Genomic DNA, 142,961 nt, shown 5'->3' with positions numbered 1-142,961 from the left:
ACAGGGAGACCCTGTCTCTAAAACAAAATAGAGGACACTACTGAGGCAGTGAACCTGAGGAGCAATTACCATAGTCCCACACAGCCAGGCACTTGAGGTCTAAGACCTTTACCTTAGTCACCCTGGCTCCCATCCTTCCCCTAGTTCACCCTGAAAAGAGCTGTCTCGTTTACCTCTGAGGCAGTCTGGGTTTCTCTCCTTCAGTTCCTTCCATGTGGTCTGAACCAACTGTTTCTTGTTATAATGTAGCTGGACTTGGGCCTGCAATGATTCTCAGGACTGTGTCACAGGCAGCAATCAGACAGCAGCTGTTCTGGGTGGCATGGGACAAGGGGATGACAGGGTGAAGGGTGGTCCCTTCCCTCAGGTCTGAGCCACAGTCGTTCTTTCTCACTTTTAGGATCTTTTGGAAGGATTACCAAGGTGGGAAGGACATGTAAGAGCCATTTCTTAATGTAGTTGGGGGACGGCAACCAAGAGGATTCTTGGCCAGTCACAACACACTCAGTCCATCCTTCCTGTAAATACTGGACCATCTAGAATGGCAAACATTGCTTTATGACATCTGATAAATCACAAACCTTAGGATGTGGAGTTGCTTTATGACAGGCAAACAAGACAAGTGGTGATTCCTAGCACTGAAGACTGTGCCAGTGAGAGCACCACAGGCAGACACACTCCTTCAGGGAATGCGAAGGCCAGTGCCAAGCCCAAGAGTTTCCTGGGGAACTCTGCTCATGGTATTAAGTGTGGTGTGTCTGCAAGCCTTAACGACCAAGATTCAGCTGCCTATCCAGAAACAGGACAGAGGGTGAGATGCCAAGAGCAAAACTTTCTAGAAACTCGATCCAAGATAAACTGTAATAATGTCTAAGATGGAGAGCATGGGCCAAGAGAGGTAGCTACCTTTCAGATGAAAACAGACAAGCCTCTAAAAACAAGGGCAAGGGGGTGGGATGGGTTGAATCGCTCACCTTGGGAGGTTGTTTAAGGATCCATAGCAGAGGGGAAACCCAACAGGGTACTGGTCATTAAGTAGCCAAAGAAGATTCTAGAAAGTGGAAGAGGGTAAGGTAGTGTGAAGGGAATTGGTTCTCAGGATTCTCTTTCTGGAGCAGTCACTTCCTGGCCAATTCCCATTTGGGTCTTGGTGACGGGGAATGCACCGGAAGCAAAGACAGCTTTAGCTATAATGGATGCTGGAGAAGGGGAGAAGTGGGGGGAAGGTGGGTGGCAGTAAATGTGTCTGAAGTTTAGAAATGAGACCAGCTGGAGCTCCTGGGTGTACACCTCTCAGATCCTTGCTGGCTCCCTGCCCAGTGCCGTGTGTGGCAGCACCGTCTGACCTGAGCTGAGCTGAGCTGAGCTGAGGTGAAAACAAACTGGCCAACACCTCAGTCCCACCACAACCATCTACCTTCCTGTATCCTCCTGAATGTTAAAAAGGCAGAAAACTAAATTATCAGTAAGAAAATGTTTATTCTTTTGAACCCCACAGGGGAAAAAAAAAAAAGAATGCAGCCAAGACCAAGTATTTAACGAAAACAGTGTCCCAAAGGCAGCAAAATGGGGGAAACCTCAACACAAACTTGGTGACAATTTTCCATGTTTTTGCACAAAGATGGAAAAAAAACTGTGACAATTCTGAGTAACACTTTCATGGTGACAGTTACACAAGATGATTCAAAATGCAAATGGCAGCAACATGCACACCTGGCTAAAGCTAGAAGTTTGTTTTACTCCAAAATAAGATCTGTGATTGAAAGGGTGATTCTCTTTAATACTTCTAATTTTACTGACTGGTTGTCCTACCTAATTTGCTTTAAATAAGATACACATGCCAATCAACAGGAAATTTTAGAACTATGTCCTTCCAGAACACACAGCACGGAAGCAAAGCCAATTGATTTGGTTTCTTAATTTCCCCAAACTTCCAAATGCAACTCTGCTTTGCCCGTTCTCTCCCCTGCCCTCCCCCTCCCTGATCCTTAACACACTTTCAAAGGTCTGCACAGACACTTTCTACCAACGTATAATACACAGTTGAACCAGTATCTTTGTGCAGAGTTTAGGTCTTAAAAACAAACAACAACAAATCCTCCTTGGCACAAGAGCTCCGGAATAGTCAAGCACCCATAAACCATCACACATGAGATGATGAGAGTGAAGAGAGCAGCAAATGACACGTGGGAACCGCTCCTAGACCACAGCTTTCATTAGCTATCGTTTGGCCTCTTTCACACCCACCAGGCTGACTCCCTAAGGTTCTTGACTGGCAGCAAGCATGGAACCCTGTGCGGTTCCCATGGAAAAAAGCCTGTGGTGGCGCGGTGACCAGCAGCCCAGCCACCTACCAGCTGTACAACAGGATCCACAGTGAACTCGACAAATAGAAGACAGATGACAGAAAAGGAGCAGGTGGGGGTAGTGGAAAGTGATCGTGTTTCCTCTTGAAATATCTTTTCAAGGTGATGCAAAGAATGCTCTCAGACACATTCTATAACTACACATCAATGGGAATGTCAATACTCCAAACACGCCGTCACACGCTTGCAAGCTAGCCTCACCCCTTAAGTCTCTCTCATGAGGCTCCCTTGATCCGTCTGGTCCTTGGAGGGGCAATCAATCTTTTTTTTTCTGTAACAGCAATAATCATCTTTAATTCAGCTATGGAATCAGAGCTGTGTCAGGTTATTTAGCCCTCTCCTGATGGAAATAAGCTTTTGTTGTCATCCGTGTGAATACAATGTGCAATTTTCTTGCTTATTTAAGAACAAAAGAGAGTTGAAAAGCAAAAACTCTGCTTTTTTTTTTTTTTTTGTCTTCAAGAGGAAACTATGTAAAAATACATAGAAAGGCAAAATTGGCTACTTGAAATCCAAGAATGGTTTTAATGTGTTGGCCAAGAAAAATAAACTGCAAAGTCCTGTGAGGTCTTCTAAAAACTTACAAGAACAACTGATGGGCAGTTCTAGTCAGACTTGGATGTTATTTCCCCCCTTTAAAAATGACAACATATACAGTCCCACAAAACACAATTATCAACGTTTTTATCTTGACCACCAGAGACGCTGCTTTTCAAAGACTTCTGGTTCCAAATGGTTGGGCAAACACACAGCTGGCCTTCATTTCTTCAGGGGCTGATAGACAGAGGCATTAGGATCGAGTCCAGAGGGGCTGGTCTCCACAAACTTGGAAGAATAGTGGGGGGACACAGGGCTCAGAGGACTGGTGGCGGCACTGTATGTTATGCTGGGCATGACGGCCATGACTTCGGCTATCTTCTGTTTTAGGTCCTTGATTTCCTGATCTTTCTGAAGGATTTGTCCTGCAAGATCAAAGACCTAGCATGAGTGAGGAGAGAGGGCTCATACACACACACCCCAGGTCAGTCCCATACTCACTGTTTGGTAAAGGCAGGCACCTCCCTGTAAAGTGCCCAACAGTAGGGCATTTTAAGGCACCATGGTTCATATGCTATTCTCTGCCATTTTCCTTTTCTAACTACAGAAAACGCTGAGCAGCTCTTATGTTGTGGGAGTACAAGAAAGTAGGAGCCTGAGAGGTGCTCCATCTCCTAAGCTGGAGTTCCTTTCTGGAAGGCTGGGCTCTGAGTGTTAGACCAAGGAACATAGCACCAAGATCTTTGATCAGTCACGACAAGTTCTCTGACAATAAGCAGATAACATTCTGGGACAGGTGCCCAGCTTACTGGCAAGATGCCCCCTGCCCTCTGCCCAGCATTCAGCTGGCTGCGTCAGCACATCTGCTAGCTTAGGTCTTCATGCATCCTCTGTGTATGTGCTGGCTGCTGAGGGTCCCTGATCATCAATCTCCATCAATGTCCGAGTGCCAGATTCTCAACGCACCCTCAATTGTCCCTTATGTTGTGTAGTCTCTTAGTTATGACAGCAGCTAAGCCAGGCGGTGGTGGCACATGCCTTTTATCCCAGCACTCGGGAAGCAGAGGCAGGTGGATCTCTGTGAGTTTGAGACCAGCCTGGTCTACAAGAGCTACTTCCAGGACAGCCTCCAAAGCCATAGAGAAACCATGTCTCAAAACAAAACAAAACAAAACAAAACGACAGCAGCTAAAACCCAGAATGGCATAGGGGTCTAAGTGCTCACAGACACCTACCTGCTTCTTGCTTACAACCAGAAGAGAGGAGTATTAGTACCATACATTTTATAATGAAAGAACAGGAAACTGGAAGCATACCACTTGGTCAAGTACTGCCAGTGACAGAGCTGACTCCATTTGGTCAGGCTGTAGCACCTACATGTCCCCATGGCACTAGACCCATCATCTCTCTGCTGGATCATGGGCTCTGTGAGGCAAAGACTGTGCCTCTTAATTTCTCACTGCTAAATCCCTGCACCCAGTCCAGTGGAGAGCCAAGTCTTCACAAATTACACATCTTGTTCAGTCCATCTGTTCTTAAGACAGAGCAGGACTGAGGCCAGGACCACCCTGTTCCAAATCCATGCAGTCTCCATCATGCTAGGTGCCTCTCTGATCTCCTAGGGAAAGAAAGAGGCTGTGTGTGAGCAGCCCTCACTGTGTGAAGACAACAGTGTGTCTAAAATGTGAGAAGTCTGGGTAGCATATTCCAGGGGATGGAGTAAGATGAAGAGTCACTTTGTAACCAGGATGAATAACAGCATAGGAAGAAACAGGTTTGGATTTGAATTAAGAAGTTGGACAGGATCTGGAGGGAGGCAGTGGGAAAGCAGGAGCCAAGAGCAGGAGAAAAGATCTGCACCCTCACTTCCTTCAGGGCCCCAAAGTTTTAAGTAAGCATCAAAGAGCCACTTTCTCTTGAACACAATGAGCTTCAGATGAATAAAGTACTCAGTGGCACCTGATACATGAGCTACTGTCTTTCAAATGCAGACTTCAGTCTCGTTTCTTTAATTAGCAAGAGGAAAACACCCCAAGAGCTTCAGCATGGACCCTTTTTATGGGCTAAGAGTGGAGTACAGTCATGCCAAGAAGCCTGATGCCCTGGCCCCAAAGAGCAGGTGCTGCTTCCGTGCCAGGGGATCTTCTCCAAGTGCACAGATCCCAGCACTGACTAACAGTCAAGCAGACGTGTCCATTCCTCAATGCTAAGCCAGACAGGAAAGGGCTAGTGGCAGGTGAGATGATCCGCTGCAAGGCGGATCCCTGGAACTCTTTCAAGTACTTGTCCCTGAGCCCACAGACAAGGTAGCCTGATGTCTACCCTTTGTCCCTGCTTAATCACATGGGCCACCCCAGGCCTCTCAGGTGGGTTTACCAACTTCTTAGCTTCTCTATTTTCTTAACATTTCCAGGCAAGGCCGAAGTTCCCAGAGACTGATGAGTTGCTTCACCTGAGTGTCTAAAGAGCACCTACCAATCAGTGTCCCAAACCAAACACACTCCCTTTCTCGCTCCCTAGAACGTCTCTGCTCTTCTGCCTTGCTTCCAGCACCCTGATCCTCTCGATCGCTCAGCTCCTCTGCTCTTCTTCACGTTCAGTGTTCATGCTGCCATTGGAAGAGCCCACTTTCTCTGAAGACCTAGGGACTACATTCTTCGGGGCACTTTAGTCACCATCCACTTAAGCTCCACTCTTTTCTTTCATGGCTTCCAGGCTTGGGACCACCAGAATCCTGGCCTGGACAGCCCCAGAGCCTTCTTTCCCAGCTTACACTCCTGCTTCCTGGACTGTGCTCCTCCCCACCTGTCTCTGCTTTCAGGGTTCATCCCATGGGCCTACTCGCTCCTGCCGCACGGTGCCCACTCTGCTCTCCCATCTCCTCCATCCTGTCTACCTGGCTTGCCCTAACGCAGCAATTCTCAACATGCAGCTAGGACCCACAGGACAACAAAGCACCAGAGAGCATCCCTGTCTTCTGCAGTAAGCACAAGCTGGGTATTTGGTGAACTGCGCAGAGTGTAAAAATCACAAAATCAACAGAGAAGAGCATGCAAATATTTTCTATAATGTCACAAGTAAATATACATATAATAAATGTAAGACAATGGCGTTTCTTGTTATTTTTTGATGATAGTTATTTTCATAAAATATCATTAACAGTAATATGTTTACATCATTTTAAATGGATTACTAGATGCTTTAAGATTCAGTAGGGAGAAACAGCTAGATAATCTACATGAAATAAGTTTATCCAGGGTGCTCAGTAATCTTAAGCATCTGGCCCCTGCTACCCCAGTAGATTCTGGGCTTTCCGGGATGGTGGCTTCTAGAGCTTGGCTAATTGGTGAGTCCTACACTCAAGTAACCTTTCCATGTACCAGGTCAACTGGTGGAAAGGTTTTCTCAGTACTTTAGACACTTAGGTGATTAATCTGTTTTGTGAACAAAAATCCAATTTTCTTTTCATTGGGTCTTGCCATCCACCCTCTGTCAGAACCCTCCCGGACCCCTCCATGTCACTTAAAGTTCTAAGCTCTTTCCACTGGACACCCCCACAAAACCTGGCTGCGGCTACCCCTGCCCCACCTGGGCCAGCAGACTGGTGAGCCTCTTCCGTGCCCATGGGCTTTGCCTTCACTGCTCCTGGTCTCATTCTGCTTAAACACAACATGTGACCTCTGTGACCGCCATGTGACAAGAGGTCTCTTTCTTCCCCTTCTTCTCCTCTTTGTTCAACGCCCTGGTCCCTATCTTACAAATACTGTAATGGCTTGCTCACTGCTTGTCTTGGTGAGGTATCTATCAGTTATCAGACACTAGTAGCTCTCAGCAATTCTCTGCTGAGTGGAAGCCCTGTTCTTCAGACTCTAGACTCCTTTGCTGCACTGTCCAAGCCAATCCTAGCCTTCTGCAGCTTGGGAGGTCCTGGGAAACTGTGTCTTGTGCAAGGAGGTTTCCTGACCCTCACTCTCACTATGCTCCCAACCCCTTCATCATTCATGACCAGCTTAAACATCAGCTCCCATGATGTCACCTAGCTCTATAGTCTGCTTTAGGCCCTGCCTCTCTCTGCCCCTAAAGGTTGCCCACACACAGGGTGACAGAGCTCTAGACTCCAAAGCTGTGAACCCCTTGAGGAGACATTCACAGTCTTCTCTGTAAGTCCAGCACTTGATATGCTCTCATCTCAACTTGTACCAGCAGTGTGAATTAATAGGACTCCTAATCTTAACGCAGGGCACACGCACTGAGGTGCCCTCTCTGGTTCAGAGCTCTGAGGGGAGGTCCACTCTCTGCAGCCCTGTGACCTCCACATCCTGCCACCCCGATGGGGCCTGCCGCTTTCCTACCCTGGGCAATCTCCAGCTGCCGCTTTGCATCACCCAGTGCAGAGAACAGGTCCAACTTGATTCTTGTCTCTGCGCTGAGGCTGTTCTCCAGGTGTTGCGTCTTGTCTTGCATGGCGGAGAGTGCTGACATTAACACCTCGGTGTCCTTCTCATTTTCTTTGTACTTCCGAAGCTCCTAACAACAGCATTGAACCAGCAATGTTATTAAGTAGTTCTAGTAATAATAATGTATATAGATCACACTTGAACTCACAAATTAAATTCCAGTCCTATTGACCTGGCCATTAGAACAGAGAATACTGATACTTTGTGTTTACACTTCATTCTTAGAGCATGTGCCATGCTATGTCCACACAATATTCAGATTCTCAAAGGTGTGCAGCGGGCTGTATGGAGCACATGGCTGGAAAAAAAGTAGCTTCTCCTTCCAAATCAAGTACTCTCTTTCAAGACTAACTCAGAGCAGAGACACTACTCTTCTTAGCCTTATGCTGAAGTTACACTTCTAAAAATATGTGCTAAAAATTGCAGAAATGTTTGTTATTTTGATAAGGCAAACTATAGGAAAGCCCATTTATAATAGTTGGAAATACAGACAGTATTGAACTTGATTCTTTTTTTCATTTTGAAACATGGTTTCACAATGTAAACTAGGCTGGCAACTCATATAGCCTTGGCTGGCCTTGAGTTCTCAGAGATCTGCCTGCCTCTGACTTCGAAGTGCTAGGGTGAAGGGCAGGGCCACCAGGCATGGCCTGAACTTTTTTAAAGATAGAAATCCAAATTTACTTCAGAGAATTCAGAAATACAGAAAAGCTGACAGCTACCCATAGTTTTTTTTTTTTTTTTTTTTTTTTTTTTCCCCAGAGACAGGGTTTCCCTGTGGCTTTGGAGGCTGTCCTGGAACTAGCTCTTTAGACCAGGCTGGTCTCGAACTCACAGAGATCCACCTGCCTCTGCCTCCCAAGAGCTGGGATTAAAGGCATGCGCCACCACCGCCCGGCTCCCATAGTCTTTTAATATAATCATACCTTATGTACAGTGCTAGTTGAAGCCTTTTAAGAAGCTAAAATTGTGCCGGGTGTTGGTGGCGCATGCCTTTAATCCCAGCACTCGGGAGGCAGAAGCAGAACTCTCGAACTCTGTGAGTTCGAGGCCAGCCTGGTCTCCAGATCCAGTGCTAGGATAGGATCCAAAGCTACACAGAGAAGCCCTGTCTCGAAAAACCCAAGCTAAAACTTACAGCATTTTAACTATTCAGGCTCCTAAGTACTAGGTTATAGGCATGTGCCACCACACCTGGCTGGAAAAAAAAAAGCCTTTTGATGGCTCGGTGATGTTTCTTTATGTATACATACTATACCATAAGCAAATATCTGCCCCATTACTAAAACTGTTCCCTTCTTTTTTATTTGTGTAGCTCTATATCACTACACTGAACATGGTGTAGGTCACGGATAAGTTCTTGTCATTTAAAATCCTATGCTGGACATGGCATCCCACACCTATAATCTCAGCATGTGGTAGGCAGAAGCAGAAGGACTGCTATGAGTTTGAGGCCAACGTGGGTCACATAATAAGACCCTGTGTCAAAGCAAAACAAAAATTCTTTGCCAGTTTCACAGGAGAGAAATAATGTTCAGTTTTTATATTCATGTCATTACTTGCTAATAAGAATATATTTAAAACTGTTTATATTAATCTTAATTTTAAAAAATATTTAATTTTATTTAAATAAATGCGTATCTTAAGAGTATGTATATGCACCATGCACTTGCAAGAGTCTGTGGAGATCAGAGAGGGGTCGATCAGCTGGACTAGAGTTAGTTATGAGACACCATGTGGGTGATGAAAATGGAACCCGGGTTCCAAAAGAGCAGCAAGAGCTCTAAACACTGAGCCTCTCTCCAGGCCCTATTTTGATTGTGTGTGATGGTGAGCATTTGGGGGTCAGAGGACATGGAAGTTGGTTCTCTACTTACCATGTGGGTAACTGAGGTTATTAGGCTTGGCATGATGAGACAGGTTGTTGATCCTGAAGATCCACTTTTAGCACTTATGTTTCTTCTGTAAATTATCTGTCTGCACCCTTTATTTCTCTGTATATGCTTGTAACTTTCATCAGCTATTCATATTCTAAAAGTGCTACTTATTTTTCATCTTCATTGATATCTGTATTTTTTGTTTTGTTTAGTTTGAGACAGGGTCTCTCTGTGTAGCTCTGGCTGTCCTGGAACTCAGTTTGTGGACCTGGCTGTCCTGGAACTCACAGAGATCCTCCTGCTTCTGCCTCCTGAGTGCTGGTATTAAAGGAGTGTGCTACCACACTCAGTGAGCATTTCTCATTTTTAAAAATTTTTAAAATATCTTTATTGTATGAATGTTTTGCCTGCATGTATGTTTGCTTGCCACATGTGAGCCTGGTCCCTGTGGAGGTCAGAAGAGGACATCAGATCCTGTGGAACAGGAGGCAGCTGTGAGCCACTGTGTAGGTGACAGGAATTGAACTCAGGTCCTCTGCCAGAGTGGCCAGTGCTCTTGACCTCCCAGTGACCCATCTCTCCAGTCCCCTCCTCCAGTATCTCTATCTTATTCAACTCTTTTTTTTTTTTTTTTCCCTCTGAAACAGGGTTTCTCTGTGGCTTTGGAGGCTGTCCTGGAACTAGCTCTTGTAGACCAGGCTGGTCTCGAACTCACAGAGATCCGGCTGCCTCTGCCTCCCGAGGGCTGGGATTAAAGGCATGCGCCACCAACGCCCTGGGCCTTATTCAACTCTTTTGGGGTGTTGTTTGTGAGTTTGTCTACTGTTTTCATGCTTAGAAGGTCTTCTTGTGTCTCAAGATGAAATAAATGAAACTTTATTTCCTGTATTTTTCTACATTCAATTCTTTGTAATTTCCTTTTCTGTGTTAATAAAACTCTAATTTTATGTTCCCCACTGTCCAGCTATTTGAAACCCTTTTCCTGGCTCACGTTCCCCTTTCCTGCCGATTTCTGAAGCCATCTTTACTACATACTTTAAGTTCTGTCTCAAGCCATCCGTTGTGCTCCACTGACTTGCCAGTGTTTTCCTATCAGTCTCACACAATTTAAGTTACTATGCTCTTTACAAAATGACATTAATTTAATGTCACTTTGAAAAGCTGTTACCAAGTTCTTGGTTAAGGGACACAGCCCACCTATGTCCACAGCCCCGACATCTTTTCTCCACATGCTCAGCATTGCCACCTGCCTGGTCAGAGCCACCAGGTGGCAGTGGACAGGAGGTCAGGAGAGATGCAGGTCCCATAGGAATGAACCTCGTCTATAGCCTTAAAAAGTTAAAGGACTCCCTGCTAAGACAGATTCTGGGCTGATGTGCACAACAGACTGTCAAAACTGGCAGCTGGCATTAGGACCTGGCTGCATCAAACAGGACAAGGTTGGAGCTTTAAGTTCCCTCTGTGTGGCTGATGAGACAGAGAGAGGTCTGGTGTGAGGTGCTGTTCTACAGTGGAGTACACACACTAGCAGGCGGGAGGGGACCGGGTGATGGGATGCCCTTCTCCCACCCCCTCCTCACCTGAACCTTCAGCTCCAGCTCCCTGATCTGCTCCTCCTTCACCTTCATGTCCATTGTGAGCTTCTTGCCCTCGGCTTCTAGCTCTCTGATCCGACTCCGCAAGGTTTCGGTGCACTCTCCCCTTTTGAAAAAGACATAGGAAATAAGGTTTATAGTTAGTTTCCCCTATCATGGGAGATTGGTTTGCAGACCACCATGGATACAGAATCTACACGTGTCAAATCCCTCATATAAAATAGCAGTTTTTACATAGAGTTTTTATAAAGTCGTTTCTAAATTACTAATAACCAGTACAATGTAAAAGAACGATATGAAGTGTTATCATGCTACAGTTTAGGGACTGATGGCAAGAAACCATCTGTGCACGCCCAGCAGCTGCAAATTATATTTTCAAGTGTTTCCTTTTCTTTTAGCTTCTTATCACAGTCATACCTCACCACACCCAGCTTTCAAATACTTTCTGTGTTGACTCCATTTGTAGAGCTGATGGGGAGGCTGAGTGTACTTACTGCAGGACTTACACACTCTTAAGAATCTAGGGTCTGCTTAATTATTACTGTGATTTTTTTTCCCAAGATAGGGGTTTTCTGTGTAGCCCTGGCTATCCTGGAACTCACTATGTAGATCAGGTTGGCCTCTAAGAGATCCGCCTGCCTCTGCCTCCTGATGCTGGGATTAAAGGCATGTGCCACTCTGCCTGAATTTAACTTTTAGCTCAATACACTTCCCACTATTCTTTGAAAATTTCAACAACGATCTAAAATAATTATTTTTTATTATTTTGAGACAAGGTGTCTCTATGTAACCCTGGCTGACCTAAAACTCACTGTGTAGATCAGACTGCCCTCAAATTTACAGAGAAATCTGCCTGCCTCTGCCTCTAGAGTGCTGGGATTAAAGGCATGGTCACCATTTTAAAATTTGTATTGTGTCTACGTGTGCTATGGAGGCCAGAGGTCAACCTCAGGTGCTATCCCTCAAGAGCTGCCCACCTTGTTTTCTGAGACAGGGTCTCTGCAAAGCTGGTCAGTGAGGTTCAGAGATCTGCTAGTCCAGGAGCCCCCAGAGCTGGGATTACAATGTGCACTGACTCACCTGCCATTTTACAAGGGTGCTTGGCACCACAACATCCAGTTTTTTTACATGGTGACTGAACTCAAGTCCTCAATCTCACACTTCAAACACTGTGTCAACTGAGCTATCTCTTCTGACCTCTAATCAGGGGTTGGAAAGATGGCTCAGCAGTTAAGAAAACTTACTGTTCTTGTAGAGGACCCAAACTTGGTTCCTAGCACCCACACGACAGCTCACAACCCTCCATCACTCCAGTCCTAAGAAATCCAATGCCTTCTGACTTCAATGGGTACTGCACACATGGTGCACAGACAGACATGCAGACAAAACACTCATATACAGAAAATTAATTAATCTCAAAAGCACCCACATCTGTGTTGGAAACACTGACAGTCTTGTGAAGAATAGACTGCAGATGGCTCTCACAGCACTTAGTGACCACACAGACAACAGAGGAGGCTACAGTGATTCTGTCACCTGCTCTCTCTCAGCGAGTCCACTGAGAGATGAAATGTTGGCGGGCAGTATAAGCTGGCCCAGGCAGAGCTGAAACAAGCTGAAACAACTCACAAAGCAATCCATCCACACAAACCATTGACTGTCACCACCCAAGCCTCAAGTCCCCAGTCTTGACTAAACACCCCAGTATTGGACATACCTAGATGCGGCAGCAAAGGCAACAGCCCGTGCAGCAGTGGCTTCTTCTAACTTCTTCCTTTTTTTCTCCTCCATTAACTGTTTTTCTACAAAGCTTCGGGCTTCCTGCTCAGCTTTTAGCTTTTTCTCCAGCTGGCTGATATTCTGCTTGTCTTTTTGCTTCATTTGCACAGCATTATGTAACCTATGTGGAAATGATTGTCACATAGAATCTTCTTACTAGAGAGATTTGCCACAAGCCCTGACAACCACGGCCTCTATGCAGCCTCGGTTAGGCAGGTGTACACGGGAGGTTCACACAGCAAAGTGTTATACTTCCAGTGTGCCAGAGAAAACACAGGGTCACTACAACTTAATGGCTCCTAAACACTCATAAGCTACCTGTTTGATGTAACTGAGATTCAGCCCTGCCCTCCACTCTGTTAGGTGATCTACAGCAGGCAGGCAGAAGATATGGCTCAGAAAGCATCTATTGGAAGAGGAGTTGAGTGTAGAGCTAATTCTAGTACCCCGGAACACTGAAAAAAAGTCCTAAGACCTTCTAATTGGACCAGTCCTGTTGAATCTAAAATGGGTTGGAAGGGAAGGTCTATCTTTTTCTTTTCAGTTGTTTTCTTCGATGTCTTATTCTGTAACCTAGAAGCTGGGCTTGAACTTGTGGCAATACTCCTGGCTCAGCCTTGAGTTGTGGGATTACAAGTGTGCACTACCACACTGGCCCTTCTGAATTACAGCCATGTAGCAGCCCTTCCTTCCCAGGTGCAAGGCCTTTCTCATGCCACTAAGGTCCCCCCAGCCTCACAGAGCAAGGTGAAGGGAGCGAGTCAAAGGACTGTCTGGCAGAGGCCAATGCTAAGAACTGCAGAAGTTGCTCAGAATGAGAGGGGTTTCTTTAGTGTTACAGTTAATTCCTAGAATTATGAGTGTATTCTTCATGGCGAAGCCTGTGAGAGGCATCAATGCTACAGACACACACTGCTAGAGACTGGAGAGAGAACTTTGTACACAGAGTCAACAGCTAACTCCAAAATGGATTAAAGGAAAGTTTATAGGAATTCACACAAAAGAACTCGCTACTGCCTGTCTCCTCAAATAAAACCAAGGCTTAATATAATTTTTGAGTTCTGACATCCAAAGGTCTAATCCTCAGAAAAGTATCAAAATTTTAAAAAAGTAGCAGAACTTCTTCTCAAGGTTATTTACCACAAAAGCTTAGTAACCAATATTAAATAGTTAAACTATGTGATTAAAGGAAAGATGCTATTAATGACTCTTGTTGGACTGAAGTTAAGTGTAGATCTGATGAGAACACTCAGCATCTAACAGTCAGTGAGCAGGAGAGATTGGGCCATGCGTGTCTCCTGGCTGGCCTGAGTCTGTGTGTCCTCCCCCTGGTCACAGGAGGCACTGCCTAGGGCCCACATGGAGCACATACTTACTTATTCTGCAGCAGCTCGTTCTCCTGCCGGAGCTGGCCCATTTCTGAGCGGATCCCTCGTTCTGTGCTTGAGAGGGAGCTGATCTGACTGCGTAGCTCTTGTTCCACTTGCCGGCTGGCTTGCAGGTCAGCTTTTAGCTTTTTGATGTCTTGTTCCAGCCTGGGAAAGGGAGAAAGGTAGATTTTCATCTGGGAGAGGGCCCAAGGGCTCGTTGAGGGTCCGCACTGGATATCTTCCACATAGTCGTTCTATGGCATGACTCCTTTCACAGGAGGGCTAATTTTTTTATCCCCCGCCCCCAAAGGCTGTGACATTGAGAGTACCTGGGCTGTGTATAAAGGAAACGAGAAAAACAGAAGGGTTAAACACTAAAGTCCTCTCCCTATTGCCAGAGTTCTTTAGCAATAAAAGTTTGCCAAAACAATGAACTCAGGACCTAGGCACTGACTTTGCTTTTTGACACTCTCCTAGATCAGACTGTAGTGTCCCCCACCCCCAGCCCACCATTGAGAGTTACCACATAACAGGCTCTCTATCCATTTCCGGAAATGGCTAGCCTCCTTGCTAAGTAACATTCACACTTTTTGGTGATTAGAGAAGAGTTCATTAAGGCTCAACAAAAGAAGGGACTAGTAAGAAAATTATGAGTTAAAACCTACCTTACTACTCTGCCATTCCTTACTTCTTGTTCCATCTAGCCAATAATAATGCCATTTTAAGTCATGTAAGGACATAAGCAAGCAGTGAAAGGAACAAAACAGTAAAAGAACAAAAGGGCAACATCAAGTCCCTTCTGCATAGGAAGACTTTATAACTTCAATAGGGGCCAAAAAAAAATAATGATTAAAAGAACCAGACAGTAACACAAGAAGGCTATAGTTAAAAAGATACTATGAGCAAGAATAGCAATAGCCACTCCTCACTGCTCTCTATAGGTTATAGGAATGTGAATTAATTTAGTCAGCAGAACTAAGGGCCTCCTGTAATGATTATTCCTAAGTCTTCCAGATGATGAAATATAGGTAAGAAAAACCTTGTAGCCCAAGGACCCTAGGCAGTAACCCCAGGATCCATTCTCTTCCCCATCAGTTCACCCACAGCACAGCTATCTATGCTCTGCAGAGTCTGGGAAAGGCTGTGCAGAGAGGATGGGAATGGAACGAGCCCCTGATGGCCGACGGGATTTAGAGAAGCAGGGAAGACGTGTTCTAAATGGAGTGGGCACACTCAAAACAGCAGACGTGTGAACAGCCATGTGTATGTGGAGATGAGTAGTCAGTCCGGTGCCTGAGAAGGACTAGAAACTAGGCACAGCAGGAAAGAGTCAGGTGGACCATGGCAGCAGAGCTGAGGGTCAGGCCTAGGATGTACACTACATGGGAAGCTCTGAGACATTTTTCTACCATGATGCAAATGTCCAGATGGGCAAACATTAATTTGCTTTAGTTTCTGTGTGCAGAAATCCCAACCCCAAATTTTAAAGACAACCTGGGGCCTTGCTCACGCTACGCCACACTCAACCACTGAACTACCACTCCAACCCGATAAAACTCCTTTTGTGCCTCTAATCCAGCATACTAACAGAACCGAGACTTCTGGAGGGCAACGGTGATCTCTCTTTGGAACTTTCTGCTCCACAGACTACAAATGCATATATGTTTTATTAAGTACAAAGTCCTCAGGGCCTACTACTGAAATTGATACTCACTCAGTAATGTTCCCTGGCCTTTCAGAGAAAACCAAAGAACAGCTTTCTTCCCCTACCTCCATTAGACAACTTAAAAACAAGCCTCAAGTCCCCAGTCATGTTGTAGATGCTTTTACCAGTGTTCCATTCCAGGTGTGAGCTCACGGCCTAGAAACCTTGAGTTCCGGCAACACTGCCTCTCCTGCCAGGGCTCACTCCCTAGGGAAGGGTCACAGGTCCACATCACACCACACTGTCCCTATCACCAGGGTTATTCCAGTTCAGTGTACTCTCAGATCAGCATTTAGACTGCAGCCATGCTGTCCCTCCTTCACCTCAAGTAACCCAAGGGCTATGCTCCAAACAGGTTGGTGAGTCAGGTTCATCCCACTAAGAAGTCTGGCTGAAAGCATGTTAGGTAATTCTCTCTTGTGATGCCAGCCTCACAGAGGAAGAGCCGCACTTTTAGTGAAAAGGCAAGTTCCTCACTGAGGAGAGAGACAATATGGTTTGGTCATATTAAAACCCTGTCATCAGGGTTTTAAAGCAGCTCTACTGCCAAGGGATCTGGTTCCATAGCACAGCCGGCGCTGGAGACAAAGGGAAACTCCCTTCAGATGCTACTTTTCAATAGTTTTGTGGTCACTACTTTCTTTCATTAAAAAATCAGGTTTTTTTTGTTGTTGTTTTGTGTTTGTTTTTTCCTGAGACAGGATTTCTCTGTATAGCCCCCTGGCAGTCCTGGAACTTGCTCTGTAAACACCAGGCTGGCCTTGAACTCACAGATCAATCATAGCACTTGGCCTCTGCCACCCAAGTGCTGAGATTAAGGTGTGTGAGACCACTACCCAGCTCATCTTAAAAATCTTCAAAGTGTATTTTCCTATCACAAACTACGAATGACAATATTCTCTCTGAGTAAGTTTAGGGATTTCTTGAAAATTGCCATAATCCAAAGAGTTTGGGAACAAAAGGTACAAACATATTTGTAAAACACAAAACACTAGCTTCCACTTATTTACTTAATATGTGCATTTCTGTGTGTGCACATGTGTGGAGGTCAAGGGGTAAGTTCTGAGAGACTTTTCTCTTCTTCCACAGTGTTATATTCCACTACTCAAGTCATCAGGCTTGGCAGCAGTGCCTTTTCCCCCTGAGCCATCTTACTGGCCTCCCACAATGCTTTTTTAGAAGTGAAACTCTCTGAGAATGTTGTCAAAGCCAAACCAGCAGCACTACACAATAAAAACAAAATTATGAGAATAGGTTTCCTTTGTTTAAAACAAAACAAAATAAACAAAAAAACCCTGGAGAAGTACACACCTAAGGTATGTATACTCTTGTGCTCTACGTTGGACTGTAGTAGGAAGCCGCTTGCCTGTGCTGTCGGGTTGAACTCAAGGCTTCTTGCATACTGAACTCCCACTGAGTTACATTTCTAGCCCTGGAAATGGTTTATTTTTTTAACTTAATTATTTTTGAGACAGGGACTTACAAGGTAGTTCTGGATAGCCAAGTTGGCTTCAGAGATCCACCTGTCTCTGCTTCAGTGTACTGTGATTAGAAATGGCTTATTTTGAAAATACAAAACAACTCTCTGTCTCTGTCTCTCTCTCTCTGTCTCTCTCTCTGTCTCTCTTTCTGTCTCTCTCTCTGTCTCTCTCTCTGTCTCTCTCTCTGTCTCTCTCTCTGTCTCTCTCTCTGTCTCTCTCTCTGTCTCTCGTTTTTTGTTTTGTTTTTCGAGACAGGGTTTCTCTGTGTAGCTTTGGAGCCTGTCCTGGCACTCGCTCTGGAGACCAGGCTGGCCTCGAACTCACAGAGATCTGCCTGCCTCTGCCTCCCGAGTGCTGGGATTAAAGGCATGTGCCACCTACGCCCGGCTACAACTCTCTTATAAGAAACAGGACTAGCAGGGTAGTGATGGTACAGGCCTTTAACCCCAGCACTCAGGAGGTAGAGAGAGGCAGGAGTGAGTTCCAAGACAACCAGGACTATTCAGAGAAACTTTTGTCTTCAAACCAAACCAACCAAAAGAAAAAAACAGGACTAAAATGCTTCAGGCTTTTTGGAACTACAGTCATTAGCTTCATCAACCCTGAATTACTGCTTTCCAAACTGCTGCAGCAAACTGAGTTAAGATCAGTGTCTCTGTTGTCAGGCTTTGGTGGCACACACCTTTAATCCCAGCACTTGGGAGGCAGAAGCAGGTGGGTCTCTGTCAGTTTGAAGCCAGCCTGGTCTAAGAGCTAGTTCCAGGACAGGCTCCAAAGCTACACAGAGAAACCTTGTCTCAAAAAAAAAAAAAAAAAATCAGTGTCCCGTGTCCCTGTCAGAGAAATACCGGTCTTCAGGATCACAGCCTACTGACATAAGTTAGTATGCTAATAGCATTTCTCAGGAACCTCAAACACTCATAACCCAAACATTTCAAATGCTGACAAAACAAGCTTCTATTAGCTAAAGGCCAGGCTGAGTCATACTGCAAAACACAAGTCAAAACTTAACCATGAGTAATTATTCAGGGACCCTCTACTGAAAACTTTAACTTTGAAGGTCTGCTACATAGCTTAAATCTTTATTGAAAGAGGTGGTAAAATGATTTACTGTCCATCCCTTACTGGATTTAACTTTTTACTTTGAGAACGAGATCCACTCAACATAAAAAATCTAACAAAAAAAAAATTCAAAGTGTATATAACTCGCACTCTTCTTGTTTAGGCTAAGTCATACAGCTTACACTTGGTATGCTTCTTTCCTGTGAGTCTTTTTCCTACTTTTCATACATGTAATTACATTTATCATGAAGAAGGATTCACATATACAGATTGCATATCAAATCCACCTTTCACCTACTCACAGTCATTTTCTTTAAGCTATTGCACAGTGCTCCAACTGTATGGGGTAAGCAGTGGGCAAAGGTACTTTCCAAAACCCATGAAAGGAGAGAATCAACTTCCAGAAGTTGTCTCTGACCATGCCACATCATATGCACATTCCCTCCCATTATTCAGTGGAGAGAAAACTCCACTGAATAATGCACTGACACAGCCTCCCCTCCTTCTTTTTAGATAGGGTCTCACTATATAATCCTTGCTGGCCTGGAACTCTCTATGTAGACCAGGATGCCCTTGAAATCAAGAGATCTGCCTGCCTCTGACTCCTGAGATTAATGACAGCATCATGCCTGGCTACTCTATTTTCTAAGATATGCTCAATCGTTGTATCTGCTTAATAGGATGGATGCTGGGAATTTTAAAAGAACTGTGAGAATTAGTAAACGGAACTGAATCAAGCCATTCAAGTGCTAGGGATATTTATCACTATCTTCATAGTACACTTACCTCCCTTGGTGTTAAAGATCACACTTCCCTAGGTAAAATGCACATGTATCATGTGTTGTATGAAGTAAGAAGCTCTGGTTAAAGCCAGGTGGTGGTGGCGCACACCTTTAGTCCCAGCACTCGGGAGGCAGAGGCAGGTGGATCTTTGTGAGTTCAAGACCAGCCTGGTCTACAGAGCTAGTTCCAGGACAGCCTCCAAAGCCACAGAGAAACTCTGTCTCGAAAAACACAAACAAAAACAAAAACAAACAAACAAAAAAAGGAAGCAGCAGCAGCAGCAGCAGCAGCTCTGATTACATAGTATTAAGAGGTTGGTGCAAGGGGCTGGAGAGATGGCTCAGCAGTTAAGAGCACTGATTGTTCTTCCAGAGGTCCTGAGTTCAATTCCCAGCAACCACATGGTGGCTCACAACCACCTTGAATGAGATCTGGTGCCCTCTGCTGGCATGCGGGCAGAAGACTGTATACATGATAAACAAAATCTTAAAAAAAAAAAAAAAAAAAAGAGGTTGGTGCAATGTCTCCAAATGTATTCACAGGACTCTATTCAACTGCCAATAGCTACCTAAATTAGAAGCAAGCGACTAGAGAGAAGACAGGATACAGGGAACAGTTTACAACCCTCAAAAGGAATCCCAGTAAGCAAGGATGAAAGGATGGAGGACAGTAATCCCCTATCAGCTTCGACTCTCATCTCAGAACTAAGCCAGTTCTACACTACCACGGGTTGTTCTGAAGGGATGAAGGAACTCTTCCTGGAAGTGCTACAATCTCATCAAGCCTGGCTAGGAAGCAAATGTACTTCCTGCTTGTCGGGCCGGCCCTGTGGAACTGCCACTCTGGACAGGTCAGTCCTATGTATTTTTGTCTAGATTCTAACATGTTACTCACTAGGGCATGACGACCTGATAGCTACTACAGGCATATCTAGCAAGACTCAACAGCTATAGAAGCTCTGAAACACTCACTTGACTCATCATCAGAGCTGGGACTACAGAAGCACTCCACAGGGCCCCAGGTCAGGGTGCAGGGTGCCTAGGAAGCAATCTCATCTATTCCCTAATCCTAACCAAGAAGGCAAGCTCTTATGTACTTGATAATTAGTTAACTTCAAGAGGAAAAGATTTAGATTTTAATAAGGGGAATCTCCAAACTGATTAGAGGAATGAAGTGCAGACGACAGCCTTAGGCAGGCGAGATAGAAAAACACCCACACAGCTCTCAAGGGTCAGACTACTCTTGGAAAGGATATTTTAAATAGCTGAAAAGGTAGGGAGACCCAGAATCTAAATGTTTGCACTTCTCTGGTGACAGCCTTGAATCACAGACCACAGGAAAGACTGGGACTTCTCGGAAGTTTAAAGGTCTCTAATAGTGCTGCAATAACCTCAAGCTTTTACAAAGCCTGACTGTAAGCACAGGGAGGCTTAAGGCATTGGTAGTTCATTTCTTTTCTAAACAGAAATTCACCAAGGTGGGACTAGGTTCCCTGACCACTCTAGGAGTCAGGCATCACCATGTGTCTCTGTAGGCTGCTGGCTGGACCCTTGGCTTTGCTCCTCTCCTCTGTGCTTCTAGATCATACTCTGCTTCTAGAGACAAAGGAAAGGGTGTGTGTGAAAGCCATGTCTAAGTTGTAACTGAAGCAGGTTCATTACTGATCTGTTCCCAGACACCCACCTGCAACTGTACTGTGGGAAGGAACAGAGAATCCCACCCACTCTTCAAGGCCCAGTTATAAAATGAACAAAAGTCAAACAAACTCCAGCACTATGTGCCCACAGTGGAGCCTTCTGGTGGAGCCCTAATGTCTCATGGTCAAAGGCAGTGCTTGCTGCTTTGCACTGGGTTTCCGCCATTCTGGTGTTGAATCTGCTCGGGTGCACATGTCTATTTCTTTCTTTTGGTTGCATTCTTTGAAGCCTGGAACTGACCATGCTAAAACATCACACCACTAATCCTCACACTGTATCCCTACTTGGCACTCAGGGCCAGTGTTACACCTCTAGAAGTAACACATCTACAACTGGTAGCCAATGTGTGTGCTTGGGAAGAAGGCAAGTGCACATGAGAACCTCATCCAGGTAAGTGCTAATGTCATCAGTGGCCCCTTGTGTACTTTAATTGAAGAAGACAGGGCTTGTTGTAGGTAAATCAAAGCTCTAACCCCAGAAGAAATGCAGATAACCCTCCATACCAGCTTCCACTGCCCTTCAGGTCACTCACACTGACAGCACAAGCAGCATGGGTCAGTCAGGGTAAAGTCTATGCCATGTGCGTGGTGGACACACCCCTTATGTGAGGTCTACAGTGACTGGAAGCTGCTCTGATACAGTCTATCAACCACAGCTTAGCAAATACCAATGTGCCTTGTACCTTATTTACATTGGACAACAATTGCTTACCAGGCACAAATGTCCAAAAATAAACATCTTGATGACCCGATTACTAGCTGAAACTGTTACAAAGTATCTTATGTATCTGCTGCCAAACACAAACAGCAAACAAATTAATTTCCCTTATAGAACAGAGAGAGCCATCACACATTAAAATCTTGGTGTGTGGCGCTTTTATTTATAATAAAGTTAATGGGAAAAATATACAGCCAGGTGTGGTAGCATATGCCTTTAATTCCAACACTCTATGAGTTTGAGTCCAGCCTGATCTACAGAGCAAGTTCTAAGACGGACAGGGCTACACAAAGAAACCATGTCTCAAAAACCACAACACAACAAAAACACAAATCACAAAAAAGTCCCAAAACTACCATCTTAAAGGAATGTGATTAAACTTGATAGTTTATATGAAAAATCCTTTTAAACTGGACTAGCAAGACGACTCACTGAACAAAAGGGCTTGATGCCTTGAGTCTGACTCCCCCACCCCAGAACCAATGCTACAAGTACCCTGACTTCAATACATGCATTGGAAATATACAATAAGACATTTCAAAATACCATAGCTGTCGCTGCAGCACCTGGAGATGCACACAGATTTATATCAAGGTATGCTTGCTGTGATAGGAAAAAAAATCAGCATTTGGATATTCAGCAAAAGCCTGGCCAAATAAATTGTATCTGATTGCCGTTAAAAATAATACCACTAAGAAAAAAAATCACTGGAGGCTATTCAATGGCAGTGGATTAATGCTTATGAAACAGTCAGTAAAAATGGAATATATATGTATACACACACACACACACCCATAAGCATGTGAATATGTGAGATATTATAGAATGAGCTCCATTTTTATAAATAGTACATATACAAGAGAAAAATGCTGAGATGATGCATATATTAAATAGTGATTATCTCTTCTTCAAGATTGAACAAAAAAATTTTTTTTTTGCTATTTTGTTTGTTTATTTTTCGAGACAGGATTTCAGTGTGTAGCATTGGAGTCTATCCTGGCACTCACTCTGGAGACCAGGCTGGCCTGGAACTCAGAGATCCGCCTGCCTCTGCCTCCCGAGTGCTGGGATTAACAAGATTGAACAAAATGTTAAAAAGAAAAACCATTTTTAAACATTTCCATAGATGCTCCCTGCTACTCTGAGATCTGCCCAAGGTCCCAGGAAGTTTTAGGGTAAACTGAAGGCATTAAGGACTGACTCTTACTTCCCTCTCCAAACCCAGCAGCCCCCCTCCCTCCTCCATCATGGGCAACACTCCATTGCACACGTCAGAAGGGCACTGTAGGGTTCGGATCTCCAAGCAACATGAGTCTGTGCATAAACAGACCCACATCTTAAGTTATGCTGACTCTATGCTCTCAGAAGAAAGAATCCACAAGTTCTAGACATGGGTGGCCTAACCAACTCTTAGGACTGTAAGGCTTGAGGAGTGCCAGAAAGCCCCAAGCAACACTTTCTTCTCCTACATGGTAGAAAGCTCACTTGGGTGTGGGATTCAACAGAAAAGGGTGATTGTGATTCTGGAGGTGGCACTGTCACTGTGTTTCCATGAGTACAGAACCCTGGAGAGGAGAAGGTAACAGGGGCCCTTCAAGACATTGTAGATTGTTCACGGGATGTATTAGCTCCACCCTGATAGAAAAGCCAACCATCTAAGAGTACAACTGATCAGCAGGACCAGGAAAGGAGGGAATAAAATAAGCACAGTAAGAAATGGCCTCAGAGGGCTGGAGAGATGGCTCAGAGGTTAAGTGCACTGGCTGTTGTTCCAGAGGACCAGAGTTCAGTTCCCAGCAACCACATGGTGGCTCACAACCATCTGTAGTAAGATCTGGTGCCCTCTGCTGTCAGGCAGGGATACATGCAGGCAGAAGACTACACAAACAAACGAATGAATAAATATATAAAGTGGCAGTAGAGGCTATGACTACTAAGCCGATCTAAGGGGCTCCTAGGAGATTTTTTAAAAACTAATGTAAACCCATACTGATAGACAAAGTACCCAAAAAGCCAACTTCTAACTGATAGCTTGAGTAACATTTAAAGAATGCAATTCCTCTTCTTCAAGGTTACTGCCCTTCTGGCTGGAAAGCTCAGTTCTAGAGGCTCTGACTTAGTGGGATCGGAGTTCTCCCAAGCCTAAGCAACCCTTCTCAACTGCAGTGAGGATGTTTTCCATCCACCGAGAGACTGCAGCTCTAACAGGGTAAACTCTCAGAACCTATCACTCCTAGGCCCCTTATGTGAATACCTACCTACCAGGTACAGCCTACTCGATTACTTATCTATTCAAAACAACCACATTCCTGTTGGACCACTCAGATGTGGAAACATTTCACAAACTACACGTTTGGATTCATTTGTGCCTAGTCTCTAATATGGTACATGGTGCTCAAGTAGCCCTACTTAAGTATTAATCATATTCCCACTACAATGATTGTACTTTTGATACTATATTTTTAAAATTCCTTCAATGTTTAAAATAAGCACAACCTGTCTTGTGAATTAATATAAACAAGACTAACCAAGTAAAACTACAGGAGCCTAAAATATTATGGACATAGCAGAAAATGAAAATAAACCAGGTCTGCCAAAGTATACTTGCTCAGACATAGTGGCAGACAAATATAAATTAAGTACGTTTCCAAAGAGACAAAATAACAAACCACTAAACTTTTAAAAATAGACTTATAAATCTGTTTATTTTTTTTTCCACTTAGTACTTTCCAAATAATCTAGGAGTCACTTTCTCCAACACATTTAACCTAATCTGGACAGCACCTCTGAGTGTGTGGCTCTCACGGTCCTCATTCTAAAATTTCACATACTTTTACCTCTTAGCTAGGAACAATGCTGTCTGAAATAACCTGATGTATTCCACTAAAACAGAAAGCTTTCTGGGGGGGGGGCAGCAGGTCAGTCTGCAGCAGCACACGTGTGCTGCCTGCAAACGTCTTCCCCAAGATCAGATTTTCTTCCACCCACCCCACTATTCCTGACACTCTAGCAGTGCATTTGAAGGCAAAGCACATAAGCAAATAGAGGCTCCCCTTTCTGTGCTGAAGGTAATGTTCCCTATCTAAGGTGCTTTCTGGGAGAGAAGAAAGTACAGAAATGTGGGATTTGAGTTCCTTCCAGGAGTCAAAAAGGCAGAGAGCCTGGTCCTGGCTGACAGAGCCAGGCCCAGCAGGACAAAGAAGAACACAAAGCAGATTCCTCTCTGTTCTTGCTGACAGGTGGCCTGCGCCAAAATCTCTTGGCCCTGGACATAACCAACTGACAGCTGGAGTGAATGGCTGGCTGGACAGCAATCTCCCAAAGGGTTCTTCCCTGGTCCTCTCTCTGTAAATTCCAGGTTCCTTTCACCTCCTGCTAACCCTCTACAAAATGTAGGGACAGACGGGCCAAATGTAAAACTTCCTAGAATCCAACCAAAGGGTTATGACAGTGGGAGCTTTTATTTTTTTATTTTTTTCTGAGACAGGGTTTCTCTGTGGGCCCTGGAACACACTCTGTAGACCAGGTTGGCTTTGAACTCAGAGATCTGCCTGTTTCTGCCTCCCAAGCAGTAGCATTAAAGATGTGCGCCACCGCCGCCCGGAGGAGGCAGAGGCAGGCAGATCTCTTTGAGTTTGAGAGCAGCCTGGTCTACAAGAGCTAGTTCCAGGACACCCTCCAAAGCCACAGAGAAACCCTGTCTCGGGAAAAAAAAAAAAATATTGTGTGCCACCACCACCTAGCTCTTTTTTTATTAAATAAAATTGTTAATGGCTTCTGCAAAAGCAACAAGGTCTAGTCAGAGGTAATATCTGAGCTACAGATGTGGCTTAGTTGCCCAATGTTTGGGAAACCTTGGGTTCCTGGAAATACATAGAGCAGGTGTGATAGGACATGCCTGTAATCACAACTTGACTCTGCAGGTAGAGGCCTATGGGGGGTTCAATACCATGCCCACTTATAGCCTGAGCTACACCAAAACTGACTAAAACTTAAAAAAGCAAAGCCTGGAGTTAGGAGACTACAGCTCTCAAGTGCCTCCTCTCTGCCAAGACACCCACATTGAGATTAACAAAAGCAAAGGATACCACAAGGTAGTGATTCTCAACCTATGAGTTGAAATCCCTTTGGGGGTTGAATGACCTTTTCATGCGGGTCTTGTAAGACCATTGGAAAACATAGATATTTACAATTTTTTTTTCCAAGTCAAGGTTTCTCTGTCCTGGAACTAGTTCTGTAGACCAGGCCTCAAACTCACAAATATCTGCCTGCCTCTGCCCCCTGAGTGCTGGGATTAAAGGAGTGAGCTACCATTCTTAAAAGTAACAAAATTACAGTTATAAAGTAGCAAGGAAAATAATTTTATGGTTGGGGGTCACCACAATATGAGGGACTGTATTAAAGGGTCACAGCACTAGGAAGGTTGAGAACCACTGTAGTAAAGGGTAAACTATACAGAAAGTCACAATGCAAAATTGAAGTATCCCTACAACAACAACTGACCTCTGATAATGTCGCAGGGACTTCTTAGATTTTCTTTTCCACTACATTTCACAGAAACAGAACTATACGGAATCATCCATCCATCCATCCATCCATCCATCCATCCATCCATGCATCCATCCGCAGGATTTCTCTGTGTAGCCTTGGCCGTTTTGAAACTAGCTTTGTAGACCAGGCTGGCCTTGAACTCAGAGATCCACTTACCTCTGCCTCCCTGCTGTGACTAAAGGCGTGCTCCACCACTGCCTAGCCAAATCCACTATTAGTATTTAAAACAATGCATCTTTTCCTCCCAAAGAATATGTTTAATTTGGGGGTTTTTTCTTTTTTTTCTTTTTTTGGTTTTTCAAGACAGGGTTTCTCTGTGTAGCTTTGGAGCCTATCCTGGCACTTGATCTGGAGACCAGGCTGGCCTCGAACTCACAGAGATCCGCCTGTCTCTGCCTCCCGAGTGCTGGGATTAAAGGCGTGCGCCACCAACGCCTGGCTAATTTTTGGGTTTTTTTCAAGCTAGGGTTTCTCTGTGTAGCTCTGGCATTCTCTCTGTAGACCATGCTGGCCTCAAACTCTGCCTCCCAAGTGCTGGGACTAAAGAAGTGCACTACCACTGCCTAACCTATGTTTAAATTTTTTAGACTGATTATTTATTTGTATATGCCCAACAAATACAGGTAAGTATGCCACAACATTGCATGTAGAGGCTAGAGGAAAATTTGCCAGAGTTCCTCTCCTTCTGTCATGCAGGTCCAAAGGGGTTGAAAACGGGTCATTGGGCTTGATGGTAACTGCTGAGCTATTTTGTCAGTTCTACTGTTTATAAGTTTTTTGAAATTTATTTATTTATTATGTACACAGTGTTCTATCTGCCTGCATGTATGTATACAGGCCAGAATAGGGCACCAGATTTCATTATAGATGGTTATGAGCCACTAGTCAGTTGCTGGGAATTGAACTCTGGACCTCTGGAAGAGTAACCATGCTCTTAACCTGAGCCATCTCTCCAGCCCTGTTTATAAGTTTTTATTTACTATTACTGGTCCTATGTAGCAGTCAGACACAACTTTGTAGAGTTGGCCCTCTCCATCCATCTTTATTTGAGGTCTAGGGCTCAAACTCAGGCCACAAGGCTTGAAGGAAATACTTTACCAAGAGTTCTCTCACCAGTCCAGGATATGCTATTTTAAATTGCGTGTAGACATCTCACAATGTGAGGAAATGAAAAATACCAAGCATAATAAACTATCCCAAAGAACAAGACCACACATACTAAGGAACCTCCTAGAAGTCAGAGATCGAGATCACGTGGTACCTAGAAGTCTGTGGAGATCAGTCAAACCACACTGAGTGAGTGATCTTCTGCCACCAAGTTCTAGTTAGAAGGGAAAGCTAGCTTTTTTCCCCCTTGGCTTTTGATATTTTCACCCCCCTTTATATGTATTTTATGTGTATGTGTTTTTCTCTGTGTGTATGTATGTGTATCATGTCTGTGACTGGTGCTCATGGGGGTCAGAGGAATGTGTGGGATCCTCTAGAACTGGAGGTACAGGTGGTTATGAGCACTGAAAACCAAACTTGGGTCCTCCGTATAAAAAACAGGTACTCCTAACTCTGAGCCATCTCTCCAGCCCCAGCCCTCTTTAAGAGAAACCTCAAGTGTAGTAAATACAAGATTCCTGTAGACTACAAAGGAGGACAGTGACTCCAAGTTCATCTCAACTCCATGTTAGTGAAATTCTGTCACTAATGAGCTACAACAGTCAAGTCTCTTTCCCAACTGTGTCGCCCAATTTACTGCTCTGAAAATGTGTCCTGCAACCTGACCCCGTCATCAAAACTGGTTCTTGACTGAGTATAAGTTACACACTGCTTAGTGTACATGAATGAATGGAAGCATCTGGAAGTTTCTCTAGACTCCTTTCCCTCTGAGGCAGAGCATCTGTTGTATTAAGTTTTAAATAATTACATTTTGCTGTACCTTAAAGAGCCGCATCAGTTTAGAAAGGAATAAAGGAGGAAGTAGTCAGTGAGTTAGTGCTACCTGGATTTCTATTTTCCCTATTTCTCCTTCCAAATCTTCAAAATCACCAGGACCTACCTTCTCAGCGAGATTCACACTCAGGACTGCACCCTCCTAAGGAGAGAAAAGAGAAAGCAAGGATACTCCCTGCCCCCCATATCCAGCCAGCTAAGTCTCAGCTCTATCCTGTCTTCTTCCAAGTTAAAGCACTTAGGCTTGCTGCTGTCAGGCTGGGCCTACACAAGAACTAAGGGCAGATTCTGTGCAGATGGCACTCACTAGAGCTGACTTTCAAGACCACATAAGCTTAAGGGTACAAGCAATTAGCCCCCTTCTACTAATACTACTGTAAATAGCACCTTATGTTTTTGTAAAAAGTAAGAATTTTTAAGATAGCCAGGATAGGAAAGCATGCCTTTCCTTGAGACCTTTCATTGAGACCAAAATATTAATTCTGGTGCCAATCTCTGAGGGATTAGCAGTTGTATTTGAATTTTAAAAAAACAAAACGAAGCCGGGCATCGGTGGCACACGACTTTAATCCTAGCACTTGGGAGGCAGAAGCAGGCAGATCTCTGTGGGTTGGAGGCCAGCCTGGTCTACAGAGCGAGTGCCAGGATAGGCTCCAAAGCTACACAGAGAAACCCTGTCTCAAAAAACAAAAACAAAAACAACAAAAAAAAAACGAGATTAATAAGAAAAATAAAGCAGGTTGACCAACATTTTCCTAGGATCCTAGAAGTACAAAAACTTCAGGCTGACCCTGGCACCAGTCTTCATCTCTTAGGGCTCATTTACTGCACTGATAGGGACAGGGTCAGGGAGGCCAGTGTACATGCCTCTCAGATCTTTTCTTTCAAGATTTTTATTCATTTTTCATGTATACAGGGTTCTGCCTGCACACCAGAAGAGGGCACCAAATCCTATTATAGATAGTTGTGAGCCACCATGTGGTTGCTGGGAATTGAACTCAGGTCCTCTGGAAGAGCAGCCAGTGTTCTTAACCTCTAAGCCATCTCTCCAGCCCCCTTTCAGATCTTTTCTATAGGTAACAAAATAATCATTCCAGATTCCATATGACTGTGTTAAATGCTATTCTGTCAATCAGCATCTGGATACTTCTTTTTCTTTTTGTTTGTTTTTTGAGACAGGATTTCTGTGTATGTAGCTCTGGCTGTTCTGGAACTCATTTTGTAAACCAGGCTGGCTTTGAACTCACAGAGATCTGCCTGCCCCTACTTCCCAAGTGCTGTGATTAAAAGTATGCACCACTACTGCCCGGCTGGATACTTATTTAATGACTCTTTATATCATATATAATTCAACTACTTTAGCAGGTTTATGACATACTAAAAAATAATTTTTTAAATGAGTCTCCTAGCCAGTCGAGGTGGCACATGCCTTTAATCCCAGCACTCCTGAGGCAAGTGGATCTGAGTTTGAGGCCAGCCTGGTCTATCAGGTGGAGTTCCAGGACAGCCAGGGCTACACAGAGAAACTGTGTCTTGAGAAAACGAAGTCTCTCATTTCTGATGCATAAAAGGCAATGGGACAGAAATAAACTGAAAAGAGATTCCTGTTTCAGCCTTTCTACAGAATGTGGAGCAACTTACATTTTGCTTTGATGTCTCTGCTTTAACCAGGGAACCGAAATAAGTAACACTCACCAACAAGAACGCTCAGTCTCAGGCTGCACTTGAGAAGAAACTGGGCCAAATGCAAATGAAACTGCTGACCTGTCCAGGACAGCGGCAGTTCAGGTGTCACACCCTGACCTGCTGGATCTCAGAAAGGAACTTCTGACAACCAGACCTACAATGGACTTTTTATTCACCAGGAAAACGAGGGTGAGGATAAGTAGAGAAAGTGATTCTGATATATAATTTAAGTGAAAACAGCAGCATAAAAACTACATATTCAGGCAGAGGCAGGCGGATCTCTGAGAGTTCGAGGCCAGCTTGGTCTCCAGAGCGAGTGCCAGGATAGGCTCCAAAGCTACACAGAGAAACCCTGTCTCGAAAAAACAAACAAACAAACAAACAAACAAACACACCAAAAACAAAAAACCCAAAAAACTACATATTCTACAGAAATGAGAAAAGCAAGCACTTCAAAGCTAACCTACATTAAAAGTTAAAATTTCTGGGGTTAGGGATACAGCTCACCAATAAAGTCCTTGCCTAGCATAAGCATGGGCTTGCATCCAACCCCAGTACAGAGGTTAGATGGGAGATGTGCTCTGCAGAACAAAAAAAACAACCGTCAAGGAAAGCTGGAGAGATAGTTCAGCAGTGAGGAATGCTTACTGCTCTTTCAGAGGACCCAAGTTCAGTTCCAAAGTCAGGGAGCTCACAACCACCTATATATAACGCTAGTACCAGAGGCTCCAATACCCACACATGTGACACACGTACACATACATATAAAGGGGAAAAAACTGTCAAAAGTATAAAACAACAAACAAGGTGTGGTGGTGGTGCACACCTTTGATACCAGTATGGCAGAGGGGCAGAAGCAGACTGATCTCTGAGTTTGAAGCCAGCCTGATCTACAGAAGGACTTCCAGGCAAGCCAGGGCTACCCAGTGAGACCCTGTTTAAAAACAAACACACAAACAAAATTACTGGGGCTAGAGAGATGGTTCAACGGTTATAAGCACGTGTGCTTGCAGAAGATTTGGGTTCAATGCCCAGCACCTATATGGTGGCTTAAAACCGTCTCCAACTCTAGTTCCAGGTGACCCAATGCCCTCCTTTTCTGACCTTCTAGGGCACCAGTCATGCATGGACTTGGTGTGCAGACATATATAACAGGCAAAACATTCATGCACATAAAAATAAAATAAACAAATTTGAAAAATAGAAAAGGAAGAGTGTTGGAGCAGCGATGACTCATCAGTTAAAGGCTAGGCTAGCAGCAAACGAGGGATGGAGGGAGGGGAAGCTTCATACAGAGAAAATATTTCCAAAAGAGATTTAACAAAAATCTGGCCAGGTGGTGGTGGTCCCAGCACTCGGGAGGCAGAGGCAGGTGGATCTCTGTGAGTTCAAGGCCAACCTGGTCTAATGAGAGAGTTCCAGGGCAGCCTCTAAAGCTACAGAGAAACCTTGTCTTGAAAAAAACCAAAATAAATAAATAAATAAATAAATAAATAAATAAATAAAATCTGTTATCCAGCTAGATATGGCATCGTATCACTACAATTTTAGTGTTTTGAAGCTGAAGAGGATTTCATATCCAAAGGTGGGTCTGGGCTACACACAAAGTGAGATCCTGTCTCAAATGAAAAAAAAAAAAATCCAAATATACAAAAAAATTCTTAAAACTCCACAGTAAGAAAACAACCTGATTAAATACTGGAACTGATTTTTTTTTTATAATAGAAACACTTGTTTTGTTTTAGATTTATTTATTTATTATGTATACAGTGTTCTGTCTGCATGTATCCCTACAAGCCAGAAGACAGCACCACATCTCATTACAGATGGCTGTGAGCCACCATGTGGTTGCTGGGAATTGAACTCAGGACCTCTGGAAGAGCAGCCAGTGCTCTTAACCTCTGAGCCATCTCTCCAGCCCCGGAACTGATTTTTTTAAACACCTTATCAAAGAAGATGGTATAAAGTGCAAATGAGCTACGAAAAGACATACTCCATATCACATGGCCCCTAATTACTGTGACTTCAATCTTATTGCAAAACTTGGAAGCAATACTAGGCTGCAGTAGACAAAGGACTCCAGGAAACTGTGGTACATCTACCCACACATAAGTTACCAAGACAGAAGAAATCTTACATGTATTTCCACGTGAAACTTCATGACAAGGCCAGTAAGAATGCCAGAGCTTCATAGGGTTTAGTGGCAAATGAGGAGTAGAGTTTTTAACACAAACTCCTTTGTGATGCTCTAACAGTGGATACCTATTAGAAATGTGTCTAAGTCCACCAAACATAAATGCACATCAACCCTAAAGACTGACGTGACAGTGATGTGTCAATGCCAGTTGTAACAGAAGGTGGGCATGTGTTAGGAAATCTCTATACCTCATGCTCAATCCTTCTAAGAACTTAAAAACTGATCTAAAACAATAGTCTTTTTAAAAATCTCACAGATAACTGATCACAACTATAAATTAGAATTAGCTGATGAGAAGAAAACACAACAAAAATTTTCAGGGACTTGTGTTATGGTGGTGGGGTAATTTCCTCCTTTTTATTTTTTATTTCTTTGGGTGGTGGATTTTGAGATAGGTCTAGCTGTCCTTGAACTCACAGAGATCTACCAGTCTTCCAAGTACTGGGATTAAAGGCAGGTGCCACTATGCCCAACTTCCTTATTTCTCTTTCTCTTTTTTTGACAGGGTTTCTTTGTGTAGCTCTCTGGCTATCCTGGAACTTGCGGTTTAGACCAGACTGGCCTTGAACTCACAGAGATCCACCTGTTTCTGCCTCCCAAGTGCTGACTTCCATTTTATTTTTAAAAATGTTTTTTTTTTTTATTTCTTATTTATCGAGTGTGTGTCTGTTCTGTCTATCTACACACATGTACACATGATCATATGTATGTATGTATCTGCTGGATCCCGGGAGCTGTAGTTACAGTTTTAAGTTGTAACTTAAACCCTGACCCTCTGGAACAATAGAAAAAGCTCTAACTGGTGAGCCACCAGTCCAGCCCAGCTCCTTCTACTAAGCATTTCCACAGGACTCCTCTTGCAGCACTAAAAGACTAACATGCCTTTAACCTGGCCCCTGAGAGCTAACAGGCCGGCTGAATTATGGTCTTCCTCCCCTGCACAGACTAGGCTGAATAACTGGCCTCGATGCTTTCTGGTTTGGCTCAGATTTTTGCCACATTAGGAATAAAAACATTTTTGGCTACTAACATTTTAAGTCTCCCCCCCCTTTTTTTTTAATATCCAGAGCTAAGAATTCACAAAATTGCAGGGAGTGGCTTGGGGCTTTAATCCCAGTACAGAGGCAGATGAGAAGTGAGTTCAAGGCCAACCTGGTCTACAAAGCAAGTTCCAGGACAGCCAGGACTACACAGAGAAACTGTCTAAAACACGCGCGCACGCGCGCGCACGCGCACACACACACACACACACACACACACACACACACACACACACACACACACAGAGAGAGAGAGAGAGAGAGACAGAGAGAGACAGAGAGAGGAAGAGAGAGAGAGACAGAGAGAGAGAAATAAAAACAAAAAATTCACAAAATCAAATTGTAACAGGGTCCTTTAGCATTAAATATATTTCCCAAACCAAAAGAGAACTTTGGACTGGCCTTGGGAAGTTGTGAAAGTTTTCTGGAAAGAGCCTATAGGCAACATTTGTTATCATCAAATTCCCAGCCTCCTCCAAGTTCCCCTAGACTCCTTTACATAGCAATCTACCCAGCACCACATCCTGCATCTCCTACCTAGCAAAATAACTGAGAGGCCTTCTTCATTCACTCAGTTCCTTTACGCCCATGTTATTCTCTTAGCCAACATCCATTCATTCAACTAAGAACCTTTGTTTTTTTTTTAAAGATTTATTATGTATAGTATTCTACCCCCATGTATGCCTGCACACCAGAAGAGGGCACAAGATCTCATTATAATTGTGAGCAACCATGTGATTGCTGGTAATTAAACATAGGACCTCTGAAAGAGCAGCCACTGCTCTTAACCTCTGAGCCATCTCTCCAACCCCAAGAACCTTTTTTTTCATAAAGGACACAAAAATGAAATTCACGTCGGGCGTTGGTGGTGCACGCCTTTAATCCCAGCACTCGGGAGGCAGAGGCAGGCGGATCTCTGTGAGTTCGAGGCCAGCCTGGTCTCCAGGGTGAGTGCCAGGATAGGCTCCAAAGCTACACAGAGAAAACCTGTCTCAAAAAACAAAACAAAACAAAAAAAACAAACAAAAAAAAAATGAAATTCACAATTAAAAGGAAAGAGTGCCGGGCACTGGTGTCGCATGCCTTTAAACCCAGCATTCAGGAGGCAGAGGCGTGGATCTCTGTGAGTTCAAGGCTAGCCTGGTCTACAGATGGAGTTCCAGGATAGGCTCCAAAGCTACACAGAAAAACCCTGTCTTGAAAAAAAACAAAACAAAAAGTTTAAATAACATGTGACAAATGTTTCACCTGCTGCAGTTAGTGAATTCTGGGGAACTCCTTCTGAAATAAGTAGTACAACAACTGGCCTTTCTCCTATGGACATCTGAAAGCATGCTGACTGTTTACTCTGCAGGATAGGGGAAGAATGTGGATGTCTGCCCAGCATCAGCAATGGCATGCTTCCAAAGTGTCACAGAGGCCTGCTACAGGAGTGAGAGGAAGAGTGTGGATGGATCCCATGTCCATTTTCCTTATCTGGCTACTCACAAAATTAAAACTAACCAATATTCTGGTTCACATTATTTACAATGCTGAAAACTCTTCCTCGAAGAATAAACTGTCCTTGGCCTTTAAGTAAACCAAAGAACAGGCAGTGGTAACACACACCTTTAATCAGTGAGTCTGAGGTAAGGGGATCTGAGTTCAAGGCCAGCTGGGTCTACAAAGCAAGTTCCAGGACAGCCAGGGCTACACAGAGAAACACTGTCTCAAAACAACAACAACAAAAACCTTATTGGACTGTGTAGGTTACCTGCATCAAAAACAAAAAAACTAAAACCCCTTCAGTTCAGCTCTCAGCTTCAGGACTAAAGACCAGGAGTAAAAGCCACACCTGTTCACCAATTTAGTCAAATGAAGTCTGAGCCAGTCAGTGTCATTAAGTTTGAGAAAAAGAATGTTTCTAATTAAAATCTGTATCTAACACTGTGTTCCCATATGTAATTTTGAGCAGGAGATTTCCTTTTTGTCTTTTTTGTTTTTGTTTTTTGAGACAGGGTTTCTCTGTGTAGCTTTGGAGCCTATCCTGGCACTCACTCTGTAGACCAGCCTGGCCTCGAATTCACAGAGATCCACCTGTCTCTGTCTCCCAAGTGCTGGGATTAAAGGCATGCCTCACCACCACCTGGCTCCTTTTTCTTTTTAAAAGGTATTTTGTCCGTGCATGTGGAGGTCAGAGGACAACTTGTCAGCATCAGTTCTCTTTGTCCACCCTGTGGGTAGCAGAATCATCAGACTTGGTGGCAAGCACCTTTACCCAATGAGTCACTTTGTCAACCCAGACTATACTTTTCAACCTGAATATCCCAGGCTTATCTATGGATAAATTAAATCCTAATTGTAGAAAAAGAAACTAACAAATAAAACAAGGTCAGAGTAGTAACAACAACTTCTTCCTCCTTCCCATCTACGTCAGTTTGATCATAGAATATTTGCACCAACAGGACATAAATTTTCCTCTTTTCTTTTTTCCAAAGAGAACTTTAGATATGTAAACATAAAAGGACAGGACTAACAGCATCCAAGAGGCCACCAAGAGGGCTGCATATAAATCTGTCACATGTGGGAAGCCATCACTATCATCTCTTATTCAGAAAACAAAAAAGGTTAAGTCAGTGTTTTAATATTCTGACACAGGTGGCTAACAAACCTGTGCAGAGCCAACACCCAAACACCACCAGTCACAAACGTCTGATCACGAGCAGCTCCAGCAGGCCCATGACAGCATTACTTTTGAGTGTGGCAAGAAGTGGTGAAGAGGGCACACACTTACCTTACCAGCGCATCTGGTTTGCTTAGCTGGTTGTTAGGAATACAGTTCTCCATTAAGTCCTTATGTGCACTTGGGCTCTTGCTAGTGCACTTCTGTTTCTTCTCGTTTTTACTAGACGAGGAAGGAATGCTTCCATTTGTAGCACTGTGACTTCGAGGTGAGGAGTTCACAACTCCACTGGCATTTTTGTAATTTTTTGAAGAAGCAGTGCATGAGTCCTCTTTTAAGAGATTTTCTGTACTTCCCACAAGATCATTGTTTAATCTTTTACTATTGATATGGTTTTCCATATACTCAATTTCTTGTATTTTAGAGTCTACAGGTTGTAGAATATTGTTGTTATTTATTCCAAGGTTATGTTTTTTGGCATCCTTGTCCTTTTCTTTCCCTTTTTCTCGATATTCTATCTCTGGCAGCGTTGTGGAAAGTTTTTTGTTGGCTGGGATGCCTCCATTGTGATGTATAAGGATCGAGGAATCCATGTCCGGCAATCCTTTGGCTGCTACAGTATCAAAAACAAACCAACAAACAAACAAAAACCCATACTGGAATATTTAGCTTTTAAAAGCAAAGACTACATTGATTTAGTAACTGTATTAGCTAGGCCTAGAAATTTACTGCATTAATCACAGTAGAAACTTAGAAGCCAAGTACAATGTATTAGACTAACTCCCAAGTCCAGATACATTTGAGAAAACCACCATAATATGAACCTCAAATCATTGAAATTTTGGCTTTAAAATCAGACTAAAATTTTATAATTCATATATTATATATATACACATATATACACATATATATATACACATATACATATATGTGTCTGCATATATATATGTCTGCATATATCAAGTCAACCAAATTGGTCATACGGCTAAGAGAACAAAAGCAATTCATTTTTTAAAAAAGGACCTATTTTTAATGAATATTATGGAAAGGGATTTACTATATTGGTGTATCTGACAGAAAGAATAGTTCAACAATCGCTATCCTCCCCAAAAGCCCTATTTTAAAAAGAGAGGGGAACTGGACCTGAGAGATGGCTCAGAGAGTAAAGGTCTTTGCCACACAAGCCTAGCAACCCAAGTTCAAGTATAGGTACGAGACAAATGACTCCACAAAGTTGCCCCCTTACTTCTGTATGTGTGCTGTGGCATGTACACCAACTCATAAACAAACATTTACACACACACACAAAATCTTTTTTAAATGCCTGGATTAAACAAACACCTGATAATATTACTGAAAAAAATTCAAACGAAAGCAAAGATGTGACTTCTGATTATAGACATCTATTCTTTTTGTGATTATAGTATAGTCTGTATCATTTACCAGAATACTTATAAACAACTTTTTGTATCATCTCAGTACATTTCAGTGTGCTAATCTCCTTGAGAGCTATTTTTACTGCTTCAGAAAAGACGGATTTTGATATAAATTATTTAAAAAGCATGACCTCAAACTTCTAACTCCCAAGCACAGAAAACCCCCATTAGAAATGGTTCTATTTGCTGGGCATGGCAGTGCACGCCTTTAATCCCAGCAAACGGGAGGCAGAGGCAGGCAGATCTCTGAGTTTGAGGCCAGCCTGGTCTACAGAGTGAGTTCCAGGATTGACTCCATAGCTACTAAGAAACTCTGTCTCAAAAAACCAAAAAAATAAAACAGGACCACATCTCTTTGTTCTGCCAGAAGGCAACATTACATGTCCACACAACCATATTGCTTATACTTTGGTTCTTGATTTGCTTCAATTATATTGTCATAATCAAGATGTATTATATTATTAAGTATTACTTAAAATTTGTAACAAAATATTTAAATTTTTAAAAATTAAAAATAACAAAATAGGGGGTAGAGAGGGGGCTCAATAGTTAAGAGCACTTGTTGCTCTAAGACCTAGGTTCAGTCCAGTACCACATTCCAGGGCTCCAGACTACTATACATATAAACATGCAGAAAAAAAAATCCATACACACAAAATAAACATATACATACATACATACATACATACATATCACAAATACCGCATTTAGAAGCAGATGGCCCTCAGAGAGCAAAATCCTGCACTCACATTCTGTATTTCATGACTAAACAATGGCCCCAAGGAGGAATCAGAAAACTGGAAAATCTAAACTCTCAGCCATTTTTAACTGATGGAAAATTTGACTAGCCTAGTAGCTCCACAGCTTCAGAGTAAAGACCTACCTTCCTCGGCCTCCTTTTCTTGCTTCTGCAACATTTGCTGCTCTGGAGGGAGGGCCTGTTGAAGAAGCTGCATGTAAAACTCGTTCTCCTTTTGAACTTCCTTTTGCTTTCTTAACCGCATCTTGTAGCTCACGTAACTTTTGAAGCCAAAGCCCAAAGTCACCACAGGGTACCCAATACTAGAAAGAAGACAGCCCAGCCAATACTTTTACACTCAAAACAAACAACACATGCATCAAACACATAGTTACTGAGATTGAAAATTAGAAAACCATTTCCAGTTGATGATAATGAACCCATACCCACAGGGTTACAGGTCTGGTGGAATGACAAGGTATCTGGACATGATTGGGCCATTGCTCACAAGAACTCAGAGGCTATGGCTGCACAATATCAAGCCAAAGTTGTAGCACAGATCAGGGAAGGGCTCATGAAGTCCCACCCTTAGCTGAGGGGCTGTTCAAGTTACCCATGTTCCAGTGGATGACACCCCACACCCATGCACATACTGGCAGCACTGAGTGGACTCAGTGGGTTTAAAAAACAAATACATGAAGTTGGAAGGGATAGGTATGCGGGTGTGTGGAGGGTATAATAGGGAGTGTTTGGGAGAAGGAGTGCCGGGTAGACTTGACCAAAACACATTATTTTCATGCATGAAATTCTCAAACAAGAAAATTTTGAAACAGGACTAAATAAAGGGTACAGAATTATATGGGTAGCCAAAAATAGCCATGCTAAGTATTAAAAAAAAAAATCTAAAGGGCACAGGTGATAGTGGTGTATGCCTTTAATTCTAGCACTGGGAGTCAGAGGCAGGTGATCCTGAGTTCAAGGTCAGTCTGGGAGTTCTAGGACAGCCAGGGCTACACAAAGAAATACTGTCTTGAAAAACAAAAACAAACAAAATCAAAAGGACATTACTTAATTTTTAACATCGTAAGATAGAGTCAATTTTAGGCAATAACATAATTAATCTTGTGTCTGAGGACTAAAAGCAAAAGCTGCTTCTGTAGAACTAATTCATAAACACTGTCACATAGCAATTACAAAATCACTTATGTGTGTCTGGAATCATCAGGGTTGTGTCCAAGTTAAAGCAAGAGTATTTACAACTCTTAAGACAGAAAGTAAAAATATTTCCTCCAACCAATCAGATGGCCTAATGCTTTCCCAAAGCTACAAACACTGTCAAACCCATATTAAGGCTCCTAAGTGTTAAAAGCATTAATAGTTTTTAATTAGTTTAAATATGGTTTCACTAAAAATTTAAAGTTTAATTCACTTGTTTGTAAAAACTTAAAAAAATGGAAATAATAATTCCTATTTATTGGGGGTTTGTACTTTTCACAACTGATATAAACAGAAATTAAGCTTATTTTCTAATATTTTAGTTAAATGAAGTATGCCTCAGTATGAGAAGAAATGCTCCTTTTAAAAGTGGTAACAGTCTTGATACTTCTGTAAAAGACTGTGGAAGCTTTAAGACATGGCCACAGCTCATCAAAACTTTGGAATCATCATCAAAATCATTTGTCAGATACTTACAAGCTTGGCATTAAGTTAAGCACTCGATACACTGTCCCTCCTACCCATGACCTCAGGAAAAAAGTTAGAAAGCTGATGCTTAGACACAAAGACAGGCTCAGCAACACAGCTGTTGGACAGAGCTGGGACCCCACCTCTGAAGAGGCTCACACCTTACCAGCATGCTACACTGACACTGGGCTCAGTCCAACTTACCATCCTACACTGAAATGGAGACTGAGAATATAGGTAATACTCACCAGTGAGCAGCAAATGGACGACAAAGGTCTACATGAAAATTTTTCAGATCTTTGAATCTAATTGCTGCTTCAATATAAACAAAGAGTATCCAGAGGGACACTGTAGGCAAACACACTCCCCTTTCTGTGGGAAAGCAGCAGAGAGACAACCATCAATAGACAGTAGCTGACATAACAGATGGGTCTTCTGGGAGACTCAGTCAATGATAGCCACTTTCAACTAAACTGAAAAGCAATCTGATCTACACTGAAAGCTTTTCTATGACAAAAGGCCCACAAACTCATTGACAAAAATAAAAGGTAAACACCAGTCAGGAAATGTTCAGAATATATGTCCAACAAAAGATTTATATAATCTTGGCTGGAGAGATGACTTAGCGGTTAAGAGAACTGGCTGTTCTCCCAGAGGACCTGGGATCAATTCCCAGCACCCACAATGGCAGCTCACAGTCTGTAACTCCAGTTCCAGGGGATCTGATACCTTCATGCACATAAAATAAGAGCTAAATAAATGATTTTTAAAGTTTATTTTTAAAAAAAAGTTTCATGATTTAATATACAAAGAGCTCCTAAAAAAGCAATTAAAGGGAGCTGGAGAGATGGCTTGGTGGTTAAGAGCACTGACAAGCTCTTGCAGACAACCAGGGTTCAATTCCCAGCACCCACATGGCAGCTCACAACTGTCTGTAACTCCAGTTCTAGGGTACCTGACACCAAGGGCAAAACACCAATGTACAGAAAATAAAAATAAATAAAATTCCTTTACATTAAAAAAAAGCAATTAAAAAAAGGCAAGCAAAGTTGGATATGGAACTGTATGTCTACCTATAGTCCAGCACTTGGAAGACTGAGACAGGTGTGAGCATAGGACTGTGAGGCCAGCCTGGGCAAATAGTGAAGTCCTGACTCAACAAGCAAATAAAACCAATCAAAACCACAGTGGACGTGGCCCAGTGGCAGAGCACTTGCTTAGCATGTACAAAGCCATGGGTTCAACTCCAGTGATCCTACCCACAACAAAAGAAAAACTGCTGAGTGTGGTAGTGCATATACCTTTAACCAGCACTTGGAAGGTAGAGGCAAGCTGAACCTTTTTAGTTCAAGGCCAACCGAGACTACAGTAAGACCCTGTCTCAAAAAAAAGGACGGGTAGGGGTGAAATGAAGAAAATTCTTAAGTCATAAAGAGAAATACAGATGGCTAAAATATGCAATGTTTAACTTTCACAACACTTTAAGGGAAATACAACTAAAACAATCAAATCCCTAATTTAGCTCATTATTAAAAAAAAATTAAAGCCAGGGTATATGAGGATATGGTGACCCACACCTTTAACCCCAGCACTCGGGAGAACTAGGCAGGTCAATCTATGAGTTTAAGGCCAGTCTGGTCTACAGATAATAGTGTAAGGAAGGCATGGGAAAAGTTTTACTGTCAAACTAGACAACGATGTACATTATGGTGACTCCTCCCTACACCCACCAAACAAACAAAAAACCCACAAACCACCACCACAAGCCAAACAACATAGTAGCATGTTTTGAAGAAAAGCAACTTTAAAATGTTAATCTTAAATAGTCATCCAAAGAATCCACATTTTAAAAACTTGCATCTAAAATTTCTAACCAAGAAAGGGCTAGAGAGATGTCTCAGCAGTTAAGAACACTAGCTGCTCTTCCAGAGGTCCTGAGTTCAATTCCCAGCAACCACATGATGGCTCACAACCATCTGTAATGAGATCTGGTGCCCTCTTCTGGTGCGCAAGCATATATGCAGGCAGAATACTATATACATAATAAATAAATCCTAAAAAAAAAAGTCATTAAGACTTACCTGTGTGCCATACATACTGGACCCATACATATGTGCTAGCAGCGAAAAAAAGCCATTGTATGGGAATGAAGAGGAGACATATGATATTTGATGTAAATGCTACACAAACAAAAAATACTGAGAAGGCCTAAAGAGAGAAAAAAAGGGCAAATTAAAATCACATTTCAGAACTTGTCATTTTTAAGCACATTATTAAAAATCTTTGTTGAAAAATCACTAAATACAGAGCAAGTTAGCAAGAAATTTTAAACACTTAGAATAGACCATGTAGAAGCAGTGGTTATTAGCTTGCTTGAACAGCACATATACTAAAAAGCAGTGGCTTACTCAACTTTCAAGAGCGCTACTGTTCAAGGTTTTTAAGCCATGGGGAAGAACTGGACCAGAACTGAGGTTGGACCACAGTGAACACATTGAGATGCTATAGACAGGTTACCTGAATGAAGAAGAACTTTGACACTGAAAAGCCTGTTTCCTCATAAACCATTCCTAAAGAGCTTCATTCTTAAAGGAGAGGCTTGCTGGAATGCAGATGAACCAAAAACATTGGCAAGAAATATGCTGGTGGTAATATTAATAATACTGCCTTCCTCGGGACACCACTATTCATTACCACTAAGACAAAAGCTTGAAGCTGTCTATTGGAAGCATGGATTTGCTCTGACCAAAGTGTCAGGCCTGGATTGGAGAATTAATTGTAAGGTGTAGCTATGGAACACAACAGAGGTAACACGTAAGTCAAAAGAATAAGCTCAGGCTATGCCCCAAGCTCTAACTGGATAGTTTAAAACTTGTAGTCTGGAGACTCCTGGAGGAGCTTTGAGATCCTTCCAAACAGAGAGCTCTAAAAAAATAGAGCCACTCTTAGATTTTATTTTTTGGGTTAGTAGTTATTTTCAATGAGTTAATAAATATAATTTAATCTTCATTTTATTTTCTCTTTTGGTTTTTTGGCTGTTGCTTTTTGTCTGTTTAATTTTCATTGAGAACAGGGTCTCTGTAGCCTGTCTGTCCTGGAACTCAGTTTGTAGACCAGGCTAGCCTGGAATTCACAGAGATCTTCCTACTTCTGCCTCTGGAGTGCTTGGATCAAAGGTGTGAGCCACCACTCAGCTTGTTTTATTTTGTAATCTACATTAACAGAAGCTCTTTGGAGTTTTCAGTAATTTGGGGGAATATAAAAGGAATCTTGAGATCAATGAGAATCACTGCTTTAATTCAATTACAACCTAGTGACAGGAACTCCAGAGCACTCTAGAGTAAGACTAGGCAATACTGCGTCCTCCACTGCTACCTCCCTCTTGTAACCCTCCACTCAGTCTCCTCACTCCTCTCAAGTGGCAGAGAAGGAGGAAACAGAAGCACGAATCAGAGGGCTTAGAACAGTCAAGTTTTAACCCATAGAGCCAATTAGCTTATCCCAACACAGGCACTTCAATATTGCTACTAAAATCCATTTAAAACGGGTCAGTATAAGTCACTGAAGATATTCTCTTAATTAGAAAGATAACTAAATCCCTCACAGTTGGAGAATATGCAATAGAAACATACCAGTCCCTGGTATCTGAAGGAATCATAGACGCTTCTGATGAAAAGCCAGAATGGCCACAGATACTCAAATCGGAACTCCAGGACAAAGTCTGCCAGGAGGACAAGTGCCCACACTACCAGGAATTTCAGGTATAAAAATGTACTGCAAAACATAAAAAGAAGGGATTCAAGGTCATGCATGAAAAACCAGAAATAGGAATGCACTGTTTCTGTTTAAAAAGATATAAATAACTTTATTTACCACAAACACGGTGGAGATAAAGTTCAGAAAGCTGCTACTGTGATCTACCTAAACTGTAAAAGCCTCCTTCACCCTAAGCCTGGAACTGTTAAGATGAGATGATGACCAAACCTGCTCAGCTCCATTTAAGATGGAGGAAAAATGCTAAATCTCACCACTACTTTTTAAAAAATGTGCTAAGTGTCAGACTTTAAAATACTGCAATACTCTCAAAATGACATGGTTGAAAATGTCATGGATGAAAGGCTCCAAATGTGCTGCTTCCTCACCCTCCACACCTGCTTGAGAGTTGTAATTTCTTGCTGTGCACTTCTGTGTGCTTCAAGAATTCTGTGATTTTCTCTCTTCTTTTGTTCCTCTATACAGCATTCATCTGCATTGAGCAAAGACATAACTGACTTCCCAAAAACATGCCAAAGCTAATTCATGGGGCAGACACCAGTCACTACCAAAGACTGCGGGCACAAAATGTCTGTTAAAGGAAACATCTTCAAACACTCAACTTGAGGTGTAAATGTGTGTTCTGAGTTCCCTCCTGTTCATGTTAAAGATACACACACTCTGAGAAGTCAGCATACGTATATAACCACTGTACTGAGTTCAAAATAAGGTAAGAACAGTTAAAAAAAAAATTTAGAAAGTTTGGTGGTGGTGGATGTTTTTAATCCCAGCAGAGGCAGGCAGATCTTTGTAAGTTTGAGACCAGCCTGGTCTACAGAGGGAGTTCCAGGACAGCCAGGGTTACACAGAGAAACCTTGTCTCAAAAAAAAAAAGAAAGAAAGAAAGAAAGAAAGAAAGAAAGAAAGAAAGAAAGAAAGAAAGAAGGAAAGAAAGGAAGGAAACAAAAAACAGCCTGGTCTACAAAAGCCACAGAGAAACCCTGTCTCAAAAAACCAAAAACAAAACAAAAAAAGGTTTCTAAACCAGGAATGGTGGCATACACTTACAATACCAGCACAGGGAAAGCTGGGCCAGAAAAATCAAGAGTTTGAGGCCAGCCTGGACTAAAACAGCAAGTTCCAACCTACCCTGAGCTAGGAAGGTTCTATCCTAGAAAAATAAATTTTACAAACTGACCATATATGAGTGCTGGTGAAAATATAAGCAGCTGAGAATGAATTTCCACACTGTGGATGACACCCAAGATAAAAGCACACTTGTCTCCAGACTTATGGGGGATATTACCAACAACTGTTTTGATACTAGCAGCCAGTTACAGACCAAAGGTAAATTAACATAGAAAAATTGGGGTTTTACACCAAGTAATACTGCTCAGCACTGATAAGAAATAAGTGATTCATTTGAAAGCTCAAAACGATCCCCCAAAACGCTATGCAAAAATACAAGTAAAAGCTGGGCGATGGTGGTGCACGTCTTTAATCCCAGCACTCGAGAGACAGGGGCAGGTGATCTCTGTGAGTTCAAGACCAGCCTGGTCTACAAGAGCTACTTCCAGTCTCCAAAGCTACACAGAGAAACCCTGCGTCGAAAAGCCAAAAACCAAAAAATTGTTAACTGGTCTAGAGAGCAAGAAAGCTCTGGGGCAGAGAGGTAAGAACCAGGAATGGGAGTAAACACCTTTAATATCAGCAAAGGCCAATCTCTGTGAGTTCCAGACTGGTCTACTAGAGAAAAAAAAACTTAGCAGCAGCAGTAGCAGCAGCAACAGCAGCAACAGGCCAAAAGGTAGTGAATCCTGTTAGATAAAAAGCCTAAGAACTTTGGCTACGAACATGACATCTAACCAAAGACCTACCTGCTTGGTCAAAAGGCCTCATTACACCAGGCAAAAGGCTGTCTATCCCCTATAAGCCACTGAACGTGCCACCTGAGATTATTAACCAGTTCACCCAGGCTCTGGACCGGCAGACAGTCTCCCAGCTGTGTAAGTCACCCCAAAAGTACAGACCAGAGACCATGCAGGAGAAGCCAAGGCTGCTGGCCTGTGCTAAAAGGAAAGCTGCTGGCAAGAGGAACCAAATCCCCACTAAGAGACCACCTGTCCTTTGAGTGGGGTCAATACTGTCACTGTGTTGGTGGAGCAGGAATACTCAGCTGATAGTGATGGTACATTATAGACCCAATGGAACTGCTAGTCTTCCTGCCTTGTGTCCCCTTGCTGCACCAGGGGACAGGCCAGGCTGGGGCAGCTGGCCACAGGAAGACCCTACCACTGCCTTCACACAGATTAACTCAAAGACAAAGGCCCTGGCTAGGCTGGTGGAGGCTACCAGAACCAATGATAAAGACAGATAAATGATAAGATCTTTTGCAACAGGGATACAATGTCCCGGGTCCAAACTCTGTGGCTAACACTACCCAGTTAGAAAAAGTAAAGGCCAAAAAGCTTGCCAACAAAATTGATTAAATGTCCACTGCTGAGTTTCCTACACAGAAACATAATTTGCAAAGCGCCCTTCAGGAGATAGCTCAGCACTTAAGAGCACTTGTTAATTCCCAGAACCCACACCACAGCTCACAACTGTCCGTAATTCCAGTTCCAGGGGAGCCAACATCCTCTTCTGGCCTCCAAGGGCACCAGGCATGTACATGGTGCACAGACATACATGGAAGAAAAACAAAACACTTGCAGACACAAAATAAAATGTGTGTTTTAAAAAAATTAGTTGTTTTTTTTTTTTTTTTTTTTTTGGTTTTTTTTTGGTTTTTCAAGACAGGGTTTCACTGTGTAGCCCTGGCTGTCCTGGAACTCACTATGTAGACCAGGCTGGCCTTGAACTTGGAGATCCACCTGCTTTTGTTTCCCAAGTGCTGGGACTAAAGGCATGTGCCACCACAGTCTGACTAGGAGGAAGAGGAGGAGCAGGAGGAAGGAAGAAGAAAGAAGAAAGAAGAAAGAAGAAGGAGAAGAAAGCAAGGTTGGACCAGCAAATTGGCTCAGTAGTAAAACAAGAAAAAGCATAAAAAACAGCTTTCCCTGAAGACCCAAGTTCCACAGTGGAAGGAGAAAAAAGCCCAACATTATCCTCTGGCTATTGGCACGTGAACACCAACCATCCTTTTGCACAAACACACACAAAATAAAAAATTTTTTTGGTTTGGGTTTTTTTGTTTGTTTGTTTGTTTTCTCAAACGGGGTTTCTCTAAGTAACAGTCCTAGCTGTCTTGGAACTCACTCTGTAGACCTGGCTGGCCTAGAACTCACAGATATCATCAGCCTGCCTCTGCCTCCAGAGCGCTGAGGTTAAAAGTGTGCACCACCACCAACACACACACACACACACACACACATATATATATATATTTTTTAAAGAAGCTTTCTAGTCGGGGGCTGGAGAGATGGCTCAGAGGTTAAGAGCACTGACTGCTCTTCCAGAGGTCCTGAGTTCAATTCCCAGCAACCACATGGTGGCTCACAACCATCCATGATGAGACCTAGTGCCCTCTTCTGGTGTGCAGATATGCATGGAAGTAGAATGTTGTATACATAATAAATAAAATCTTTAAAAAAAAAAAAAAGAAGCTTTCTAGTCTTGTATACTTTGAAATGCAAGTATCCCTATGCTGATGTGATCAAATTAACTATCTGAATAAATACAAACAAACAAAAAATCCAAGATATTTTCCCTTCTCATTCTGGGGAGTGAATCCAGGGTCTTGTAAAGACTAAGTATATGCTCTACCACTTAGTGATACTCTCAGCACAAATCAAGATTTGCAATAATTAATTAAGGAACATTTCTGGCTAGACAGTGGTGATGCATGCCTTTAATCCCAGCACTAAGAAGCAGAGGCAGGCCGATGGATCTCTGTGAGTTCCAGGACAGCCTGATCTACAAAGCTACACAGAGAAACTGTCTGAAGGGTAGGGAGGGAGGGAGGGAGGGAGAAAGAAACATTTTTGTAGATACAGAATGGTTTATATGCTTGATGATAAGACAGACAAAAACAAAATTCAGTTGGAGGATTCTCTCTATGCCCTATGAAGCCACACAGGTAGAAGACAGCAAGAATAGGGAGATGATATCTAAACAATATAGAATTTACCTAGAGTTAATTTCTTTTACTTTTAATTTTTGTAATAATTATTTTGTGCATGAGCATTTTGCTCTCACGTATGTATGTACACCACAGGTGAGCCTGATGCCTAAGGAGGTCAGAAAAGGGCATCAGACCCCTGACACTAGAGTTCCTGGTGGTTGTGAGCAGACATGTGGGTGCTGGGAACTGAACTCAGATCCTTTGCAAGATCTGTGATTGCTCTTCATCACTGAGCCATCTCTCCACCCCCTACTGTTAATTTCTAGCATTAATTCTTAGAACTTCTGAGTTTGATAATAAGTTTCTAGAAAGTCTGACGTAGAAATCAAGGAGCCCAAAGTAAAGCAACAGTTCCATCTCATTTGAAGTCCCATCTTCAGCTCCACTTCACTCACTACAGCTGTGTTAGCCAGTAAAAGACAGAGCCGACAACGCCTTAAACCCTCAACTAACTATGAAAAGCAATGAACATTTCAGTAGAAAGAACTGAGTCCTGCAGATACTCAGAATTATAAATGACATCAGAACTAAAAAAAAATTTCTGTGGTTCAGAACTGTTTCTAGACACTAAAGAAGGAAAGCCGGTCTTTTGGCCATGTTTTAAAGGCATTTAAAAATGGGACACAGGGCAGGACAGCAATGGTGGCACAAGCCTTTTATCCTAGCACTCAGGAGGCAGAGGCAGGCAGAGCCAACCTCGTCTACAGATCGAGCTTCAGGACAACCAAGACCTGGAAACCCTGACTTGGGAGTGGAGGGGTGGGGGTGGGGGGTGGCATGGGGCTAGCTGGAGGGGTGAAAGTATATAGCTCAATGGTAAAGCACTTGTCTAGCATGTGGAAGGTCTTGGGGTCTATCCCCAGCATCACAGGCACAAAAATAGGCATGAAAGTGTATTACTTTTTTTAAAGATTTTATTTATTTATTATATATACAACATTCTGTTTCCATGTATATCTGAACACCAGAAGAGGGCACCAGATCTCATAGTGGATGGCTGTGAGCCACCATGTGGTTGCTGGGAATTGAACTCAGGACCTCTGGAAGAGCAGTCAGCACTCTTAACCTCTGAGCCATCTCTCCAGGCCCCGAAAGTGTATTTCTGTATTATGTAAACTGGTAAGCATACACTCAATAATTTCCAGTTCCTTAAACAAATACCAGCCCTGTGACCCAGACACTTCTCTGCTCGGTGTCACCATAGACTCTCATGGGAATGCTGGGTTGGTTTATTCTCACCTACATATCTTTTTTGCATGTTTACTCATCTGCCAAATCTACACCTGAATTCTTGATCCTACCTCTCCTCGTTTTTCAATGTAGGAGACCTTTTTTCTTTTCTTTTTTTAAAGATTTTTATTTAGTCGGGCCGTGGTGGTATACACTTTTAATCCCAGCAATGGAGAGGCAGAGGCAGGTGGATCTCTTGAGTTCAAGACCAGCCTGGTCTATACAGTGAGTTCCAAGGCACCAGCACTACAAAGAGAAACCCTGTCTCAAAAAACCAAACAAACAATAGGAGCTTTTATTTTTAATTATGTGCATATACCTATGTAAAAAACAATGTCTGGACCCAAGTCAAGGCTTCACTTATAGGAGGCAAGCACTATTAATAACTGAGCTACATCCCCAGCCTGATAATCTCTGTCCTTTCAAGGTGGCTGTATGAGTACAGTCATTATTCCCAGGTGGAAAATGATCAACACTACTAAATGCTCTGTTAAAAAGGCACCTAAATAATGGCAGAATCCCAGTTTAGCAAGCAACACTCTATTTCAATAACAGGATAGCAGCATGCGAAAAACAGCAGCCTGATTAAAAATTTTTTTGATATCCTGATCATCTAAATGTAAGGCAGTACACATGGTCTTTATTGGTGACTATTCTCTTTCAATTCTGCAACTTCCAGCTTGGAGGTGGGGTGAGGGTCTTTCAGACCTTTGATATTCTTTGACAATCATGTTTTGAATGGTAAACACAGGCCACATCCTAGCTTTTCCTCAGGCTCCCTTTTTAGGAAGGTATCCTTTGAAGTCTAGAGACAGCCTAATTAACAGAGCTGATTTTCCCTAGATTCAGTCTTGAATTCTACTGAGTTGCTTTAGTTACAGGTTCAGAGAATCTACAGGAGATGCCAGGATCAGGGCGCACAGTCTCAGAATCACTCTTACCCTTAGTCCCCGTCTTGTATTCTGAAGATCGATCCTGAGAGTTTTCTCAAATTAAAGGAGATGATGGCCAGGTGTTGATGGCGCACACCTTTAATCCCAACCCTCGGGAGGTAGAGGCAATCCGATCTCTGTGAGTTCGAGGCCAGCCTGGTCTCCAGAGCATTTCAAGATATGAAGAAAATATGATTGAATACATTTCTACATATACATCTCACTACATGACTTATGGCTAATTTGATGATATTCTAATAATTACAAAATATTGTGAATAAATCAGGTGTAGTGGCACACACCTATAATCCCAGCACTCAGGAGGCAGAGGCAGGAGGATCTGTGAGTTCTAGGCCATCCTGGTCTACAGATCGAGTTCCAGGACAGCCAGGGTTATACAGAGAACCCTGTCTCAATCCTCTCCCCCCAAAAAATTGCGAGTGAAATTTAGAGCATACCTGCAAATTACATTTTAATAACATTTTTGATAGCACTGTATACTTCATTAAAGTTGCCAATGAAATTAAGACAAAATATATGCTAACCATGGTAAATCTTTGAAAACAGATCCTAACTATAGGCTTTTTTTTTTTCTCACTCTAGTGCCAACAGTGTCATTTACAGCCATCTTTTACTTGAATCCATCTAGTAATACTCTCTATGGATTCATCACCCACAATTAATGGGGATGAGGAGTGAACACTCTTCTTCCTTCCAGGGACAGTGCTCCTCTTTCCACTGGCTCCAGCAGCTTGTCTGGAGCACACACAATCACCAGGGGTTAGTGTCCATCCTCAGTCCCTGACCTTTCTCTGTGCAGACTAACACTGTGCTGGTAGCCATCTGCCCCAATCCAGGCTTCCTTGTCCTCTCATAGTGGCAGCTATGAATTGTCTTTCACTGCTAGAATATTTGTCTAGCCCCTTTCTCACATTGGCCAGCTCTAACTGCAGTCTTGCTACTCAGAGTAGTCTACAGCACATTAGTATCAGGACCATGTGTATACTTTTTGGAAAAGCAGAATTTCAGGGCCCAGTCTAGACCTATTTAATCTAAACCTTAATTTTAACCAGCTCCCTAGGCCTGTGCATATACTAGCATTTGAGAAGCACGGGGAACATGGCATGGTTCATTTAGAGGTCTCTCTCTGAAATTCAGGTTGAAACTCCTTAAACTCATGTGCTGATGGTAGGTGGGGGTGGAACCTTAAAGAGGCAATTGGGATTAGATAAAGCCATAGGCTCATGGCTTCATAAGTGAAAGAGGGACTGCTCTAGTGGAGGACAAGAGTTCATTTCTAGGGCTGGAGAGATGGCTCAGAGGTTAAGAGCACTAACTAGCTGGTCTTCCAGAGGTCCTGAGTTCAATTTCCAGCAACCACATGGTGGCTCACAACCATATGTAATGAGATCTGGTGCCCTCTTCTGACCTGCAGGGATACATGCAGACAGAACACTGTAAACATAATAAATAAATAAATAAATAAATAAATAAGGAGTTAATTTCTAGAATTCACATCAGGTGTTCATAGCTACCTGGAACTCTAGCTCCAGGGGATCTGATGACCTCTTCTGGCTTCTTCGGGCACCTGCATTCCTTTGCAGACACATTATAAAAAAAAATAATAATAAAACAAATCTTTAACAAAAGAGGAGGTGAGGCAGCAGCAGCCAGGGACAGCAGTGTATGCTTATAATCCCAGGTACTTCACATGGCCCAGGCAGGAACTTGCATGTCCAAAGCCAACCTGGAAAACATGAGACCTCATCTCAAAGAAAGAGGAAGACACCTAAGCTGAAACAGCCTAGATCTGCTTTGCCTCATGAGGCAGCCAGAAGGTCCTTATTAGATGCCAAGCAGATGTCTCTTGATTCCATACTCCTGGACCTCTTAGCCCCAGAAACTTAAGAAATTACATATTTATTCATAGGCTGGGTGTGGTGGTGCATGCCTTTAGTCCCAGCAATTGGGAGGCAAAGACTGGTCTACAGAGCAAGTTCCAGGACAGTCAGGGCTCTACAGAAAAAAACATGTCTGGGGGTGGAGGAGGAATTATACATTTATTTATACATAATTCATATATAATTCATTTATACATTGAGATGGGATCTCTAGCCAGGGCTGATCTAAAACTCCCCATGTGTTTGAGGACGACCTTGACTTCAGATCCTCCTGCTTCTGTTGAGATCTGCAGGCATATACCACTGAGCTTAGTTTGTGCAGTGCTAAGGATCAAGCCCAGGACTTCCCAAATGCCAGGAGCACTCTAAAAACTGAACAACATTCCCAGCCAAGAAACACATTTTAAAATAAATTACAGACCCAAGTATTTAGTTACACACACACACACACACACACACACACACACACACACACACACACACGCCCATCACTTGGGAGACTGAGGGGGAAGAGTGACATGTTTCATCCCATCCTGATGGACTCATTAGAAAGGGACGTACTCAGGAGATTTAGCTAGACCCTGTCTCAAAAAGAAAACTCAACCAACTCACCCATCCCCTAAAAAAAGAAAACTGAGAGGAACTGAGAGGAAATGGTCATGATCTCTCAGAAGAGACTGTCCACATAAATAACCAGCTCTGCTCCAGGCTGCTGACCAGCTTCCTCTCATCAAGGGCACAGAAAGCTGTCCAGAGAGTTAGCCTGCACTCCTGCACATTCTTTCTAGCTAAGCACACTACCCATAGCACTTCTATTGCTGCTCATGTTCCAGCACAAAACATAATTACTATACTACTTCCTCAAAAGAACACACCACTACAGGAGGTAGGGCCCACATGCACTTAAAAGGCAGAGCCAGGTGGATGTTCGAGGCTCTGAGTTCAAGGCCAGCCTGGTCTACAGAGCAAGTTCTAGGACAACCAGAGTTACACAGAGAAACCCTGTCTTTAAAAAAAAAAGGGAGGGAGGGAGGGAGGGAGGAGGGAGGGAGGGAGGGGACGGAAGGAAGGAAGGAAGGAAGGAAGGAAGGAAGGAAGGAAGATAATTAAAATAAACTTAAAAAAAAAAAATGAGCCGGGCGTTGGTGGCTCACACCTTTAATCCCAGCACTTGGAAGGCAGAGGCAGGTGGATCTCTGTGAGTTCGAGGCCAGCCTGGTCTCCAGAGCAAGTGCCAGGATAGGTTCCAAAGCTACACAGAGAAACCCTGTCTCAAGAAACCAAAATAATAATAATAGATAAATAAAATAATAAATTTTTATAAATTGGGGGTATGACATTTTTATAAAGAGCTGGACAGACCACAAAGCTATCAAGAACAGATACTGTAACCATGCAAGTGGAGACTTTGAAATTCTATTAATTTCTGCTTCAAAAACACTTGCAGAGGGGTACATGTTGGCCAGAGGATGCTGGGCATGCTGCTCTTGCTCGATGCCTCACTGTCTTAAGACAGGCTCTCACTGAACCCACAGCAGCCAGTAAGCCCTGCTGATCCCCCTGCCTCAACAACCCTCAGCACTAGGGTTACATGACCACAGTGGTCACACCTAGATTTTTAAACCAAGGTCCTCAAGCTTGCACAAGTGTTCCTACCCAATAAGCAATACCCCCAACTCCCCAAACACTTTTAACAGTATGGAATTTTAATAGTATGGAATGCATGAAATTGGGGATTAAAAAAAAAGAAGCAAAATAGAAGACAATGCATAGCCTCGTAAAAAAAATCATTAAGACAACAGCACACACACAGAAAATTTTTTAAATATTTTAAAGCTGTGTTGACAGTGTATAAAAACGAGAAATCCACTTATAAGTAAAACCACTATTTGTACAGACACAATGATCTATCTACTTAGTCACACCATGCATTTACATCACACCTGCTAAGTTTTCTACAAGTGAACATATTAACTATCCCATGTTTCCTCTTGTGTGAAGTGGGGAAGACAATCATTTTTATTTTACAGGAAAGAACTCTGAGAACATGAAAGGAACTAACAGGTTAGGGCACCACTGAAAGAGCAGAGAAAGCAGAAAACTGATCATTCTGCATGGGTGTGGCTTAACTGAATAGCACAAATGTCTATTCAAAGAAGTGCGCATATGGGGCTGGAGAGAGAGCTCAGTGGTTAAGAGCACTGATGCCCATTCTATATGGAGAGATGCTTTGCCCAGCCTAGACACAGGGGTGGGGGTGGAGAGGTGCCTTGGTCCTGCCTCAACAAGATGATGGGACAGACTTAGACTTCCTAGGGGAGGCCTTACCCTCTCTGAGGAGCAGATGGAGGTGAGGAGTTGGGGGGAGCAGGGGGAGAGGAGAGAGGAGAACTGGGATTGGAATGTAAAAAATAAATGTAAAAGAAAAAAAGAGAGCACTTGCTGATCTTGCAGAGCACCTGGGGTCAGTTCCCAGCATCCATATCGCGGTTCCCAAGTATCCATAACTCCAGTTCTAGAAGATCTAATGCCCCTTTCTGACCCCAGCAGGCACCAAGCACACACGGTGCATATACGTATATGCAGGCAAAACACATGTAAAATGAATAAATCCAATTTTTTTGTTTTGTTTATGAGACAGGGTTTCTCGGTGTAGCATGGCTAGAACCAAGTTTTTTTGTTTGTTTGTTTTTTTAATGAGCAAATATGCTCTAAGCAAAGAATAAAAACTCAGATCTTCATATAAATTTCCAGTTGATAATTATAAACATACTACAAAACTACAGAAAACAAGTAAAATTAAAGGTTCTTTACAAAAATAACTGTCACAAAAGATGGGTAAGTTTCTATAATCTCTGTCCCTTTTCTTGAGCAAGGGTCTCACTATGTAGCCCTGGCCTCAAACTCAAATATTAACCTGCCTATGTCTCCTGACTCCTGGGATTCAACTCATACACTGAAGACTGAGCTAATGTGGTCACTGTGTCAGAGAAGCATGTCACCTAAAGACAAAAATTGAAAGCCAGGCAGTAGTGATGCAAGCCTTTAATCACATCACTCTGGAGGTAGAGGCATTTGGATCTCTGTCTACAAAGTTCCAGGACAGTCAAGGCTACACAGAGAAACCCTGGGGAAGAGGGGAAGGAAACAGACTTGCTGCTCTTTCACAAGAGCCAGGTTCACTTCCCACCTACCCACTGAACCAGATTCAGTTATAGCAGTTTACAAGCTTCCATAACTCCAGCTCCAAGGGAACCGACATCCTTCCTCTTCTAACCTCCTTAGACACCAGGCACACATTTGGTACCCATGCAGGTATGCAGGCAAAACAGTCAAACACACCATTCTATTTTAAAACATTATAAAAGACAGACCCTGGCTGGCCAGTGGTGACATACGTCTTTAATCCCAACACTCGGGAGGCAGAGGCAGGCGGATCTCTGTGAGTTTGAGACCAGCCTAGTCTACAAAAGATAGTTCCAGGACAACCTCCAAAGCCGCAGGGAAACCCTGTCTCAAAGGGAAAAAAAAAAAGGACAGAACCTGTTTTTAATGTCAGCTGAACAATAAATCACAAGCAGCCCCTTGCTAAGCTCAGAACAGGAAACAGTTCATCATGTGTGAGAAAAGACTTATCTCCATTTCTCTCATTTAAGACAGAAATCCTTTTTTTTAAGATTTATTTTATATTTTATGTATACAAGACTTTTGTCTGCCTGTACATCCATGTACCTCGTGTGCCCTTGGAACCAAAAGATGGCACTCGATCCCCTGGAACTAGAGTAACTGATGGTTGTGAGCCGCCACCATGTGGGTTCTGGGGACCCAACACAGGTCCTGAGCAAGGTCAGCCAGTGCTTTTAACCATGGCATCATCTCTCCAGTCTGAGACAGAGATTCTTGCTCTGACCATCATCTATGGCATTCATTCTCTCTAGTGTCAAGTGTTCTCCCTATAGGACAAACCAAGTACTGACTTTATTATTGAGCCGTTAAATTGGTTTTTAAAGGTGTTTTTTTGTTTGTTTGTATTTTTCGAGACAGGGTTTGGAGGCTGTCCTGGAACTATCTCTTGTAGACCAAGCTGGTCTTGAACTCACAGAGATCCGCCTGCCTCTGCCTCCTGAGTGCTGGGATTAAAGATGTGCGCCACCACCACCCAGCTTAAAGGTGAGCAAAGTTGTAATATAATCTAGAGACAGAGCAAGGTTATTTCCAGTCACTTCCTCTGTGCTGGGATCACACGTGCTCAAATGCATCAGTGACACAAACCAATCTAAGATGAGCGACTTTCACTGCTTCAGTTCACTTTATGCAAAACCCATTTCTCATAAAGGATATGGCTGAGAGGAATAAACTGTTTCTGATTTTATAATCCTATTACTCAAAATAAGCACACTGTCCTTAATGGCAGCAGCTAAAAGCTCTAAAGGGATGCCAGCAATGAATGCTATGAAAGGACTTGGTAGGGTAAGGTGCTTTGGAAGTCTGATGAACTGAGACCCATCAGTTAAGGGGACTGTCGAGTTAAAGATATAAAACCTCAAAAAAAAAAAAAAAAATCCTAAAAGTTCTTAAGTTTGTCTTAGCTTCCATTGGCAGGACACACGTGCCTAAAAGTGAGGTCATGAGGCGCAAGTCATCAACAAGTTTGAAAAAGCCCACTATGGAAAGTCTAGCGAAGGAGTATGCTCTTGCCTGCATCACCATCTCACTAGAGCCACTTTTGTTGCACAGACGACAACTTCTTCAGAACCCAACTCTTGAAAACTGTCCAAGTAAAACAATTACACCCAAACTGAGTAAGCCCAGAGAACAATCGGTGTATTTGAAGAGAATGCCACACTTTTATGAAGTAACTCAGTACTTCACCTAACTAGGTTTGTATGTTATTGTTTTATTATTTTGTGTGTGTTCACATGTACCACGGTGTGTGTGGAGGTCAGAGGACAACTTGTGGAATCAGTTTTCTTGTTCCACCAGGTGAGTCCTAGAGACTGAACTCAGGTTGTGGGGCCTCTCAACCCATCTTGCTGGCCTTATGTTTCTGAGATTTTTATCAGATTATTCTATAGACTCCAAGATGTTAGCAGCCTAGAAAATAACACACACACACAGAAAACCCAGTGAGCAAATCTGAGAGAAAGAGCCCTAGAAAAAGCCTCTGGAAATGTAAGTGTTCAAAGGACAGCAAATGAATCCACAGCAGACAGGGTACATAGCAAGAGTAAGAAATTAGTAAAAGTATCACGTTACTAAACCTACAGTTAAACCAATCTCCAAGGCTGTGAGGTTCAAGAAGGGCTCTGAGCAATCAATACGGAGATGAAGGGAATATAGCTCCTATAACAGGGCGGGTTCTGCAGATAACCTCATCTAGACCACATGCCTTCTTCCCCTCCTCAACCCAGCAGTACCAATTTGAAGGGCTTTACTTTGTTATTATTTTTAGTATTTCATTTTATGTGTGGGTGTTTTGCCTTCCCTTGAGTCTGTATACCCACCTGTGTGTCCGGTGCTCACAGAAGCCAGACGGTCCTGGATCCCCTGGCACTGGAGTTACAGATGGTTGTGAGATGCCATTATAAGTGATGAAACTCAAGCCCAGGTCCTCCACAAAAGTAGCCAATGCTCTTAGCCATTGAGCCATCTCTCCAGCCCCCTGAAGAGCATTTCAAAACACCTAATAAAACTAACCTACCAAAACTACTCAGTTAAGAATCATAATGGAAGTTGGAAGAAAGTGCTTTTTTTAAGGGAATATACCACATATAAAAATTAAACACAAACTCCAGTGTCACAAGTTATTTAATTGTAGTTTGCAGAAACAACAAACCTAAATGTTTAGCTGAACACTGATTTATTCATTATATTCACACCTTCCCAATGGACCCCTAAAACATAGAGAGCTTGTATCTAGGTCTTTTATGTCAGGTGCAGCCTGTTGAAGTCAAGATTACAGAAATGCTTCCAGGCTGTGAGATTTCGACACTGGAATCTGCAGTTCCAGTTGCAGAACACATGTACAATCAAGGCAGCCAGCCTCCAGTGACTTTAATAAGCATAGCCCTAAGGAATCTAAAACCAAGCTTAGAAAACATCATTAAGGAGGCAGGAACAACAACCAAATGAAAACCTCAGGAGACATGGTATGTAGACAAGGGTCTGGAAAAGGAAACTGGAAAGGAGAGGAGGGTACAAGGATTGGTGGTTTCTAACAATGTCTCCAGAGTTGAAAAACAAGTATAAAAGTCTCATGTAACTAGGGCAGTCCTAAACACCTATGCTGTCAAGTCCAGACTGTGCTGTAAGCTTCAGGCATCATTTCAAGTGGAGGCCCACACAGAAGTGTTGTAAGTTCACAATGAAGAGATGCTACCTCCAACTACCAGTTACAGAAAGAAAACTGTTTCCTGAAGCTGGAAATGCACAACTGAACTAAAATTCTTATTCTAATTTACTCTTTTAAGTAACAATTTTAAATATCGAGACTTGAAATACACTTTAATAAAAAATGTTTCCGGCCTCGTAGTGGTAGCACACGCCTTTAATCCCAGCACTCGGGAGGCAGAGGCAGGTGGATCTCTGTGAGTTTGAGATCAGCCTGGTCTACAAGAGCTAGTTCTAGGACAGCCTCCAAAGCCACAGAGAAACCCTGTCTCGAAACCTCCCCTGCCCAAAAGTTTCTGTCCAGTCTTAATGTATTTTTACCTCCATATCCTCCTCTTTTAAAGTCTTAGAAAGAAGGAGTGGAGTGTGTGGCAGGGAGAGAGGAGAGAACTGCACAGAACCAAGTCAGACACCACACAACGGACACCTACCTCACCAGGAGAATCACCACCTGCAATGAAATGCTGAGTAGCCTAGTGCATTCACAGCCAGGAAGTCCAGAGACTTCTGTGTGTAATAATTAAGGAGAGTTTTCATTATTAATAACTTGCTTGCATAATTTTCAAGTCTACCTCACTTGGGTTAGAAAGCATTCCCCTCACAAAATAGCAAAGGGAGAAAATACAGTTGCTAACATGTCAGGTGAACAACCAAAACAGAAATATTTTTAAATGAACAGAAGCCAGGTTCTTTGGAACCTCTGAGCCACTGTACAAGTTTAAGAGATTATTACTATTGCCAACTAGACTATAAACCCTGAAGCTGGGGACCTTATGTCTTATCCTGCAGCTTCCACAGCTCCATGAACAATGTTAGGTTTGAATGAATGGAACCCATTAGCTTATAGTTATGTATTTATCTAGTCACTCGGTATCTGAATAGTGATTGCCTACCATGTTAAATTCTGTGGTGACTTTTTTTAATTACTCTTAATGCAAGCTCTAATAATAATAATAATGACACCATTCCTGTTTCCTCCTCTTAATCCTGATTATTAACTTGACTGAAACAACACTTTCAGAGAATGTTTGGCTCTTTAGATAATGGATACACACATTATCATACAGCACTAATAACTAAGATTAATACTCCGAGCATCTTGGCCCCTCAAACAGAATTCCTACTATACTGACAATGAGTGCTCTCATCTGACAATCACCTCAGTAACAGCTGCCCATGATTAAAAGCACCAGGATTTTTGCATTTGTTTTTGTTTCTAAGGACAAGGTTTCTCTGTGTAGCCCTTGCTGTCCTGTAAATTGTTCTGTAGAGCAGGCTGGCCCTGAGCTCAGAGATCCACCTACTTCTGCCTTCCCAGTGCTGGGATTAAAGGTGTACAACACCAAGCCCAGCAACACCAGGATTTTGTTTGTTTGTTTGTTTGTTTTTCAAGACAGGGCTTCTCTGTGTATCTTTGGAGCATATCCTGGCACTCGCTTGTAGACCAGTCTGACCGCCGCCACCACCACCAACACCCACCAACACCCAGTTAACATCAGGATTTTTAAAGCAGCAGTTCTCAATCTGGGTCACCACCCCTTTGGGGGTTGAACAACCCTTTCACAGGGGTCACCTAAGACTATCAGAAAACAGGTATTTACATTACAATTCATAATAGTAGCAAAATTACAATTATGAAGTAGCAATTAAAATAATTTTATGGTTGGGTGTCACCACAGCATGAGAAGCTGTATTAAAGGGTCATATCACTGAAAAGGTTGAGAACCACTGTTGTAAAGCAAGATCAAGCAGCAAGTGGCCCCTCGTTTTGACTACTCAACTTTTGCTTTTGGTTGGATCAAATCTAATGGCCTCCTTCAGCCACACTGTTAGGTGGTGGCACAAGCCTTTAATCCCAGCCCTCAGTAGGCAGAGGCAAGGGGATCTCTGAGTTCAAAGCAAGACTGGTCTACAGAGTTTACTCCAGACAGCCAGGACTACAGAGAAACCCTGTCTGGGGGGGTGAGGGGTGGGGTTAAAGCCATACATGTTAACTGTAACAGCAATAATGCAGTAAATAACACATTGGGATTCATAAGGAGTTCCATAAACTAAATATATGTTCGAGTATATATTTATATATGTATGTCTTCAAAGCTCATTTAACAGATGGGAAAACTGAGCTTCAAAGCAGTGGATATTTTGCTGGTCCAATCATCAGGGCTCGGACTTTGAATCTGACCCTAGGTCTCTGGTGGGCTGTAGTCCAGTCTTTCCACCTCAGCTGCTCCCTCACATGTGCAGGGCTCAAGAGAGCTGAGCAGACGGGGAATATGACACAGTACTCCGTGAGGTTAGGCTATGAAACAGTAGACAGTGGTTATCAAAACTGTCAACACAGCCCTGGGGGGATGGCTCCTTTTTAATGAGACTAAATTGGCCAGATGTTCAGAAACAAAACAGGCAATAGATGGTATGAAACAGAATTGAATACAAACTTCAATTTGATGATCAACAGAAATTTGATATTCTTGAATCCTCAAATGTCCTAATTTCTAACTAGCCCACTCATTCTGTTTTCTTAAGAAAAAAATTGGAAGTTTTCCAAAGCAGTCCTTAAAGACAAAATGAGGGGATAAAACACACTACACGATTTTCCCATTGCAATTGCAGTTCTCTGCAACATTAAGAAACAGATAAGGGAACCTAAAATATAAATATTCTTTGCCTCAAACAAGATATATATATATATATATATATATATATATGTGTGTGTGTGTGTGTGTATATATATATAATATATATATATATATATATATATATATGAGATCCTTTATTGACATTTAACAAAGAATGCCCAATAGAGAGCAGACAGATTTGGAAGCTGAAGCACCATTTGGTTTTTTGAAGTTTTCATATGAAACCAAAAGACGGACAAGTTGCATCTACTATTAACCTTCAGGGTAAGGAAATTCACATCTAAAACCCATTAGTAAAACAATAGCTGTTCATTAAAAGAGGAACTCTGTCATCACACACTGATTGGCTGCAGAGGTACAAGTCATAAAGCAGGTGTTACTTTAAATAGAAAAATAAGTTAAAATACATCAGAAAACGTGCAAACACCACCGAATTCCCAATCTTGTTATGAGGGGCCTCTCTCAGTCGTCCTAACCTGCCTACTTTAACACTTTTTCTGTTCTTCTGCTATTAATGAGAAGTTCTGCTAGTCTTTTTTCAATGGCTAAGGAAAAAAACCTTCATTCAAGAATTTATAGTAAGCAGACTTGCCTCCACCCATTCAATCTGCTGGAAAAATTTGGTTTTGCTTTTTCAGTTTTACTTATTGTCACATCTGATTCAGCAACAGTGTTCATCAGTTTTACTAACAGCTGTGTCCTGACTGACTCCAAAACTGTTTAGTAAAAGTATTTATGTTTGTTGAGTGAATGAATGGTCCTATGATCAAAGACTCCAAGGAATTTTGACTTCTTAATCCTTCTAAACTTGAAGAATCCCCGTTCATGTTTTAGTCAGTCGCCGGCCTGTGGAGGGCAGCCACTTCACACGTGTAAACAACCGCTTGTGTAAGGTGTATAGTTAAGATACAACTTGGTTGTCAACATCTACCTCCTAAATTTCTCCAAGACGCACATCACAGCAAGAACTACACTGTATGGCGCAGTGAACCTCAATTAAGCCTATAGCCACATGCTAAGCATTCTCCTTTGTAAACTAATTACTTCTCCACTGAAATCGGTTCTTTTGGAGGCATCCCCAGAAAATAACCGCCATACACAAATTGGGCTTGGGGAAGCTGTGACAGTCAACCGAGTTACCCCATGAACCTGTTGTCCTTCTCTCCAGGAGTGGATTCAATTTCTATTTAAAAGACTCCACTTTCCTTCATGACGAAGGGATTAAAAAAAAAAAAAAATTCCCAAACCTGAGTTGGGAGAAAATCTCTCTGCTAAAGGTTCAGAGCAATGTGTCTGCTTGCAATTGTCAAAATGTTTGCAGAGGAGCTGATAGACTGGGTCTGGAGCGGGGCCACAGGCATGATTTGGGGGTGCCAGCCTTGGCACTCCGGGCCAAGTGGGGATCCCATGAGGGCAGCGAAGGGCGGAAGAGTAGCCGGGGAGCCCCGGCTCCAAGCTCGGGGGTCCAGGGACGCTGGCAGCTCCCAACTTTGGCGGCCTCACTCTCCCCCTCGCACGGGTCCACGAGCCTCGGACTCGGGCAGCCAACTCCCCAGGTCCGGAGCCCAGCGTGACCCGGGCTCCGTCGGGGGCCCGGCGAGCAGCCTGCTGGGGACCCCCGGGCTTCTGGGCTCCGGGCCGCGGGGGTGCCGCCCCTCCCCCCGGCACACCACGGCCAACGGCGTCCCCGCGGCTCCCGCCCGCGCCCGCCGCGCCCTCCGCCCGGCCCTCGCCACACCCCGCGGCCCGGCGGCGAGCGCGCGCCTCAGGAGAGCCCCCGGCGCGGGCATGCGGCCTAGTCGGGGGTTACATAACGGGGCCGGGCCCCTCCAGAGCGGCGCCCGGGACCCGCTGGCCCACGCCGGACGCCGCCGCTCACCTGCCGTAGATACCCTCGGTGATCCGGTTCCGCTTCAGGGGACGGCGGAGCTTACTGCAGTCGGCGTTCCGCCGCTTCAGTGCCCGCGCCGCGCCGCCGCTGCCTCTCACCTCTGCCGCCGCCGCCCGCCCGCCCCGCGTCGGGCCTGGATTCTACCCCTGCGGCCGGTCACACAGACATGGAGCCAGCACCGGGGGGAGGGGGGCCGGGAGGGGGGCGCCGAGCCTCCTCCGCCTTCGGAAACAAAGAAATGACAATTCCGGGGCCCGCCCGCCCCGCACCAGCCAGCCGCCCGCCCCGCCTCCTCTACCCCGACGGACAGCCCGCGGGACCAATCGAAGGCGCCGCCGCGCCGCGCACGGCCAATCCCAGGGCCCTCTGAGGCAACACGGGCTCTTGAGCCCGCCTCTTTGAAGGACAGAAGGACACACCAATCAGCATAGGGCCTAGACGCGTGGCCGGGCCTATCAGAAAAGAGTTAAATAGAGGCTTATAAATAGGCCCTATAAATATAACATCCTATATTATGCCTTGTCGCGAAGGTGCGCTTCGCGGTTATTGGGCTGCGTCTCGCTGTGGGAAGGCCCACGCCGGAGTACACCGTGTGGTACGGCGCCGCGGGCTCCCGCCTGGCGTGAGGGAACCGAGCGGCGCGGTGTACTGCGTGTGGGGACCTTGCGCTGACATGTGCTTCAGTCAGCCGCGTCCTTATGTAAGAGGGCGTCCCGGGAGCGAAGCCGCGGCCCCTTCTGCGGGCGCCCGAGCGTGCGGCCGTGGCGGCCGCGTCAGCCGGGGTACGAATGACAAAGCAAACCCCACACGTACACACACTCACTCACACACACACACACACACACCCTGCCAGCTTCCCGCGACGTGGTGACAGCGCGCCGACCAATCCAAGGGGGCGGGGCGGGGCCTTGCGGATCCGCCCCCACGGGGTGCGTCACGAGGGGCGTGGCCTCCGCTGCGCGCGACGCTGCGCGGGGCTGCCGGGGGCGTGTGCGGCAGCGTGGCCGGGCTCCACGTCCGCAGGTTCGCGCGTGCGGAGCGTTCCGCGGGCGTGCCTCGGCCTCGGACGCTGTGGGGCTGGCCTGCTGCGCTTCGCGGCCACCCTGATTACTCCCTCAGTCCGCTTTGGCTTAAGAGGAGAGGACCAAGCAGCCCAGGGCCGGCGAGGCGCGCAGCGGGTAAAGGCGTTTGCTGCCAAGCGAGGTGGCCGAGTTGGAGCCCCGGAACCCACGTGGTGTGCTGAGTACTGACTCCCGCAAGTGGCCGTCTGACCTCCTCGCGCTCGCCCACAAACGCACCTACTAAATAAATGCATTTCTTAAAAACAGCGTGGTGACAAAGGCAGGTGGATCTCGGACAGCCTGGTCTACAAAGAGTGTTCCAGGACAGCCAGAGATGTTACACAGAAGCCCTGCCTCGAAACAAAAATGAAATAAATATAAATTTACAAAAAAACAGTTTTAAAAAAAAACTAGAGGAAGCCGGGCGTTGGTGGCGCACGCCTTTAGTCCCAGCACTCGGGAGGCAGAGGCAGGTGGATCTCTGTGAGTTCAAGACTAGCCTGGTCTACCTAGTGAGTGTCTCAATGAATATGTATGTGTATGTGTGTGTGTATGTACATATATACATATATATTATATATATATATATATATATATATATATATATATATATATTATGAAACCATTACAGTTGGATATGGTGGCACATGCCTTTAAACCTAGCACTCAGGAGGCAAAGGCAGGCAGATATCTGGGAGTCACAGGCACCCAGAGTCTCATGGCTTGAGAGATCCTCTTTCACAACAAAACAATAAAGCAATAAATAAAGGCTGGCCATTGGTGGCGCACTCCTTCAATCCCAGCACTCAGGGGGCAGAGGCAGGCGGATCTCTGTGAGGCCAGCCTGGTCTCCAGCTCCAGTGTCAGGATAGGCTCCAAAGCTACACAGAGAAACCCTGTCTCGAAAAACCAAAAACAACAACAACAAAAAACTAGGGAAGTGTAGACCATTAGTCCTAAGGGGCAAAACAAAGCGCTGGTAGGTCTCAAGAACCTAACGACTAGCAGACTGGCACCAGGCAGACCCCCCTCCCCCTCCCGCCCCCGCCTCCGCCCCCGTCCCCGCCCCCGCCTCCGCACACCTTACCCTCAGTTTCCTTTTGCGGGGAGGGGAGGGAGTTCCAGACAGGGTTTCTCCGTGTAAACCCGAATTCCTAGGTTTTTTTTTGGTAAGGACATTTTTTGTGTGTGTGTTTTTGTTGGTTTTGGTTGGGAGGGGGGGTTGTTTTGTTTTTTTTTTTTGTGGGGTTTTGTTTTGTTTTTTTATCCCGGAAGGATTTCTCTGTGTAGCCCTGGCTGTCCTGGAACTCACTCTGAAGCCCAGGCTGATCTTGAGCTCAACATGCTGGGATTAATGGCGTGAGCCGCCACCATCCTGCTCCCCACAGTTATCTTGTATGGCTGATATTATTAGTTAAATAGGATAGAGCTCTCTAGGCGGTGGTGGCACTTGTGTTCAATCCTAGCACTCAGGAGGCAGAGGCAGGTGGATCTCTGTGATTTTGAGGTTAGCCTGGTCTACAGAGTGAGTTGCAGAACAGCCAGAACTGTTGTTACACAAAGAAACGCTGTCTTGGAAATAAAAAAGGATAGTGCTTATACTAGACATCTAATTACCTGATTTCATACCCTGTTCTCCGTTTTACGTGTTGTTATAATCCTTTATGAGTATTTCTTGTAAAGGTTGCAGAATATCCCAGCAAGTGGCCTTGCCACCTTAGCCTCTCAGAAGCAGTGGAGCACTTAGTTATCTAGCACTCTATCTTTTTTAAAAAAAAATAATTTCACTAACTGGATGCCGTTTTATTTTGCCCTGGGACTAGCAATGAACCTCTCCTGGTCTTGGGTCTGTCCCCTTAGTCAATATCACTCAAAAGGTCTAAGTTCCCTTGGGATCCTTTAGAGTTCCCATAGTATCCGAGAGGGAAAAACCCAATGTTATTGGCACCCAGAGTTTTACCATGGGAAATTACTCTTCTCTTCCAGGCCACCCAGGCAAGGAAGCCTTCTCTGTTCTGTCTTGTTTGTGTGTGTGTGTGTTTGTTTGTTTTTCAAGGTAGAGTTTCTGCCTGCTTCTGCCTCCCAAGTGCTAGATCGAAAGTATGTGCCACAATGCCTGGCTTGTGTTGTGTGTTTTTAACCAAGCTAAACTTGATCTTTCCTTCCCTTATCCTCAAACCTAGAGCATCTCTGACAGTGTATTGACAAGTCTGTCTACCCATACAGGAAGTTCCTTGGGGATCAGATCCATACCCTGTGGAGATGCAGTTTTGAAAAAAAATGGCAAGGATTCCCCATGGTTAAGACCAAGGTTGAAATTCCAGCTTGGCCACTTGCTAGCTTGGACAAGTTACTGAATCCCTCAGAGCCTGGGATGGCTCTCCAGTCAGTGTTAAGGAGGAAGGATAATGAGCCCTCAGAGCCTGGCATCTGTGTTGTTGGTGAAGCAAGTAACTGACCCCCCTTCTTGCTCTCGCTTTGTGTGTGTGTGTGTGTGTGTGTGTGTGTGTGTGTGTGTGTCTTCTGTTCTTAGCTTCCTTTGTTGGTTTGTTTTGTTTTGGACCCCAGGGTTGAGACAAGGTCTCACTATTGTAGCCCAGGCTGACCTTGAACTTTTGACATACCCCTCTTCGAAGCCTCCAAAGTGCCAGTAATACAGGCATGAGCCGCTACACCCAGCTCTGCTCTTTGTTTTCTTTTCTTCCTCCTTTAGAGACAAGTTCTCAGTATAACTCAGGCTGGCCTTTGAACTGGTAAGCTGTTGCCTCATCCTCCTAAGTGCTGGCACAGTAGGTGTTCACCACCATGCTTAGCTTAAGTAACTGTTTTACACTTGTTTTGGGTCTCTCACCTCTACTCCAACTTAATTGACAGAAGTGATGCTGGATGGCCAGGATAAGAGACTCTGAGCTCAAAGTTTTGCCCAGGTTTGCCCATCATGGAGAAAGGAAAGACAGAATGTCTGGAGTAGCCAGGATTTCAGCTGCACAATGGTTCACAAAGGAAGTTCAGGTACTTGGAGACTTGAATACATTGGTGGGAACAGATACCTGCTTAGGGCCTGGCTCTAGACTCTATGGTCACTCCAAACCCAAACATCCTACCTTCCTATAACTAAGTTGTTCTGGATTTGGAGGCCCAAAAGCTGCAGTCGCTCTGCTCAGCTTGTCTTTGCTAGGGCTGCACTGTGGTACACCACAGATACGGCGGGTGAGCAATTCAGGGAAACTACAGCATGGCACTGAGGATATGTGCCAGCTCCCTGTAACTCACAGTCCAGTCCGTCACCAGCTTCCCAACAAGGGCTTCCTGTAAGGGGTCAGAATCATTCAGGGAAAGGTGTGCTGTTGCTAGAAGTAGGAGGGTATGGCAGGAGTTACTGTACAGTTCTCACATCAAGCACAAGAGAAAGGTCAGAGAGACTCAGGGTGGTGGCTGAGAGGCCGATCAGATGGTCTGGAGGTGTGGGTAACTGGCCTGACTGATTCGGTTTTTTTGTGTAGCTCTGGCTGTCCTGGAACTTCACTGAGATCCACCTGCCTCTGCCTCTTGAGTGCTGGGATTATAGGTGTGCACCACCACTGGCCAGCATGAGTGGGAGTTCTGAAGGGATGCTTGTGTTCTGCCTTCAGCCATCAAACTACCGAAACGGTGGACCCCAAGAAACTGTAATCCCTTGCCAGGTAGTGGTGGCGCATGTCTTTAAACTGGGAGGCAGAGGCAGGTGGATCTCTGAGTTCAAAGCCAGCCTGGTCTAGAGCTGTGTAGGACTACACAGAGAAAACGTGTCTCAAAAAATAAAAAGAAAGAAACTGGAATCCCACAGGAATATCAGGCTAAGAGAAAAAAAGAAAAAAAGCCAGGACCTTTATATATATCTAAAAAATATAATTATATATTATATATATAATTTTTAGTGCATTGGTGTATCTTGCCTACATGTATGTCTGTGTGGGGGTATCAGGTCCCCTGGAACTGGAGATAGTTGTGAGCTGCCTTGTGAGTGCTGGGAATTAAACCCAGGTCCTCTGGAAGAGCAACCATCTCTCCAACCCTAGAGCTGGTACTTGAAGTTTTACAACTTCTCAGACCACCTTGCAAAAGAGCCTAGAGCTGAGATAATCCTGGGTCAATGGTGGGTGGGGCCACACTTTGACCCAGACCACTTATGTCCTGTATACCTCTGGTTTTCTCTGTACAACTTGCCTTCTTGTGAGGACTGAATTTCAGCTTTTGGAGGGGGAAAGGGGGCTACTGGATAGCTTTGTCCCTTTCCTCAATGGGCTTATCAAGGACAGGTGACTCCGCTAGCTTGTGGAGGTTACTAGGGCCCAAGCTCTGAACTCCATTGACATTCCTGATTCAAATGTCAAGTCGGTGTCCTTGAGTCACCTGTCTCCTTTGCCAGAATCCACCCTGGGGCCACTTCTAGCCGGGTGCCTAGAGGCTAGTTGGGCTAGCTCCTTTGTTTGTTGTTGTTTGTTTGGGTTTGTTTTGTTTTTTTGGGGGGGTCTGTGTAGCCCTAACAGTCCTGGCTGACCTTGAACTCACAGACATTTGCCTGCCTTTGCTGGGATTAAAGTAGGCTCCATTTTACAGAAGAAAGAATAAGGCTTCTGACCATTCCAGTTTATAGAGTAAAGCAGTTATCGCCACACCTGCCTACAAGGGATGGGTTCATATTCCTGAGCCTGCCATGGCTGCTGACAGCCTGAATTGGTGTTGTGTGTCTGGGATGAGAAGATAAGAATGGTGTTTTAAACTGGGCGTCTGTGGTACACACCTTTTGTCCCAGCACTTGGGAGGCAGAGGCAGGCAGCTCTCTGTGAGTTCGAGGCCAACTTGGTCTATTGAGAGAGTTCCAGGACAGTCTCCAAAACCTACCGAGAAACCTTGTCTTGAAAAACCAAAAATATGGGCTGGAGAGATGGCTCAGAGGTTAGGGGAATTGACTGCTCTTCCAAAGGTCTTGAGTTCAATTCCCAGCAACCACATGGTGGCTCACAACCATCTATAATGAGATCTGGTGCTCCCTTCTGGCATGCAGGTGTACATGCAGATAGAACACTATATACATAATAAATAAATAAATAAATAAATAAAATCTAAAAAGAAAAACCAAAGAAATAAAGAGTGGTGTTTTATTTATTACAAATTATTAGTTGGGGAGGGAGTGATGTAGAAGTCAGAAAGCATCGTGGAGTGGTCTCTCCTCCTTCCACCAAGAGTTACAGTGACACACTCAAGGTGTCGGACTTCAAGTGCCTTTACCCAGGGAGCCCTCTTGTCAACCCAAGAGAATGGTGTTCTTGTCATGAGCCCAGGGACAGACCAGAAGAGGACTGCCTCTTCTGAGTCCTTCCCTTATGCCCCTCAGACCAGCAGGCACTGAATCCCTCTGGGTGCAGCCCTCTGGAGGTCCAGAGGACCCAGAAGCCAGCTAACCTCTTTCCAGAACACACCCCACCCTGCTCCCTTGCTTCACTACCCATCTGGAAACAGAGGGGATCAGCAGTGGCCTTCTTACAAGTCACTAACAAAAGGGAGATGGTGCCAGGTGTTGGTGGTGCACGCCTTTAATCCCAGCACTTGGGAAGCAGAGGTAGGTGGATCTCTGTGAGTTCGAGGCCAGCCTGGTCTCCAGAGTGAGTGCCAGGATAGGCTCCAAAGCTACACAGAGAAACCCTGTATCAGGGGGAAAACAAAAAACAAAAAACAAAAAACAAAACAAAAAAAAAAAACCAACAACAAAAGGGAGATGGTTTCTCTCAGAAGGCTCAGCGGGTAGAGCACTTGCCTGGCATGTCCCAAGCCCTGGGTTCCATCACTACCACCTCAGCAGTCAGACATCCGGTGCATGCATAAAGCCTTGGGCAATGGACTAGGAGGATCGGAAGATCAAGGGCTCCTGGGCTACATAATTAGCTGTTAGCCAGTACTGGACTTAATCTTGAAGGTCAACTTGATCGGACTTAGAATCAGCATTTGCATGTGAAGAACTTTCTAGAATGGGTTAACTGAGATGGAGAGACCCACCCTAAATGTGGGTGGTACTGTCCCACCGGTGGGGTCCCAGAGAGAATAACAGAAGAAAGTGAGCAGACCAGTGTTCTCTGTGTCTGCGTCTTGGCTGTGGATGCAGCGTGATCAGCCGCCTCAAGACCCTGATGCTGCTGCGGCACCTCCACCGTGATGGACAGACGACACCACAGACTGACTGCCAGCCCTCCCTCTTCCCTCTTCCTTCCCTCCCCTCCTACCACTTTCCATGCTTCTTCCATCCTCTGTTCCCTCCTCCCGCCTTCCTCCTTCAACTGCATTTGTTGAGCATTTTGTTGTCACAGCAACTAGAGAAGTAACTAAAACACCTGTCTAAAATGAAAACAGAGGTGCCCCCAGTTATGGTGGCACAGGCCTTTAATCCTAGCACCCAGGAGGCAGATCTCAGAGGTCTACAAAGTGGGTTTCGGGACTGCAAGAGCTACACAGAGAAATCCTGGGGGGAGTGGGGAGACAGAGGTGCAAGGCAAGGTGGGAAGTTAGGCCTGTCCTGTCCTTCCTGGCTCAGGATGACAAAATGCTGGGATTTGCATTTGGTGTCAGCTGAGCTCAGAACAGAGCTGGGGTGATCCCATTTCACAAATAAGGAAGAGGCCTTGCCACCCCTGCACTACCACCCCTGTCTCCCCCTGCAGCTTTTATTCTGTCAACCTCTCTGGTAGCAATGGTCCAGCTGCCTTGAGCCTTGTGCCTGCAGAGTCCCAGCGAAGCCCAGAGCCTGGGATGGCTGACTTACATGCCTACTTTTATTCCCAGAGAACCTATGAAGGAAGGAAACTCCGAAGTGTTCAGACCTGAACAGTGTGGCAAAGATGGTGGCTCAAGCCTAGAATCTGTTGGTGTGAAGATCAGATGAGGTGAGGGCGGGTGTGTGTGTCTCATGTTCGCCTAGCATGTGTAAGGCTCTAGGTTTGACCCTCAATGCCACAAAAATTTGAAACAGAGGTGTTTTGTGCGTGTGCCCTTTTAGACAACTTCCTACTCACACCCTTCCCCCCTAAAAACAAAACCATGCGCACACAATTGGGGGCCTTGCTTTTTTCAGTTTGTCAAAGCAGTTTCCAAATGGAAAGGTCTTTCTCGACCATTTTGGCATGGTGAATGAATCCCAATTCTTTCACATGCTGTGTGACCTTAGCTAAGTGACTTCCCTTCTCTGTGCTGCAGTCTTCTAATCTACATTCACTGTCAGCAATAACTTCCCCTTCACAATGTTGTGGTGAGAATGTAAACAGAGTGTATCTGACACACAGCTTCAATGGGAAGTGCCTGGGCCTGCAAGATGGCTCAGCACGTTAAGCTGTCTGCCACTGAGGCCAATGACATGCTTCAGGATCCACATGGTAGAAGGAGAGAACCAATTCCTTCAACTTGTCCTCTGACCTTCACACATACCCAATGCTAAATAAATAAATGTAATTTTAAAAATTGAAAAAACAAAACAAAACACCTAAGTACTGTGTGTCACCACACCCAATGCAGCACAGAGTTCCTGGTAGGAATGTATGGCAGTCCATTCAACCAACAGGCTCTGTGGGACATCTGGGCTGTTACCCACTTCCCACCAGACAGGATCTCATCTAATGCAGACTAATCTCATTCTCTGTCCTCAAGGATGAACTTGAACTGTTCTGAGACAGGGTTTCTCTGTGGCTTTGGAGGCTGTCCTGGAACTAGCTCTTGTAGACCAGGCTGGTCTCGAACTCACAGAGATCAACCTGTCTCTGCCTCCCGAGTGCTGGGATTAAAGGCGTGAACCACCAACGCCCGGCCCTTCACACCAACTTAATGCAAAAAGAGGAAAACAGAGAGACTTATTGTCTTGCCCAAGGTCACACAACTATTAATGAGCTACAAAGCTCATTAGGTATTGAATGAATGACCACCTAATGCCTAGAGCAAGCTCACACCTGTGGTGTGGAAAATCTTCCATAGAAAGAATGGAGCCCTAACCTACCTCATGGTCACTACTTGTGTTAGTGACCTCAACCATCACCACTCAAGGGAACAATTTGAAGGAAACAATTATTATTTAGGCTTGTGGGTTTGTAGGTGTTTATGCCATAGTTGTTAATTGCTGATTCTGGGTCTGTGGTGAAGGTGAGCTTCACCACACTGGGAGCATGAGACAGGGCTGCTCACCTTGTGGTAGGCAGGAAGCAGAGAGAAATAGGCTAGGCAGTGGTGGTATATGCCTTTAATCCCAGCACTCGGGAGTCAAGAGACAGGCAGATCTCCCTGAGTTCAAGGCCAGCCCAATCTACAGAGCAAATTCCAGGGCAGCCAGAGCTACACAGAGAAACCCTGTCTCGAAAACCAAAAGCAACAACAACAAAAACACAGGAAAGGGCTATTGCAAGAAACAGCCCCCAAGGACACACCCCACCAGCCTGATTTCTCCAAGAGCCCCCACCTCCTGCCTCCTCCTACTGTTAGACCCCCGGAAAACTCAGGCCTCCTGGGTCTCAGCCCAGGACCGCGGTCACCCCAATCACCAGGCAGATTGCTTGCTGCAAACTGCATGAGGCTTTATTGTTGTTTAACGAGCTAACCTATGTTAGCTCGGGTCTTTCACCCACCCGCCATGGCGGATGGCTAGCAAAGACAGCTCGAACCGGCTGCAGAGAGATCTTGTAGGGCAGTGTAAGGGGAGTATCTAGGGGTATGCACAGGCTTAGGATTGGTGTGCCTCCAGGCTCCCAGGGTGGTTGCTATGCTCTGTGCATCATTGCTGTGCGCTTGTCCGTAAAGCACACCCAGAGCCGTAAAGCATAGCGCCACCAGCTAACTTCTGATTGGTTCCTTGCCGAGGCAGGCACCTAACCTCTAGTGACCAAGGCAAGGTCAGAAAAGCACTTGTTACTGTCATGGCTGCCAAAAGGGGCAGGATCTGACCTTAGTGACTAAGACAAGGTCAGACAAATACGTGTTTGGCTGTTATGGCTGCCAAAATGGGGAGCTGGTCCCTTCACTACCTCTCGACTTGTCCCTACAAGTCATTCTTGTCCCTACATGCCATTCTAGAACAGATCTGTCACAGGAGGCAACACTGGCTGGGTCTGCATCAGTTCCATTCCTGTTGCTGGGGCAAAACAGCCAGCAAAGCAACTCCTGGAAAGACAGGTTAATTTTGCCTTTCAGTTTGGGGCCCAACAAGGTAAGGAAGCCGTGGCAGCAGGAAGGCAAGCTGCTGCTCACATTCACAGTCAAGAAACAAAGGAAGGGAACTGGGGAGAGATGGCTCAGAGGTTAAGAGCACTGACTGCTCTTCCAGAGGTCCTGAGTTCAATTCCCAGCAACCACGTGGTGGCTCACAACCATACATAATGAGATGTGGTGCCCTCTTCTGACATGCAGGCAGAACACTGTACACATAATAAGTAAATAAATCTTAAAAAACGAAAGAAAGAAAGAAAGAAAAAAAGAAAGAAAGAAAGAAAGAAAAAAGAAACGGAGGGGCTGGGCTCTATGCTCTTCCTGACTTAGGGCTCAGTTACCAGCACTTACATAGTGGGTTACAACCATCCAGTTCCAGTTCCAGGGGATCCAGTGCCCTCTTCTGACCTTTTTGGGCATCAGGTACATAAACATACATGTAGGCAAAACACTCATACACATAAGAGAAATAAACCCTGAAGAGGAATATAAATGCCCATGTTCATCTCAGTTTGCATTCTGTCCAGGATCCCAGCCCATAGAATGGTGAGGTACACATTTATCATTGCTCTATTAGCCTAGTCTGCAAGCTCCCTCAGACACACCAGAGGCTTGTTTCCATAGGGATTCTAAATACCATCCAGTTGACAACCAAGAGTGACCATCACGAAGTCCCAGCCCCCATGATTCAGTCATTTCCCAAAAGGCCCATCAGCAAACAGCTAAGTCATGAGTCTTTTGAGGACATTTCTCATTCAAGCAAGAACACCAGCCATGCTGTGGTCTGGGAAAAGTGTCACATGTTCTCACAGAACCTCGATTTTACAAAAGGTACAGGACTGCATGTGAAGACTTGGGGCTCCTGCTTGTTTCCACATTCCTAGGAAATGTCTGGCCCCTAGAACAGGATGCCACAGTCAAAGTCCCTCTCTCCTCTAACTTGCTTTTGGCAGAGGACTTTACTACAGCAATGGTAAAAGAAACTAAGACGCCTTCCTTTCCCTTTTGTCAAAACAGTTGCTGGGGCCGCACGTTGGTGGCGCACGCCTTTAATCCCAGCACTCGGGAGGCAGAGGCAGGTAGATCTCTGTCAGCCTGGTCTCCAGAGCAAGTGCCAGAACAGCCTCCAAAGCTACACAGAGAAACCCTGTCTCGAAAAACCAAGAAAAAAAAAAAAAACAGTTGCTGGGACCTGAACTCTGGGCCTGCTTCATGCTCTACCATAGAACCCCAGTATCAGCTCTAGCCCCAGGCAGGCCCTGCCTCTCTTACAGGGTAGACCAAAGAAACAAATATAAAGAATGGGTGGATGGGGGCTGGAGAGATGGCTCAGAGGTTAAGAGCACTGACTGCTCTTCCAGAGGTCCTGAGTTCAATTCCCAGCAACCACATGGTGGCTCACAACCATCCATTATGAGATCCGGTGCCCTCTTCTGGTGTGCAGATATACATGGAAGCAGAATGTTGTATACATAAAAAATTAATAAAATCTTAAAAAAAAAAAAAGAATGGGTGGATGGCAATGGAATAGAATGCTCTCCTTCAGACTACACACGAAGCCGTGGTGATGGTGCTTGTCTGTAATCCTAGTTCTCAGGAAGCAGAAGTAGGAGGACTCCTACAAATCCAAGACCAGTCTAGTCTACACAGCGATTTCCAAGGCAGGGCTCCAGAGATATACCCTGTATCAGAAAAGACCAAATATATAAAATCAGGGGCTGGAGAGATGGCTCGGCGGTTAAGAGCAGTGGCTGCTCTTCCAGAGGTCCAATTCTCTTCTCTTAGAGCTCATCTCAGAGTACAGCCTCCTCAAGAGGTTCAATTAAACCCGGGTTCAATTCTCAGCACCCACATGCAGCTCACAACTGTCTGTAGCTCCAGTTGCAGAGGCCCCGGCACCTTCACACAGACATACATACAAGCAAAACACCAGTGCACACAAAATGAAAATAAAGAGGTCATTAAAATAAATAGATAAATAAAAAACAAAAAAACTGAGCACAGTAGGAGCTCCCAAGAGGAATCCAACCAGGACTGTCTGAATGAACGACCACGTTGAGTAAATGTGTTGCCTCTTCCTCCCATGAAGTCCCTCTGTTCTCTAGGCCAGCCCAGCCAGCTTTGTTTGCATCCTGAGATAAGTAGGGCCTTTGGCGGATGTCTCTCCTATCACTCCTTCAAGTGGGTGTGGGGGACTCCAGTGAGGCCTGGTGCTGGCAGAACCTGGGAACAGCAACAGGAACAAGATGGCCTCTAAGTACCCACGGTCCCTCCGATGCTGCCTGCCCCTGTGTGCCTTCATACTACAGGTGGCTTTCATCCTTCTCTTCTGGTTTTTCATCTCCTATGACACTCCCCAAATGCAACAGAAGTTCACGGTGACTTATCAAGGTGAGAGGCCAGGGGTAGGGGAGGTCTGTGGCTCACCAAGGGCACAGGTGTTTCTTTTTACAGCATTCCCAAAAAGGGGTTCCAGCCCTTACATTGATTGCACTGAGGCCAGCTGACAGTATGGTCTGGGCTTTAGGAGTGGCCCAGGCTTTGTCCCTTCTTCCATGAGCCTCACCTGGGGCTCAGAGCAGGGGACTTGTCTGTTGTCCTGAATTTCCTATGCAAATAGTCTTTACAGTATTCCACTTTTCCTGCTCCCCTTCTCTCTTTTGGTAGCAATGACTGTCTCGATGTGTTGTGTTATGGGGTGGGGGTGTCTCCCTTACTCATCTCTTTTAAAAACGTATGTGTATTATTTTTAGTTAGGGGTGTGTGTCTGTGTGTGGATATGTACGTAGATGCTCATGGGGCCAGAGGCACTGAATCCCTTGGGAACTGGAGTTACAACAGTTGTGAGCCCCCAATAAGGGGTGTTGGAAACACTGATCCTCTATAGGAAAGAGCCCTGGACCCACCTCTCCATTTTCCCTCTTCCCTGCCTCCTCTCCAGGGTGGGAAAGCCTGCTTGGGGTGGGAATCCAGAGCCAGAAAGAATGGCTGGAGGAGAAGGATGGTTATTTGATGTGTCGCTGTGATGAGAGCAACCACAAACAAATGGCTTGTTCACAGTGGTCTGTGTTTGCTTCTGTACAAAACATCCCTGCTGGTCTGAAGCTTCTCCCCGGCTGCTCATGGTAAACAGATGCGCCTCTCAAAGGGTGCCCCAGAGACAGAGCAGTAGCCCAAGCCTTGCAGAGTGGGACCTTGGGCTTCCGTGATGTGAAGCAGAGCATGCTTGCAAAGGCTCCTCCTGGTACAGTTCTAATTCCTTCTCATTCGTCTCTTTTAAGTCCAACCCAGTGTTAGCCAGGTGGTGCTGGCTTTTAATCCCAGCAGGAGGCGGAGGCAGGTGGATGTCTGTGAGTCCAAGCCAGCCTGGTCTACAGAGCGAGTGCCAGGACAGCCAGGGCTACACAGAGAAACCCTGTCTCAGACAAAAACAAATCCATCCCAGTGTTTGTTTTAACCCTGTTCATTCTTGTTTCTCCACTAAGTCACATTTGCATCCAGCATGGGGTCTGGACACATGGAGCATGCAGCTGGTTTTCACTGAGCACTTACTGTATACCAGGCATTTTTCATACAGCTTCTCATTGGCCCCCACAGCAACCCATTGAGGCAGGCTGCTATGTCTTCCATTTCTCACGATCATTGGGCCAGGGGTGCCTAGCAGGCATTGGTACATCAGACTGACAGTCAGACATGTTGACTGGTTCTAATTGCATGGCCCTTGTCCCCTAATTAGTAGGTATGGGAGCCACTCAGGCAAACTGATGCCTGCAAACTGACCTCTAACTGCTATATGTCCCAAGTAAATAAATAACAGACGTAATCCTTAGAAGTTTTGTAATAAAAAAGAAATTTTAAAAATTAAAAAAAAAAAATAGGGCTGGAGAGGTGACGGAGTGGTTAAAAGCCAAAGGACCCAAGTTGTTCCCACCATGCATATGGCGTATTTGTAACTGCAGCTCTAGGGCATCCAATGCCCTCTTCTGGCTTCCTTGGTAACCCCCAGATAGCATACATTCACACACACACACACACACACACACACACACACACACACACACACACACCTTTAAATGAGTAAATAAAAAGGACTGAAAGCACCAGAGGCAGGCAGATCTCTGTGAGTTCAAGGCCAGCCAGGTCTAGAGAGTTAGTTTCAGGACAACTAGAGTTGTTACACAGAGAAACCCTGTCTCGAATAGGTAGATAAACACCATCAGCTTTTATTACTAATCAGCTTCAATTTCTTATGTTTTAGATAAAAAATAAACCTAGAAGTGCTAATGTTTTCTTCCAGGAACCTCTAAGGACTGTCTTGGCACCTTCCAAGGCTTTGTGCTCTGATGACCATGTCTGGATGACCTATAATGGAGCCAAACAGGCAGGAGATGAGAGAGAGTAGAAGCAAGGAGTCAGGTTCAAGACCCATTTAGGAGATGGTGAAAGGCGTGTGCGTGCATGCGTGTGTGTGTCTGTGTGTGTGTGTGTGTGTGTGTGTGTGTGTCTGTGTGTGTGTGTGTATGTGAGTGTGTGTGTGTGTGCTACAGACATGTGACTGGATAAAAAGCTGTGTGTATTACTTTCTATTACCTTTTAGACAGGGCAAGATGGCTCCTCCTGGCCTCATTTCCCCATGGCAGGCAGATAGTGCTAGTTGGGAGCATCAGGTCAGCCCAGACATCACATTGCAGCAGAGGCATTCCAGCATCGAGTGAGAGCAGAGTGGAGGTGCTGGTGAAATGTCTACTGATACCCCATTCTCTAGAGACAAGATCAAACTCATGTAGAAGCAGCCGACATTCAGAGGCATGCTTCACTAGGGCCATTACTGGAACAGTTTACCACAGACAGCCCTTCCTAGGGATGCCAAACTGGGGAACTATCTCTTGGGCCTTTTGCTTTGTAAACTACTTATCAGCCCCGTCCCCCAGCACTCTCCTCAGGGGCAGGGAAAGGGGCTATGGGAAAAGAAGAGGGGTTTCCCAGTGGTGAGTGAGTACTCCACACCCTCCATCTCAGGGAATCTCCATTTCTCTTCTCCAGCTGCTGGGGTGATGGTGGGATAGGAGGGAGCAGAGAATCTGAACAAGGAGATGGCACAGACTGCTACGGCCTCCACGGCTGTAGAGTTCCTCCCCTGAGTCTTGTTCCCTCACGCTATTAGGAGGGGCAAGAGTGGGTGGGCAGGACCGGAAGGGGAAAGGAGAAAAGGTCTGTGTAGAAGAATTCAGGGGCTGACCTGCAGTTATCCAAATGCACAGGCACAAAGAGGGAATTGCCATGCAAAGTAATTAATACCTGTCATGTATGGCAGGTATGGGTGCTCTCCTCACAGCACCAAACCTTGCAGGAGCCAGGGAGCAGGTGCCACTACCCATTTTACAGATTAGGAAGCTGAGGCACACAGAGAGAACCAGGCCTTAGCCCTGATGTGCAAACTCAGAGGTCACACTCGAGTAGGACAAGGCAAGAGGGTGTGGAGTTCAGATACCAGCTGTGTGACCTGTGCTGCTCACAGCAGCCTCTGTGCCTCTCTTCCTCCATTGTCAAATAGGAAAGACAAATAGTGATTCTCACAGGCTGAGGCTGGGAAGTGGGTCTGGTCCTGAGGATGCTGGGGATTGCCCCCCTTGCCTCACTTCTGGGCTCCACGGTAGGTCGGTAGGTCCGTAGGTCGGTCAGTCGACTTTCTTACATCCCAGAAGGCCCGCCTCAGGCGGTGAAACTCCTCCTGCCACCCAGTGCTCCCAGCTCCTTATCATGCCAAACATCTTGCAGTCAAGTAGTTTATCAGCCCCAGAGCAGAGTTGCTCTGAGAGGCCAAGACTGACGCCCATGGAGGTGCTCTGAGCTTCTGAGTGGGACTCAGTTCTGGGGTGGGGGTGGAAAGGGGTGGGAGTCAGCCCTGAGAAGAGAGAGTCTGAGCCTGGAGCCTCATGAGGCTGGAGAGGAAATGAGAAGAAGGGCAGGCAGGGTGGGGGTCGGGAAGGCCAGATGTTATGCTAACGAGCTGGACTGCACAGGTTCCTGAAACAGCGAAACTGGAAACTACTACGCTGAGTCTCTTCCAGCCTGAAACCCCAGTTCCTTCCTCAGGGACGTTGTGAGGCCTCAGGCGGAAGGCCAGGAGCCCTATACCTGGAATTGGTGGCAGCTGGCCAGGAAACGCCTCGCCCCACTGCATCCCTTCATTTTCTAACCTTCAGGCTCAACTCTACCCTCTTCCCATCCCCAACCTCATCTTCAGACACCCCAGGGCTGTAAGGGCACAGTATCAAGCCCAAGCTTATGGTTTCCGGGGAGGGAAACTGAGGCTCAGAAAGAGCAAAAGACTTGCCTGAGACCCATCAGCATGATGAGATGAAAACCAGAGCTAGAGACTGCCTCCTTGGCAGAAGGATGTTCTGTACCAGTTCAGAGCTGAGCTCACTACAGGTGTGCTGTGTGGCCCTGAGAAAGCTCACTCAGGTAGTCCCCTCCCAACCCGCAGGGACTCTGCCTCCTGTGCATACAGCATTGCTGCAAAGTAGCAGACAGGTTGTGTTTAAGAGCAGTGTGCAATGAAAGGCTGAATTGTAGTATTTCCAGGAGGAGTGTGGTTTTCAGTTGGCCACAGTTCTCATTCCCAAATGTACACCGTATGTACCTTCATACACATATTTCCTTCTTGGCTCCTGAGGAATATGAACCATCCCAAGAGGGATGGGCCATGGATGCCATGTTCCTCACCTCACCCCATAGCCTCATTGTCAATCACACCTCACCTCACCACAAAGATGGACAGGGGAGAAGGAACCCCACCACCCCAGCTTTCCTCACACTTCAGGGGAGATGCTGCAGCCTCCTGAATGCTAACACTCCAGGCACCAGATCCTAAGACCGTCCTTGATCCTTGGCCCCCTCCTGCATCCCAGGGGTGTCACCACCCATTGAAGGCCTATGCCAGAGAGTGGGGGAAGGGAGGTCTTCTCCAATGGAAGTCAGTTTCTTTGGTCTCTGACGCCAAGGAAACTTTGTGGTAGTGAGAGTGTCCACCTTGTATGCAGAGCCAGGACTGAGACCTGAGGCAAATGATTTCCTCCTGTGGTGATTGATTGGTAAATAGCTCTCTCCACATGCCAGGCCCTGGACAGAAACAGCTTCAATAGTGCCCTTCCCATCACATTGGCCGGAATCCCCTCGTTTGGAAATCTCTCACTGTGCACAAAAGGTGGGAAAATATGTCTCACCGGAAATTCCATTCTTTGGACTTCTACTGGCTAGGATTTGGGAAAGAAACGGCCAAAAGTGCAATTGAGCCATTTGTCATGTCACAGGGCTCTGCCTGTGATCATGTTCATCCGCACAGAAGACTGGAATGGCCAGCACACCATTTATACTGAGGCTATCCAGTAACGGCCATCAGGTGTGGTGATTCCATAGCAGATGGTCTGTGATTGACAATGAGGACATGACCAACCCAAGGTATAGAAGGAGAAGGTTTTTATTGTAGATATGAGGGAGAGTACAGCCAGAGGCATCAGCAAGGGTCCAAACTGAACCAGACCATGAGAAGAGAGAGAGAGAGATGGGGAGAGTGAGAGAGGAAGAGAAGAGAGAGGGGGGCAAGGGGATGGAGCGAGCCAAGAGGGCAAAAGAAGATGAGAGCAAGAGACCCAAGAAAACACAAAATGTCAGGGTTATATAGGAGAGAGAAGCTGGAGGAAGGGAAAGGAAACCCCTGGGCTGGAGAGGTTTAGGGAAGGGGGAGGGCTAAGAAGAGCAAAGAGGAGCAGAAGGTACTGAGCCAGCCTCTGCTTTGTTACGTTAATAGGTACCTCAGTGAGCCTTTTGTCCTGGGGTTTCTTTGGGACCCAGCAGCCTGGATTCTGAGGGGCTTGCCTCCTTCATTGCTGCCCTTAGTGTGATTGGAGACTGGGGACTGGACAGCTGATGCCAATGTCAAGTTCAAAGACACTAGGGGCCCAATATGGAGATATCTGATGCCATGAATCGGAAGGTCTCTGTAGAGCCTGCTGAGAACCACAGCCAGGCTCTGACTCCCTTTGGAACTGTGGGGGAACAGCCCTACTAGCAAGAGGGGTATCTGGCCTCCCTCCCTGAAGACAGAAAGGCCTGACCCACTGCTCTAGGGACAAGACAGCTGTGCAGAGAGCATTCTTTAGGAAGAAGCTTGGGTGTGGCCATTAGGGAGGGCCTCTCTGATCTTTGTGACTGTCCTGGGTGGCATTTTAAAGACTGTGCATGAGGTCAGAGGTGAAGGCAAACATATACTGCCATCCAGGGGCTTTGGAATTCTGAGCCAGCTCACCATAGAGGCTTGTGGCAATATCCACGGAATTATAAGCAGAGGGACAAGCGGGCACTATCTGATGGCTTTTTGTGCTCAAGCTGTCTCCCTCCTTCCTGGCATTCCCCCACACAACTGTCAAGGTGGGGGAAACCTGTGCAGGCATCACCCATGTGGGAAACGGTCGGTGTCTGCTGGTAGAGCAGCCTTTCCTGGCACATCCCATTTTCTTTTTTCTCCTTTTTTTTTTTGAGATTTATTTATTATGTATACAGTGTTCTGTGTGCATGTATGCCTGCAGGACAGAAGAGGGCACCGGATCTCATAACGGATGGTTGTGAGCCACCATGTGGTTGCTGGGAATTGAACTCAGGACCTCTAGAAGTGTAGCCAGTGCTCTTATTCGCTGAGCCGTCTCTCCAGCCCGCATCGTCCCATTTTCATCTTAGGACTCTGATGCAGAGGTGGAACTGTCTCATTACACGGATGGGAACCAGAAGAGGGAGGTGTGGAAGCTGGGGAAGCCTCCAACCAATGGTCTGTGGTGAGACCCCACTCTCCACTCCGCAGGAGGAGGTCGCTTAGCTCCTCCTTGTGGTGGGTTCCACATTTATGAACATGGGCCAGCAGGGCAGGTATAAGGAGGACAGGAAACAGTTGACGTAAAGCTATCCACTTAGGTTGGACTTCTTCATTGCTGTGGCTATTACCTGAAAGGAACAGTTTAAAGGGGAAAAGATCACCTTTGAGTTTGTGGGCAGCTGGCTTCCTTTGTTTCCGGGATATGGCAAGACAGAACATCAAGGGGGAAGACACACTGGAGCAGGGATGCTCACCTCATGGAAGCTGAGAGGAGCATCAAGGAGCAGCCCAGAGCCAAGACATTGTTAGTTGTGTAGAGACATTTGGCTGTTCTCCTGGGCATCTCTCAATCCAATCAGGTTGCCGGTCAATATGAGCATCACTGACTGTTCGCATTGTTAGACCCCCGAAAACTCAAGTATCCGGGGTCCCAGACCACGTTCTCGGTCACCCCAATCACCAGGCGGATTCGAGAGCTTGTTGCAAACTGCACGAGGCTTTATTGTAATTCAACGAGCTAACCCCATGTTAGCTCGGGTCTTTCACCCACCCGCCATGGTGGATGGCTAGCAAAAGATGGCTCCTAGGGCCTCCCAAGAGATCTTATAGGACAGTGTAAGGGGAGTGTCTAGGGGTACACACAGGCTCACGATTGGTGTGCCCCCAGGCTTGGAGGGCTTGCCCTGTGTTGATTGGTCAACTGGTTGTTATGGCCCATAGGCCCTCCCAGGGTGGTTGCTATGCTCTCTACATCATTGCTGAGCGCTTGTCCGCAAAGCACACCCAGGGTCATAAAGCATAGCGCCACCAGCTAACTTCTGATTGGTTTTTGTCATGAGGCAGGCATCTGACTTTCTAGTGTCTAGGACAAGGTCATAGAAGCACGTGTTCTGCCATTATGGCTGCCAAAAGGGAAGCTGGTCCCTTCAGCATGGGTTCCTCTAAAGCTCAGAGAGGCTGAGTTCCAGATCAAATCACACAGCTAGAATGTGACCAGTCTCTCCAAATCCTCTGCAATACACTTGGGTTTTTTTGTTTGTTTGTTTTTTTCAAGACAGGGTTTCTCTGTGTAGCTTTGGAGCCTGTCCTGGAACTTGCTCTGTAGACCAGGCTGGCTTCAAACTCACAGAGATCCACCTGCCTCTGCCTCCCTAGTGCTGGGATTAAAGGTGTGCACCACCACTGCCAGGCTGACTAGTAACTTTTTTCACTGACCCATCTCACCTGCACCACCTGCTTCTTAGGAAGATGAGTTGGCTTGTGCCACAGGAACTCTGGGGCTACACCTGTCTTCTCTTTTTCTGTCTCACCTGGACTGCTGAGCTGCTGAGGCTGTGTGTATAACCAGTGTGGAAATCTGCCCACAGTCCCAGAGCAAATCCCTTCACTGAAGGCCAGTGATGGGCCAAGCAGGCACCCTGATACCGCACTTGTCCACATCAGAGTGTTTATCCCTCATAAGTGTGCCCATTTCCTGTGCTTTCCATCTGCCTGGAGCACTTTATCAGCTTTTCCTCATCTACCTACCTCAGCCCTGTGTGCTCAGTAGTCATAACTCCATAGTTCCTGTAAATGCTCCCACATGTCCCTTCCAGTGGCCGTTCTGCCCAATTCTCACACATTCTCCCTTGGTCTTCACCCACTCCTCTGTCCCTTTTCACAGTCATCCAGGATTTGACCCTCATGGCAGCCTTGGGCTTCGGCTTCCTTTCCTCATCTTTTCGGAGACACAGCTGGAGCAGTGTAGCCTTCAACCTCTTCATGTTGGCCCTCGGGGTGCAGGGGTCAATCTTGCTGGACCATTTCCAGAACCAGCTCTTCAAAGAGGATGTGGCCATCAATCTGTTGAGGTAACTGAAAGCAGCTGGGTTGTTTTGGGTGCTTAGAATGCAGAGAGAGAAGGTTCTAGAAGATCAGGGCATCTCTTGTTCTAGCTCTGACATCAAAAAATACTCGGGACACACTTTTTCTAGAAGATTTTCATTGTTTATACAAAAATCTAATTTAATTGGATCCTACTGGGCGTTCCAACTCTGTGGTACCCCAGGCATCTGGAGCTATAGCCCTCCCCTGATCCTTCCTGTTTTGCTATTAATGAGTCTGATTATATAAAGTCATACAATGAACACAAGCTAGTAGAAAAATTAAGAAAAAGAGTAGACGCAAAACAAAAGAGAAAACAGCACTGTTGCCCAGAGAGGCAGTATCTTAAAGGATAACAAGGGTGGACTGACCATGTGGCTTCGTGGTGATTCAGTTGCCTAGCATGTGCAACAGCCCTGGGTTCCATGCCCAGCCTGCAAGGAGAAAGCAAAAAGAGGAGGAGGAAGAGGCAGAGGGGGAGAGGAGAGAGAGGAAGGGGAACCAGGAAGATGAGGAGAGGGAGGAGAGAGAACAGGAGGAGGAAAGGAGGACAACTCAGTCTGAGATGCTTGGTAGACAGGAAATGATCATTCTTTTATTTTCTTTAAATCAACAGCGATCCATGTAGACGTATTTAAATGAGATGGTACAAACTGGCAGAGCTAGCCTGTACACATTCTCTGTGTTAACTGGGATGACGTTTATATAAGGGAAAATCAGATTGATAAGTGACAGTTGAGGAGTAAAGATGAGATGACTGACAGATAGATACAGATTAGTCAGGTTCTCTAGAGGAACAGAACCAATAGGATGATTATGTGTATACTATACATATGCACACACATATGTATATTCATAAAAGCATTTATTGAATTAGCTTACATTAAAATAATACTAATAGACCCGGGACGCAGTGTCACACACCTTTAATCCCAGCACTAGGGGAGGCAGAGGCAGATGATGTCTGGGTTTGAGGCCAGTCTGGTCTCCAGAGTGAGTTCCAGGAAAGCCAGGGCTACACAGAAAAACCCGGTCTTTAAAACAACAATAACAATAACTTGCCCCACACTGAGAGGCAGAGAGGATGGTAGCTACTTGATCCTTGAGACAGGGTGCCCCACCAGTTGGTGTACTCCCAACTGGTGTCACACACTGGTGTCCAATGGTTGTCACACACCAGTGGAGGACAACCCGGTCCTTGCTCAGTCCTGGAGAGCGGTTGGTCCACAGTGGAAGTCTGGAAATGCTGGTTCTTCTATCAGCAAAGGAATCAGCAGAAGCAGGGTGGATCTCTTCTGTGGCAGGAGGGAAGGCTGGGCGGGCAAAAGCAAATGAGCTTCCTCCTGCTGTGTCCCTTTTTGTCTGGGTTAGTACCAGCAGGGCCTCCCACACTGAGCTGGGTCTTCCCACGTCAACTAGCAATTAAGAAAATGCCCACAGGCCAATCTGATGGAGACAATTCCTCAATAAGTGTTCCCTCTTAAAAAGTGATTCTAAACTAGCCATCACAGATAGATGGCAGACAGACAGTTCTTGTGGGACTTTACACTACTTTAAAGGGACATTAAATACTTGATAGAATGAACTGGGTGGCATTTTCCTTGAGAAAATTTTGTTGGCTGGATCAAGGTCCAAGCTCATATACAGGTAAGGAAATAAAGCCTCACAGAGGGTAAGACACGTGGCTGGGGTCATGCCCCTCAGGTCACAGGATTTTAACTTCCTTCCAGCCTCCCCATACACTCGAGAGCAGTCATGTGATATGGTCCATTCCTTTTCAAATGTTTTAGAGGGCTGAGGAAATGCAGTTGAGTTAGTAGTGTGCTTGCCTAACGTGCATAATAAAGCCCTGGGTTCTATTCCCAACATTGCAAAAAAACTGGACATTATGGCTCACTCTGTAATCCCAGTGCTTTGGAAGAGGCAGGAAGCAGGAAGATCAGAGTTCAAGGTCACCCTCAGCTACACAGTGAGTCTGAGGCCAGCCTGGGCTAGGAAACAACCCATCTTTAAAAATAACTTTTCTAAAGGCTTTGAGCTCCTGCCTGTGGGGGATTTCATACCCCCCAGGTTGTGTCAAACAACACCCTGGGGGTTCTCACAGTGGCAGCCATGGGCTGAGGAGGCTTCTGCTACCTTGGTTTAAGGTCACATAGATGTTAGCCTTTGGCACACAAACAAACTGGAACAGAGCCATTTCAGGACTGCTCCCTGTGATGTCCACAGGGACCTGTTGTCCCTCCCTGCTACCCAGCTGCCATCCTACCAAAAGCCATTTGGATCCTCCCAGCTGAGGCACCTGCTTTTCAGGGTTGAACAGTGGCACCCAGCTGCCTGTCAGGCCGGGCTGGACTAGTGGGCTTTGCCTGCCCTGCTCCCTGAATTAAGGACAGAGACCACTCCCTCTCCCAGTGGCCTGACTCAAACATGGGCTACTTGGCTTGGTACCAAATGGGTTCCAAATGAGTCCTTGTAGGCAGAGGCCTGTGGAATTGCTCGCACAATAAGAACTTGGTAAATGCTCACTGGGATAAAAATGAAAACAAAAGGGTCTTTCAGTGAGTGATGTCGACCACCCCACATGAAAGGTTCTGTCTCAACAATATTTCTCTTTTCTTCTTTTTAAACAAAAGAATAACACCACAAACCTGGTGTTGGGAATCAAACCAGGAACTAGAAAATGCTAAGCAAGCGCTCTGCGCCTGAGCCCCAGCCCCAACCCAACCATTGGTGATTTTTTTTTTTTTTTTTTTTTTTTTTTTTTGCTTCTTAGGCTCATATAACATGGACAGGTCCCAAAATCACTCTGTAGCTGAGGTTGGCCTTGGACTTCTGATCCTCCTGCCTCCACCTTCTGAGTGCCGAGATAACAGGTGTGCACTATCACACCTGATTTATGTGGTACTGGGGATCAGACGAAGGGCTTTGTGTCAACTGAGTCACACACCAGGTTCCATGGGTGTACTTTTTTAAAAATGTATTTATTAACTGGGCAGTGGTGGCACAAGCCTTTAAACCCTGTCTCCAAAAACAAAAAACAAAAACAAAATCAAAAAAGGGGTTTTCTCTACCCAAATCTCCACACTGAGCCTGCACATTTGTCCAGAGGAGGAAGGGTTCAAAAGTCTTCACGATGCCAGCCTCCATTCATGAATGTCCTTAGGTCTTTGCCTTAGATAGATACACTTAGATTTCCTTCTAACCCCTACCCCAGCGCAGGGAAACAAATATGGTCATTCTTTTTGTTTCTTTTGTTTTGTTTTGTTTTTTCGAGACAGGGTTTCTCTGTGGTTTTGGAGGCTGTCCTAGAGCTCGCTCTTGTAGACCAGGCTTTATGGGATTAAGTAGTTGCTTGGGTGGTAGAGCTGGGATGGGAAACCAGGTTTATTCTACTTTCAAACTGCCAAACCCAGGCTCCACGTGGAGAAGAGAAATTAGGACCGTGGCAGGCTGGCAGGTGCAGACCGCCCCCTGTGGTGCATCTGAGAGTGGCGACAGCAGAAAAGTGTGGGGTTTGGGGTAGAATTCAGACAGTCACATCCCTGGGGGAGAAGCGGCCACTTTGAATCACAGTGACATTTGTAGTAGAGGCTCTGAGCCTCTGAGCCTCCCTGTACCATGGGTGTGAGCAAAGAGAACTCAGACCACAGGTGTCATCCGGGTGAGGGACAGGGTAGGAGGTCCCCGTTCTGTTGCAGCAGCCCTCCTGTGTGAGTGTGGGGGTGGGGAGTGCGGGGAGAGGGGCGGGGAGGTGGCGGGGAGGGGGGACAACACCTGATGAATGAGAGGTACTCTTCCTCACTGCTCTCTCTCTCTCTCTCTCTCTCTCCCTCCCTCCTCTCCCTCCATCATCCCTCCCCCCAGCATCCAGAAAGGTACCATGAGCACAGTGCCTGTGCTCATCTCAGCAGTTGCTGTCCTTGGGAAGGCCAACTTGGTGCAGCTGGCTGTGATGGTGCTGATGGAGGCATCGGCCTTTGGAGTCACCAAGTTTGTTAAAAAGAAGTACTTCCATGTGAGTCCCAGGGCTGTGAGGGGACTTTGGAGAAGGTAGGGAAGTAGGACACTGGCCCTCCTTGATGAAGTTTTGGAGTTTTAAAAATAAAGATAGGCCCCCAAGTGGAGCTGAAAGTGATTAGACGCCACTGATGATAAAAACAGCAAGTGAAGGCCTTGAGTGTCACAAGATTATTATGGTATACATACATAAGATGAATTCCCAGAGTGTATTAGTCAATTAGCCAGGGTTCTCTAGAGAAACAGAACTGAATAAATATATATAATTCATTAGAGTAGCTTACAGGCTGTAGTCTGACTATTCCAGCAATGAGTGTCTCTGGATAGGAAGCCCAAGAATCTAGTAGTTTTTCAGTCTGTGAGGCTGGATTTCAGCTGGTCTTCAGTATACACTGGAATCCTAAAGATATAGGCTGCAATGACAGTGAAGAGATGGACTTGCCAGTGAGAGTGAGCACAAACAGGCAAAGAGCAAGTGCTTCCTCCTTCCAGGTCCTTTATACAGTCTGCCTGACATAAGATGGATTTCCCACCTTAAGTGGGACTTACAGTGGGTCTTCCTGATTCAAATGATTCCATCAAGAAAAATTGCTCTCAGAGGCTGGAGAGATGGCTCAGAGGTTAAGAGCACTGACTGCTCTTCCAGAGATCCTGAGTTCAATTTCCAGCAACCACATGCTGGCTCACAACCATCTGTGATGAGATCTGGTGCGCTCTTCTGGCGTGCAGATATACATGGAAGCAGAATGTTGTATACATAATAAATAAATAAAATCTTAAAAAGAAAAAGAAAAATTGCTCCCTGAGCAGTAATGGCACAAGCCTTTAATCCCAACACTTGAGAGGCTGAAGCAGGTAGATCTCCATGAGTTTGAGGCCAGCCTGATCTACAGAGTGAATTCCAGAACAGGCTCCAAAGCTATACAGAGAAACTCTGTCTCGGAAAAATAATCACAAAGGACCTAGCCTCTTAGGTTTTAGTTAATTCTAGATGTAGTCAAGTCAACAACCAAGACTAGTCAGAGCACAGAGTCACCAAGGCAGTGGTCAGTGAGTTCATGTTGGATGTCTTATTTTATTTTTTTTATTTGTTTGTTTGTTTTTTGAGACAGGGTTTCTTTGTATAACAGCCTGGCTGTCCTGGAACTTGCTCTATAGACCAGGCTAGCCTTGAACTCCCAGAAATCCACTTACCTGCCTTTATCCCCGGGAGCTACCACTGCCCAGTCCTAGTGACTTCTTTTAAAGCAGCCATTGTGTTCAGTATGGTGTAGCATAACTTTCTCAGAGAAGATTGAAAGTCTGGGTTTGAAGCCAGCTCTAATGATGTCTCTCCTGGTTCCTCTGCCCTAACTCTGACTGCCATGATCCTGATATGGCTGGCTTTCTCACCTCAGAGCATGAAAAAGCCAATGCCTAGAGAGGGGAAGGAACTACTCCAAACCATATAGCTTCACAGTAGCAGGGTCACATGGTCACCAGAGTCTCCAACTGTATCAGGAGAAAAGCTCGGACTTCATGTCAGACTTGGGTGTGCACCCCAGCTCTTCCCCTAGCCGAGCTGATCACTATAACTTCTTGGAGCCTCAGGCTCTTCAGCCGTCCCAGGAGGGTGATGTTACTGCCTCAGAGGTCTGGGGAGTAAGTATATTAATATACTGATATAATGCAGATCTTCAAGATGAGAGAAGTGTGGTGGGCTGCAGAGATGGCTCTGTGGGTTTATTCCAGTTTGCGGTTTACACTCAGTCCATCAGGAAGGGAAGTCAGCACAGGAACTCAAGGCAGGAACTGAGGCCAAGACCATGAGGATTGATACTTATTGGCTTGTTCATCTTGCTGTCTTATATAACCTAGAGACACCTGCCCACATGTGCCACCACTCCCAGTGAGCTGGGCCCTCCCGCATCAATTCACCTCACCTCTACCTCCCTGTTCACATCTTGGCACCGCCCCTCCTCCATGGTCCCTTTAAACTGTCTTGGTTTCTCTAGTTACTCCACGCTGTATACATGCATCTGAAATTTGGAATCTAGGAACCAAAAATAGCACACCACGATTCTTGCCAATAATTCAAAGATACAAAATATAGCAAAGGGGGGTAGCGAATGCTACAGAATTCTATTGACTACCTTTAAACTTTTTTTTCAAATTTTTTTATTTGAATTAGAAACAAGATTGTTTTACAATCCCAGTTCCCTTCTCTCTCCTGTACTCCCCTACCACCCCCCCCAACTAAAACCCTACCTATCACATACCCTTTCTGCTCCCCCTGGATGGTGAGGCCTTCCATAGGGTATCATCAGAGTCTATCATATCCTTTGGGATAGGGCCTAGGCCCAACCCTGTATTCCTCTATGTGGAATGGGCTCCCAAAGTCCACATCTAGGGTAGGGATAAGTACTGAACTACTGCAGGAGGTCCTGTAGATTTCCGAGGTTTCCTCAATGAAATCCATGTTCCTGGGGTCTGGATCAGTCCCATGCTGGTTTCTCAGCTATCAGTCTGGGGAGCAAGAGATCCCCGATGTTCAGGTCAGTTGTTTCTGTGGGTTTCACCAGCCTGGTCTGGACCCCTTTGCTCTTCACTCGTCCTTCTCTGCATCTGGGTTCCAGTTCAGTTCAGTGATAAGTTTTAGGTGTCTGCTTCTACTTCCACCAGCTGCTGGATGAGGGCTATTGGGTAGCATATAAGTCAGTCATCAATCTCATTATCAGGGGAGGGCATTTAAGGTAGCCTCTCCTCTGTTGCTTAGATTGTTAGCTGGTGTCATCTTTGTAGATCTCCAGACATTTCCCTTGTGCCTGATTTCTCTGTAAACCTAAAATGTCTCCCTCTATTACGGTATCTCCATTCTTGTTATCATCTATTCTTCCCCTGACTCAACCTTTCTGCTCCCTCATGACCTCTGCATCCCTCCTCTTCTCCCCTTCTCATTCTCCTAGCTCCCTCTCCCCCTCTTCCTGTGCTCTCAATTTGCTCAGGGGATCTTGTCCCTTTCCCCTTCTCCAGGGGACCATGTATGTCTCTCTTAGGGTCCTCCTTGTTTCCTAGCTTCTCTCAAAGTGTGGATTGTGGGCTGGTAATCCTTTACTCTGTCTAAATTCCACATATGAATGAGTACATATCATGTTTGTCTTTTTTTGATTGGGTTACCTGGCTCAGAATGGTTTCTTATAGTTCCATCCATTTTCCTGCAAATTTCAAGATTCCATTGTTTTTTTTTCCCACTGAGTAGTACTCCATTGTGTAAATGTACCACATTTTCTCTATCCATTCTTCAGTTGAGGGGCAGCTTAGCTGCTTCCAGTTTCTGCATATTACAAGTAGTGCTCTTATGAACATCGTTGAACAGATGTCCTTGTTGAATGAATGTGCTTCTTTTGGGTATATGCCTAAGAGTGGAATTGCTGGATCTTGTGATAGACTGATTCCCATTTTCTTGAGTAGTCACCATACTGATTTCCAAAGTGGCTGTACAAGTTGGCACTCCCACCAGCAGTGGAGAAGTGTTCCCCTTTCTCCACATCCTCTCCAGCATAAACTGTCATTGGTGTTTATGATTTTGGCCATTCTGACAGGAGTAAGATGGTATCTCAGAGTTGTTTTGATTTACATTTCCCTATGGCTAAGGATGTTGAACACTTTCTTATGTGTCTTTCAGCCATATTAGATTCTTCTATTGTGAATTGTCTATTTAGTTCTATACCCCACTTTTTTCTTTTTCTTTTCTTTTTTTTTTTGTTTTGTTTTTTTTTTGTTTTGTTTTGTTTTTCAAGACAGGGTTTCTCTGTGTAGCTTTGGAGCCTATCCTGACACTGGTTCTGGAGACCAGGCTGGCCTCGAACTCACAGAGATCTGCCTGCCTCTGCCTCCCGAGTGCTGGGATTAAAGGTGTGCGACACCAATGCCAGATTTCCTGTACCCCACTTTTTAAGTGGATTGTTTGGTGTTTTGGAGACTCCCTTCTTGAGTTCTTTGTATATTTTGGAGATCAGTCCTCTGTCAGATGTGGGAGAATACCTTTAAACTTTTATTGACTACCCAGGGCATTGAGATTTCCTACATCAAAACAGACTGGAGTGACATTATTGTTATTTGTTGCTCAAATCCACAATTCTATATTCATTGAATTAGCATGCATTTGTCTAGGTAGTAGCATATTATTAAAAAGATACAGTAACATAAAAATTATATATCAAGGGGGCTGGAGAGATGGCTCAGAGGTTAAGAGCAACTGGCTGCTCTTCCAGAGGTCCTGAGTTCAATTCCCAGGAACCACATGGTGGCTCACAGCCATCTGTAATGAGATCTGGTGCCCTCTTCTGGCCTGCAGGCATACAGACAGGCAGAAAGAACACTGTCTACATAATAAATAAATCTTTTAAGATATATATATATATATATATATATATATATATAATAAAAAATTAGTTCTGAATGACTCTCCTTTAAGGGAGCTAACATTGGAAATGCACATTTTAAATCCCCACAAAATATGTATGCACTTTGACCATCCATGTTCGTGGCACAGTTGAGTCTAAGTAATCAGAAGTAATATATTTAGAAGAATTAATAGGAAGCTTATGACGCGAGAAGCCTGCTCACTAATGAAGGATGCTGTCTCAGCCATTAATCAAGAAAATGCACAGCCCAATCTGGTGGGGGCATTTTCTCAACTGAGGCTTCCTCCTGTCAGATGACTCTAGTTTGTGTCAAGTTGACAAAAGACTAGCCAGGAGGGGAGAGGAGGGAGGGAGGGAGGGAGAGAGAGAGGGGGAGAGAGAGAGAGAAGATGGATATTGGTGGTTTCTTTGAGGTGGAAGACATTTGTTCACTGTTTATGTCTCCTCAGAAAAAGTTCATACAAAAACCTTGTCTATAGAGAGGAGGGTATGATGGGTAGGGTGAGGAGGAGCAGAGAAATGGAGCAGATATTGGGGTACAGAATGAGGGCAAGGGAAACTTCACTTAAGATGGGTGATGCTATGTAAAATGAATGAAAAAAATGCTATTCAAAGTAAAAACAAAAAGTGGCTGATGCTGGCGTATCAGCTAGAATAATCGGGAAACCCGATAACACAGAAGATGAGCTGGAAGCAGAGAGGGGAAGGATTTGTTTAGAACTTTCACGGTGAGGGGAAGTAGGGGGTCAAGGCGGGGGCAGGGAGACAGATGGTCTGCCAGCTCTGTGGTGGGGCCCACCCACAAAGGCAGCATCTAGAGGGAGGAAACTTGCTTGGATGTCCTCAGGGGGACACAAGTCAGGTGAGCCTCAGGGTGAGGGTGGGTAGGATGGTGAGGTGTGATGTCTCACAAACGAGAAGGGCAGGCTGCAGAGGAGCCGTGAGAAGACAGCTCTTCTTCCACGGCCCTGCGGGGTCTGCACAGTGCTTAGGCCATGTGCGGCCTCTCTAGAACACGTGCAGAAGGAGAGTGTTGGGGGTACTGCCAGGGGAGAAGCCAGGGGCCAAGAGCAAAGACAGACAGGACGTCTGCAGAGCCGAGAGCACAACAGGGAGCCAAAGCTATAGAAGGAAGGGGCGCCCTTCAGAGTCGTGTCCAGGCAGCTTGGGTCCAGCTGAGTCACTGATGGTTTATTAGGTAGAATTATGGGACTTCAGCAGAATCTCCAAGTCCAGAAAGTCCAGCTAGACTCCAAAAGTGACTGGAAAGGGACAGGAGAACCCTCTGAGGCCCCAGAGTCCCAGCATCATTTGGGCAAATTCCTCCCAGAACAGTAGCTTTCACTTTACTGAAGAATGGGGTCCGTCTGTCCCACTCTTTCCTTTGTTGCTAGGTCCCTGGTCCTGTACTAGCAACACTCTTCTCCCTCAGTTTCAGTTCAAGAGAGGAGGGACAGAGCATGTGTTAGGGTAGCCTCGGGTCCAGCCAGCTGCCACTCACAAAGCATAGTCCTCACAGTAAAATGAAGTCATCAAGACAGGGTAAGGCCAGATGTGGTACACATCTCTAATCCCAGAACTGAGAAGGTATACACAGAAATTTTTCAGTCCTAGCAGCAGCTTCCCAGATAACCTACTCAGAGGCTTAATATTAATTATAAATTCTCGGCTAATAGGTCAGGCTTGCTACTAACTAGCTCTTACATTTTATTTATTTATTTATTTATTTTTTGGTTTTTTGAGACAGGGTTTCTCTGTGGCTTTGGAGCCTGTCCTGGAACTAGCTCTTGTAGACCAGGCTGGTCTCGAACTCACAGAGATCCGCCTGCCTCTGCCTCCCGAGTGCTGGGATTAAAGGCATGTGCCACCAACGCCCGGCTAGCTTTTACATTTGAAATCAACCCATATTTCTTATCTACCCTCTGCCATATGACAGTACCTTTATTACCATGTCAGGTTCATCTCCTGCTCCCTCTGCATCTGGCTTGTGAGTCATCCAAATCCACCGTTCTTCCCTGTCCTTAGTTTGGTTTTTCCCTTATTAGACCAATCACACATGACATAACACAGTGTAAAGGAATATTCTACAACAGGAAGGTAAAGACAAAAGAACCAGAAGTTCAAGGTCATCTGTGGCTATATAATAAGTTTGAGGTTAACCTGAGCTACAAGGACCTTGTCTCAAAAACACAGCAAATGAAAAACACCGGGCTAGGGAGATAGTTCAGTGAATAAACATAATTGTTGGAAAAAAACCCAAGCCTGATGACCTGAGTTTAATCCCTGGATCCCACATAAAATGTAGGCTGTTGGGGGACTGGAGAGATGGCTCAGTGGTTGAGAACCCTGGCTGCTCTTCCAGAGGACCCAGGTTCAATTCCCAGCATCTACACGTCAGCTCACAACTACCTGAAACTCCAGTTCTAGGGGATCTGATACCCTCTTCTGACCTCTGAGGGTGCTCATACACAAACACAGATACACACACATATGCATAAATTAAGAAGAATAATACTTTTTTTTTTGGAGACACAATTTCATTTTGTAGACCATCCTGCCTTGAACTCACAGAGATCCACAAGTCATGCACCACCACCCAGCCACCTGATTTATTCTTGAGTGATGTCTGTAACCTTCTCTTTTTGTTTACTTTTTATTTATTTATTTATTTATTCATTCATTCATTTATTTTTGTGTTCTGCCTGCATGTATGCTTGCAGGCCAGAAGAGGGCACCAGATCTCATTGTAGATGGTTGTGAGCCACCATGTGGTTGCTGGGAATTGAACTCAGGACCTCAGGAAGAGCAGCCGCCTATTGTTTTCGTTTTAATTTTTTGTTTTTGTTTTTCATAGTGTCTCACTCTGAAAGAACAAATGTTGTTAGCTGCTGGACAGTCTCTCCAGCACCAATGTTCTTGTTTGTTGTCTTATTTATTTATTTATTTATTTATTTACCTATTTAGTTTTGGGGGCAGCATTTCACTGTGTAGATCTTGCTGTCCTGGAACTCATTATGTAGATCATCCCGGCCTTGAATTCACAGTGATCCACCTGCCTCTGCCTCCTGAGTGTGGGGATTAAAGACATGTGCCCCAGTTTAGATGATATTGGGGATTGAACCCAGGGGCTTTGTGCAGGCTAAGCAAGCACTCAGATGAATGAACTCTATATGAATTGCAATTTTAGGTGTATCTGAGACAGGAGGGTCTTCGTCCTGTAGCCCAGGTTGGCCCTGAACTCACAGCATCCTGTTGCAGTACAGGCATGTCCTTTTTCTGGTCCTTAGGAACAAGCAGTGTAGGTTTATGCATGGGTGAGGATGCTTTAGCATCATCCATCCATCCACCAAGTACCTATTATGTACCAGGCGCTCTCGTGACCATGGGAAATGCAACTTCAGGGAACCCTGCTGCGGAAGACACAGTTACCAATAAAAAACATGAAGTGTGTAAAAGATGAGTCACGTTAGCTGGTGGCAAATTCTATAGTGAGAAACAAAACAAAGGAGGGTGGTGCGGAGATATGAGAGGGTGGGTCAGATACCAGAGAGGTAGGAATATATCACCAGGCAAATTGTGATGCCAGCCCTGGAGGGTGTCTGGCAGCAGAGGCCAGCCCTAGCAGGGTGTGTGGTAGATTGCACCTGTGCAGGGGCCTCTGTGTCTCTTGAGCACACCTTTTACACGTCTTGTCCCTTGGTGATAACAGGAAGCAGACTGACGTGTTCCCTACTCCCCACCTAGCGCTGGCCACTTCTTCTCTGCCCATTCCCCTCTGCCCAGGGAAACAGCATTGCAAGCTGTTGAATTACCCGAAGTGAGGGAGGGCTGAGTGGGTGGAGTGAGCGAGGCTGTGGAGGGAGGAGGGGTGAGGCAGGAGAAAGAGCAGACCACACAGGGCCATGGAAAGGACAGTCACTCTGAGCGAGACGGAAGCCAACAGAGGATTCTGAGCTGGGCAGCAGCAGGGTCTGCAGCTGTTTGGAGAACAATCAATAGGGGCAAGGGTGGGAACACTTGGGAACAGGAAGTCCAGCTGGGGGTTAGTGCGGAATCTGGGGTGTCTGTGAAGGTGGCTTTGGCCAAGGGAGCATCAGTGGGGAGTGGGTAAAGAGCCGATCAATTCTGGGTGTTTTTGGGAGACCATGAAGACAGCCTTGACTCTAAATCCATTAAGAATGAGGCCTAGGCTTATTCAATTCACTATGCATGAGGCATGATTAGCACGAACCTGGCAGTAGTGGGTTATAAGACAGGCGGTGTCAACCATTATCACTCTGCCACTCCAGGTCTAGCTGCGCGTGGGCTTCACCAAGGGGAGGGCAGCTGGCTGGCCTGGGTAAGCTCTGAACACCAGGTCAGAGTTCAAGTCATGCCTCCCGCAGGAAGTGCAGCAAGGCTGGCCTCTTTACACAGGCCTGGGAAACTCACCAAGCCTCTGTGTTCAGTTGCAGGTGGAAGACCATATCATCACCATGTATGGGCATGTGTTTGGGGCTTATTTTGGGCTGCTTGTAGCCTGGTGCCTCTCTAGGTCTTTGCCCAGGGGACCGGGTGAGGAAGCCCAGACAGAGAAGGTTCAGATGGCCACAAGCTCCAGTCTGTTTGCCATGCTGGGTAAGGACAAATGGGTGGGGTAGTCTCCCGTCTGAACAGAGTTGAGAACAAGTCCTGCTGAGAAATCTCTCCTTGGCTTCTGACCCTGAGTATACTGGTCCCTTCCATAAAGGCCCTTTGGTTTTTTTGTTTGTTTGGTTTGGTTTTGTTTTTCAAGTTCTCTGTGGCTTTGGAGGCTGTCCAGGAACTTGCTCTGTAGACCAGGCTGGCCTCGAACTCACAGAGATCTGCCTGCCTCTGCCTCCTGAGTGCTGGGATTAGAGGTGAGCACAATCATTGCCCAACAAAGCCCTTTGTTTCTAGGGCTCAACTGTTGTTGAGTTTATGTAGCTTTATATATAGTTTATATTATAACACATAGTTACTACATAGAAACTTTGTCATGTTACATATATGAACCATTATATATACATTATATATTCTATATCAACTATAAAACATGTATTTTATATAAACATCATAGAGTTCATATAGAATGTCCTTGAGTTTATGTAGTTTTGGATTAAGCCTTTCCTTTTAGGGACCTCTCTTCAGTAATATTCGGTGGAGACTTGGGGGTCTCTCCTGGACCACAGCCCTTGGAAAGCAGAGGCAGGAAGGTTGAAACTCATTCCCTTAGACTTTTTTATTTATTTATTTATTTATTTATTTATTCATTCATTCATTCATTCATTCATGTTGGTGTTTTGCCATGGGTGATGGGTCCCTTGAAACTGGAGTTACAGACAATTGTGAGCTGCCACATGGTTGTTAGGAATTGAACCCAGGTCCTCTGGAAGAAGTCAGTGCTCTTAACCACTGAGCCATCTCTCCAGCCCCTACAGTAGACTTCAAATGAGTTTATTCAATATTTTTGTTCCTAACAGAAAGGAAGCTTACGGGCAAGTAAACACTGTGAGTAAAAGCAAGAATTAAGATAAGGAAACAAAGGGAGGAGCTGGAGAGGTGGTTCAGTGGTTAGAGCACTGACTGTTCTTGCAGGGAACCGGGCACCCATATGGCGGCTCACACCCTCCTTTAACACTGGTTCTGATGATCCTATGCCCTCTTCTGGTCTCTGCAGGCATCGGGCTTGCAAGTGTACACACACACACACATGCATGCAGGTAAAACACTCATACGAAATTTTTTTTAAATATTATACTTTTAACAAATATAGAGAATAGTCCAGGCATTGGTGGCACATACCTTTAACCCCAGCATTCAGGAGACAGAGGCAGGAAGATCTCTGTGAGTTTGAAGTCAACCTGGTCTACAGAATGAGTTCCAGGACAGCCAGGACTACACAGAGTCTCAAAAAAAATTTCTTTTTTTTTAGATTTATGTATGACTGTTGCACCTGCGTGCATGTATGTGAACTATGTGTATGCTTTTTGGATCCCCTAGAACTGGGGTTACAGATGGTTGTGAGCCACCATGGGTGCTGGGAAGAAAACCCAGATCCTCTGCAAGAGCAGCCAGTGCTCTTAACCACTAAGCCATCTCTCTAGCCTCTGCCTTGCATTTTAAAAGGAAGGGTTTGAAAGCTGAAGAGTGGAGTGAGGTCTGGCATTTGTAGATCTCAACACTCTGGGCCTTACATTCCTTGTCAGAAAATGTGTGTCTGTCTCCCACCAACCTGAGACTTCAGAGGGGAGAGGTAACTGATGGGATGTCCTTCTGTATGCTGCGAATATATGTTTCTCCTACTGGTTGGTGAATAAATGCTGATTGGTCAGTAGCCAGGCAGGAGGTATAGGTGGGGCTACCAGACTAGGAGAATGCTGGGAAGAGAAATGCGGAGTCACGAGAGAGAGAGAGAGAGAGAGAGAGAGAGAGAGAGAGAGAGAGGAGAGAGAGGAGGGAGGGAGGGAGGGAGGGAGGGAGGGAGGGAGGGAGGGAGGGAGGAGAGGGCGGGGCATCACTGGTAAGCCAAGACAAAGTGTAGATAGATTAATAGAAATGGGCTAATAGCCTTTAATCCCAGCACTCGGGAGGCAGAAGCAGGTGGATCTCTGTGAGTTCCAGACCAGCCTGGTCTACAAGAACTAGTGCCAGGACAGCCTCCAAAGCCAAGAGAAACCCTGTCTCAAAAAAAAAAAAGGGGGGGGGGTTAATAAATAAGAAGCCTGAGCCATTGGCCAGTTTATAATTAATATAGCCTCTGTGTGTTTATTTGGGACTAAACAGCTGTGGGATCAGGTGGGACAGAACTCCATTTGTGAAGGTGAACAGGCTCACTTGCTAGCTTCAGGCTGTTCCTCTGCTGTCCTGGAAGACAGATTTCAGAAAAGGAGTGTGATCCTGGCTAACAGCTTTCTCTGCCCTCTAGGAACCCTCCTCTTGTGGATATTCTGGCCAAGTTTCAACTCAGCTCTGGTGAAAGAGCCAAATGACAAGAAGAAGGCTGTGCTCAACACCTACTATGCCCTTGCAGTCAGCACGGTGACAGCCACCTCCATGTCATCCCTGAGTCACCCCCAGGGAAAGATCAACATGGTGAGCAGGAGGCTACCTCTTGGGCAGCATGTGTGTGTCTGTACCTAACACACATGTTTACAGCTCTCCCACAGGGCCAGGCTCTAGATGTAACATGTGTGTCTGTGCTAACACACATGTTGACAGCTCTCCCACAGGGCCAGGCTCTGGATGTAACATGTGTGTCTGTGACTAACACACATGTTTACAGCTCTCCCACAGGGCCAAGCTAGGATGGGGGTGGGGGCGCTCCTGTGATGGGCCCTACCTTGTCTGCCATGTAGGATACATCAGGATACTGGCGACTGGACAGGCTGTCTGGGGGCTGGTGTGTGTGTGTGTGTGTGTATCTGCATGGTCACGTGTGTGTTTAAATCAATGTTACTATCACACGGACCCAACTCTAGACCCTGTTTCCACTAGTTGTTGAAGCCAACAAACCATGAGCATGAGTCAGCAGAACAAACTGGAATAAAATTAGCCAGTCTTTCTTCTTCCTTCAAGAAATTTTTCCAGAAATTTTTTTCTTTTTTCTTTTTTTCAAGACAAGGCTTCTCTGCAGCTTTGGAGCCTGTCCTAGAATTCGATCTGTAGACTGGGCTGGCCTTGAACTCACAGAGATCCACCTGTCTCTGCCTCCCGAGTGCTGGGATTAAAGGCATGTACCACCAATGCCCAGCGAAATTTTGCCAGAAATTTGCAGTGGTGGCTCATGCCTCTAAACCCAGCTTTTAGGAGACAGAGGCAGGCAGATTTCTGTGAGTTTGAGGCCAGCCTGATCTACAAATCGAGTTCCAGGACAATCAGGGCTACACAGAAAAAACCCATCTCAAAAGAAAAACAAAAAACAAAAACAAAAAAAAAAGAAAGAAGTTTCAAGAATGCCATGAACACAATCAGAAGTTTTCTGCTTTGTTTTTTTAAAGTCCCACTAGTTATTTCAAGCCATATCAGTACTTTGGGTCTTGATAGCTGCTTCTGCCCAGTGGGAATTAAGAGACAATGCAAGAAGGCCGCAGAGATGGCCCAGCCCTTAAGAACATTTGTTCTTGCAGAGGATCCAGGTTCAGGTCCAAGCACCCACGTGTCGGCTCAGAACCATCCAGAATTGCAATTCCAGGGAATTCAACACCTTCTTCTGACTCCTTGGGCACCAGGCACACATGTGGAACACATACATGCAGGCAGGCAGATAAAACACTCATACACGTAAAATAAATACATCTTTTTAGAGAGAGAGAATTCAGGGGCTGGGGACAGAGCTCAGTTGGTTGAGTGCTTGCCTAGCATGTCTGAGGCCCTGAATTCAAACCCCAGCACTGAGCATGGTAGTTAGTGCTTGGCTATGATCCCAGGACACAGGGTTTCTCTGTGTAGCTTTTTTTTTTTTTTAAGATTTTATTTATTTATTATGTATACAACATTCTGCTTCCATGCATATCTGCACACCAGAAGAGGGCACCAGGTCTCATAACGGATGTTTGTGAGCCACCATGTGGTTGCTGGGAATTGAACTCGGGACCTCTGGAAGAGCAGTCAGTGCTCTTAACCTCTGAGCCATCTCTCCAGCCCTCTCTGTGTAGCTTTTGGAGCCTATCCTGGCACTTGCTCTGGAGACCAGGCTGGCCTCGAACTCACAGAGATCTGCCTGCCCCTGCCTCCCAAGTGCTGGGATAAAGGCATGTGCCACCATCGCCCGGAGAGATTTTTTTTCTATGAAATAGCCCTAGCTGTCCTGGAACTTGCTCTGTAGACCAGCTTGACCTCGAACTCACAGAGATCCCACTGCCTTTGCTGAGATTAAAGGCCTGCGCCACCACTGCCTGGCCTATATATCCAGTTTGAGGCCATCCTTGGTTATATAAGACTCTGCTTAAAAGAAAAGAAAAGGAAGAAAAGACAAGTAGTATTTGAACAGTACTTATGTGAGTGAGTGCTGGTTCTGAAACAACGGGACATTTTGTGGAGAAGGATGAGTGAGAGAAAGACAAAAGCCAGGCTCAGAAAGAGCTGACAGATGGGGTAGAGTGTTGTGGGGTGGGTTTGGGGGAGCCTGGCCACAGGTGACAGACTCCCCGCACAAGTTAATCACTAGGGGAGGTTGGTGTGCACAAAAGTAAACTTGGTGGTGACAGGAAGTCTAGGAATAAATAAGGTAGAGTTGCTTAGGAAGACAAAGAAGCAGGTGTCAGAGAAGGCAGGCTTCTCTGGGTCTAGTGGGAGGGAGGGCAGAGTGGAGGTCTGACCCGGGAGCCAGGGACAGCATATTGGAGCCGAGTGTGGTCATATAGGGGCCTAAGCAGCAAGTAGCTTGTATTAATGAACACGTGACAGTGACTTCTGAGATCTGTGCCAGACCCTGGCCTCAGGTCTGACTCAGTGCCTACAGGAACTCCAGAAGGAAGCCTGGCGGTGTCTCGGTGGCTAACTGAGCTTGCTGTCAAGCCTGACCACCCAACATGATCCCCAGGTCCCGTATGGTGGGAGGAAAGAACAGACGCCCAAAAGTTGTCTCGGATGAATGCATGTTCACACTCACACCTACACTAAATAAATGAAAAGAAAACTTCTAGGGCTGGAGAGATGGCTCAGTGGTCAAGAGCATGCACTGCTCTTAGGACCTGGGTGGCTCACAAATGCCTAAAACTCCAGCCCTAGGCCTTCTAGTGCCCTCTTCTGGTCTCTGCATGCACTGCACCCACAGGCACAATTCCCTCCCCTAGCACATACACTTAATTAAAGAAGAAAAAAAAGAAAAAAAAAGAAAAAAAAAAAAGAAATTAAGAGCCACAACTTTTAATCCCAGCACTCGAGAGGCAGAGGCAAGCGGATCTCTGAGTTTGAGGCCACCCTGGTTTACAGAGTGAATTCCAGAACAGCCAAGGCTACACAGAGAAACCTTGCTTGGAAAACCAAAAAGAAATCAATCAAAAAATAAAATTTAAAAAATAAAGACAGGGTCTTGGGGGCTGGGGAGATGGCTCAGAAGTTAGGAACACTGGCTCCTTTACCAGAGGATCTGGGTTTGGTTCCAAGCACTGATATGGTGGCTTACAATTGTCTACGTTACAATTGTCACTACGTTACCAGAGGATCTGATCCCTCTTCTGGACTCCACTGGCACCAGGCATAAACTGCAGACATGTATGCAGTAAAACACTCATTCAGAAATATAAAAGCAAAGTTATTTTTAAAGTTAAAGTTTTTAAAGTTAAAAAAAAAGATAGGATCTTACCCCTTGGCCTAGACCTCAAGATAGCCCTGTCCTAGCCTCATGAGTGTTGGCATTACAGCTCAAACTCTATAAGTGCTCAAGGGTGTGTTAGTAAGGGGTGGCCAGGATGCCCAGTCAGAAGGGCTACTCCCTGAGCTTGAAGGAACCTGTGGATGAATGTCACCTGGTGCCGATGGACAGGAAAGGATGGCGTCAGGACCTGTGAGCCAGGAAGGCCATTAGGAGGCTGCTCATGGCCAATGTGCTGAAAGGCTGTGGGCAAGAGCGAACCCTCCCTGAGTCTTACTTCACCCACCCACAAGGTGTTTCTTTGCAGGTTCACCTCCACAATGCAGTGCTGGCAGGAGGCGTGGCTGTGGGCACCCCATGTTTCCTGATTACTTCTCCTTGGGTTGCCATGGTGCTGGGCCTCACAGCTGGGTTGATCTCCATTGGGGGAGCCAAGTGTCTGCCGGTAAGGAACTGGACAGCTCCTGTCTTAGGGTTTCTATTGCTGTGAAGAGACACCATGACCACTGGAGCATGATCCTCATTGGTCTTAACAATAAAAACCTAGAGGCAGATATCGGGGTCAACGCTGAAAGACCAAAGAAGCAGAGCAGTCACAAGTCACCTCTTACCTCTCTGAATCCTCAGAACAAAAGGGCTGAGATCCTGTGTATGCCCTGCCTTGTCACTTCCTGCCTTCTCTCCGTACAGACCTCCAGACCTCTATGGTTAACTCGTAGCTGTGATCTTCAGGCAAGCTTTATTCGTCAGAATACAAACAAAAATCACACATTTCCCTCTTGTGTGTAAATAAAAAGTGAAGGTTACCCTACCATAGAAAAACTGTATATGATAAGCACAATAACGATATGCTATTATTATAAGGCAGTAATTACATGAACAATGTCTAGTCCATTTGCATTTGACAAATTCAGAGAAAATACTCCATTATCTATCCTATCTTGGTGAGTCCAAAGTCTTGTACCTAATTCACTTTCTATCCTAACTTGTATTACCAATTCAAAACAATCCTTTTATGTCTCTCAGCCTTATACTCTTTATATCTCTTTGTGAGTTTCTTTTCTGAACTTGTTAACAAGGAAAACTGTAACTATCTAGTCTTCAACTCCCTCAGAGACCTGAGAAGGAAATTGATGGGGAAGGCCTTCTGTGTGTATGTTTGTCTTATTGGTTGATAAAGCACTGTTGGCTAATAGGAGAGCAAGTTAGGCGGGACTAGGAGTTGAGGAGGATTCTGGGAAATGTAGTAGGAGAGCGAGTTGCTATGTGATCCTGGCAAGAGAGGACGCATGCCGCCAGCGTCCTTGGTAAGATAAGTCTTTATAAATTATATAGATTAATGGTTATGGCAGGACAGAGCTGGCAAATGAGAAATCCTAGTCATTGGCCAACAGCATTGTAACTAACATAAGACTCCGTGTGTTGTTTTGGGGCCCTAGTGTGGTGGCGGAACTCAGGTAGCTAGTGGAAAGAGTTGTCGTTACAGGAAATATTATCTGAGTAAGCAGGAAATGCAAGCAAGCTACTTCCAAAAGATGTGAGAAATGACAGAATTAGCTGGCTGCCTGGATAGTCACCCGAGGTGATGCTGGGGCGTCCATCTACAGGCCTAGAATATCTGACAGGCTTTTCTGTGAAGCAGGATATTCTGAAGGACTGTCCCGCCTTGTCTTGGCAAAGTTTGGCAGTCGCTTTCTTACCCAGTAGTTTACTTTTGCCACAAAGAAAGTAAACTCCATGTGGAGTTTCTTTGATGCCCATCATCTCCTCTGAAGTAGAGATGCTTCCAGGAGGAGACATGTCTCATTGTCATAAAAAAGAAACTTATGTTAATAAAACATCTTAAATGCTATATTTGTGGAACTCTGAACACTACCTATCTAAAATATATAAGTCTGTTTGACCTTGAAAACATACCAAAAAGTTCAATTGTAACAGGTGACTATCTACTTGCATCTTTTATTATTCTAAGTAGTTTATAATAATAAATTTCAAGGTCTAGAAATTTACATTACATTGTTAAGTAAGCTGTATAGGTACAACACCTTGAATAAATGTAGAAATATATGTACAGTATGTTCTAACAAATATAACCTTAAGTTTATATCAATGTACAAAAATCCAAGCCAATGTAAAATATTTAAAAATAGAAGTTACTTTTTTGGTTTAAAAGTAGATTCATTAATCTACCCTTTTATCCTATTTCTATACCTCCCTTTTTTCTTTTCAAAACCAAAACTATGAATCTAATCCTTTGTTCAGCTTTTTCCTGACCATTACTAATAAAACTTGTAACCAACCTTCCCTAAACAATGACAAATATCCATAACACATTTCTTAGGAATTTGGGCATTGTGTTCTTAAAATTACTTCTTATTGTCTGGGGGGTGATGGTATCTTTAGGGGACCCTGAAAAAATAGGGATAATTATCAAGTCCTGGGAGAGCTAACTCTATCAGTTGTTGCCCAGTCTCTGTGTAATGGACAAGTGCAGGCTTACCTCAAGTCCAGGCTAAGGTAGTCTGTGAGGCTGGACCATCTCAGATAGCCACCTTGAAATTGTCCTGAGCAGTTTGTAGTCCAAAGCTGATCTTTGGGTGGTGTTTGTCAGCTTAGAGTGTTATCATAGTCCTGGTAGAATCATCGTTGTGGGGCCCCTTCCTCCTTTTGGAAATTTCAAAGGTCATTGTTAGGAGTACTCATGGTTCATTGCAGAAAACTTAAACATTTTAAATGTCATATGCAGCAGATCTCTAAGAGGTTAAAGGATCATAATTTGTTATGTACATTCAGAGTACAAAAACTTCATTCCTAGGTACCTGATAGATACTCAAACCTGAAATCATGTACAGGAATCTAGATGAAGTCTTTTTCTAGAATTAGCTAGTACTCTATATGACCATTAATATCATGATGAAAAGTTTAAATATATATATATATATATATATCTTATTAATTTTGAAATAATATTTATATCTTAAGAAAAGGGTTCTTTTCCTCTCTTTGGTTTTTTGAGACAGGGTTTCTCTGTGTAACAGTCCTAGCTGTCCAGAAACTTGCTTTTTAGACCAGGCTGGCCTTGAACTCACAGAGATCCACCTGCCTCTGCCTCCCAAGTGCTGGGATTAAAGGTATGTGCAACTACTGCCTGGCAAAGAGAAGCTTTAAGGAGTCAAAATGAAGCCAAAGAATCATGAGATTAGAAACAATAGAATAAATAGTCCCTTAATTTTGTGTTTTCTTCTGTCCCATATCAGGTGGCTCTCCTGACATGATAGACTTTGGATTTTCCTTTAACAAGCATACTTGGATTTAGATTAGGAGAGAGTCACACTCCAACTCCAAAGCCAGCTTTAATTTTTAATTGAACTGGGAGGACAAGAAACCATTTGCATTATGTGTCTGTAGAGAACAGCAGAAACAAACATTTGGGAAGATTTATGAAATTTTATCCTGTTGGAGATATGATATACCAATAGGCCAATTTATTCTTTTTCTTGGGAAATTTTCTCTGTATGATTCATCCTTTTTCTTCAGATGTCTCATGTGTTCAGTGGTCTTCAGATTCCCTAGTTGGATGCCTTCATTCTCCTGGAAAGACAAAAGCAAAATCCCTATCCCTAACTTTGGGGAAGTTCCCTTTTGGCAAGTTATACCTGAATAAACTAAAGCATTTGCTAGTCATATAATTTAGTTCAGATTGAATGGTCATGCTGTTTGATGAACTATCATCTCTTCTAATAAGAGACCTCTCTTATTCAAATCTAATCTTTATAATATTTGCTTTATCATTTCTCTTGAATTTTTTGTCTTATCTTCTATAGCTACTCTATCATCCAGCAGTATGGTTATTTACAATAGGCATTAGGTTCTTTAATTGTTCTGGGAAGGAGTTTCTCCCATGGTGACAGGGAATGACTAAACCAAATTTGATTCAGGGACCTGTAAGAAGACCCCCCAAGGGATTTCCCAAGGGCAAAGGGTTACCTTATCTGTCCTTTGTGATCTACAGTCATTGGTCCAATGTCAGGTTTGCCAAACCTTCTGCATACTCTAGAAGGGAGGGATGTTCTGTTTGGATTACTCTTAGAAAAAACTTTGTTTCTAGGAACACCCTGCCTACAATCCCTTTTCAAGTGACCTTATTTACCACAATTAACAAAAGCTGACATTTTGATTTTTCTTCAAGCCGCTGGGAATCATCTTTCCTATCCAAGCATCATCATTCTTATGAGATTCAATATTGACTGTATCTTGGATCCACTCCTCTATGGGTACTGATCTTGGCTTTAAAGGCCTAATTACCCCTTTGCATTGTGCACTAGCATTTTTAAAAGCCCAAGATTCAATTATTATTTGTCTAGGTTTTGAGTCTGGTATCATTCTATTTACAGCTATAGTCAATCTTTTTTCTTTTTGGTTTTTTGAGACAGGGTTTCCCTGTGGCTTTGGAGCCTGTCCTGGAACTAGCTCTTGTAGACCAGGCTGGGCTGGGAATCACAGAGATTGCCTGCCTCTACCTCCAGAGTGCTAGGATTAAAGGCGTGTGACACCAACACCTGGCTGAAGTCAATCTTTATAAGAAATCAGTGAAGGTTTTTTTTTTGGTGGGGTGGGGCTGTATAATATTAGTAAATGACTCAGTTCTCTTTCCAACTTCTTCAGTTCTGTTCCAAGCATTCAAAGCTGCTGCACAGCATAGAGCCAAAGTGTGGTCATCATATATAGACTGTCTTTGTGCGTCGGCATAATCTCCCTCTCCAAGAATCTGGTCTTGGAGACTGCTGTGCCTCTAGCCCTACTTCATTGCTCAATGGTCATTTCTCCAGCCCCATGTTCCCCATTTTTTAATATGGGAAAAAACTCTTTTAGCTAATTCCTCCCTTTAAGAATTCCCAACTATCAGGGCTGGAGAGATGGCTCAGAGGTTAAGAGCACTGACTGTTCTTCCAGAGGTCCTGAGTTCAATTCCCAGCAACCACATGGTGACTCAGAGCCACCTTGAATGAGATCTGGTGCCCTCTACTGGCCTGCACGCAGAAGACTGTGTACATAATAAATAAAGAATTCCCAACTGTCTCACCCAATCTGCGGGTGATGATTCAGATGACAGTGAGACGTGAAACTCACGGTAGAAGCCCGAGTGGGTACCACGGCAGCTTAGTTTGGCAGCAGTTGGAGAACCTCCTCCAGGGAAAGCCCACAACCCACCGGGAGAAAAGAAGCCCAAGAACCAGAGAGGAGAATCTAATCCGCAAGGCAGTGACTCCAGCAGGAGCCCTGCGTGCAGCTCTGACCTGCGCTGGTGGCCACAAAGCTACAGACAAGCAGCTTTGCTTTTTCATGAATTCATGCCCCAAAAATTGGACACCAGATGCAGCATGAGTTCTAATTGGTCTTAATAATAAAAATCTGGAATCAGAAATTAGGAGCTGAAAGTTGAAAGATCAGAGAAGCAGGGCAGCCAGCCACTAGAGTTCTTACAAAATCTCCAGGCCAAAAAGAGGTGAGTTCCTGTCTCCTCTCACCTTATATTCCTCTCCCTGCTCAGCCATATCGCTTCCTGTCTGTCTGTACAGACCTCCAGACCTCTATGGTTAACTAGTGGCTAGCTCCACCCTCTGATCTTCAGGCAAGCTTTATTTGTTAGAGTACAAACAAGATATCACCCATCACACCCATCAAGTCTCTTGATGTCTTGTCTTGGTGCCTTGGTTCCCCTGACTTTTTTGTTTAAGATTATTTTATGTGCAATGATTAGAGATGTTCTTGCTTGGTTGGTGCTGGACTGTAGAAGTTAGAAGCTAAGGATGTTGCCCAACACTCTACAGCACAGAGCATGGTCCCCAGTGCCAACATAGAGTTATCAGCCTCAAATGGGAATGGAATCTGTGTCAGGCCCTTCTTAGAATGTGACCAGGAAACTGTCAGCAATGGTGACTGAAAGGTTCAGGCATTATGCTGGCCTGCCCCTGTTACCTGGTGGAATCCACTCAGGCAATACCCTGGTCAGCCCAAGGTTCCATGGGAAAGAAGTCTGCACACAGGTGCAGAGGACCCCTTTAAAAGATAGGCCCCTGCCCCTTTACGCTCTCTCTCTCTACCCCTGTCTCTCTCTCTCTCTCTGTCTCCTGTCTCTCTGTTTCCCTGCTCTGTCTCTCTATGGCGACCGGCCATGGCGGTCAGCTATTTACCCCTGTTCCTCTTCTTAGTCTCCCCATTCTACCGGGCCTTATAATAAACTTATAGTCTTAAGTCTCATGTTTCAGCAATTTCTCTTTTCTTCTTTTTAAACAAAACAATGCCAAAATGTTATTGTTTTGTTTAAAAAGAAGAAAAGAGAAATTGCTGAGACAGGCATATTGACTATAAGTTTATTATAAGGCCCGGCAGAATGGGGAGACTAAGAAGAGGAACAGGGTAATGGCTGACCGCCATGGCCGGTCGCCATAGAGAGACAGTGCGGGGAAACAGAGACGGGAGAGCACACATAAAGAGAGAGAGACAGGGGAGAGAGGGGGAGAGAGAGAGAGAGAGAGAGCATAAAGGTGCAGGGGCCTATCTTTTAAAGGGGTCCTCTGCACCTGCGTGCAGACTTCTTTCCCATGGAACCTTGGGCTGACCAGGGTATTGCCTGAGTGGATTCCACCAGGTAACAGGGGCAGGCCAGCATAATGCCTGAACCTTTCAGTGACTGTGCGGGCTGCTTTCCTTGGCACTGTGATCAAATACCCCCAAGAAGCAACTTAAGAGGGAAGGATTTATTTTGGCTTATGGTTTGCAGGGACACCATCCATCATGGTGGGAAAGCATGGCTGCCAGCAACTCTCTGGCAGCAGGAGTTCATAGCAGCTGTTTGGTCACACTGTGGTGGACCACGAAGCTGAGAGCTGGGGAATGGCGCTGGTTTGTAAACCATAAGGCCCCATCCCCAGGAACTTACTTCCAGCAGCTGTCTCACCCTAAAAAGTTCTACAGTTTCCTAGAGCAGGACCATCTTGGGGTGGGAGGAGGCAGGTGTTCTACCCCTTCAGCTTGTGGGAGCCATGCCACATTCCAGTTGTGACATCACTGGGAAGTTTGTCAGAATTGCAGAATCCCAGTCCTCATCCCATAGCCCCGGCCACTAAATTCTCTACGTGTGAGAGTGAGTGTATGTGTGAGTGTGTGAGAGTGTGTGTGTGTGTGTGTGTGTGTGTGTGAGTGAGTGTGTGTGTGTCTGTGAGTGTGTGAGTGTGTGTGTGAGGGTGTGAGTGTGTGTGAGTGTGTGTGCGTGTGTGAGTGTGTGTGTCTGTGAGTGTGTGTGTGTGTGTGTGTGAGTGAGTGTGTGTGTGTCTGTGAGTGTGTGTGTGTGAGTGTGTGTGTGTGTGTGAGTGTGTGTGTGTGTGTGTGTGTGTGTGTGTGTGTGTGTGCATGCTGGGGAATGGAAACCAGACCCTTGCATCCTCTAGGCAAGCACTCTCCCATCAGTCTATATCCTCGACCTTTCTGAGATTTTTTTTTTTTTTTGGTGGGGGGCATGTTTCCAGATAGGGTTTCCTTGTGTTTTTGGAGGCCGTTCTAGAACTCGCTCTTGTAGACCAGGCTGGTCTCGAACTCACAGAGATCCACCTGCCTCTGCCTCCGAGTGCTGGATTAAAGGTGTGCACCACCACTGCCCGGTGCTTTCTGAGATTTTGAAATCAAGGTTTTATTTATTTTTTATTCCTATGAGGGTTTTGCCTGAATATACATCTGTGGACCGCATACAGAATGGCGAGGCCAGATCGTCTACAACAGGAATGACAGATCGTGGGAAGCCACCATGAGGGTGCTCAGAACTGACCCTGAAGTTCTGAAGGACTTACAAAAGAGCAGCCAGTGCTCCTAACTGCTGAAGCATCTCTCTAGGCCTCTCCTTGGCATTTTAAATGTTTCCTGGGGGGATGTGAATGTACCTATAAAGCATCCTTTAGTGAGCCTCCCTGTCTACTCCCTTTAGTGGCCCTGGTGGGAGGGACTATGGGTCTTGCTTATAGATCTACTTATAACACTATTTTGTCAATAGGTATGTTTGAACCACATTCTGCAGATCCAGAACCCCGGCGGCATCCACTATACCTTCGGCTTGCCAGGTCTGCTTGGAGCACTCACCTACATTCTGATGCATGGGAAGAACAAGAACAGTATATTCAAGTGGGTACCTTGGCCTTGTTCCTTAACCTGCATCCAACTTGGGAGGAAATGTACCCAGAGCCAACGAATTCAGAAAACCTTTTGTTATGTACACATTGTTCTGCCTGCATGTATGCCTGCAGGCCAGAAGAGGGCAATAGATCTCATTACAGATGGTTGTGAGCTGCCATGTGGTTGCTAGGAATTGAACTCAGGACCTCTGGAAGAGCAGCCAGTGCTCTTAACCTCTGAGCCATCTCTCCAGCCCTTGTTTTCAATTATTAAATTTAGATAGAATAAGTTGAGCATGGTGGTGCATGCCTTTAATCCCACCATTCAGGAGGCAGAGACAGGTAAATCTCTGTGAGTTACAGGCTAGCCTGGTCTACAGAGTGAATTCCAGGACAGTCAGAGCAGTTACACAGAGAAATTCTGTCTTGGAAATTTTTGTTTTTAGACAGACTCTTACACTGTAGCTCAGAGTGGCCTGAAACACACTCATGCCTCAGTCTGGTATTACAGGTGTGAGCCACCACATCTGGCTTCAGAAATGTTCCTAACTTATACTTTGTATGGAGCTACCAGCTCTCCAGGCCACTTCTTCTCAAAAAGGGGGCAACTTAAGCCCAAGGCACAGGCACACAGGCACACCGTTTGGAGGCCCCACAAGTCTACACAGCAGGCCAATAGGGTTCGAGCCCACCGAGACACTTTCGACAGCCATGGTGGTTGAGGTCAAAGTGTTAAGTTTTACTATGGAGTCAAGAGTGGCATTGAGGCCATTGTGGGGGGAGTAGTGAAGGCTTTGAAGGGCAGAGAAGTGAAAACTGTATTTACAGCTTCTTGTAGTTGTCTTAGAGTTCAGAGAGAAAGCCAAGCAAGGAGTGCCGTTTTATTACAAGACGAAGTAGGCAGGCAAGGGTGATGCTCCAGCAGCTGCGGCCCCACCTTCTGTGTTCTTGTGTTTGTGCTTGTCTGTGGACTGTTGAATCCAGGAGGAGGAGCAGAGCCCAAAGAGGCTCGGTTAGGAGAGGGGTGCGGCTCAGCCGGTAGTGTGTGTCCCATCCTCTGGCACAAAACTGGGTGTGGTGGCACACATCTTCGATCCCAGAACTTGGAAGATGGAGGCAGGAGAACAGAGAGCTCAAAGTCATCTTCTATTTGGTAGAGGGAGAGTCTGTCACATACCCTGTTGGGGGCCAGCGTGGATTAATCCCATCCGAAGGGGGGGAAGCTGGGTTGTTCAACACCTCTGACTGTATGATTACACTGAAGAGCCAGTGTCGGCCAGGCTTGGGCTGGCCCACGGAGTATGGAGACTTTGATGTGCCAGAGAGGTCTGTGGAGCCTCTCCTTCTGTCCCAACTACATCTGCGAAACTCTACAAGAAAGTAGCAGTAGCCGGGCGTTGGTGGCTCACGCCTTTGATCCCAGCATTCGGGAGGCAGAGGCAGGTGGATCTCTGTGAGTTCGAGGCCAGCCTGGTCTACAGAGTGAGTGCCAGGACAGCCTCCAAAGCCACAGAGAAACCCTGTTTTGAAAAACCAAAAAAGAAAAAAAAAAAGAAAGAAGAAGGAGGAGGAGGTAGCAGGGACATGGCAGCTGAGAAAAGGCCATTTGCTTTCATCACAGTCCTACTTGGCCATGTCACCACTAATGTAATCTGTCTTGTTTGTCCCCATGCCTACAGCCTGACCAACCAGATGATCAATGACTTTGGGGCTCTCAGCTTTGTTCTGGCAATGGGAATGGCATCTGGACTCCTAACAGGTCAGTGCAGTACTAGGCTTTAGTCCACTAGAGGGCAACATGCTACACATGTGTATGCCTGGTCCCTTTCTCCAGAATTCACCCCTCAGCTCCAGCTTTTCTCTGTGTAGCTTTGGAGGCTGTCCTGGAACTCACTCTGTAGATCAGGCTGGCCTCAAACTCACAGAGATCCGCCTGCCTCTGCCTCCCGAGTGCTGGGATTAAAGGCGTGCGCCACCACCCAGTTTATTTCAGTGATCTTGAGGTAACAAATGAACTCTGCATACTTTAACATTTAACTACCATTTGTTTAAGGTTGGCTCCTAACTGCCAAAGTGTGGAGAGCTCCCCACACATCCAAGTACTTTGATGATCAGGCTTTCTGGGAGGTAAGATTTTTAAGTTATTAACATGATAAATTTATTGTGTATATGTATGTGTGTTCAAGGAGAACAGAGGACAACTCATGGGTGTCCTCTTCAAGTGCCTCAAGCTTAAACATAAGAAAATGGAGGCCCATTGGAGATTGTTTTAGAGAGGCTACAACAGGAAAATTCCAAACTCGCTCAGCGAGTTGGGGAAAAAACAAAAGAAAACCTAGCCTGTTGGGCAGACTCCAGCGTGAGTCCTGTGTGCAGCTCTAGCCTGTGCTGGTGGCTGCAAAGCCACAGGCAAGTGGCTTTTTCATGAATGTGCACCCCAAAAGTTGGGTGCCAAATGTTGCATGAATAAAAAAAAACCCAAAAATAAAAAAAAACAGTGACAGATATTGGGGTTAAAACTGAAGATCAGAAAAGCAAAACAGCCAAGTCTCTACCAAGAAAGGGCGATCTTGTCCTCAGTGTGACTGCAAACTGCACTGAGCTTATGCCTTGAGGTGGTGGTAATTGGAAGTTCCAGGCCAGCCAGAGCAGTTACACAGAAAAACCCTGTAGACAAGGCTGGCCTCAACTCATAGAGCCTTCTGCCTCTGCCTCCCGAGTGTTGGGATTAAAGGTGTGCACCACCACTGACAGGCTAAAGATTTTTTTTTTTAAAGAATTAAAAGTAATTTAAGCCAGTCAGTGGTAGCATACGCCTTTAGTCCCAGCACTCAGGAGGCAGAGGCAGGTGGATCTCTGTGAGTTCAAGACCAGCCTGGTCTACAAGAGCTAGTTTCAGGACAACCTCCAAAGCCACAGAGAAACCCTGTCTCGGAAAAAAACCAAAAAAAAAAAAAAAAAAAAAGTAATTTAAGCATACAAACACACACCAAAAACCAAACCAACGAAAAATGGAGAAATAGAAATGTAGAACTAAGATCTCTCCTAACCTAAGATTTTGAAAGTGACAGCTGGATCCCAGCCTACTCTACAGAGTGAGTTCCAGAACAGCCAGAGCTACACAGAAACTGTCTTCAAAAACCAATGAAATAAAATAAAATGTGTGCTTTGCCTTCACAGTTCCCTCACTTGGCTGCTGGGTTTTAAGCAAAACCACCTGAGAACGAGGCTGGTTGTGGAGATGCTCTCTCCTGAGCTCCATGTGTGTTTGTAACGTATGTGTTACAAGAAAGTCTTCCAAGTGGTGATTTAAGTTGAAATATGTTTGGTTTCATGACAGATACCATCAATACTGTTTGCCGCAGGCAGCTCATTAAAGCCTCTGTTCCAAGTCTGTCGAGTTTCATTCTTCTCACACTTAGTAACGCCACTACCCAGGTAGTTAACTCCTGGCAGCACACAGGCTTTGGATCCCCCAGACTGTGCTGTGGGGAGAGAGAGGGGCTGGTTATGGGGCGAGGGTGCACGCTCTCAAGTTCCTAAGAGGCGGACTCAAATCCATCACCTGTGAGTTTGGGATGCCACGGAGGACAGCAGCCAGGCAGTCCTTCGTGTCTTGACAAGCCAACATCACTCAAACCCACAGCCAGTGGGTGTGGAAGACCACACACACCTAAGCCATCTATGACAGAATCATGGCTCCCAGTGGGCAACTGCAGCAGCCCAGTGAAGGCCAAGACTTCAAGCTCTGCTCTGAAGAATTTGTACTATATTATGTGAGGTGGGAGCTGGGGGGTGGGGGTGGTATGAGGGGTTGTGTTGTGTGTTGGGGGGAGGCCAATTGTTCCAATGGGGGACAAACAATTAGAGTCCCTGACAGTTGGTCTGTGTAACGCTAACCAACCCTGGGGTGTGTGCTGAATTTAGATTATCTGTTGAGAGGTAAAATGAGACAGATTTCAAGCCGATTATCAAAACAAATTGTTGCCAGGCAGTGGTGGCGCATGCCTTTAATCCCGGCACTCAGGAGGCAGAGGCAGGCAAATCTCTGTGTGTTTGAGGTCAGCCTGGTCTACAGAGAGTGTTCTAGGAGAGCCAAGGACAGCTAAGGCTATGCAGAGAAACCCTGTCTGGAAGTCAAAAACAAAACAACTCGATTGTCACCTAAGAGACTGTCAAGTCTGTGCCCTTTCTTTGCATCTGTATCGTCCAGGACCCTGTGTCACAGCTGGTCATATGCTCTTACTCTGAATTAGCAGTGCGATGGAGATGTCCTCAGCAGGAATGGGAGCCTGGCGGTGCTCTGGGCTTCTCTAGTGTACTCTCACTCTCTCTGGGAGACCCTGAGTGAAGCACTGCTTACTGAAATGATTGCCAGTGTCTCTCTTTTACTTGTGCTTATTTCCTGTGGAACTTCTTCAGTTTCTTTTGGGCTGTCATGGTCTGTGCAGACTACTCTGCTGGCTCCAGGGAGTTTTGTCTTTCTCAGCAAGGAGCATCTCCATTGGTTGTGGAGCTGGGATGCTGGTTAACCATGTAAGTCCGTGTATCTTGGGTGCTCAGTCCTCCTGGAAATCTCCAATGGCTAAATAATCTGTCCAAACCCTTCAGTTCTGCAGTCTTCTGTTTTTTTGTTTTGTTTTGTTTTTGTTTTTGTTTTTCCAAGACAGGGTTTCTCTGTGTAGCTTTGGAGCCTATCCTGGCACTTGATCTGGAAACCAGGCTGGCCTCAAACTCACAGAGATCCGCCTACCTCTGCCTCCCGAGTGCTGGATTAAAGGTATAGTCTTCTGTTTTTTAAGTATGTACCGAAGAGTCTTAGCCACTGACTGTTTGGCCTGGGCACTCCTACGGCTTCTTCCATTTTACTGCAGGAATGGCACACATTCCTTCTCTAAAGTGCCATCTTTCATACACTCAATGTTCTGGGCAGCACGGGTAATTCCTAGTGTGAACAGATATTTGAAGCTCTTGACTTACACGCTTTGAAGGGTCTTCCAGTTCGAGAGAAGGGAACCATTTTCACAGGTTATCTTAGGCCATTTACATAAAAAGGAAGCTACACAATTTCCTGGTAGGACCACACAAGCCGTATACACAGTATAATGAAAAAGCACACTGATCACTGAATAGTTTTTAATAACAAGAAAATGTTTATATATTAGTCCACATCGGACACAGAAGAGGCCGCGCTTGTTAAACACTTAGGATCCCAGAACAAATCCTCACCCCGAGGACTCCACCATTTCTCCATAATCAACCCTTTAGACCATGATAGAAGCTGACAAAGTTACTCATGTCAACAGTTTCCTTTCCCACTGCAAAAGCTGAACAGGGGCATGCCACACTAGTCTGTTGCAGTTTACATAGGAGTTCTCATGATTCTAGCATTATACAAGTTTAAGCTGAGATTATACTCAGAAATAAGTTTAGAAAACAGCATTACAAAAGACTCAGTGAGCAGTGAAAAAAAAAAATCCCATGCAGGGCGACTGTGCTGTAGAGGCGGTGTCTTCATTGCCATAAGTCCTCTGTGCGACCAAACTTAAACACCAGCCCTCTGTGGACAAAGCAAGAAGCACAACATGACTGGACTGGAAACTTTTAGAAGGGTAGGAAGCATATGACAGAGAAATATCACAAAGCAGAAGCATCTGAGATCCACACATGCTGACTGTCCTAGAGACATGAATTCTTCATAATGCCAGACTGCTACTTACTGTCATTGTCCCCAGACCTGAGCTCTTACTGCTAAGGCTTCTGAAAAGCCAGCAGCCAGTGTTTGGTAGTGATCATTACCTACTTGATTCAATGAGACTTTTTGGGGGTGAGCAAGGGATGTAACACAAGGCCTAGGGTGAGCCCCATCCAGACACCTTCATGGGGGGCTGCCTTGGTGTGCCAGGCCCAAACAGACAAATAAGGCATACAGTCTTTGTCCTCAACCTGCTCACATCTGATGACACACATAAGAAACATCAAGGAGGCCTGAAAACCATAACTCATGCTCCTTGAATGAGTTCAGTGTTTTGTTTTTATGAGATGGGGGTCTTATGGTGTAGTCTACTATACAAACCACACTATCCTTGAACTCATGGCAACCCTGTCTCCACCTCCCAATGCTAAGATTATAAGCACAGACCACTATGCTTTGCTGTCAGTTTCTGAATTCATTTGAAAATGAGTCAGGCTAGGCGTTGGTGGCGCACACCTTTAATCCCAGTACTTGAGAAGCAGAGGCAGGTGGATCTCTGTGAGTTGGAGACCAGCCTGGTCTACACAGCAAGTGCCAGGACAGGCTCTAAAGCTTAAAGCTACACAGAGAAACCCTGTCTCAAAAACAGAGAGACAGAGACACAGAGAGACAGAGAGAGACAGACAGGGGAAGGGATATTCCTTCCTTTAAAGAATACATACATAGATACACATACATACACATACACACACACACACACACACACACACACACACACACACACACACACACGGACGCACGTGCCATCAAGAATGAAAATTAGAACTTACCCAAAAAAGATGAAGGCATTCTGGAAAAATACAGCAATTCCAGGATATACTATGGGCTTTTCTGTAAAAAACAAAAATTGTAACACTTAGAGGTTTACAATCTCTGAACAGTTAGGTCCAGGTAGACGGGTAAACACCAGCTTTCTTTTTTTCTTTTTTCTTTTTTTCAACACCAGCTTTCTTGCCTGGAGTAACTGCCAGTTCTGGCAGTGGTGCTGGTAAATGAAATGACATAACACATGGCAGGCAGCACTGGCTTAGCTGACGTCAGCTCCCTCTGTTCAGGTAATACTACTTCCTGAGGGCACATTATATATGAAGGACACTGAAACATGCTGAGGACCCCAAAAAACAGAACTGACGATTATTTGGCCTTCAGAGAGCCAAACCACCCACCCTTTGGACAACCAGAGAAGACAGAACAGCCCATAAGAGGGAGTGGGGCACATGGAGACATTAGACCCAGAGGCCAGGAAGACCCCAGAACAGACACCAGAGCGAGGACAGGGGACAAGCAGAACTGCAGAGGACAAAGGCCCTGAGGCACACCAAAGGAATGGCTGCTCAATAAGAGAAGAGAGAACAGGGAGGTAAGGGACAGCCCTGAGGGACCAGGCAATCATGACAGGGGGCTGTGACATGAGTCAGCCTGTCTTAACAGGACCCCACTGCAGACAAAGGGAGAGGCATGAAACTGCTAGGAAGTCCTTTCAGGAAGAGATTGTGGTGGGCTGAAGAGGGTGACAGCCTCGGAGATGCCAAGAGGTGGCTGTGAGGTGGGTAGGGTTAGGATGCACTACACCCCAGACTAGACACTCAGAGTGAGAGAAAGGCACGTTCTTTGACAGGCTACACATCTGGAAGGACTCAGCAGCCTTAGCTGAGAGGAGGAAGACACTGTAGCCCTGCAGGAACCCTGAGAAGAGATCTCAGCATCTCTGCCCCCAGGCTGTTAGAGCACTCACTGAATGACAGCTCAGAGCCCAGAGGCACAGACGACTGTCAGCTCTTTCTTATCCCAAAATAGCCTGAAGTTTTGTCTAGGTCTCTATTACTCCACATTAATAAACACTGCCAGGGCTACATAACGAGAGTGTGTCTCATAACAACAACAGTAACAAAACAATCAACCAGGCCGGGCGTTGGTGGCGCACGCCTTTAATACCAGCACTTGGAGGCAGAGGCAGGTGGATCTCTGTGAGTTCGAGGCCAGCCTAGTCTACAAGAGCGAGTGCCAGGATAGGCTCCAAAGCTACACAGAGAAACCCTGTCTCGAAAAACCAAAAACCAAAACCAAAACCAAAAAAACAACAATCAACCAAATAAGACTAGGCTGGGCTAAGCTTTGCCAGGCACTATGTTTTTACTATGGTAGCTATGGTCTATTTTCTCTGGACTATTAAATATGTTTCCTATTTCTCCAGGGTCCTTTAAGTGGAATTTCAGCCAGAGACCCAGCTCTGGCCTTAATAGCACACACAACTGTTAATTACTTTTCCTATATAAAAGGAGATTAACACCGAATTACCAAGGAGGCATAACTGAGTAAATGTTGATTAAATGTGACAATGTGGTAAACACATGTAACTTCAGCATTTGGTAGATGGAGAAGAAGGGGAATCACTAATTCCAGACCACTGTAGGCTACACAGGTGTGATGTTGAACACCTATAATCCCAGAATTCGGGAGTCTGAGTGAGGCAAGAGGTTTGATGGGAATCTAAGGCCAAGGCTATACAACTAGAGTCTGTTTCACCAAAGTAAAAATAAACAAAACCAAAAAATCAAGGGCTGTAGATTAGCTCAGTAGGACAGTGCTTGCCTGCAAAGGCTACAGGTTAGCTGAGAAGGACAGCGCTTGCCTGCAAAGGCTGTGGGCTCAATCCTCAGCACCTTAATGGGCTGTCAGAGCTCTTCAGAGATGTAACAGCTAGTCAATGACAACTTGCCTGGAGCGTATCCACGAACACCCTGATGATAGATCACCAGTGCACTGACCTAATCAATAAGCAAATTCAACTATGGATACAAACTCTTGAGACCAGTGGGAGTGGTGGGACTGAGCAGGAAGGCCCTCCCTGGAAGAGGTAGGTCACAGGGGACATGCTTTGAATTTGAAGGTCTATCATGGTCCTGGTTCATTCTTGTTGGTTCTCTGTTTCCTGGCTGCTGCATGGTGAGCATCTCTGGTACACTGAGCCATCCCTTCCTGCTATATCAACACCAGAGCCATGGAGCTGGATGCCCCTGACCTGTATGCTCTGGCCTGAGCCAAGACAGACCCTCTCTTTTTAAGCTGCTCCTCTTGGGTCACAGGACTGAAGATTGTGCTCTAGAGTCGACAGCAGGGCATGGAGTTGTATCCCATTCCTTCAAAGCACCATGTTGGAAGAAAAAAAAAAAACATGCAAAGCTATCTACTGATGGGAGGAGATGTCGTCTCCAGGGAAAATACATTGCAATAGTTGGTTCATCTACATATAAAATATTATTTTAAAAAAGGTTATCCTAAAGTAATTTTTACTCGTTTTTTCAAGACAGGGTTTCTCTGTGTAGCTTTGGAGCCTTTGTCCTGGAACTCACTCTGTAGACCAGACTGGCCTAGAACTCATAGAGATCTGCCTGCTTCTGCTTCCCAAGTGCTGGGATTAAAGGTGTGCGCCAGCCACCATCATCCAGCCAAGTAGACAGTTTTGATGTAAAATCCCAGCATGAGATTAAAATGCAGCCAGCATTTCCTTACCCTTAGCAACATAACCTCCAAAGAGAATCCACATGGATGCAATCAGGGATCCGAAGGCCAACATGAAACCGATGAAGAGCCAGATACGAGCGCCTGCAAAGACACCAGGTTACCACAGCTGCTCAGCAGACAGTTGCCCACTTTACAAAGACAACCAAAGTCCAGGCTGAATGTGTGTGAATGCCTGTGATCCCAACAATTAGAAGCAGGAGGGTCTGATGTAACAAGGCTAGCCTATGTTACATAAGACCCTGCCTCAAAAACTACAGGGCTGGTGGTGGTGGTGGTGGTGGGTGGGACACTCAGGTAAGGCACATGTTGCCAAGCCCGATACCTCAGCCTGCTCCCTGCAATCCAAATGGTAACAAGAGAGAACTGACTCTAACAAGCTGTCCTCTAACCTCCATACATGCATTATGGCATGTGTGCACCACACCCATTCCTCCCCACCAGATACGGGTGGTTGAGGTAGAGGGAATGCTAGCCTGAACTATACAGTGAGGTGTGGTGTAGACCAGCAAATGTTACAGAGACTCTGTTTCAGAAAAAAAAAAATTATATGTAGCATACACATTCTCAGAAACATGATATAACACATATATACACAACAGAAATAAACAGATATATGCCTGGTGGTGGTGGTACACGCCTTTAATCCTAGCACTTGGGAGTCAGAGGTAGGTGGATCTCCAAATTTAAGGCCAGCCTGGTCTACAGAGTGAGTTCCAGGAGAGTCAGGGCTACACAGAGAAATCATGTCTCAAAACAACAACAAAAAGAAATAAACCAATATAAAAACTAAACCCACAATGGGTACACGCCTGTGATCCACACACTTGAGGGGTTGAGACAGGAGGATCAGAAGTTCAAGGCCATCCTTGGTTGCAAAGAGTTGGAAGCTAACCTAAGAAACCCAAGATCCTGTCTCAAAGCCAGGGGTCAATGAGATGGCTCAGTGGGTAATGAGCTTGTTATTCAAGTCTGATGACCCAATAGCATTCCTTGCACCTTCTTAAATAGCTAGATGCAGGGCTCAGAAAAGGCACAGCATATAAAAACACTGCTGCTCTTCTGGCGGACCTAGGTTTGGTTCCCAGCACCCACATGGAGATCCAACACTCTCTTCTGGCCTCTGTAGTCATCAGGCGTACATGTGGTAAACAGACAAACAAACACATAGGCAAAGCATCCACATACATTAAAAAAAAAGTGGTCTAAGATTACAAACTATTTCAAAATGCTAATGCAAGCCAGGCATAGTGATGCAAACCTATAGTTCCAGGCCAGCCGTGGTTACATAGTGAGACCAGAAAAACAAACAGAAAGTGCTAATACAACCAAATAAAGGTAGTTTACTGTGCTTCAGACTCTGCAAATATTGCCAACTCCTCTCTCTGCTGCAGCCTGGAGACACTTAAGGCTACTTACTACTGCTGAGGTCACACATGCAAGCTTGGTGGGTTTTTGCACTCACAGCCTGCTGTGACCTATGTTTTGGAATCCAGCATCCCATCCTAGACCAGCACCCAAGCAGCTTGACAAGCACCCTTCTCACTTCAAGGAAGAAAGGTTCATAGTAAGATGCCGGTGCCTATTTTACCTGTCTGGCCCAGACAGCCTTCACTGTAGCTGTCACCTCGCACTTGTCCATTCGACACTGCGTTAATCCTGTGGGAGGAAGAAAATCAAGAAGTCAGGGGCTTTCCCTCCAAGGAGAAGCCATCATCTATAACATCAAATTAATAAACGCAATAAGCTAGGGTTGTCCAAATTCAAGGTGAGGCCTCCTGTGTCTTGAGTCATGGGTCCACATGACTCAAGTCATTTAAGGAAGTCCCTTCAAGTGAGACATTTCCTGGAGCCAACAGTTGTGGTCTAGACTGGGAGAAATGGTGTTGTTTGAAAGCTTCTGGCCTCACCCTAAACATACTGAGGCAGAATCTATGGCATGGAACCACCGAACCTAGTAATAACAGATTTTTCGGGTGACTCAAATGCCTGTGAAAAACTGAGTGCCGGCTTGGCAGTTAAGAGCATGTGCATCCTAGCTCACCAGGCATCTGTAACTGCAGCTCTACGGGGGTCCGCACTCACATGCACACATCCATATACATAACCGTCAGAGATTAAACTTGACACCCTTAATCCCAGCACTCAGGAGGCAGAGGCAGGCGGATCTCTGAGTTTGAGGACAGCCTGGTCTCCAGAGCGAGTGCCAGGACAGGCTCCAAAGCTACACAGAGAAACCCTGTCTCGAAAAACCAAAAAAAAAAAAAAAAAAAAAAAGGGTGGGGGGCAGAGTGCTGTGCACTAGCTGAACCAAAGACAAGTGCCTGGAGCTCTGCTGTCAGGTGAGCACTGAAGCTGGCCAGCTCTGTGCACATCGGTCCCATCCCTCTAGACCCTTGTCTTGTTTGTTGAGATCAGGGCCTTGGCTGGTATGGAACTTCAAGCATACACCAGGCTGTTCTGAAACTTGCAGCAATCCTCCTGTCTCTGTTTCCTGAGTGCTGGGATTGTAGGTTTTAGTAGTGTGCCACCGTGCCCAGCTGTCCTTCTTACCCACTAGAATTTTAAGTTGTGTCTGGGATCATTTAGTTTGTGGCACTCTAGGTAACACCACACTTACATGAGGAAGGCTATGGTCGCTATGACGCCACAAGCATGGTATGAGTGGTTGAATTCCTCCATGCTGGGATAAATGACAGCTGCATCTATGATGATCCACCATCCTGTGAAAAACTAAAGACAGACAGACAAAATAAGGCCACATCAGGAGACACAATAGCAACAACACATGGGTTGCTACGGGGTATTGGAACCAAGAAACCCCTTCAAATGAGTTTCCATATTTCATCAACCATTCCAGCAGTTTCACACTTGCAATCTGTAGGCTGCTCACCAGCTGATTAAATATCAGGTACCCTGAACCTGCTTCTGCTTCTGGTAGCACAGACTTTACAAATCTGTAGGCCGATTTTGTGACCTGTAAGTTACAATATGTCCTGGACAAGGAGGAAAGCGAAGTCGGGTGGGATTGTTCAAGCCTATAAACTGCAATGCTCAGAGGACTTCAGTGTAATCCCAGCTGACAGAAGAAATGCCCGATGCAGGTCTACAACGTGCCTACCTCCAGACAGATAATGTGGAGGTATGGTAGCACAAAACCACTCCAGGCAGGCTGAGGCAGGACCAAAAGTGAGGGCTATACAGCAATACATCCCTCCCTGCCAAAAAAGGAGGTTCATGGGAAGAACAGTTATCACTGGAAGACTCTTAGCTACATCTTGGTATCATGAAACAACAGGTTTGCAATTCTCTTATTGTTTTTGATGACTACAATGTGGTCTTTGGTGGTTTCTGATATGATTTTTAAATTCAATTTGAACACAAGATTATATATTATCAAACTAATTTTTTCTGGTTATTATGAAATGAGAATATATAAAACAATAAAATTCTACAAAAAACAAAAACAAAACAAAACAAAAAAAGCTCTCCTAAGCAGCAGTGATAGGACTTGGTGGATCTCTGTGAGTTCAAGGACAGCCTGGTCTACAGAGTGAGTTCCAGGACAGCCAGGGCTGTTACACAGAGAAACCCTGTCTTGAAAAACCAAACCAAACCAACCCCCCCCAAAAAAAATCCTAAAACAATTGAATAGAACTCTATAGGATGACATTAAGAGTTCTATGGTTGGGGCTGCAGAGATGACTCAAAGGTTAAAAGCACAGGTTGCTCTTCCAGAGGTCCTGAGTTCAATTCCCAGCAACCACATGGTGGCTCACAGTCATCTATAATTAGATCTGGTGCCCTCTTCTGGTGTGCAGGCATACATGCAGGCAGAACACTGCATACATAATAAATAAATAAATATATCTTAAAAGAGAGAGAGAGTGCTGTGAACGTAGCTTGCTAGTTGGACATTGTCTGGTGTGCCCAAGGCCCTAGCTTCTATCCTTAATATCACATGTACAAGATGCTATTAACTAAATCCTGACCAATAGTTTAGAAAGGTTTGAAACGAGCCTCTTTCCCATTCTCACTGGGAACCCAGAGGAACCTTGGGTACCACTATCCTCTGCTGATTTAAAGGTTGTTTGTTTTTGGTTTTTGGAGACAGGGTTTCTCTGTATTGTTTGCAGCCTGTCCTTGACTTCGCTCTGTAGACCAGGCTGGCCTCAAACTCACAGAGACCCACCTTCCTCTGCCTCCTGAGTGCTGGGACTAAAGCCAACACACACATTCCACCAGGTCTATACTGTCCCATCAACACAAGAATGGTGAAAGCCTCGGGACACTCACTAGAATGCCCGCAGCGATGGAGGCAACCGTGTTCCTCTTCTCTCCCCAGTCCATGCATTCTGAGCATCTTGCGCCTTCTAGAAATCCAGACATCTTTTCAGGTCACTAAAACAAGATCAACACAGCCACGTCAAGTCCTTCTGTTTATTTGCTTCAAACCTGGGGCTGTTCCTGCACAATAATGCCCATTTGCAATCTAATACAAGTTACAAACTATTTTTATTCTACTCTACATATTTCTTCAGAATATCTGGTGTAGTTTTTGGATTAAACCTAGGGCTTTATACATGTTGGGGAAGCACTCTACAAATAAATGAAGTCCTCAGCCTGTCCCCTGATCCTAGGTTTTTCTTTTGGCAGGGTGTGTGTTTATGTGTGTGTGTTTGATGCAGGGTCTTTCCCAGGCAGCTCTCACACTCCAGGTAATTCTCCTGCCTCAACCTCCCTAGGATTATATTATGCTAGGATTATAAATGTGAGGATCAAGCCAGGCTCTATGGAACTTTTGATAAACTGCCAAATTCTAACTCTGGAAAACAAAATTTTGATTCACTCAGCACATAAATACTTTTAATTTAAAACACAGTGTTCAGCTGGGAGTGATGTGGTGGCATATGCCTGTAATCCTAGTATTTGGCAGACTGAAGCAAGACAGAAGACGATTGCACTCAGGTAGAGGCCAGCCAATGAGTTTCAGGTCAGTCTGTCTCAAAAAAAAAAAAAAAAAAAAAATCAACAAAAGTCAAAAACCAGGAAAACAAAATAGGATGCTTTTAGCATATTTACATAATATGAATGAACGTGATTACCCCAACCTTAACAAAATGTACTGAGCTCCTCCTCAAAGTTATCATATTCTATTATTCCAATTCCATTATTAAATTAATTCAAGCAGTCCTTTAAGTAAGCAATCGCAATGATGCTTAGTCCTCCAGGGCTGTTTTCTACAGTGTTAGTTCCAAACTAAGGTTATTATTTGGTTTTGCTGAATGAGGACCCGATAAACTTTGGTTCTAAGTTTTAAAACATGTACTTGGATGAAAAATATTTCCCTTAGGAATTTGCACATTTTATCATAAATGTGTGTTTTTTCCTGCCCAGATTAAGAAAGGAAAATAATGCGGGGCAGTGATGGCTCACACCTTTAATCCCAGCACTCAGGAGGCAGAGGCAGGTGGTTCTCTGTGAGTTCGAGACCAGCCTGGTCTCCAGAGCGAGTGCCAGGATAGGCTCCAAAGCTACACAGAGAAACCCTGTCTCTAAAAAAAAAAGAAAGAAAGAAAGAAAATAAGGACTCCGGGTTTTATCACTACCTCCTTTCTTTTCCACTCCTCTATGTGAAGGGCACTCATTTCATTTAGTATCTCTAACTCTGCTTCTAGTCATGTTTCAGCATCCCCCACAAAAGCGCAGACCTGAAATTAATTCAGACTAAAAATAAGAACGTGCTGTCAAATTACCACAGCTAACCGAAATTGTGTTAACAAGTTACATAAAAACCTCCTTCGAGCTCAACTGTGCAGACCCGGCCCGGGGAACATCACGTGACCTTTACTTCGCAGGATAATGGGGAAACCTCAATCATACACAACTCTCTCACAGTGAATGAACAAGCACCCCGATTCCCACACAACTCCCCAAAGAGCGCGATTTCAGCTTTAGCCTCCTCTAAACAAGCTAATAAAAACTGATACGCCTTTGTGATGAGTTCGGATCTGAAAATACTCATTTTTTTTTTATCTAATGTTTGGAAAGAAAAGCAACCCACTACGTGTTAACTGTCGGTTCACCCCAAGGGCTCCACCCGAGTCCGTTTTTCGCGCACGATTACTTGGCCCCTCGAAGGCGGACCCGCCCTGCAGACTCTGGGCCGGCCGCGCTGCTGGGTCGCGGGGTCCGCACGCCCAGTTCCGCAGTTCTGGGGCGACACCCGGCGACAGGAAGCAGCCCGGCCGGGCGCTCGACTCAACCCCGGGGGCGGCGTCCAAGAGCTGGGGCGCGGCCCGCACCACCGCGGGTTCGAGCCCGGTGCGGCTCGCTGCCCCGCCCTCCCGTCCGCACTCACGTCCAAGCCTGGAGCCGGGAGTCGGCGCGTTCGGCAGCCTCACTTCACTCCAGTTCTGCAAGAAAACAAAACAGCCACAGCCACCCAGACTCCCGGATGTCAATGTGCAGACCCCGCCCTCAAGTCAGTGCGCATGCGGATCTGGGCGGGGGGCGGGCCCGGGGGCGGGGCCTGTGGGTCACGCCCACCGCGCCGACAAGTCTGCGCAGGCCCAGACTCTCTTCTCTAGTCCCTCTGGTCACCGTGGGAAATACTAGAGTTGAGCCTTCCTTCTGGGCCCGAGGAAAGGAAGCGACAGTCTGCCCTTACCATTTAATTTTTTTATTACACTTTTATTTATTTTTGTTGTTAGTTAGTGTGTGGTCAGACAGGACAACCTGCAGGAGTCGGTTCTCTCCATCCACCCTGTGGGTCCCGGGAATCAAACTCAGGTTATCCCACTTAGCAGCAAGACTTTTACCTGTTGAGCCATTTCTCCAGCCCAATGGTGACTTTAATGAGGCTGGGGTTGGCCCCACTCTGATCACAGGTCTGTGTGGGTGGCAGGTAGAGTCCGGTCCCTGTGGCACAGAAGGTGTGGGGCTGGCTCACTGCCTGACAGAACTAGGCAGCGGGGACCATCTCTCCAGTCCATTTTTTTTTTTCCTTTGATGCATTAAACTTTGATGCTTGCGGATGGGCATTTGCTGATTAGTCTTTTAAATGATACAGTGCGGTGCTCCTCCCTACCCCCACACCCCATGCTGGGGCTGGAACCCAGGGCTCTGCTACTTAAGCCTGGTCCTAGCACCGTAACCTATTCAATATGATGAGTATTTTGCCTGCATGCACATTTGTGCACCACTTGTGTGCCTGGTGCTGGCTGCCTGGAACTGGAGTTCCAGCCATTGTGAACAGCCATGTGCTCTTAACCACTGAGCCATCTCCCCAGCCCCTCCATGGCCTATTTTTTAAATGGACATGTTTCTTAGCCATTAAGATAGAGGTTTATTGTGACTGCCTAATTACTAGTTAATGTCTCAAGGCAGGGGAGTCTAGGCCAAGCAGTCTCTCTCTCTCTCTCTCTCTCTCTCTCTCTCTCTCTCTCTCTCTGTGTGTGTGTGTGTGTGTGTGTGTGTGTGTGTTTGTGAGAGAGAGAGACAGAGACAGAGACAGAAAATCCCTGCTGAGGATGTTACTACTCTGGGCCTCCACATGCTAAACTGGCTCTCTACCAGTGTTCCATATCCCCATGTAGATAGAATTTTCTATCCTGCCCAGTCCCACAGCCATTTAGTCACAAATAAGCACACAGAGGCTTTTATTAATTATAAACTGTTTGGCCTATGGCTCAGGCTTCCTATTGGCTATCTCTCTCTTAATTACTAACACTTCTACTAACTATGTATCTCTATGTGGACTTGGCATACAGATGGTGCCTGGGTCTCTTGCTTCCTCAACAGCTACATGGCATTTCCCTGACTCTGCCTACTGCCTTTCTCTGTCCCTGTTTGGATTTCCCACCTGGCTAAGTCCTACCTGTCCATTGCTGAAACAGCTTTATTCATCAACCAATAAAGAGACACATACATTCACAGCATACAGAAGAACATCCCCCATCATCTCCAGCTCCAAAAGGCTCCACCTTTTCTGTGTAGCGCTGGCTGTCCCAGAACTCCCTTTGTAGACTAGGCTGTCCTTGAACTCACAGAGCTCTACCTGCCTTTGTCTCCCAAGTGCTGAGATTAAAGGCGGGCGCCACTGCCACCACCACCTGTCCAAAGACAGATCTTAATAAAATCTTTTAAATGTCTATTGATAACATTTTTTAACTAGCTCTTACTAAGTCTTCTACGCGAAGCTAAGGGCTAGCTTTTCTTTGTGTCATTGCTACTCTTTTTGACCTTTGATGGCTGTATAGGGTACTTGGCTGTTGCTGTGATAAAAAACTATGATCAATGAAACTTAAAGAGAAAAAAGGTTATTTTTGCTTATAGAGGGAAGAGTCCAACATGGGGGGCTGAGGGGGGGATGACAGCAAGTGGCTTGAGCAGGAAATTGAGAACTTACATCTTCAATCATAAACACGAGGCAGAATTAAGGACCCTTGGAACTGGACAAGGCTTTGTAATCTCACACTCCACTCCCAGTTACATACTTCCTCCAGCAAGGCTGAGCCACCTACAGTTACCCAAACAGTGCCCCTAACTGGGGACCAACTATTCAAATGTCCCAGACTATGGGGGACATTTCTCATTCTGTTATGAAGACTGATACAAATGAGAGCTCCGTCCCCGTTCATGGTATTACAGGAGAGTATGAAGGAAGAGGGGATCTTCAGTGCCCAGGAAGAGAGCTGTCCGTAAGTCAAATGTCCTACAGGCCTGACTGACTGAGGACAACTTCCATGACTGGAGAGCTGGAATTCGACAGGGCCAGGGCCAAATTATTCTGGGCTTTTGATTGTTTGTTTTTTTGAGACAGGATTTCTCTGTAGCTTTGGAGCCTATCCTGGAACTTGCTCTATAGACCAGGCTGGTCTCAAACTCACAGAGATCCTCCTGACTGTTCTGGACTATCTTTAGCCCCCTCAATAGCCACTTACTGCCATCTCTGTTTGATTAGCATTCTTGTGACTAGCGGTTTAAATCTTTTTTGAACAGGCAGTGGAGGCTCTCGCCTTTAATTCCAGTACTCAGGAGGCAGTGGCAGGTGGACTCTGAGTTTGAGACCAACCTGGTCTACAGAGCGAGTTCCAGGACAGGCTCCAAAGCTACAGAGAAACCCTGTCTTGAAAAAACAAAAACAAAAATAAAATCCTCTTTGGAGTTATAAGAACTTTGGCATCAGCTCCACCTGGCCTCCTGATGCTGAGGTACCTATTAGAATTGTTATCCATCTGTGTTCTTCTGCCATCCATTTATCTGCTTATTTGTCCATCTGAACCCTGTCCCGCCCTTCGTCTCCACAGCCTCAGTGGTCCCAATAGTCTTGCGCCTTGACTGGGGAGCTCACCCTGGGTTCCACTCAGCTTGGACCCTGCAGTCCCAGCAGACCTGCAATAGGGAGGGGTTTCCTTATCTTATTCCCACAGAGATGTTCTCTGTCTCACTATCAGCTTTCTGCTTGCCTCTTGTGTGATGTCTCTCAAATGTCTTGGACTCGGCTAGGACCTCTTTAACCCTCTGTGAGACCTCCTGTAACCTAAATATACACATATATGGATTTATTATGTGCTGTGTGCGGTGTCACCGAGAGCTAGTAACAGTAGTGAAGATTGGCATAAAGGAGCCTGTGTTTAGGGCTGGGGAGATAAATCGCTTGGTACTTGGCAAAATGCTGCCCATGAAGCTGACAAAGCTTGTGAATTTATTATTATTATTTAATGAGTTCTGACAGTCTGGAAAGGCATGATGTGTCCATCTCTGTTTCTGACATAGTGTGTTTATGACACAATGGCAAGTGTGTTGGTGTGACTTTGACACCAGCCTGGACTACATGATACCTTTCAGGACAGCCCACGCTTCAGCGTAAGATCCTGTCTCTCTTGCTTTTTCCAACTGAAAATGTGAGTCTGACCTGGGCTTAGTGATGCTTGCCTCTTGTGTGATGTCTCTCAAATGTCTTGGACTCGGCTAGGACCTCTTTAACCCTCTGTGAGACCTCCTGTAACCTAAATATACACATATATGGATTTATTATGTGCTGTGTGCGGTGTCACCGAGAGCTAGTAACAGTAGTGAAGATTGGCATAAAGGAGCCTGTGTTTAGGGCTGGGGAGATAAATCGCTTGGTACTTGGCAAAATGCTGCCAGGAGGCAGAGGCAGCAGGACTTACATGAGTTTGAGGCCAGCCTGGTCTACAGAATGAAAAACACAGAAAAACACAGTTTTGAATAAACAAAAAATACAAATAAAATAAAAATATGTGTCTGGTGTCCTCAGAGGTGCCCTCAGATGCCCTAAGACTGGAGTTACAGATGGCTCTGAGCCACCTCATGGATGGTGGGAACTGAGCTGGGTCCTTGGGACAAGCTGCAAGTGGCCATAACTGCTGAGCCATCTTTGCAGCATACCTGCCTCCCCGACTAGGGCTTGGTAAAGACAGTGTAGTGAGCCATTCTTCTTGGGTGTATCTTATCCTTTTCCTGAGCACCCAGCTACTCTCACACTAAAATCTATGTTAAAATTCCTTTAATAGGCTCTTCCTGCCCTTCAAACTGGCTCCTCCTGAAGCTCTTTCCTGTAGTAAAGTCAAGGATCCAGCTTTACCTGCATAAAGGTCTCTGCTTCTTCTCTGGCTCTGGTCTTGATGCCCTGGGGATAACTACACCAACACCTGCAGCTTTAACTGAACACAAAGACACTGGCATTCTGTACTAGGGGAAAGTCCTATTTCCCACTGTTTCAAGATTCTGTTGTGCCTGGAGGTGGTGGAGCACGCACTTAATTCAGCACTTGAGAGGCAGAGGCAGGCAATCTCCGAGAGTTTGAGGCCAGCTTGGTCTACAGAGCGAGTTCCAGGTCAGGCTCTGTAGCTCTAAAGCTACAGAGAAAGAGAAACCCTGTCTTGAAAAGAAAAAACAAACAAACAAACAAAACAGAAAAAGATTCTGTTGACACCCAGAATTCCTCCAGTAATTTTTTATTTGAGACACAGTCTAATGACCCCCAGGCTGGCTTTGAGTTCACTCCTGATTTTCCAATCTCCACCTCCCAAGTGCTGGGATTACAGATGTATACCACCATGTTTGGGAGTTCTGGTCACCATTTATTTCAGACACACACTTGACACTCTGAATTCTCTACCAAGTCACTCACAGCGTGTTTCCTACTCACAAGCAGGAGCCTAGCACTGCCTCCTAAGCACTTTCACTCCTTCCCCCACCACTCTTCCCATTGTTTTTATTTATTTATTTATTTATTTATTTATTTATTATGGTTTTTCGAGACAGGAGACAAGGTTTCTCTGTGTAGCTTTGGAGCCTGTCCTGGCACTCGCTCTGGAGACCAGGCTGGCCTCGAACTCACAGAGATCCGCCTGCCTCTGCCTCCCGAGTGCTGGGATTAAAGGTGTGCCCCACCAACGCCGGGCTATACTTCCTCATTTGTAAATGGTGAAATAGGTTTGAGTCTGCCCACACAGCTTCCTGAGAATAGACAGCAAAAGTCCCTGGTGGGCAGGTATCTAAGGAGCATCCAGAGAATGCTGAGAAACATTTCCTAAGAACTTGGGTACTAGGATTACAGGAATGCATCACTATTCCAGAGCCTTTGTAAGGGTTTTAATCTATGGGTTTTGGGTGTTTTGTGTTATGGGGTATTCACCAGAGAAGACTGGTTTAACATGGGTTTAAGCCAATGGAAAGTCTATTAGCTGGTCAGCAACTACACTGCATGTTTGGGATCCCAGGTTATCCCCGAGCCTTTCTTTCTCAGGGTGAGCTTTTAAGCACAAAAACCATATCCTGGGTTGACATACTTCAGTCAACAAGAACAGTCAGCCAGAAACAGAACTACAGAAGCAAAACAAAAAAACAAAAACCAAGGTTAGTAATTTAGAAACTCCCCCAGAACTTTGATGGATTAGATCTTTTTATTTTGGCAGGAGGTGCTTTCTGCATGCTGAGTTTTACAGCCTGAATGGTACTTCCTTTCTTTAGTCAGTTGTGCTAAGGTCTGGGGCCCTGTTACATTTTACCTGTATCCGTGTGTGTGTGTGTGTGTGTGTGTGTGTGTGTGTGTGTGTGTGTGTGTTAGAGGAGTATAGGGCCCATCCCTGGGACTGGAATTACAGATGGATGTGAGCTGTCATGTCGGTGTTGGGAATCACTATTCTTTACTGCTGAGCAATTTCTCTAGTTCTTGTAGTTTGAGAATTTTTACTAATGTATGGTATGTATGTGAGGGTTTTGGAGTTCAGGGGACAACTTCCGGGAGTCAGTTCTTTCCTTCCACCTTGGGTGGGATGGAACTCAAGTTGACAGTGTTTCACCACAAGCACTTTTACTACTGAGCTATCTTGCTGGCTCCATAAGGTTTTCATTTCTTTCAATTTCCCTGTATTTTGGGGAAGTGGGAAGGAGATGCGAACAAGAGTCTTTGTTTCTTTCATCTCCCTCCAAAATCCACAGCTTTTGTAAAACCCTGCTTAATTTCCAAGAGCATTAACTCTATATTGAGGTTATTATTTCATCCAATAATGTTCCTTTTGTTAGTGTTACTTTTAGAAGGGCCCTGCCTACTTCTCATTCTCCCTCCCTCCCCCTGTCCTCTCTTCTGCTGCTCCTAGCCCTCAGGTGGGTCTCCCCTCTTCCCTTTTTATGATCCCTTTCCCTAATAAAAAGCCCCTCTGCTTGAACCCTATAGCACGACATTTTTTCCTCACTTGCTGCTTTTCTTAAATTACAACATTGGTTCCCTGACCAGGAAGGCTCTCCTGACATTTCCTTCTGTCCTCAGGCAGGCAGGCCGTTTGAGGTATGCCAGGACCCTAGAGTCTGGCTCACATATGACAGCCTCACTTCTCCTGATGGCTTCCATCCAAAAGCAGCCTGATTGGTGAGCCAATTCACCTTCCCCACCTTAGGTTATTCCCACGAGTGAGGACTCAGTGAGGACTTATCTTTCTCCAAATGGTTTCTGGCCTTTCGGCTTCATTAAGCTCTGGTATCAGGCAACCACAGCTCTCTCGGGCTCTGAGCCCTTAGGCCCCACCCTTTGTGTGATGACCCACTGGCTGGCCTGTGTCTGTCTCCTTTCTTGGACCCACTGGCTGGCCTGTGCCTGTCTTCTTTCTTGGACCCTCATGTCCTTTGGCCTCAGCCCCAGATTGAGGAATCACCGAGGTGGCTTGTGCCTTTCTTGTTCTATCCTCACTTGGAAAGTCATTGGGTCTCGTTCTACCTCACTCATGGGGCATGCGCCTACCAGAAATCCGCTTCCCAGCACTTTTAATCTCTCCATGCTGGAACCCTACCAACCTGTGTCACCTTCAATCCATCTGCTGTCTTCCACCTGCAACAAATCTGCTTTTTTGTTTGCTGATGGCTTTGTTTGGGTCTCTGGTGGGGTTATCCACTTCTGGCCATGCCCCCTGGATGTGAGGCTTCCCTTCTTGAGCACAGTCCTTTCCTCTACTTCTGGCTTTTCCTCAAGTCCTGGTACCAGCTAACTGTGTCTCTCTCGCTCAGAGCCCTTGGCCCCCACCCTTTGAGTGATGACTCACTGGGTGGCCTGTGCCTGTCTTGAAATCGACCCTCTCTGAATTCCTGGGACACTAGGAACTGCAGACCCATGGGTCTTCTCTGCCTCACTCATGGGAGCTGTGATATCGTCTATGCCTCCTTGCTCCCATTCGAGACCCATTGACCATTCTTTTTTTTTTAGATTTATTTATCATATATACACTATTTTGCCTGCATGTATGCCTACACACCAGAAGAGGGCAGCAGATCTCATTGTAGATGGTGTGAGCCACCATGTGGTTGCTGGGAATTGAACTCAGAACCTCTGGAAGAGCAATCAGTGCTCTTAACCTCTGAGCCATCTCTCCAGGCCCCACTGACCACTCTTAATCAGCTGTTGCTGCGGGACTACTACCTGTTGGTCACAGAGCTGGAGGCGCAAGACGACCAAACATGTCCAGTGATGCTGTGGAGACGGGAAAGGTCAGGGGCTTTAAGCCCTAGGGAGTCCACTTGGCTCCACCTAGAATAACGTCTGCCAGGTCCAGGTGGTACCTGACTGTAACACAGAGCCTGGACAGTGAAGTGAAACCGCCGGCTACTTCAGGACGTGGCTAGCACCCCAGCTTTCCCAGGTCCCCCAAAGACGAACGACGCCCCGCCTTGCCCCCCAGGTCAGCAGGAAGTAGTCTTGAGAACACAGTGTTCTCATCCCCACCTCACCTGCCACCCCTTTCTAACTCCTCATCTTTTTATAATAAAAAGGGAAGAATGTTAGTATTCAGGCCATCTGTACTGGCCTGTTGTTTTATGACAAAGCGTGAGGGGAACCTTGGCAGATTCCATGACAGGTGAGAGTGACCTTGGTGGGGGACAAACATGCCAGGCAGACAGAGCTTAATGAGAAGTTTTATTAGAAAGGGAATGGGGGGTGTAAAGAGAAATGAGGTAAAGAGAGACAGAGACAGAGACAGAGACAGAGAGAGGACAGAAGAGAAGAGGGAGACAGGAAAAGTCCTGTCTGCCCCAGGGAAATAGCAGCAAAGAGAGGAGCATATGGGGTCAGGGGTCTTTCTTTTAAAGGGGTCCTTTGCACCGGCCTGCAGACTAGCAGTCCCCCGGACCAGAGTGCTGCCTGAGTGCATTCTGCCACATGACAGTGACAGCGGCCGGCCAGAGTAATGCCTGAATCCTTACACCTGTCCTTGGGGTTCTGACTGGATATGCTCTCAGCTGCAGCCACTAAGATCACCACCTGTGCAAATTCACTATGTTCCCTTTCAAAGGGCCCTGCCACCTCCCAACCTTGTCTTTTCTCCCTCTCTGTCCCTCCCTTCCTCTCTCCTGCTCTTTCTTTCCCCTTTTTATGATCCCTTTCCCTAATTAAAAACAAACAAACCCTGTGCTTGAATCCTGTCCCATGGTATCTTTCTCTCACACTTTTCTTAAATTACAACACCATTACCTACATTTTTCAGGGTCACGGTTATGTTTTATGACAATGTTTGGAATCTGCCATGGAAATAAATTTTAAATGTCCTGCACTAATCACACTTAAATCTTAGGACAGACCTATTTGCTGCAGAAACGGCTCATTATTAGGAATAAAAGCTTTTGCTGTGTTTCAGAGCCCACAGGCTGGGGGTCCCACCACCCACAGAGTGCTTGCTGGCCCACAACCATCGGTAACTCCGGTTCCACGAGATCTGATTCCTCTTAGGCTTCTGCACACACATATATAAAATAGACCTATGAACCATTCTTTTTTGTTTGTTTGTTTTCAAGACAGGGTTTCTCTTTGTAGCCTTGGTTGTCCTGGAACTCAATGCGTAGACCAGGCAGACTGGCCTTGAACTCACAGAGATCCACACCACCACCACGGGGCTATCAAGCACTCTTACTCCTCCAAGGTCAACTGTGGTTGCCTCGGAATTTCTATCTTGACTTCAATTACATTTACTAGCTCAAATAAGCAAGTTAAGAACCCTTTCTAAATTACAACTGCATTTTCGGGGCCCTCCCAGGCTCCCCTGCAGAAGGTCAGGAAGGACGAGGGGGGTTGGGTCGCCCTGGTCTTCCGTGTCCTTGAACCAGCTGTAGAGCCCGCCAAATTGTGTGCTGACTCCACCTTTCCCCGAATTCCATACCAGGAGGGTGGAGCAACCAGAAAACAAAACAAAGGGAAACAAAGTTGGGCGTGGTGTCACAGGCCGGGGGTGCTGGGGAGGCAGGGACAGGAGGATCGCGGCGAGTTTGAGGCCCGACTGAGCTACATAGAGCTAGTTCCTGTCTCAAAACACCAAACCCCGAAACCAACCAATCCTCCACCCCACAAACAAAAATCCCCGAAAACAACAAACTCCCCAAATACCCGGATGTACAAGGCGGGACGGAGTGGGGTGGGGCGGGGGGGGTGGAGTGACGGCTCCCACGCGCATGCGTGTCTCGAAGGCGTAGCCCGAAGCAACCGGCTGAGCGCGAATGTCGAGCGGCGATTGGACGAGACGAGAGCCCGCCCCACCGCGCTGACGTTTGTGCGCATGCTCCGCGCTATCTTCTCGTATTTTCGGTGCTGACGTCGCCCCTGGCTTCAGTTCGCGTCCGGACTTCGGAGGTGGCAGTTCCTGCGCTCCCGGGTCGGTGGGCACTGCAAACCCGGCCGCCTCCGGACCCTGGTTTGAGAGGAAGGTGTCCGCTAGGCTTTTCTCTCGCCCGTGCGAGCACCTCATCGGCTTAAGGTGAGTCGGTGGCGCGGTCGCGGGTGGCCGGGAGCACGGGCTCGCGCTTGTTTGTTCGCGCACGCGCACTCCCGCTTCCGGGGTTGACCCTTGCCCTTTGCCGTCGTTCCTAGCCGCCGTCGCGTTTGCGGAAGAAGCCGGATCCCGAGAAGAGGAAGGAGGAGGTCATGTCCTCGGCCGCCACGTCTAAGTACGTGAACGACATGTGGCCCGGCTCTCCGCAGGAGAAAGCCTCGCCATCCGCGTCGGGCTCGGGCCGCTCCAGCCGCCTGTCGTCGCGCTCCCGCAGCCGCTCTTCGTCCCGCAGCTCCGGCCCGGACTCGCGCAGTGCCAGCCGCTCGTCGTCGCGCAGCCATAGCCGGGCGCGGCGGAGCCGCCGCTCCCGCTCCCGGTCCCGCAGGCGCCACCAGCGCAAGTACAGGCGCTACTCGCGGTCGTACTCCCGCAGCCGCTCCCGCTCCCGCTCCCGCGGCCGCCACTACCACCGAGGAGATGGCTTTTACGGGCCGTCGCGCAGGTACTACCAGTCGCCGTCGCCCTACCGGTCCCGGAGCAGGTCGCGCTCCCGCGGGCGGTCGCATCACCGGAGGTCGTACTACGCCATCACGCGCGGCCGGCGCTACTACGGTTTCGGCCGCACGGTGTACCCCGAGGATCGCCCCCGCTGGAGGGAAAGGTCCAGAACCAGGTCGCGCAGCAGGAGCAGAACTCCCTTTCGCTTAAGTGAGAAAGGTGGGTCTTGGTGTCACTTTGACGCTTGTGCCTTTGGGGTTCTGGGAATTGAGACGCTGCCTTCCAGCCGTCGGCCAGGGAGGAGTCAGGTGGCTGAGCCAGTTTAGTTGGATTGGTAACATTGAAGCCGCAGCCGGGCGCACGCCTTTAATCCCAGCACTCGGGAGGCAGAGGCAGGCGGATCTCTGAGTTCCAGGCCAGCCTGGTCTCCAGAGCTAGTGCCAGGATAGGCTCCAAAGCCACACAGAGAAACCCTGTCTCGAAAAAAAAAAAAAACACACACAAAGATAAAGCCCGGGACCAGGCGCTTTTCCACCGCGTTTTCTTTGGTGTCAAAGATTTCTTGGAGGGAAAGAATTTTCAGCTGGTGAATAGGTAGAATGTAATTTCGCGCACCTTTCACCTTAAGAGTATAGAAAGTCCAAGTCCATTTATGGCCTCGCTGGCCCAAAGACAGGAGTCTCCTACTAGCGGGCCATTTTTAGTATGATCTTAAAATATGTTAATGACTTAGTTTAAGCTGGGAAGCACTTAAAAAACATTTTTTAAGACGATTTACTAGGTGGGAGGATTGGATTTTGCTAACTTTCAGGTGACTTGGTAATATTACAAAATAATAAATTTTGAACATGAATCCTAACACTGCCAAGATTAGTAGTAGTGGTAATAGAACTGTATAGTTACCAAACACCCTAGTTTACAGAAATGCTTGAAAAGACAAACAGTGCTGTTTGTCAGGACAGCTAACTGTAGCCAGTCGTGAGGCAGAGACAGGTGGATCTCCTGAGTTGCAGGCCAGCCTGGTCTATAAAGTGAGTTCCAGGACAGTTGGGATTGTTAAACAGAAACACTCTCAAAACAGGAGAAAAAAATAAAACCTAGTTTTTTGGGTAATTTTGGGAAGCTACTTTTCCCTCAGCATAAAATTGTGATTTTTGTTTTCCAGCAATGTTCATTAAAAGGAATGCATTACTGTTTTAGAAAACATACTTGGTTTGTTATTTGGGGGCTTAAGGAACCTTAGAGGATGATGAATGTTTTTTTAATGCCCTTAGATCGAATGGAGCTGCTAGAAATAGCAAAAGCCAATGCAGCAAAAGCTCTAGGAACAGCCAACTTTGACTTGCCAGCGAGTCTCCGGACTGCAGCCAAGGAAACAAGCCAGAGAGCAGCTGTTTTGAGCAGTGGCGCAAAGATGGAGGTAAGTATCTTCAGAGGGCTACTACAGGCAAATCTCCTTACCCTGTCAGTTTACTGTAGAGAGCCCTCCTGGGATGTCTTAAATCATTTGCCCAGAACAAAACTAATCTGACAAGTACTAGACCGTCTACCAGGAAACTGGGAGATGATGAACTTCCTTTCATTCTGATACTTGGTCAGTTTTTCCATAACAATAAAGCCACTGATTATATTATTGTTAGTACTTTGTCTTTTTCTTGCTCTGTCTAGTCTTTAGAGACTGGAGTGTTCTATCAGTAGCTTTCATTTACAGCATTGTTCCCAAAAGTCTGTGCTCAGTATACAGTATAGTTTATCTGCTTTATTTCTGTCTTATAGAAATCATGAATGTGGTCTCCAGACAATGATGAAGAAAATCTGTTGGTAATTGATTATGGGTTAAAATGCCAGAGTTGATGTTCAGAGACTAAAGCTTAGCTTTTGTTGAAGGTAGTCCATGTGCATGTTAGAGTTTTGGGCTAGGGCTATTTGTGTAAGGTAGTTTGACAGTTCAGCCTGGATGCACTGTGTAATGGTGGGGCATCTGTGCTCTAGATGTCCCGTTCATAATATATGCAATATATTCCAGATGTTTTGAGAGATTACGAAGAAGAGGCCTGCTTCACTTGCAGATAAGTTTATTACAATTCTCCAGAATTACAAAGGATGTGCATTGGCACATTGAACTGTACTTACAAGTTAATTGGTGTGAAACCGGAATCTTAAGTTGATAATAGTCTGGGGATGTAGCTCAGTTGGTCTAGGGTGCATAACACGAGGGGTTAGATCCCAGCAGTGCAAACTGGGTATAGTGCCCCACACTTGTGATCCTAGCACTTGGGAGACAGGATTGTTCAAGGTCATCCTTGGCTACATAATTAGGCCAGCCAGGGGATAGATGAGAGACCTGGTCTCAAAAAAATGCTTTATAGAAATTTAACATAAAAGTTAATTGTCCAGCCAGGCGGTGGTGGCCCACGCCTTTAATCCCAGCGCTCAGGAGGCTGTGGCAGTCAGATCTCTGTTAGTTTGAGGCCACCCTGGTTTACAAGAGCTAGTTCCAGGACAGCCTCTAAACCCACAGAGAAACCCTGTCTCAAACAAAAAAAAAAGTTAATTGTCCAATTAAGATGGTTTCTACTGCCTACTGTTTGCTTAGGCAAGTACCTAAGAGGTGCTCCTGGAGATGATTGAGGCACAACGCAAATGCCTCCAATCTTAACAAAGCGTTTTCTATTGCACTTACTCAAAAATGAGTTATATTCACAACAAAGAATCAGGTATTCCTGGGGAACTGTGTCTACTTCTGAGTCAGTCTTGTTAAGTGGAAACAGTTTCTTTGTTGTCTAGCTTGTTAGCTGGCAATAGATGGAATTTGGTTTGTGTGTCTACATCTACAATTGTGTGCAATTGGGCTGCTTTTTATACAGTATTCAAAAACTAAGGCTATGTTTAAAAATTCTCTACCCCTCTAGCACTCAGAAAATCAAGCTGAAGATGAAACTAAAAATCACAGTGAGAAATCTTCCACACAAAGAAACATAGCCTTCAGCTCTAATGTAAGTATAGCAGAACATTGCCCTTGAAAATTGGATATATTCAGTGTAGGGTTTGTTGTTTTTAACTTGTATTGACAATCTCTGGGAAGTTGACTTGAATTTATTGTCTTACAGAATTCCATAGCAAAGCCGATACAGAAAACAGCTAAAGCTGCTGCTGAAGAGACATCATCAGGGTCACCAAAAATAGATAAGAAAAAAAGTCCTTATGGACTGTGGATACCTGTGTAAAGAAAAACCAAGGGCTGGGGTTCCCTAAAACTGCACTTTACTGAGAGTTCCTGTCCTCCAGCATTCGCCTACCTGCCTGAGTATCATGGCAGTAAATGTTGTGATTAAACTCCATTACATCAAGAAAGATGCTTGATGGTGACATGTTCACAGTTGAGCCTTCTCTTGAAATTATAGGAACACAGATGGACCAGAAAATTGCATACTGATGGAAGTCTTGTATATACTTGTAAGTATTGTATAGTATTGCATATGTATATGGGTGAATTTTGTAAGGCACAGCTGAATACTGTGTATTTTGTACATTTGTTAATAAACTTATTATTTGTCTTGATTTCCTGGATATTGAATGGATCTACTTCTGATGAAGAAACCTTCCTAATCCCAAATCTGAGTCTGAACATGCAAGATTAATTCAGAAGAATGTGTGGTGGGTTGCAGGGAGAGGCTGGTCTTTTAGTTTTAAATGTGTATCCCTGACTATCTTTAGAGTTCCATTGGTAGACCAGCTGGCCTGAATCAAACTTAAAATCTTGTCTCTGCCTCCTGAGCACTCTTAGGTATAGCCTGAGGAGGGCAATAAGAATACTAAGTGTGAGGGTTAAATGTCAAAAGATCCTTCTGTGGCTGGAGAACAGATGCTCAGTGATGTATGTACTTGGCTGTTCTTCCAGTGGACCCAGGTTTGATTCTGAAGACCCTAAGGTGTCTCACAACCATCTGTAACTCCCAATTCCTGGAGATTTAACATCCTCTTGCTGCATGTGGGGCACTGACATACAGGCAGATTAAAAAACAATGGTCTGCCAGGCATTGGTGGCGCACGGCTTTAATCCCAGCACTCGGGAGGCAGAGGCAGGGGGATCACGGTGAGTTCGAGGCCAGCCTGGTCTCCAGAGCGAGTGCCAGGATAGGCTCCAAAGCTACAGAGAAACCCTGTCTCATAAAACCAAAACAAAATCCCCGCAAGCCAGGTAGTGGTGCTGGTTTTAATCTCACCACTCTGGAGGCAGAGGCAGGCGAATCACATCTTTTGGGCCAGCCTGGTCTACATACTGAGTTCCCAAGACAGCCAGGTATACACAGAGAAGCCCCTGTTGCCATGAAGAAAAAAAATTCAAACACCTCACAGCAATTATCAGTCATAAGATTATCATGTTTCACAGTTCAACTCAGCTTCATGTTGAAAGCCAAGTTATTCTGAGAATTTGCCAATAAACAGCTCAACTGGATGGATGGATGGGACACAAAACTTAAAAAGGGTATGAATTAGTAACCAAGTAGAGATTAACCAAGGTTAACCAAGCTTGCCTGTGAGATTGCTATCACTGGGAGGGACACCTAAGAAAGCTGGAAACCCTGTAGCTTTAGTTGATGGAGCTTCCATCAAAGAGATGTGATTAGGTCATGGCTATCAGGTGGTTAACTGTCTCCATCTCTACCCTTCCAGAGGCAGAAAGTAACAACCTACTAAGATTGGTTGGTTTATCAGGTAAGAGGACTTCACTCTCCACTCCTAAGTTCTGTTGGGAGGAGTTAACTGAATAACAAAATTCCTTACTCCTTGGGCGGAAATGGTTTTCTGAACTTCTCCAGGAAGTGGTGGTTATCAAGTACTACATCTCAGTTCTCAAATACAGATTGAAAAAGCCATGCAGTATTTTTGGTTGGCATCTTTCAACAAATCAACCAATAGGTTAATTGTGGCTGACACAATACAGAAAAACCATGTCTCAAAAACAAAAACGAAATAACTGCAAAACTAACAAAATTGGGGCTGACAGCTGTCTTCAAACAAGTAGTGAGATGGGGATGTAGCCGAATTGGTAGACTGCTTCTCTATCATACTCTGCCCTGCCCTGAATTTCTTTGAACCTGGTACCATTTACATAGGGTATGCTGGTATATGCCTATAATTCCAGCACTTCTGGAGGCAGGATTTCGAATTGAAAGACAACCCAACCACCTGGGTGTGTACTGTCCCCCAGACAGGGTTTCTCTAGCTTTGGAGGCTGTCCAAAGAGCTAGCTGGGAATAGCTAGCTCTTGTAGACCAGGCTGGTCTCGAACTCAAAAGAGATCTGCCTGCCTCTGGAGTGCTGGGATTAAAGACATGCACCACCACCTCCAGACTAAGAAAATAATACCAGTATTATTTTCAAAGGTGGTCTTAAACATGGTTGTGTACACCTTTAGTCTCAGCCTAAGGGAGGCAGAGGCAATGGATCTCTGAGTTCAAAACCAACCTGATACAGTGAGTTTCAAGACAGCCCAGGGTATGTAGATCCTGTCTGTAAAAACATTCCTACTGGGTGGTGGTGGTGCACTCCTTTAATCCCAACACTCAGGAGGCAGAGGCAGGTGTACAAAGTGAGTTCCAGGATACCCAGGGCTACCCAGAGAAATCCTGTCTTACAAAAACAAAAACCCAATAATTTACTCAGGGCTGGGAATATACACATACTCAGAAGAGCACATGGGTTCAGTCTCCAGTGCCACATAAAATTCTCACAAAACATCAAATGATATGTTATTGGGAGGGTAATGTACTTCTAAATAAATAAGGAAGTTCAGCCTCCAAAGCCACAGAGAAAAACCCAAAAACAGATAAATAAGGAAGGTACTATAGTTACATGGAGTATATCTACTCCACCTGAATGCCTGGTGCTCATAGAGGTCAGATGTAGGTGTTGGAGCCCCTGGAACTAGAATTATGGATGGGCCTGAGCCACCCTGTGGGCACTGGGGATGGAACCTCTTTATTCACAGAACTTGTGGATGTCTGTGTGTACATATAGGTATAACTGCCAGAAGGCTTTGTATCTCCTACAATTGGAGCTTCAGGCAGTTGGCAATATGGGTGCCAGGAACCAGGGCCCTCTTAGGAGAGCTCTCACTCAGCCACTGAGTCATCTCCAACCCTGTGACTGTCTTCTCACCTCAATATAGAGGTGTCTCATTCTAGAGTTCTATGGTAATTCTACAATTCCTCTAGTGTATACTGAATTTGCCTTTTGACAGTTTTGTCATCTTTAGTTTCCATCACTGTCATTTACTGAATCAATTTCCTTCTGGTTTGTACTTTGTTTTTGTTTTTTTGAGGCAGGGTCTCTCTGTAGTCCTGTCTGTCCTGGAACTCACTGTGTAGATCATGCTAGCCTTGAACTCATAGTCTCCTGTCTGCTGGGATTAAAGACCTAAACTATCACACCCTGCTGACCTTGAACTTCTGATTCTGCCTGTCACCTCCTGAGTGCTGGGGTAAGAGACTGGCACTACCATACCAAGTGAACTGCGCCTCTAGTTCCTCATTCTTCCTTTAAAAACAAAAATCTCAGTTCGGCAGTGGTGGTACACACCTTTCCCAGCACTGGGAAGGCAGAGGCAGGTGGATCTCTGTGAGTTCGAGGCCAGTCTGGTCTCCAGAGCGAGTGCCAGCCAGGGGGGGAAAAATATTCCCATTGAAATCTCAGAGGAAATTTTTTTGTTTTGTTTTGTTTGTTTGTTTGTTTGTTTGTTTTTTTCGAGACAGGGTTTCTCTG

At 45.4% G+C, this 142,961-nt stretch overlaps 4 protein-coding genes across 5 annotated transcripts; 2 read left to right on the top strand and 2 right to left on the bottom strand.

Annotated features, from left to right (window-relative positions):
• Window positions 1-1,459: 1,459 nt before the first annotated feature.
• Maco1 (macoilin 1) lies at window positions 1,460-39,727 on the bottom strand. Its single transcript, XM_027399659.2, has 8 exons — window positions 39,610-39,727; window positions 37,823-38,001; window positions 35,615-36,116; window positions 13,988-14,146; window positions 12,550-12,732; window positions 10,818-10,938; window positions 7,256-7,430; window positions 1,460-3,328 (listed from the first exon to the last, which is right to left on the bottom strand). Exons 2-8 carry the CDS (start codon window positions 37,941-37,943, stop codon window positions 3,126-3,128), a joined length of 1,464 nt encoding a protein of 487 aa, XP_027255460.1. The 5' UTR covers window positions 37,944-38,001; window positions 39,610-39,727; the 3' UTR covers window positions 1,460-3,125.
• A 35,016-nt stretch (window positions 39,728-74,743) lies between these two features.
• LOC100762369 (blood group Rh(D) polypeptide) lies at window positions 74,744-113,431 on the top strand. Its single transcript, XM_027399661.2, has 10 exons — window positions 74,744-74,888; window positions 83,033-83,219; window positions 87,097-87,247; window positions 96,110-96,272; window positions 98,584-98,750; window positions 102,281-102,418; window positions 110,021-110,148; window positions 111,818-111,897; window positions 112,192-112,265; window positions 113,319-113,431. The coding sequence occupies exons 1-10, from the start codon at window positions 74,744-74,746 to the stop codon at window positions 113,343-113,345; spliced, it is 1,260 nt and encodes a 419-aa protein (XP_027255462.1). The 3' UTR covers window positions 113,346-113,431.
• A 1,826-nt stretch (window positions 113,432-115,257) lies between these two features.
• Tmem50a (transmembrane protein 50A) lies at window positions 115,258-125,916 on the bottom strand. Of its 2 annotated transcripts, none has more exons than XM_027399663.2 (7): window positions 125,777-125,916; window positions 123,712-123,816; window positions 122,036-122,148; window positions 121,007-121,074; window positions 119,407-119,499; window positions 116,664-116,724; window positions 115,258-115,698 (listed from the first exon to the last, which is right to left on the bottom strand). In XM_027399663.2, the coding sequence occupies exons 2-7, from the start codon at window positions 123,802-123,804 to the stop codon at window positions 115,653-115,655; spliced, it is 474 nt and encodes a 157-aa protein (XP_027255464.1). In that variant the 5' UTR covers window positions 123,805-123,816; window positions 125,777-125,916; the 3' UTR covers window positions 115,258-115,652. The 2 variants fall into 2 exon arrangements, with proteins under 2 accessions (XP_027255464.1, XP_027255465.1); XM_027399664.2 differs by lacking the exon at window positions 125,777-125,916 and adding an exon at window positions 125,480-125,653.
• Window positions 125,917-135,519: 9,603 nt separating this feature from the next.
• On the top strand, window positions 135,520-139,754 carry Rsrp1 (arginine and serine rich protein 1). The gene is made up of 5 exons (XM_027399665.2): window positions 135,520-135,680; window positions 135,794-136,412; window positions 137,468-137,613; window positions 139,106-139,189; window positions 139,304-139,754. Exons 2-5 carry the CDS (start codon window positions 135,848-135,850, stop codon window positions 139,418-139,420), a joined length of 912 nt encoding a protein of 303 aa, XP_027255466.1. The 5' UTR covers window positions 135,520-135,680; window positions 135,794-135,847; the 3' UTR covers window positions 139,421-139,754.
• The last annotated feature ends 3,207 nt before the right edge of the window (window positions 139,755-142,961 follow it).

The sequence above is a fragment of the Cricetulus griseus genome, chromosome 2, assembly GCF_003668045.3.
Source record: "Cricetulus griseus strain 17A/GY chromosome 2, alternate assembly CriGri-PICRH-1.0, whole genome shotgun sequence".
NCBI lineage: Eukaryota > Metazoa > Chordata > Mammalia > Rodentia > Cricetidae > Cricetulus > Cricetulus griseus.
The sequence above is the reverse complement of the archived record's forward strand: the minus strand, read 5'-3'. Positions and strand labels throughout refer to the sequence as shown.

Excerpts from the sequence above, each read along its gene's own strand:
- LOC100762369 (XM_027399661.2), top strand. The coding sequence starts at position 74,744 with ATGGCCTCTAAGTACCCACGGTCCCTCCGATGCTGCCTGCCCCTGTGT. Across the intron at positions 74,889-83,032 it reads GTTCACGGTGACTTATCAAG|TCATCCAGGATTTGACCCTC; the intron begins GTGAGAGGCCAG and ends CCCTTTTCACAG. Across the intron at positions 98,751-102,280 it reads CCCAGGGAAAGATCAACATG|GTTCACCTCCACAATGCAGT; the intron begins GTGAGCAGGAGG and ends GTTTCTTTGCAG.
- Tmem50a (XM_027399663.2), bottom strand. The coding sequence starts at position 123,804 with ATGTCTGGATTTCTAGAAGGCGCAAGATGCTCAGAATGCATGGACTGG. Across the intron at positions 121,075-122,035 it reads GCGACCATAGCCTTCCTCAT|GATTAACGCAGTGTCGAATG; the intron begins GTAAGTGTGGTG and ends TTCCTCCCACAG. Across the intron at positions 116,725-119,406 it reads TGGAGGTTATGTTGCTAAGG|AAAAGCCCATAGTATATCCT; the intron begins GTAAGGAAATGC and ends TGTTTTTTACAG.
- Rsrp1 (XM_027399665.2), top strand. The coding sequence starts at position 135,848 with ATGTCCTCGGCCGCCACGTCTAAGTACGTGAACGACATGTGGCCCGGC. Across the intron at positions 136,413-137,467 it reads CTTTCGCTTAAGTGAGAAAG|ATCGAATGGAGCTGCTAGAA; the intron begins GTGGGTCTTGGT and ends TAATGCCCTTAG. Across the intron at positions 137,614-139,105 it reads GCAGTGGCGCAAAGATGGAG|CACTCAGAAAATCAAGCTGA; the intron begins GTAAGTATCTTC and ends CTACCCCTCTAG.
- Maco1 (XM_027399659.2), bottom strand. The coding sequence starts at position 37,943 with ATGCGGTTAAGAAAGCAAAAGGAAGTTCAAAAGGAGAACGAGTTTTAC. Across the intron at positions 10,939-12,549 it reads GCCTTTGCTGCCGCATCTAG|GGGAGAGTGCACCGAAACCT; the intron begins GTATGTCCAATA and ends CTTTTTCAAAAG. Across the intron at positions 7,431-10,817 it reads AGCTGGAGCTGAAGGTTCAG|GAGCTTCGGAAGTACAAAGA; the intron begins GTGAGGAGGGGG and ends TGCTGTTGTTAG.